The sequence below is a fragment of the Epinephelus moara genome, chromosome 6 (genome assembly GCF_006386435.1).
Source record: "Epinephelus moara isolate mb chromosome 6, YSFRI_EMoa_1.0, whole genome shotgun sequence".
In the NCBI taxonomy this organism is placed as follows: Eukaryota; Metazoa; Chordata; class Actinopteri; order Perciformes; family Serranidae; genus Epinephelus; species Epinephelus moara.
Genome location: NC_065511.1, coordinates 10,391,332 through 10,532,707, shown reverse-complemented (window position 1 = coordinate 10,532,707; position 141,376 = coordinate 10,391,332). Strand labels below are relative to the sequence as shown.

The window sequence follows — 141,376 nt, the reverse complement described above, 5'->3', positions numbered from 1 at the left end:
CTGTCTGTCTCTCTCTCGCTCTCTCCTTCTCACAAACACATTGACAACGGACCTGTCCGCATCTATTGTTTTTCCAGCCTAAATCAGATGAAACTGGCTGTGTTTCCATGGAAACTGCTGTCATGCGGGTCCTGTGAAATATAACAGCTGCAGTAGCTTGGAAAATAGCGTGATGGGGCACTGAATTTGATGAATTTATTATTAACTTTTAGACCACAACTGAGACAAGACTTAGCTAGCTGGCGCACCCCGTGGTCTCTGGCTTCATGCGTTTGGCTATAACATTAATCACATATTCCAGTATACAGCACCTCTTAAATACTAATGCACAGTAATAATTTGCATATACACTGAGGTGGGTTGTTAAGTGGCTTTATGTTGTTATTTTATGCTGGGCTTTATGTAGTTTTCAATTCCTACTTTGATAAATTGCACTCAACATTAAAATACAATATTTCCTTCTTTAAGAGTTTTCTCTTGTCAGATCTGTGACACTAAAAACAATGCATCTCTTGTAGGATGGACGTGTGTGCAGAATCAGCTTTGCTGTCCAGCCTGATCGCCTGGAGCTCAGCAAACCGGATGGCAGCGATGGGTGAGAGACTTCTTTATGATGCGATCTGTCCCGGAAACAGTTTTAGCTTTGGCAGCGAGTTGGAAAACAGATTGCTTGTGGATATGTCTAGAACAAGACGCACTGAGCGTGCTCAAGCTTACTGACGGTGGTTGCTGTGATTTGAATTTGACTCGTGTGCCCCTATTGGCTGAGTATGAAGCAGTTGGACTTGATTACACTTGTAGAATGATACTTTGTCTATGTGCTACAAAGATTTCAATCTTTCAGGAGTAAAACGTGTCTGAATACTTTACAGGTCTATTCCCTGAAAGTCCTCCCAACAGACAGCTGTTGGAATGGGGGATGCTTTGGTTTTGTGCTTGTTAAGATTATGTTGTATATTAAGTCATTCTTAATACGGTGCTGCTTTTTGGAGAGTTATTCCCCAAAGCTAAATCTATTCCAGTGACATATTTGGTTTCTAATATAAAATACCTCTGTCTTTATTCTGATTTTTACACCAAACAACCAACTGCAAGACAGTCCCAAAATTGTTTGTGTAACTTTCTGAAAGCTAGTTTCCTTGGCTGTACAAGTGTGTGCTATTTAATAAAAATCCTTTTTTACTAGCTGCTCTGTTTTGTGTTGGCTAGGTGAATGTATTTTTGGTGAATGTCTCATTGATAGTTGTCGATACTCTGCCAGGAGAACAACATCCAACAGTGATTTCAGAGCTTTCAAGGCCCCTCTAGCTGCTAAATATGCATGTGAATCAGGCTGTAAAAGGCTGAGGAGCACCCTGCTCCAAACTTTTCTGCAGAACACATGTTTTTCCCAGCTGCAGACTTGCAAAAGAAGATGAGATGGTTTCACACTGTATAGCTTTTCAGTCAGCACCACTGTGGGCTGCTGGGAAGCCTATGAAAAGGAGTGTGGCAGGTTGTCTTTGGCAAGTTTGTCAGCTCACTGAACACAGCCTAATATCCTCTGTGATTTTGAATTGTATCAGAAGTTATACTGGTTGTGACAGCTTGTAGATACAGTTGCTGTTTCTCTGTATTGCATCTGAATCATTTGAATCCCTGTCTCTGTATCACATTGCCCTTTGTTACAATATGGTACTAAATGTGATTGTATTATTTTGTTGGACAGTATCTGAATTCAGTGTTAGTCCATGGTATATGAAATGTTGGCAAAGTTGTCATAATTTAGTTCCCTTGCCACAGCAAAACACAATTTAAACTCATTATAACAAAAATATTAAGAACAAAACAGTTAAGAATATTGAAGCAAACAACTTTTGGTTAAACTCAGAAGGCATTCATTATAAGAAATCTTGAAATAGGAGAAGCAGTTGCAGCCCCAAAACCCCAAGAACTTTTAAAAAAGGAAAGTCTTGAACGAGGAACGAGTTGCAGCCAATTCAGATTCCCAAGGGTGTTGCCATGCTAGTCTCCAAAATACCCCCTCCTGTTTCACAGTGTAATATTTAAAGAAAATGAATCCTGAACCAAGGGGTATAATTTAACAAGCCTTGGGTGAATTTAGCTTCTGTTAACCCAGGTAATAAAAGAAAGTCTTTTGGTCCTGTGTGGGACTTCTATAGGTTTGTAACTGATCTCCCATCTTTTGTTTCCAGTTCAAAGTTGAGCAGTGGTTCAGGGACAGGAAGGAGCTCCAGGCCAGGCAGGACTAGTGATCCGCCCTGGTTCCTGTCTGGCTCTGACACACTGGGCAGACTGGCAGGCAACACCCTTGGGTAAGTTCTGGCAGGGTTGACAGAGACAAACGGTCCTGTGTAAGCTCAGTGTTCAGAGCACAGCACTGATGCTGCAGTGGGTTAGGGGTGTATTCCCCACAGGGTTCTTCATACTGAAGAGAGAACCTTAGGGTGCTGTAAAATGTAATGGATAAATGTGTCCACCAAACGGCATAAATCAAAAAAGCATGGCCATATTCACTGACTCTGCTAAATTTGCAGAATGCAGTCTTCTCTGTGCTTTTGCTATTAGTGACCACTGGAAAGTTCCTCCTCAAAATATAGTTGTTGTGGGTCCTGATACTGAAGTTGTGCTGAACCGAAATAGCTGCAAAATAACCCTCTTAACTTGCACCCTTACAGTTTAATGTTGAACTGAAACAAAATGAAAGTAAAATATCCTACATATGTAAGCTTTTGCTCTTAGAGTACCTGATTTAAGTCAGAAAAAATTGCCATCATTTAGTTAATTTCTTCCTTCCTTTAAATGCCGCTGATGCAAAACCTTCTCAGTCTGTACTGCCCTGTCTTCACTGTCACAAAGGCTGAACCCCTTCGTTTGCAGATGTGTGCGTGTTTTGAGTCTGCTCTGTTAGTCAGATGGTGTTTTTTTGGCAGTTGTGTCTGACCATGGCCTTGCACTGTATGTAACAGGAGTCGCTGGAGCTCTGGTGTTAATGGAGGCAGTGGAGGAGGTGGAAGTGGAGGAGGAGCAGGGGGAGGTGGAGCTGGAGGTGGCAGCAGTGGAGGAGGAGGGGGCGGCAGTGGAGGCGGTGGCGGAGGCACATCGGGCAGGTCATCAACAGCAGCCCGCGATTCCCGTCGACAGACCAGGGTGATCCGCACAGGAAGGGATCGTGGCTCGGGCCTGCTGGGTAGCCAGCCTCAGCCAGTCATTCCAGCTTCTGTCATCCCAGAGGAACTTATTACTCAGGTAAAAATATTTTCTTTGAAATTTTCTGAATTGGAATAAAACAGTGCACACTTACCTTCTAATCTGCAGTAACAAGTGAATACCAATAAAATGTGTTTTCTGCTTTGTTGTCCTTTATCTTAGGCCCAGGTTGTCCTTCAGGGGAAGTCCAGGAGTGTGATCATTAGAGAGCTACAGAGGACCAACCTGGATGTCAACCTCGCCGTTAACAACCTGCTGAGTCGGGATGATGAAGATGGAGATGATGGAGACGACACAGCAAGCGAGTCTTACCTCCCTGGAGGTTTGTCAAAACAAAAACAGCAAATGGAGACAGAAAGGACAGTGGCTTATATCAAGCAATATTATTGTGTTTTTTGAATAAGCTCAATTCCATTAGCCACATAAATACTTAAGAAGGGAGTTCAGGCTCAGCAGGAGTTCACCATATTAAAATATAAATAGGCCTGTGTGGAAGAGTTATACACTGTTCAAATAATTTAATTATAATAATTGTAATTGGCAAGGCAGTATTTGGCAAATTCATTAAAGAAATATTTTTTTGTTAAACCTTGCATCCTTTTGTGCCTTTGCCCCCTGCAGAGGACCTGATGTCCCTGTTGGATGCTGACATTCATTCAGCTCATCCCAGTGTGATAATTGATGCCGATGCCATGTTCTCTGAAGACATCAGCTACTTTGGCTACCCCTCTTTTAGGCGCTCTTCACTGTCTCGCCTGGGATCCTCCAGAGGTAACTCAACAACTCACTTCTGACAAGTTAAGGCAAGACAGGGTGTTAGACAGGCTTTGGTGGCAACACTGGTGATGGCTTTTGTTGTGGGGATGGAGCTTTAATAGCTTATTAAAGATAAGATGACAGTAGCAAAAAAGTTGGGAAAGCAAACACAGTGTTTGTTCAGTATGTTTTTTTTAGATGAACTGTAAAAAAAAATTGCCAGTTGCTTTAGTTTTGAAAAAGATAGATTTATGTAACAGGCAAAGCCTTTTTAAGGCCAGTGACAGAAAATATTTTCCTCTTTGCCTTATGTATACTTAAGCTAGTCTAGGTTTTGTAGAAATTAATGTGAAATGAAATGGTTTTAGCTTGTTTGTTTGCTGGGGAAATTTTCTCTTCAGTCTGTTAAGCTTGACTTGTAATATGGGTGTTTGGTTTAACAGGTTATAAATGTTTGGTGTTGTATGCTGCATGGCTGTAGTACATACTGAGAGCTCTCTGAGAAAGGCCCGCTAGGCCCACCTGTCTTAACAGGGACCCTTAAAGGCAGTCTATTCTAAAAATCCTACCTAGCCCACTTTTAGCCCATATGCATGCTTTCTTTCTTTCTATCTATCCACTTCCTCTTCTACCTCGCATTTTAACATATGAGCGTGCAAACTGACTCACCCATCAGTATAATTTAGACTCCCACTCAATCTTTAGTACTGCAATTTTGATTTGCATTACAGTGATTCTAAAGAATCTATCTTTCTCTCTCTATTCTTAAAACTATGTTGACGGGTCTTTCCCAGAGAGTGGCTTACTTCTATCCCACTGGTGTGACCTTATTGCATACCAGTTCTCCTTCTTCCCTTAGAGCGCGACTCAGAGCTGTTGCGTGAGCGTGAGTCTGTATTGAGGTTACGCGAGCGCCGGTGGCTGGACGGGGCCTCGTTTGACACAGAGCGAGGCTCCACCAGCCGCGAGGGTGAGCCCAGCTTGGACAAGAAGAGCATCCCAGTCCAGAGCCCTGTCTCCTTGGGAGAGGAGCTCCAATGGTGGCCTGACAAGGTAGGAGGAGCACAAACAGAGCTGTTAATGCAATGTTTGATTTAAAACACAGAAATACAAACCTTTGCTGTGATGCTAGTGCAGCTTTGATCTTTTACCTTTGACTTTCTGGAAATGTCTCTACAGCTGGTTGGATTCAACTAGTAGCAAGTTCAGTTCATTGAACATTTAGAGTTAAGATTCGCTTGATCAGACACTTATTGAGATATCTAATTTTCTTTCCAGGATGGTGTGAAGTTTGTAAGTATCGGAGCCATGTTCTCAGAGCTGGTGGCTGTCAGCTCCAAAGGAGAGCTTTATCAGTGGAAGTGGAGCGAACCTGAACCCTACAGGAATGCACAGGTGGAGAATTCAAACTATGTGATTGGAATTAGTGTTTCTTTTTTCGTAGCAAAAAAGCATCTATCTGTTTCAAAAGCAGTGGTGGTTTATTACATGTTTTAGACCTAATATAACCAACTTTTCTGTCATTTGCTCCATCAGAATCCTTCAATTCATCACCCACGTGTATCCTTCCTGGGCCTGGCCAATGAGAAGATCACCTTATTGTCTGCCAATAGCATCAGAGCCACTGTGGCTACAGAGACCAACAAGGTAGGTGATGATTGCGACTCTTGATTTAAGAACATGTATTTGTTCATGGTAACAGTACTCAAACACAGGAGGAGTTGTATAATTATGAGAGAATGTTTCTTTAGTTACTTATTAGCCATAGTCACATTACAAATATGTATTCAGTGAATTGTTCATCAATTTATGTTTGTGTGTGTGGTACAGGTGGCAACCTGGGTGGACGACACACTGAGCACAGTGGCCTCTAAGCTGGAGCACAGTGCTCAGGCTTTCCCTGAGCTGCAGGGCGAACGTATGGTGTCACTGCACTGCTGTGCACTCTACACGTGTGCACAGCTGGAGAATAGCCTCTACTGGTGGTGAGAACAAAAAATGTTTTTCCATGAAACTATACTGAATGGACTTATAATTATTTGTGTATAACATTGCCTCCTGGATGCCGCTGTGGTTTGTTATCCTCTTCAGTGTAGCAGAGGTGTTCATCAAAGTCAAATGCAAAACAGTAGGTTATTATAGGGCCATATCTGACTCAGAATTAGGTCACTTTAGTTAGATTTGCTGGTTCAATACGAATATTCAGTTATCTTTTTTGTTGCATATAGAGTTTATAAGTTTAAACAAGGTTCAGCTGGACGTTCATCGTGACAGTAGCATGTAGGAAACAAGCTAACTATGCTAACGACAGATCAGAAAGGTGCAATAATATTTTTTGCCAACTCTGGGTATAAAACAAAAGCCAGAGACGGTATTGTATTAAGTTGCTGTGAGCTGTAAAGTCACCACTTATGAGCAGAGGAGAGAAGATTTTGTTATCTCAAAGCCTTACGGTGCAGAGTCTCTCCTCTTCTGTGCTGCTGTATTGTGTCCGAAGCTGTCTGTACCAGAGGGTATTGTGAAGTCAAGAGCAAAATCTAGGGACCAAAATGTCCCCAGAAGTACACTACACAGCTCTACTTGAAGTAATCTCAGTCGACTGAGGGGACTCCAAAGGATGATTTGAATCTCTGACTTTCAAGGGGCAGCCCTAATTCTAACATTTCCAGTTCACAGTGTTAGTAATAGGAAGAGATTCTGTTACTGCATTAATTAGTTGCTAGTTGCTTCAATAGAAGGTAGGTGGTATTCATCCTAGGAAACTTAGGAAAATTATGGCATTGCAATTCTCTTTGTTCTTAAAAGTACAGTTATTCTTAGTAAGTTTTGCCTTGCCAGAAAACGGACACTATGCTTAACATGATTTAAGACCTTTATTTGAAGTGTAGAAGTCCCTTGGATTTTTTTAAATACACCATACACCCTTGTTTTTTTCTGCATTCTTGTGCCAGAATACACAATGGGGACATGTAGCAAGTAATGCAAATTTTCCTGCAGACCTGACATTTAGAAAGGTTTGCAAATTGATGTGTGTCAATTCACAATGAGAGTGGTATATGTCAAGGAAAGGTATAAATGTCAGCAAAGTTTTGACTCTTTGATGCTTGTGTCTGTCTGCAGGGGTGTTGTGCCTTTTAGTCAACGGAAGAAAATGCTTGAAAAGGCCAGAGCCAAGAACAAAAAGCCAAAGTCCAGTGCTGGCATCTCCTCGATACCAAACATCACCGTGGGAACACAGGTAAGACAGAATTTCCTGTTTTAATGTTTATTAAAGGTCTGTCTTAAGACATTTTCTACAAGAGTCCTGGTATGAGCTCAGCATAAGCCTTGCAGTTAGTGTAAAATAAATTTGCCGATTCCTTCCTAAGGTGTGCTTGAGGAATAACCCCCTCTACCATGCCGGTGCAGTGGCCTTTTCTGTCAGTGCTGGGATTCCCAAAGTGGGCGTCCTGTTGGAGTCTGTCTGGAACATGAACGACAGTTGCAGGTTCCAGCTGCGCTCACCAGAGAGCCTCAAAAACATGGAAAAGACCACTAAGACCCAGGAAATCAAGTCAGTTTCATTTTATGTAGAAAAAAAGCTGTCCATTTTTGTTTATGAATAGTTTTCTATCATTTCATTTCAATACTCTTTTAGCCACTAATAGAGGACACAGACTCAGTCCCTCTGGTTACATAATGTAGATATTGCAGTGGGGACAATATGCCTATCCCCAGATTTAATATGTATTGGGTTTTGATATTAACAATTTATTGTGTTTTATTTATTTATTTATTTATTTTACAATAGACTATTGCAAAAGCTGAATCCTACACTTATTTATTTAATGAGACATATTTCCAAAAACAATGCACATCTCAAGGCAGGCAGTCTGTCTGACTTTTAATTCAGCAGCATAATATACTGCATAGAAAAGTGGTAAATGAAGTTATGACTGTTTTTATGGTTTTCTCTTTAATAGTTGTATTCCATGAAGCACTCTTAGATATTGCATATTTAATATTAAATATTGAATTGAAGTAACCTTCAGTCCCTCTAGGATTTCATGGAGGTTTTTGGGATTGTTGTTTGAAAAATTGCGATATTTGTAGGCATTTTTTCCTCTCTCCTTTTTTGAAATGACATTGTGGGGGCAAGTGAAAATTGATAAAAATGTCATGCATTCGGAGCCTGTTATTTTGAGCATTCAGTGTTTCCCACAAAATTAGAATCCATTTGTGATGGTAAGCCTGGTTGGGGTGTGACATCTGATCACCCTCGAACAGCTGTTGCTGTCCTTTGATGCAGCGTTAAAGGACTATCTTTGTGAGCTGCTCTCCTCCTAATCTCTTTGCTCTGTTAGTAGGACCTAACACAGCACAACGAACAGGATCCCCTACTCGTCATAATTAAGCGTTGGACAGAAGCGGCTAACATCTGACTGACTTTAATTGCTTTAAATTGTCAAATTTCAAGTTGTGATGATTGGACAAGATTGCAAGGTTACACAGAATTTATGGGAATTAGGCTGAGTTTGTGTTGATTGTTGTGATCGTAGCACTCTGCGGACACAGAAACTAAAACAGTTACATCTAGCTTTCCCTGGTCATCAGGCTTGCACTGTTCCCTATATATTGATTTGTATTCTGCCACAATATCAGCATTAACTGTCACGCAGTGATTATTATTATTTTTTTTTTTTAAGTGGATACATTTGTATTTTATTGTAGAGCTGTGCTCAGCGCATTAATTTGCTTAGCCTGCTCTGCTGTCCATTTGCCTCATTACCTGTCACTCGGAAGTTATTCGCCACAAGGAGAGCGGGCAAAAGCTCCACAGACGAACCTTCAGTAGTGGCTGTAGCAACACCCCAGTGCAGGGGGTCACAGCAGACTGGGTCTGGCCTTTGTAATGTTAACAACAGAAAGTTTGCTGATCTGGCCAGGAGTTTGCTCTGAGTTGCTACAGTGGCTGTTGGAGGTTTATGTTCTTAGACCATCTGCCATGTTCTGCTTTCTCGCTTCAGCTTTGTTTTTTCTTTAAATGGACATCATGCCACGTTACTTGTAGAATACCACAATAAAAGTGTAAAGTTCTCTCCACCTCTGCTATTGAATTATATGGATTTAGGCATTAAAAATTTGATCAAAAACACTTAAATGATTTTGCTTTTCCCCTACCTTTGTAGATATGTGAGAATAAGTAAAATCCATCTCACTAACCTGGTCTTAACCCACAGGACGGAAAGCAAGCCAGAGCTTGTGAAGACTGAGATGGGTCCCCCTCCCTCCCCAGCGTCTACCTGCAGTGATACCTCCTCCATTGCTAGCAGTGCCTCACTGCCCTATAGTATGTCAGCTTTTCTCTTGATATCTCTTCCCTCTTAACCTCCAGCTCTCTCAACAACACTGAAGTCTTGACTTTCCTCTCTATCTCCCAGGCACAGAACCAATTTCTTTCTCACTCTGTGCTCTCATTAGTCCTTTGACTTTGAAACAGATGGTGCACAGGCATTTATCAGCAAGTTTTTTCCTCTCCCTGTTCTCCCGTGAATGAAGTATGGCCAGTTTACAATATAGACTCTGGTTTGTTTGGTTGCCTTTTTTGCCTGCTTTTAACATATGAACCATACAGCTAGCTGTCAGTGGTGGTAGTTAATTTTCCCTACTTCACACTAGTTGTTATCACCTGGTCAGCAGTATATTTTTTCACAAATAATTTTGAGTATGATCCCAAAACATTTCCAATCCATTGATGTAAATGTTAATTTAGTGTCTTAATTGAAAATTCTGTGACCATAGGAGTCAAAGTAAGCATGTCCTACTATTTTCAGAGCGAAGGCGTTCTACCCCAGCTCCCAAAGAGGAAGAGAAGGTGAATGAGGAGCAGTGGCCTCTCAGAGAGGTGGTGTTTGTGGAAGATGTTAAAAATGTTCCTGTAGGAAAGGTGGGTACATGTGAAATGTGGCAATATATCGAAGATCAACTGTTAATGCAAATGTAGTAATATAATGCAGATGTTAAAGTCTCTGGCTTCTCTCATACCCTGCTATAAATTATAAAAATGCCTTCCTGGTTTGTCATGACATCTCAGTTTCACAACGTATCATCTTCATACTATGTTCTAGGTGCTGAAAGTGGATGGTGCATACGTTGCTGTGAAGTTTCCAGGGACATCAAGCAGCATGAGCAACCAGAGCACTGCAGCTCCCACTGACTCAGACCCATCATCACTGTTGCAGGACTGTAGGCTCCTCAGAATAGATGAGCTGCAGGTATGAACATAACTTGATCCTATGTTGCTTGTCTCCATCTCAGTATGTGGAGTTCAGTGTGAATGTATTTGTGCCAGCGTGAGAATCTCTCCACCTGACATTCATATTAATTTACTTTTCTTCAATCTTTTCCTTGCAGGTGGTCAAAACTGGTGGGACTCCTAAAGTTCCTGACTGTTTTCAGCGCACACCTAAAAAGCTCTGTATACCAGAAAAGGCAGAGATTCTGGCTGTGAATGTTGACTCCAAAGGTAAGTCTTTGTCTGTGTTTCTATATGTCAGTGTATCTTTGATATACGTTATCAGTCTGTTGGTTTGGTTATTGGTAGTTTTCTCTAGATTTGTCTTTCTGATTCTTAACTGACTCTCCATCTTCCAGGAGTCCATGCAGTGCTGAAAACTGGTAACTGGGTACGGTACTGTATCTTTGACCTGGCCACAGGCAAAGCTGAACAGGAGAACAACTTCCCCACTAGTAATCTGGCCTTCCTGGGGCAGAGTGAGCGCAATGTGGCCATCTTTACTGCAGGACAGGTGAGATGCTCTCCCAAATCAGTGATTTGTTTTTGCAGTTTTGCACCTGCCTTACTGTATACTAATCTTTAATGCTGAAATTAATTTTCTTAAAGGAATCTCCCATCATCCTTCGAGATGGAAATGGCACAATCTACCCTATGGCCAAAGACTGCATGGGCGGCATTCGAGATCCTGATTGGTTGGACCTGCCACCTATAAACAGCCTTGGAATGGGGGTGCATTCTCTGGCCAACCTCCCCTCTAACTCCACAATTAAAAAGAAAGCTGCTATTATTATAATGGCTGTTGAGGTAAGCATGACCTTATAAATACAATGTGAAAAAAAATATGGCTAAAAAAATACATTACTTAGTAGATGACCATGTAGATGTGGTCAATGTTGTTTTGTGCCTGTGAAACTTATCTCAGTGACCTTGCAAAAAAAACAAAACACAACACCTCAGCAGTTTTAATATGGTGGTTCCTATTACGTTCCTACCCATAAATCTGTCTGAAAGACCAAAAAGCAATGCTGTCTTAGTCGCAGTGAGACTTCAAAGACATAATCAGTACCCGCTTGTCGTCCTCTTGTGTTTCAGAAACAGACGCTGATGCAGCATGTGCTACGTTGTGACTATGAGGCATGTCGGCAGTACCTGGTGAACCTTGAGCAGGCCTTCTTATTGGATCAGGGCAGCCAAGCCCTCGGAGCACTTCTAGATCATCGCTGTGATGGAAACCGCAACATCCTCCATGCTGCTGTCTCTGTCTGCTTCCCTGTTAGTAACAAGGAGACCAAAGAGGAGGAAGGTAAGCTGGTGCTTTAGACAATCCATGTCAAGCTCTCCCTGGCAGCTGGGACAAAATAAATCGTTACAGATTTTAAATATGATCCGAAAAGTAGTTTATCTTGATTTGCTGGTTATAGTCACATTTTTCTTCCCAATGTATTTTAGTTTTGGACTTTGCCATCCTAATTAGAAAATGTTAAATGATGAAAAAAAATGTGCAAGAAAATGATTTTTTCTCTCAACGCATAATTCTAATGTGCTCCTGTGTCAGTTTAATTGCCTGTTTCCCCAAGACTCTCTTCTCCATGCTAAGTGACCCTGCTGTTTCATTTCAGAAGCTGAAAGGTCGGAGAGAAACACATTTGCAGAGCGTCTGTCTGCTGTGGAGGCAATTGCCAATGCCATCTCTGTGGTCTCAAGCAACAGTTCTGGGAATAGGACTGGCTCCTCCAGCAGCAGAGGGTAATTGACCACTCAAACTGTTTTTGCACTCAACAGAATATTAAGTTTGTACAGAAAACTGTACAGCATGTACAGTGTTGTTCAGAGTACACAAGGCTCCCTATAAGAAGGGAATATTTTTGCTTATACTGTCAGTGAACAGATCTTCAGTTAAAATAATGTAAACACAAGCAACACTATTGGTCTTAATGTCAGTGCCATGTTTTATTTCGTGTCATGTCATAAGGCTTCGTCTGAGGGAGATGATGCGGAGGTCTCTAAGAGCAGCAGGTCTTGGCCGTCACGAGTCTGGCCCGTCATCCAGTGACCACCAGGACCCTGTGTCACCACCTATTGCCCCACCAAGTTGGGTTCCTGACCCCCCACCCATGGACCCTGGTCAGTGCATCTCTACGAGACTGTATACCTAAGTTTATCTGTGTCTGCTCTTTAGAGCCCTTTCAGATGGACACTATCATTGCAATGTAAAACAAGATATATATTTTTTTTTCAACAGATGGTGACATTGACTTCATTCTAGCACCAGCTGTAGGCTCACTCACCACTGCCTCAACTGGGACCAGCCAAGGACCCAGCACCTCCACCATACCAGGTACTTGACATCGTCATCATAGAAAAGGAATGAGAAGGAGACAGTAGCTATGCCGAAAAATCCATAGTATATACTAATTCTATACATTATGTGCTACATGTTATGGCTGGGCAGTTGGGCAAACTCACAGACGCCTGCACAAATATATCAGCAATTGCAGGTTGTTGGGCTGACGGTGGCATGATACACATTGTCACAGTTCATTGTTTTAGTTACTCTAAAAATGTCAACATACTAAAGATTTTATACTAACAATACAACATGGTTGTCAGTCGAACTGCAACTTTTGAATGTTACTCACAATTAAAGTTCAGATTTCTTTGGAGCTGTTTCAAAACAAACCAACATTATTTCATTTTTTCCAACTCTAAGCAGCTCCTCTGTTTCTTATGTGTATTGCACTGTGGAAGAACAGTGTGCATCAACGGCAGACCCAAAAATTGACCGAATTCAGATTGTATTCTGTCTGGTTTATGTTGTCACTTTGCTAGTATGAACTCACCACATACTTAAAACCTGCTCAGAATCATAATCAGTATATAGCAAGAATTGAGAACACAACACTTGTTTTTTACTGCTAACTAACCACTGTTAGTTTAATTGCATTAGTCTGGAATCGCACATAGGAAAAAAACACTGACCCTTTTCAGGTGGTATTATTAAAGGCATACTGTGCAGGAATTGTCGCTACTGTTCGTATTGAGAAGGATTACTTTTGTATGAATCTATGCGGTGTTATTTTAGGAAAATCCTGCACAGAATTCTTAGGTACATGCTGAGATTATATTGTAGAGATGCAGACAAAAAATTGTAAAGAGTTATTTTCCTTCAGAGGAATAATCTGAATAAGTGCACATGACTAAATGTAATATGACATTCTGGTATGTTTCAGAATACATCATCTCTGTGGTACCATTGTAAATTAGTCCATCAGCTGTATACTGTTTGTATTGTGTATTCAAACTGTGTTCAGACATACTGTGTTTGTCTTCTAATGGATTGTCCTCTCCGTATGAGCAGGGCCGTCCACTGAGCCATCTGTGGTTGAATCTAAAGACAGGAAGGCCAACGCCCACCTTATCCTAAAGCTGATGTGTGACAGTGTTGTTCTGAGGCCACACCTTCGGGAGCTGCTCTCTGCCAAGTACGATTCTTTATTTCTTTATTTGATCATACTTAAAAACGCTTACTGTACACATAACTAATGCAGTTTCTTTGTCCTGGTTTATTCTTTGTGTATTTGCTTGTCTGCCCCTCATGTATATGTTGTTGTTGCTGTTGTTTGACAGGGATGCCCGTGGAATGACCCCATTCATGCTGGCAGTCAGTGGGAGAGCCTACCCAGCAGCCATCACAGTGCTGGAGGCTGCTCAGAAAATGGCCAAGGGTAAGTTAATAACTCGTCTTTCTGCTTTCTGCTGTAATCTGGTTTGTCATTTGAAGGGAGGATGTTATGATTGCAAACATTACATTTACATCTTAACCTAGAAGTTTGCGTGACCAACTAACCACCACCTCTGTGAATAAATTCTGAGAGAAAATCTTTGTGTGAGTCTGATGTAATTTTAAGTGGGTAGGTAACAGCTGGAACATTGGATGTTGTCCATGAGTTACGTGAATCGTGACCTAGTTAGCTGCCCTGCTTTCAACAGTGAACTACTCACTGTAACTGGCATCCCTCAGTTTCATTATTTTCCTCTTGTTCCTCAAATGTCTCTAACACAGTGGGTGACCCGGGCATTGCAGAGAAGGAGGATGCAGACTCTGTATTCATGGAAATGATTTGCCCCTCGGGGACCAACCCAGATGACTCGCCCCTCTATGTTCTCTGCTGCAACGACACCTGCAGTTTCACTTGGACTGGAGCTGAGCACATTAACCAGGTCAGCCCTGGAGGATATCACGCTAATATTTAGAGGAAAGGCACTCAGAAAAAGGGATGTGTTGTAAGAGCATTCATCAGCGTCTATATAGGATGGGAATTTTTTTGATAAATGAAAGGTTTAAAGGCAGTTATGTAACTGATAACTCAATAAGCCTAAAAATGAGAGCGATTAAAACGATCATTTGATTACTGCTACTTACTTGATGGGCCAACTTCTGTAGCTTCAGGGAGTGTTCCTTTTTTCACTGCACAAAGGAAGCCTCACTGATTTTAGAGACAGTGTTTGTTCAGCTCTTTAATTTATAATGTTCTGTTGAAAGTTGGAACACTGGTATTTTTCATCACAATGACTTTGCATTTAGGATATCTTTGAGTGTCGGACCTGTGGTTTGCTCGAGTCCCTCTGCTGCTGCACTGAGTGTGCAAGGGTGTGTCACAAAGGACATGACTGCAAGTAAGTCCTAATTTTGTGTCTTTTTTTACCATTGCTCTTCATCACCTATATTCCACACTAGGCCTCGTGCACAATCTTAATTTGCATCTGTTCTTTCCCAGGCTGAAGAGGACCTCTCCCACAGCATACTGTGACTGTTGGGAGAAGTGTAAGTGTAAAACGTTGATCGCCGGCCAGAAGGCTGCTCGCCTGGATCTGCTGTACAGGTTACTCACAACCACTAACCTGGTCACAACACCAAACAGCAGGTAAGACCCCTGTGTTTTCTGTATGAGCCAAGAGTGGTGTTCTATTTAGTACTTCATAATTGCCATATAACTGTGGGCATTACCAGCTAAATCAGCTTAATTGTATTATTTTGACACAGAACAGATCTCATATTGTGCAAGTGAGGATTAAGTGTTATTTCTGACTGTTTGTTTTTTCCATCTGCAGGGGAGAGCATATATTACTGTTCCTGGTGCAGACTGTTGCCAGGCAGAGTGTTGAGCACTGTCAGTACAGACCACCACGCATCAGAGAAGACAGGAACCGCAAGGCTGCAAATGCAGAAGGTAGGTTCAGAATCCTTCTCACCAGGGGTGTTTATCACGAGCTTCATTACGATCTGAGATCTAAGATATCAATTCTTGGACAACAATGCGATATTTGCTGATATCACAAAGTCTGCCACGATATGATTTTAATATGACTCAATTAAGTGGCCTGCGGTCAATATGAGATGATATCAGTGAATATCCTCATTTCTTTTTCCTAGCTGCTTACCATTGTCTGCCTGGCACTAGACCACTAGTACTGAATGTTTAGGAAGGAGGTGTGCTTGGGTGGAAATGGTGACACAGACATGCTCTGGGGATTTCAAAAGAAAGGCGTGTCTTACAGATGATGATACGAATCAATGTTTTCTTTTTGCATTGATGAGATTGGATTTTTGATTACTGAATCAATATGTCAGTCCAGATTGATGTATCCCTTCACTCTTATTACTTGCGTATTACCTACCTTTAACCACCTATAATCAGTGCAGACTAGTGATAAACAAATTTTACAGACATTCATATGCAGATATTTTTCAACTAAATTTCAGTGCTCACTGTGTTCTAGGCTGGAGCTTTTTTTGAAAAATGATTCTTTCAAGCCATCTGGTGTATGAAAACATTATTCTTCTTTCCTCTCTTTCAGATTCTGATATGCCAGACCATGACCTTGAACCTCCCCGTTTTGCTCAGATGGCTCTGGAGAGGGTCCTGCAGGACTGGAACGCCCTCAAGTCTATGATCATGTTTGGCTCTCAGGAGAATAAAGATCCGTGAGTATCACAACAAAAACAGCACTCCCTGCATTAAAATTTGGTTGGTAATAAGAGCTTGAAAGACTGCTTAGTTTGTGTTGCTCAAAGAACTGAAAAATGCCACGTAAATATTTAAAATTCTGCATTTTGTGTATGTCCTAGACTTAGTGCCAGCAGCAGAATTGCCCACCTCCTGCCTGAAGAGCAGGTCTACTTGAATCAGCAGAGTGGCACCATTCGCCTTGACTGTTTCACCCACTGCCTCATTGTCAAGTGTGCTCCAGATATCACCGTAAGTCCAGTTTGTTCATCTGCATCAGGGACAACATGACTGTTTTCCTCCATGGCTTCTCAATTCATTACACTCCTAATCTGTGTGTCTTGTATTGTGCAGTTATTTGCAATGAAATGCATTTAGCTGGGCTCTTAAAAACTATATATATATATATATAAGAAATAAATGAAGACACCAACACTAATGAAGAAATCCAACAATGAGTATTTCTTGCTTAGGAAAACACCAAATGATACCTAATATCACCAGTGGTGATGTATTTTCTTTGGTTTTTATTGATGTTAACAGACCTTTGCACTTGTAAGTATTTTGGTCGTCAGATATTTTTTGTTCTCCTTTATTAGTTCATAGACACTTTACTGGGCACACTAGTAAAGGAGCTGCAGAACAAGTACACTCCTGGCCGGAGAGAAGAGGCGGTCAATGTTACCAGGAGGTTTCTACGCTCTGTTGCCCGGGTATTTGTCATCCTCAGCGTGGAGATGGCCTCATCCAAGAAGAAAAAGTAAGAACACAGAGCATCAGAGTCTTCTTACATCAGCTCGATTCTACCAAGTGGGACTACACAGCGACATCATTTTGATATGGTCGTTTTTTGAATTCACGCGAAAGCTGATTTTGTCTTTTCTCAATTTCCTTCACATAGCAACTTCATCCCTCAGCCCATTGGGAAATGTCGACGGGTTTTCCAAGCTCTGCTGCCCTACGCTGTGGAGGAGCTGTGCAATGTAGCAGAGTCGCTGATTGTTCCAGTGCGAATGGGTATTGCAAGACCAACTGCTCCTTTCACTTTGGCCAGCACCAGTATTGATGCTGTTCAGGGCAGCGAGGAGCTCTTCTCTGTGGAACCACTACCTCCGAGACCCTCACCTGACCAGTCCAGCAGGTCAGTTGGCTTTAGGGCTTTAATTTTCCTGAATTTTCCATATAGATTGCTCTGGCAGCTTTTGACTATTTATTATCACTGTGTTATGGAAGATTGAAATGTGCTTATATTGTATCAGGTAGTTGGGTGGGTTAGAGCCTCTTGTTAATGTGCCGAAGTGCAGATATGATTTCAAATTTCTCTGAATTATTGAGTCATTCACTAGACTTTTACTTTGAGAGAAGAAACCAAAAGGAACAGGAGATGGTTGATTTTTCTTATTCAGTAGATATAATGACTTCTGGTCTTGTGCTTCATTTTTTTTCCAGCTCCAGTCAGACAGCTGCCTCTTATATCATCAGGAACCCCCAGCCTCGGCGCAGCAGCCAGTCTCAGCCTGTCAGAGGAAGAGACGAGGAGCAGGATGACATTGTGTCAGCAGATGTGGAGGAGGTGGGGAGCCTCATTATAAAATCATTAAGGCCATAATGAGCTTTGCATGCAAGTGAATCCATGTGTATTTGTGATTAGTTTCAAAGAATGTAGGATGCCATCTAGAGCCCACACTGTTGAGATTTGGATGAATATTTTTATTTCTATTTTTCCTTAGGTTTACTCTCATGACAGTATAATGAGAGTGTGGGAATAGCTCTGTCTTGCCTCAAAGTATTCGCTCTTAGGATCTGTTTTGTTTGTCTTTTAGGTTGAAGTTGTAGAGGGAGTAGCCGGTGAGGAAGACCACCATGATGACCAAGAGGAACAAGGAGAGGAAAATGCTGAGGCGGAGGGGCAGCATGATGAGCATGACGAGGATGGTGAGGCTTGCCCTACTTTTTACAGGACTGCAAAGGAATGAATGACGCTGTTATGAGTTATTCATAATGTTTAGTGAATAATTACTTGTATCTACAACCCCACCCAACAGTGAGTGAAGCATCTGTCTCTGCTTTCAGGAAGTGACATGGAGCTGGATCTGCTCGCAGCAGCTGAAACAGAGAGCGACAGTGAAAGTAACCACAGCAATCAGGATAATGCAAGCGGCCGCAGGAGTGTCGTCACAGCAGCCACCGCTGGCTCTGAAGCAGGTTGGCCAACAGCTGTTTTTAATCTTTCAGTTTAGATTAGATTTTCTTTTAAATCCCCGTCATAAAACATTCTCCTCAGTCTCTAAGTACTGTTCCTCTTTGGAGTTTTTGGTGGAAATGCGGTCCCCTATCTTATTGACCTCCTTTAACTGAAATCTTTCCAAATCTTTGTAAGGCTCCAACTGCTCACTAAATAGAAATTGCATTTCTGTCTTGCTGCACTGTGGTGTATTTTTTTCCTTGAATTGCAGACTAATTCAGTCCTCACAAAACCCTTAGTTCTTAACAGTCAGCATTTTGGATTGTGGGGATTTATGTTTGGAGAGCTAATGATACAGCAGACAAAATGGTCCCTGGCTGAATACCCGATGTATTTCATTTGCAGGCAGTAGGGTGTCCTTGGCATTTCCTATTTTTGGTATGAGCTCCTTTTTACTTCAATGCATATACAGATGTCAGGGCAAGAGTGACTTTACAAAGTGCATACACAGTTTCCGGCCGAGAGTTCCTTCAGTTCGTCCCTTTCTCACATTTCACTGTTATTGTGTCTGTCATGTTTAACTAATAATGTCACTCATCACAAGTGTAGTCTTGTTGTTCCTTCACCCAAATAACAAACTAATCAACTTGTAGCTTTTCCAAATGGTGTGGTGTTTTATTTTCTCCTCGGCCATCTAAAATGTATATTTCTTATTAATGATGGTGTTGTTAATTTTCCACATAGAATATTCAGTACAGTTGAGACATTGCTGTTCTTTCTGTCTAACGACATTTTTGATAATGTTAAAAAATGCAGAAAATGAAGTCATATTAATTATTAACTGTTTTTTAGCACAAGTTGATCAACAGAGTGCAGCTGTTGTTTTGACTCGAAGCCTCAGTGTTTTCACCATCATATTAGTGTTGTTTGGCCTTGTAGTGGTGTGATTCACTAACCCGCACTCCTGCCTGTATAAATCTGATGTAAAAAAAAAAGAAAGAAATGGAAGTGAGATGAACACAAGCCATTAAATTTGTCTCCTTTATCTTTTTTCTTCATCCCCTCTCCTCCTCCTCCTCCTATCTGAAGGTGCCAGCAGTGTCCCTGCCTTCTTTTCAGAGGACGACTCCCAGTCCAATGACTCCAGCGACTCCGACAGCAGCAGCAGTCAAAGTGACGATGTCGACCAGGAGACGTTCCTGTTGGATGAGCCACTGGAAAGGACGACCAGCGCTTCCCATGCCAACAGTGCAGCCCAGGCTCCTCGCTCCATGCAATGGGCTGTGAGAAACACCCCCAGCCAGAGGGCCACTGGAAGTGCACCCTCCAGCTCCTCAACACCTGCTGGTCAGTGGAACTTTGTCTGTGAGATTTTGTTGTAAAATGCTTATTTGTGATTCCAGATGACTCTCACAAAAATTGTGTGTATTGATTTTGCCTGTTATGATCTTTTTCACAGCAAGCTCCACAGGCCTGATATATATTGACCCTACCAACCTGCGTCGCTCCAGTGCGATCAGCTCCAGTGCTGCTGCAGCGGCGGCAGCCCTGGAGGCCAGCAACTCCAGCAGCTACCTGACATCTGCCAGCAGCCTGGCCCGGGCCTACAGCATCGTCATCAGGCAGATCTCAGACCTCATGAGTCTGATTCCCAAGTACAACCATCTAGTCTACTCCCAGTACCCTGCTGCTGTAAAGCTCACCTACCAGGATGCAGTCAACCTGCAGGTAAGATACTCTGCCATCTGTGGCGATCCAAATACTCCACTACCTTGCCAAGGCACCAAGAGAGTGATTTGTGAAAGACAATTAAAATAACAGTATTTGTATTATTTTCTGAAATAATCACTAAACAAACAATGCATATGTTGGAAAAAAGGATAATCATTATGCAGTGGAGCCAGGAAGTTGTTTGCCATGACCATCGTTTAAATAAGTAAAAGACTGCTTTGTAAAACCTCAACTTCTGCATCTTGACTGTTTAATGATATGCAATATGTGATATTGCATAATGCAACCCTCAACCCTTATCGTTTGTTGGACCAGAACTATGTTGAAGAGAAGCTGATTCCCACCTGGAACTGGATGGTGTCGATCATGGATTCCACGGAAGCTCAGTTGCGATATGGCTCAGCTCTGTCATCTGCTGGAGACCCGGGTCACCCCAGTCACCCACTCCATGCCTCTCAGCACTCAGCTCGCAGAGAGCGTATGACAGCCCGGGAGGAGGCCAGCCTCCGCACCCTTGAAGGACGCAGGTAAGAAACAGCAATTCTTCTTTGTCACATTTATTAGCCTGACCAGCAGTGATAATTAGTCTTGAGAGAACACCTTTAGTGTTGACCCACCCAAAATCTAAGAAGACCTGAGACAACCACAGACAAAATCAGCAAGGCCCCTTTAATAGTCTAGATATTCTTTACATACCCTGTCTAATTCTGTCAAACTTGCACAAAATAGTTTGGTCTATACTTTGTATTGAATTGTTAACCCCATGTTTATAGATTCCTGCTTTAGTGAGGTTTGCAGTGTTTTCACTTGTTTTGCATGTGTTGTGTGTTCTTTCAGGAGAGCCGCTACCCTGCTAACAGCTCGCCAGGGCATGATGTCAGCGCGCGGCGACTTCCTGAACTATGCCTTATCACTGATGCGCTCCCACAATGATGAGCACTCTGATGTGCTTCCTGTGCTGGATGTGTGCTCTCTGAAACATGTGGCCTACGTTTTCCAGGCCCTTATCTACTGGATAAAGGCCATGAACCAGCAGACCACCCTGGACACCCCACAGATGGACAGAAAGAGGTAAATGAATAGAACAAATGAAAATGCTGTCTTTGTATTCAAAAATGGAAAGTTTATTAGTGGCAGCATAGCTATGCTTGGTTACTACCAAAAAGAAATCCCACAAGTTGTGTTTTTGTAATGACCATTTTTTGAATTTGTGATCATGGGTTGAAATTTGCATCACTATATGGCCAATGCATAGAACTATGTATGATAGCCACAGAAACAAAACCCTGCTTTCACATTATGTGTTCTACTGTCTCACTTGACAAAGTAAACAGCAAGAACAGTGGTCGATAGGGTTTGGATACATGCCACTATTTTTAAGAGTATTTGTAATCCACTTTAATTTTCTTTGAAGGAATCGAGAGATTTTGGAACTGGGTTTGGACAATGAGGATTCTGAACATGAGAACGATGAAGACACCAATCAAAGTAAGCCAGACAGCATTAATAGTCAGTGTGTCAGAAATATCAAAGAACTGCTTGGTCATTTTAATGCATGTGCAGACAGTTGATTTGTTTCTGCTTTACCTCAGGTTCAACTCTGCAGGACAAGGATGAGGACCCAGTCCCTTCTGAAACGGGTCAGAACCATCCCTTCTTCCGTCGCTCTGACTCCATGACCTTTCTCGGCTGCATCCCACCCAACCCCTTCGATGTTCCCCTGGCTGAGGCCATCCCATTGGCAGACCAGCCCCACCTCCTGCAGGTCAGAATTGCTGCTCAGTATATTATGGAAGGTTTAAAGATGCGCGGTCCATAACCTACATAACATTTAACAGCATGCTACATATGCAGCACCATGCCATCTAGTGACAGTGATGACAACTATGCTGGTGATGTGCATGTCTCATGGCTTAACAGTGGCAAGGGAAATAAAGAAAACTATGGAGCCCCAGATAGAAGATGCAGAAAACATGGTCTGTCTGTTCTACAGCCAAGTTCCTTTTTATATTGAAAGACAATCTCAGCCAGATCACTGTTTTAGCCACAACATCGAGGGGTGCTTTCACACATGTAGTTTGGTTCACTTGATTTGGACCAATGACGGTATATAAAAGTGGACAACGCCTTTCTACTTCCTTCCACTGTACAAAATTGAAGCCAAAGTATTCTGTATACGAACGCTGCCATCTTGTGCTGGTGACTTCATTTGGAGCCAGAGTCTGTGCAGTAGCGATCTGGAAGTGGAGCCATGGTATCGAGTTCCCACCCATACAACTGTCCGACCCGATTGCGAGCACATCATTGAACACACACAGCTGTCAATCATGATGTCACGCCCCCCTTTTTTTATTGCATCAGATAAATAATTAAAACCAAACTTATCAAAAAAATGAACACTTGAACTAGCTCAGCTATTAAGAACTACCTAAATGACAGAAACGAAGTTTGAAAAAATATTTATTTGGCCTGTGTCCCATCTGCTAATTTCAGGGGGTGGGGTTTCACCAGGGAGTGATCATGAGCTTTTGGCTTCACTTTTGGGTCATGTCGTCAATTTTTATATACATTCTGTGATCTGGACCAAGGGCGGAATGGTACATTGTTTGATTGCAGTTCTAGTTTAATTCCTTTTCACTCTGACTTTTTACAAATTTACCAAGAGGAGTAAACATAAAGATATATAGATTAACTAGTATTTTGTTGATTGAACAATTTTGGCAATTGTCATCCTGCATCATCAGAAAGATTATGCATCGCAAAATCAAATATCTGCTAGCATAAAAGCCTATACTTGGTTCATTTGCTTTCACACCACAAACCGCACAAGAGTCTCCTCGGAAGCAGACCATGACCCACTGTTTCAAGAAGCCTCACTTTAGTTATTGGTCTGGACCAGGGTTTGATTGACAGCTTTCACAAATTTTTTCATTTTCACAAATGAATTGTACTTACTCGGCAAATGGGCCGGAGTTCATTTTAACCAAACCAGGAGGTTAGGTGTGAAAAAAATGCTAAGTACTACAATTACACAAAAAAAGTTCAGTATAGTTTATAACCAATGCTCTTACAGCAACCGACCAAATTGGCACGATTCTTGAAATTATCTGATCAGAACTGGGCTCAGTTCGTGCAGTGTCTGCTTTTAGTCCAAAAGGGCGCAGAGTGTGCTCTGCGGTTACAGCTTGACATTATTAGTAGAAAGATATCTATTAGTCAGTCTGTTCATGTTCCTTGTCATATTATCTTCCTTTTTGCCACAAGGTTTTGTTAGACAGGGACAGTGAATTATTGATAAATCACAGAGCTAGCAGAACACTACACCAACACATCAGAGAAAGCATACAGTCCTTAGTTAGATAAATGTAACGCTACGATATTCCATATTGGCCAAATACCATCTGTGGCTTCAACTTAATGTTGCCTTTTCTTTTACAGCCTAATGCCAGGAAGGAGGATCTGTTTGGTCGTCCCTCTCAGGGTTTGTACTCTTCCTCCTACATGGCAACCAAAGGCCTGGCTGAGGCAAGCATGGACAGGAACTGCCTGGAGGTAAACATGGGCTCCTCTCTACCCTCCCCCTCTCAGGTATACCACCCCTCTGCACTGGACAAACACGCTGGCAGCTGTGTTCTAATATCCACGCATATCAAACAAACTGGAAATGTTGAAGTAACTTCATTTTTATACAGGAATCTGTAAAAACTATCCAGGATTCATTATTTCCTCCTCATTATTTCCAATATATTTGAGTGCATTGGATATAATGGACAGCAAGAAGTAATGGATAAACTGGGTAGTGTTTGGTTACACTGAAATTCAAGTGTGGGTATTGGAACACAGCCTGTGGTCTGTGTCCCATTTCCATATTTCCATTCTGTCATCATCACACTGTCAACATCAAAGACATCCGTTCACGTTGGTAAAGAACGACTCTGAACCCTACTAAAACAGATCCTGCCCACTAAGATGTCTTACTCAGCCAACCTTAAGAATGTGATGAGTATGGAAACTGGCCAGAGGAGCACTGAGAACCAGTCTCTGGCAGAGCAGGAGCTGGAGGCTTCAAAACCAGGCCCTTCACCCCATGACCTCGCCGCCCAGCTGAAGAGCAGCCTGCTTGCTGAGATTGGCCTCACTGAGAGCGATGGACCTCCTCTCCCATCATTCAGGTACCAGACACTAATCTGTGCTTTGTTATGTTTGCTTAGCTACGGTGGCAGCTGTAAATTCCCCTCACATAGAAGAAAAATTCTCTGCAATATATTTGTGTAACTTTTTCATACAGTACATTCAAATAAAATCTGTAACTAGCATCAAAATCATATCTTATACAAATTCTAATAATGGACAAAACAGACAACAGCTGACCTACTCAAAATTAGAGACTATATGATGTAGGTCATAGCCTGACCCTCAAAATAACCCAAAATGTTTTAATATACGTTGGAAACTGCTTATAGTTATCATGGTTATAGTGATCAACAGTACAGAGATCATACCGGTTTCAAGGTATACTGTGACATTATAGTTGACGGTTAGTACACCGTGTACATATGCTTATTTACAATATTGGGGGGAAAAAAGCAACTGGATGGAGAATCTCCCCTTTATTTTAGTTTTTTTTTCAAATGGGAGACTTTTTTACAAATACTTTAATTAACAAGTTTCAAGTTGCAGTTATAGTAATAAAACCTTTGTTCAACCAAAACTAGCCTTTCCATTTTCATTCCTTTAAGGGTCATTCTGATTGATGATAATGTAAATTCTGTAATGCCGTGATACCGCCATTTTTTCTGAGACGGTTTTCAAACCATAAAAATCCCATACTATTGCAGCCCTACTTATGATAAACTGCTAAAAACGAGCCAATGAGATGTAGCAGCGAAAACAATGAGAAGAAATGGGCATGGGGAAAGCACCAGTGACTAAAGCTGCCCAATTGTAAAGTGGATTGATAATATCGAGTCACTTAATGCCCGCCGCAACAGCTGTATTTTGAATCAGTCAACAGAGTTCAGTAAATAGCAAAACTATCCGTTTAATTACTTTTTATCCATGTAATGGATATACATGTGTCAATTAGATGGTAATTTGCCTTAGAAATGAAGAAATAAAAAAGGTTACAATGATCATCTGCTTATCGTGATCAGTGTATCATATGCAGTTTCCACTGACTAGAACTGTTTTTATATGCTAATAAAATGCAATTAAAACAATACATTTTGTGCCTCTTTCTCTTTTGTCTGTCCAGACCTCACTGTAGTTTCATGGGGATGATGATCTCACACGACATGCTGCTAGGCCGCTGGCGTCTGTCACTGGAGCTCTTTGGTCGCGTCTTCATGGAGGATGTCGGAGCCGAGCCTGGATCGGTACATTCTGTTTCTGAATATTCATTTAAACTAAGTGACGGTTGTAACCATCCTCACATTAGCCCTCTTTTTATACTTTTTGAAATGCTTTTAATTCCCAAACTGAGTTTTTTTTTTTTATTTTAACATGAAACATTTATTTTGCAATGAACTTGGTCTGCTAATTCGGCTTTCAATCAGCTGAAATATGAATAGACTAACAAGTCTTATTATTTGATTCAATACTAATATAAAAAATATTTCATAATGGAACTGATAGTGATGGTGTACTAGATGAGAAGGGAGCAGGATCATAAAGATTTTTTTTTTATTGTTTGTCGCAGATCCTTACAGAGCTAGGCGGCTTTGAGGTAAAGGAATCTAAGTTCCGTCGGGAGATGGAGAAGCTGAGGAACCTGCAGTCCCGTGACCTGGCCCTGGAGGTGGACCGGGATCGAGACCAGTTAATACAGCAGACCATGCGTCAGCTAAATACACACTTTGGCAGGCGCTGCACAACCACACCAATGGCTGTGCACCGGGTCAAGGTCACTTTCAAGGATGAGCCGGGCGAGGGCAGTGGCGTGGCCCGCAGCTTCTACACAGCCATCGCCCTGGCCCTCCTCTCCAATGATAAGCTGCCCAATCTGGACTGTGTTCAGAGTGTCAGCAAGGGCATGCAGGCCAGCAGTACGTGTCATCACGATTACAATTCAAGTATGACAATACATAGAAACTATACAGTATCATAGAGCTCATTCATTGTTACATATAATGGTACTTTGTGATGCTTAAAGATGTTATCACATAAGTAAAAAATAATTTTGTTTACATGAATTTACAGTTAATGGGGAATTTGTTATATTAAATGTGTATTTGTGTTTGTGTGTTTGTGTCTGTAGATCTAATGCAGCGCTTGAGAAACAGAGACCGGGAAAGAGAGAGGAGAAGTGGAGGGCTTCGAGCAGGTTCTCGGAGAGACCGGGACAGGTAAACTATAACTTAATATTTGTATTCCCCCTCAACAATAAACAAAATAAGTTTGTCCTTTGTGAGACTGAGACAAGCCTGTGTGTTTATGTTCCACAGAGACTCAAGGAGGCAGCTGTCCATAGATACCAGGCCTTTTAGGCCATCATCAGAGGGAAACCCTAGTGATGAGCCCGACCCCCTGCCTGCACACAGACAAGCTCTGGGTGAAAGGCTCTACCCACGTGTTCACGCAATGCAACCGGTAATAAATCATTGGCATTCGTCAAAGCTCTGTGTTACCAAAACTGATACTTATCAGTTTAAAGGGGAACAGCAGCCATTATTAAAACACTGATATTATTCTGGAGACTATATAACATTGTTGAAAAATTACTGCAACCTGCTCATTACTGTGTGCATACTGTGAAGGCGCACCGGGAAACCACTTGGTGGCAGTGTCATCACAGTAAACAGTGACTGCCTGCCAGTAGCGATATGAATGGAGTATAGCATTTCAACCACATTTGCAATATACCCAACAGTATACATCTGTGATAAACACACTGTCACTTTCTTAAGCTATATTAACAGTTAACAGTTAAAAACAGCGAAACTGTGTCATACCTTTCTGACTTCTTTTGATTTCCAGTACTTTAAGTGTCTGCAAGTGTTGTCCGTTGAAACAAAGAACATGGCTCAGCATATTATGTTTTGCTAGCTAGCTAGTTAGTAAAATAATGAGCTATAGATAATTCCATAAATGCAGTAATTGCGGTCAAGTGAGCCGTCATTGTGTAAACCTGGTGCAAGCCACTGCTTGGTTTTGATGCTTGTCTATCCACAGTGTTATGGTATGGGTTTAATTTTACTTGGTATACTAAATGTGATAAATTATTGCTGAAATACAGGTTTTTCTTCATGCTTTCTGGCTGCTCGCAGTACCCATACTGTAACACCATAAATACACAAGGATCAATATCCAAGCGGTGGCTGGCACTGAGGTTTCACAAATAACAGCTCACTTGACTGCATTTACTTTATGGAATTGCAACAGCTGTTATTTTACTATCCAACTAGCTAGCTACCAAAACAGAATACACCATGCCTGTTGCTAGCCACAATTGTCATAACGGCGGGATGACTGTTGATGACCTTGGAGTTTCCTGGCGTGCCCTTCCAATATGCACATTTTCATTTCATTTCATTTATTCCTTTTGACCCCTCCCCGAGGTATAAGGGGCAGACAAAAAAAATAACATTAACAATACATGAGCAGGTTGTAGTATTTTCCATCATGATATATAGCCTCCAAAATAAGTTGTTTTTTTTTTTGTTTTTTTTTCCATTTCAAGAACACTTCGACGTATCTTGACTACTACCATATTTGCAAGAAACTGGCCTTGCACATCTAAACAACAAGATAAAGAAATGTATAGATTCTGGAGAGCACATTACTTTTACTTTGCTGTCAGGTCACGTCAGTTTTTAAGAGTGGAGACATATTTGACGACTCCACTATATAACTATATGCATGACTCCCAGTCTGTCTAACTGGAACAATTGATAGTTTCCTTCACCATACTTAGACCAGCTGTGTGTTTCTCCCATCAGGCGTTTGCCAGTAAAATCACAGGCATGTTGCTGGAGCTATCCCCTGCCCAGCTGCTGCTGCTGCTGGCTAGTGAGGATTCTCTCCGAGCCAGGGTAGAGGAGGCCATGGAGCTTCTCATTGCACATGGAAGGTAACCATCTACTCATCTTAGTGACACGTACTATCCTGCTCTTATTGTCTGTGACACTTGCTGTACAAGTAGACAGTTATATCAAAATCGTCTCAGAATTTCCTTGCATTGTGAAGTGTGTTGAACTAACTATAAACCGTTGGTGTCTGTCTCCTCCAGGGAAAATGGTGCCGACAGTATATTAGACTTGGGTCTTCTGGAGGCTCCAGAGAAAGCACAAGTAAACCCGTTATTAGTTTCTACTTTGTACTGTCCCAACATGTATAGTTTTTCATTTAATCGCTGTCGGTAATAATCAGCGGTGGTTTGGCATTTCTCTTCTATTAATATAAAATGAGATGAATGCACAATGCATACCCTCTAAACAGCCTCCTCTGTTTTGTGTGGTTACAGCAGCAAGAAAACCGTAAGCGTCACGGTTCAACCCGCAGTGTGGTCGACATGGAGCTGGACGACCCAGATGATGGGGACGACAATGCTCCTCTCTTTTACCAGCCTGGCAAGAGGGGCTTCTACTCCCCTCGGCCCGGCAAGAATACAGAAGCCAGGCTGAACTGCTTCCGTAACATTGGCAGGTAATGAGTTGTCTTCTTGTTTGGTCAAATATGAAGAGAAATAATTCAGTTGGTTTTGTCAAAATCTCCAGAGGAGAACTAAATGAGTCACATCTTGACAAAGTAGGAAACATTAAATTAAGTGTTGTGTTTTCTCTACAGAATACTGGGGTTGTGTCTACTGCAGAACGAACTGTGTCCAATCACGTTGAACAGACATGTAATCAAAGTGCTGCTTGGGAGGAAGGTAAGAGGAAAATATGTTCTCACAATATATTTATTGCACATGAAGTAAGACCCTGCTACATGATGTTGGTGCTTTCCAGAACGATGCCGCTAAATTGACTAATCTTTGTTACTGCAGGTGAACTGGCATGACTTTGCATTCTTCGACCCGGTCATGTATGAGAGCCTGCGGCAGCTGATCCGCCATTCTCAGGCTGGTGAAGCAGATGCAGTTTTTGCTGCCATGGACCTTGCCTTTGCCATTGACCTCTGCAAAGAGGAAGGGGCTGGACAGGTAAAGGACTACACTGTCATTGTGCCACCAAATATAGATGGTAACAGTAACAGATTCATAATGAGACCCGGTTGTTTCAACTAAAATAAGCACTGCATTAAAACAAGGAAGGGGTGCAATGACTTGAGTGTGTTGTTAGAGGTACGTGTAAGAAGCTCAGTTTTTCAGAAGTAGAATATAAAACTGAAATAGCACAAACCTGGTGCATGCAACAAGGTGTTTTATTGAAAATGTGCACCCTTAAGTACGATAATTAAAGTTTAGATGCAGTGCTAATGTCAAAACAGAAGAAAAAAAATCTGAAAAATTAGCTTTATTTCAGTGACTTTTATTGACCACACTAGATCCGGGGTCCAAAAACATGTCAAAATCTGAATATTGAAATATGTTTGTGCCATGAAGTGTTTGTTGAGGCCTTATTCTTCCTGGTTCAGGTGGAGCTTCTGTCTGGTGGGGTCAACATGCCAGTAACTCCCCTCAATGTGTACGAGTACGTGAGGAAGTATGCTGAGCACAGAATGCTGGTGGTAGCTGAGCAGCCTCTCCATGTAAGTAAACATTTTCAAAAATGTTACTTCCTCTTAATTGGCTGTGAATACTGAAGAGATGTTCCCGACAACTTATTTTCCTGACTTTTAAATGGAAGTTTAAACTTAGATGAGTTGTGTATTTTGTCAGAGCCATTTTAAATTGTTAATCACATTTTTCAACAACAGATTGTGTTTTTAATGCCACTGAAATGTGTGGCACTTCGCACCGTGCATTATCAACATTGCACATTCACAAACAGGACACCAACTCACTTAATAAAAGTTAGCAATTAACATTTATTTACTGTGTATTTAACATCTCAACTCATTCCATTCAAAAACACAAACTCAACATGGTAACTCTCTCATGCAAGAGTGTGCACACAAATTCATACGCACACATGTCAAGGCAGATCACCAGTGCACCACAAAGCACCTCTCTCATTCGACCAAGTGAGAAGACGTCATACTTTCCACGTTGAACATCTGTGAACAGCTGCAATCTTGAACTGGTCACGCACTTGGTTTCATCCTTTGAATCTGAGAGTGCACCTGTGCATGTGAAAGACAGAGAGCGAGAGAGACGTTAATAATCAGAGCTTCTGGTTAGTTTCGCATGCTGATCTAAACTTCTCCCCGTTCCTCAGGGTATCTATAAGTATTTCTGGTGCCAACTAGAGGGGGTTACAATGTTACTCATATGAATATGAAACTAGAATGAATATGAATACTCAGATGTTCAGTGTTGACTTAACCGTATTTTGCAAATTTTACTGCTGTATAAAGGATTGTCTAATCCAATCTTATCTCAAAGTGTGTCAGTTTGTTCGAACACAGGTAAATGTTGTCAGTCACTAAAATGCATTTGACACAATTATGATGTGAATCTGTCTTTGGTAGGCAATGAGGAAGGGTTTGCTGGATGTGCTTCCTAAGAATGCCCTGGAGGACCTGACGGCCGAAGACTTCAGGCTGCTGGTCAATGGCTGTGGAGAAGTCAACGTCCAGATGCTCATTAGCTTCACCTCCTTCAATGATGAGTCTGGTATGCTGCTGTTTGGATCATCTCTGCTCTGTATCTGCTTCTGTCCATTTTCCTGTCTTATCTCTGTTTTATGCATTATTTCAGAAATGAAAGATTTACAATTGTATATTTTTCGCTGTAAAACAGTGAGTTAAGACTTGTACTTTATCCAACAGGGGAAAATGCAGACAAACTTCTGCAGTTTAAACGCTGGTTTTGGTCCATAGTGGAGAAGATGAGCATGACTGAGAGGCAAGATCTGGTAAGTCTGTTCTCACCATAATTATCCTTTAAAAACAAAGAGACTTGCTGCAGTTCAGTGCTTAGCATTGTTAGTAATTGTTGTACTTTACATTCAGCTCAGATTAACAATCCACATTTACATAACTTTATCCATTTGGCCCCTAATGCTGAGGAACATATTACACTGGCAACATTATTGCACAATTGCCTAACACGAGCCACACTACAGTATGTAACGGTTGAACCTGTTGCAGCTGTGCATTTTAAATGATAAAATAAAGAACAATACAGGGATGGTTAGATGTTGGTCAGTGAAATGGCAGCACTGTTTAATTTATCTCCTTTTCACCTTTTCATCTGCTAAATAAATTAGCTGAAACTCTTTCTCTGGGCTGCAACCTTATTTTAATGCATGTGCAAGTTAAATATCCAAAAATCTCCTGAAGATGTAGTGACATGCATGTGACAGGGCAGAAACATGGGCTTATACGGAGCCACAGGTTTATTTAAATGATGCATTTCTGTTTCAGTTGAAGGACAACACAAGTGGCAGACTGACATCTCGTAGAGACAAGCCTTTAGACTGTAATTTAATTGTCAGACATTAAGTGATGTGCATGACAGGCCCAAGTGAACACCTAACAGCAAGAAAGTGTTCAATAATGTGATTTGTTCAAAGTCTCTCTTTGTCTGACTCATCCCGGGACACAAACACCTGAACATTACAAAGGTTTTCGTAAGATTAAATGGATGGTAATGGCAAATGTGATTTATTATTTTCCCTGTCCTCAGGTGTACTTCTGGACCTCCAGCCCTTCTCTGCCAGCCAGCGAGGAAGGCTTCCAGCCGATGCCCTCCATCACCATCCGGCCTCCAGATGACCAGCACCTCCCCACAGCCAACACCTGCATCTCACGTCTCTACGTGCCACTCTATTCTTCAAAACAGATACTCAAACAGAAACTCCTGCTAGCCATTAAGACCAAGAATTTTGGTTTTGTGTAGAGGTTCGACAGAAAAGAGTTTAAAAAAAAAAGGAAAAAAATAAAAACATGTTTACTGTTGTGTAATATTTACCTAGCTCCATTTTTGTAGATTTATTTTTTGTCTATACAATTTTATGAAATTCGACATACTGTCGCTATCTCCCCAGGCGGTAATATTTGTTTGTGTTGTGAACACAAACAGCTTGTTATTTTTATTTCAATTTTTATTGTTTTTTTTTTTTCTTTTGTGTTAATGAAGAAGAGGTATACAGTCCAGAACATTCCTGCATTGGCACTGTAAACATAAAGCCCACAGCCCTGCTCTATTGGCTTAAACTTTTGCTTCGCAGGAATGTGGTTTGACAGAAAGCTGTCTGCCGAAAACCCAGCCAAAGATGACAGCAGTAGAAGTATTTAAAAGAAGAAAAGAAGACACACTGTGATTATAAGTTTTTTCCTTCCCTAGAAAAGTACTATCACTGACAGTTCACTGCTGCCTTTGTGGAAAGTCCTTTTTTTCTTGTACAGGGGGAGTAGGGAATTTCAAAATAAACTTGGATGCAAATAAGTTGTTCGGTCTGGATTTATTCTCCTCAATGCTCTACATTAAGGGTAGAAGGAAATAGGTGTTACATTAGTGTTAGAAGAGGCTGCTTCGCTGTGACAGTTTTTAGATTCACCTCATATAGAGATATTTAAAGGAATACTTCACCACACAAATCATCATTTGTGTATCCCACCCTGTTACATGGAATTTGTACAGAAAACTTTTTTCGTATTCCTTTGAACAAATAATGCAAAAATGGAAAAAAAAAAGTCCTGATTAAGTGAAGTCGTAGGGTTTGTGTTAACAAAAGCATAACTATATCAAAACATCCTTTTCAAACTCACACACGCTTTGGTGTTTTAAAAGGTAAGCTCAGGTTCACTAGCTTCTGTGTTCAGCCAGGTAAAACGACTGTTTTTGTCAATGGTGTCTGGTTTAGGAGAGAGTTTAGATAAGTTTCACTCTCTGTTTAGTTCCCTGTTGGAATAATCTGTCTGATGGGGAAAGTACTGACATATCTGTGTGGATAAATGAGACCTTTGTTACACTGCACAAGTTATGTGAGAGTTTGTAAACGGATGATTTTTCTTGACAGATTCAACATAACACAGGATGATTTACTGATAAAGAAATGGTAATTGGGGGGGGTGAAGTATTCTTTTAATCTCTACTGTTGTCTAGCACTTCTTAGGCCATTGGATAATAGCTAATAGGTGGTAGTATTTTAATTATGTTTGTGTGCTGTTTGCACTAGATTTGTTAAGCAAATAACTTTGTATTGCTAATATTAAAGAATAACAAAGAAACATTATTTTTGTGTGGCAGAAAATATGTAACTACATGACAAAGCATTTGACAAAAAACTAAAATACAATGGCTGGTTTATGTGGTAGGGTAGGACCAGGGTGGGACTGAGAATGAGTTTGAACTGAGGGTTTAGGCCAATCAGCATGGGAGAAATTCTGGCCCCGCCCAATTCATTAGAACTGTCACGGCCCGTTTGTGTTGCTTTCAAAGACTTTTTGAATAATGGAATTTCGTGTATCTAGTTAATTAGGTCGGAAAAGTCCGAATGTATGACACCCGGCCAGGCTGTTATTTACAGGGCCAGGGCATTTTGTCAGCCACTTATAGCAAATATAATACAACAAATGTTGGCAAATGACAGTACAGCAATTATATATCTTAAACATAATCTCTTCCAGATTGCTACTTGAAATACATTCTAAATATGTTTTCTTCCACATAGCGTTAGCTACAAAAACATTTTTTTTCTATCTGAACTAGCTTTTTGGACAATATTCTGTTAGGATACACGGTCGCGATCTTCAACCTGGAAACGCAACTTTACAAGCGACAGCGAAGGCAACGCTTCTCCTCCAGTCAAAACGGAGCCATATGAGGTGAACCTGCTTCGCTCGCGGTCACATTGTGGTGGTCAGCTAACGGAGGCATATTATCTTACGATGATATCAGCTAGCTTGCTGGCTAGTTAGCTAACTCAGTTTCTAACCGCAGCCACAACCAGATTTAGCTAGCTAGCTGGCGGTCTGGCTGGGCCCATGTTGCTGGCGGAGGAGGGGATGAATTTATTGTCTTCCATCATGTCGAAGTCGTTCCGTTATTTTTAGCTAGCACTGCAGGCTAGCGCAGCTAATAGCGGCAAGCAAAGCGTGACTAATCGGTCTGTTGTTTGAAAAACAATACAAATGGAGCAGTGGCAGGACGCGGCCTCTCAGCAGGTCAGACTGCTTACAAATCGTCTGAATGAACTGTTGTCCAAAGGTCTTGGGCTACTGCGTACCGAACTCGGCGTGGATTTGGGACTGAAGCCTGAGCTTATTCCGCCATGGGTGATCCTCTTAGCGGCATGTACCGGGCTGGTGCTGATGGTCGCTCTGTGGGCCTCAGCCTGCCGGGCTCTCTTCAAGAAACGACCCGCTGTCAGCCCTGTGGACGACGGCATTGAAGTAAAGCGGGGTGTCAATAAACCTGTCAAATCCGAGGAACCGAAGAAAAAGAAGAAGAAAGCAGAAAAGGCACGTAACAAAAAGATGAAAACCAGTCTACACCCTTTCATAACTTGATAGCGGTGTCGTTAGCAAGGCTAGCTGTCAAGCTAACACCACAGTGACAGTTGAATCTCATATCATGGCCAAAACCCTAGCTAGCATCATGCTAGTCCCCGCCTGGCTATGCTAGCCTTGGATAGTGTTACATTTAATTGCTTGAAAGGAATATAGCTGAAAATTGTCATGCCCCTCTACATTTTTTCTTCACATGTGTATTCCAGAAAGCCCAGCCAAATGGGAGAGCTGTTGCTGAACCACAGGAAGAAGCCATAGTGTCGGAAGAGATAGTGCCACATCACCAGCCGCCCCCACCAGAAGTCAAGGCTGAGAAGGCTGCAGAGGTAATTTGCTTCACAAAATACATATGCCACACACATAACGACATGGTGATGTCACCTGAACATCGTGATTTGTCCAGTGTGATGGATGTGCCCCGATTATGTTTATATAAATGTTTCCACTTTGCTGCCATAGCTTGTAAGTTACACCATCATTTTGGGGGGGTTCTCTTCAATCTGAAGCTGTTGAGAAAACGCCACCTTTTCTCACTGTCACCCTGCAATGATGTAACCAGACCAGCTGCCAGTGTTAGGTTACAGTTTTTAACCTGCAGATGCAGCAAAATCCTGGAGGATGGCTCCTGGCTTAGGGCAGCACAAGGTGCAGCCTTTCATCTAATGCCACCCTCTGGTTAACACAAAGTAACACAAACTGTGGCCCTAAGGGTGATGGAGTCAGAAGATGTACTTGTGCCTACACGAAGAGATGGAAATAGTGTTTACAAAAAGGACATGTAACATATTTAGGGAGTCTCGGACAGTGGATGTAGTTTCACTTATAAATAGATGTGGCTTGAGTGTGCTGATTTGATTGACTGCCCGTGGTTAGCCTGGGGCCGCCTGCCCAGTTGCTGTTCCTGGAGGTTAAATCGTTTGTGTTAATAGAAACTCCACTGTAGCCCCCTGTCTCATAACCCCATATGTCATTTTGTCTTTCTTTGCTACTTTATGCCCACTATTTTGTTTCTCCTAGTTGAAGAAGTCCAAGAAGAAGGCCAAACAGTCTGTAAAGGAGACCAAGACAGTGACTGCAGATGGCAAAGAACCAGAAGAAGGTGAAATATTATGAATTACAAAGTGATGTCTGGGTATCAAATCACTTATTTGAGTAGACCTGTTTCTGTTCATTTTTGTTTATAGTAAGCTACAGTTTTCAGTAACCAGATCATCACATAGGGAATGACTAACTTCTGTACATTTTTAAATGAATTTGAATGTGGCCTTGGTTAAGAAAAACTTGATTCATACCAGGCATATTGTTGTAGAATAGGACCTGCCTTAGAATTTTTTCCCCAGCAAAATACATTTAGTGTGCATTTGAGTAGTCTTTGCATCTAATCTTTTATCCTGCCCTGCCTAATCCATACCATATTTCCTCACTAATCCCATAATGAAACCTCTCAGTATTTTGCAACTAATTCCATGCTGCAAATAATGGTCTTTGTCAGGCACATGGGAGACCAAGGTCAGCAACAAGGAGAAGCGTGAACAACGCAAGAAGGACAAGAGTTCCAGTGATGGCTCAGCCAGTCCTGGAGGAGGGGACACACCTGTGAGCGCTCCCCCAGAGCAGCCCAAGGCCCCTGCAGCCCCCACATCTACTGGCCAGAAGAAGAAAAAAGGTGGCTCTTAACAGACAGAACTCTAAAAGCCATATATATGTTTAAATTAGGCTGTGATTTACTTCTTTTGAGAGGTTTAAAATTAGGAAGGGGGAAGGAGCTTGCAAGATTGTTTAGTTTTTTTACTTGTATACTTTCAGGCAAAGCACAAACTGTCCAGGCCATCTTGGATAAACAGTATTATATTGCACCTAGCGAGAAATTTTTCTGTTGTTTAGTTTGGTTGGTCTCTTGTTGACAGTATCCACTATAAATACAGGCATGAGGGGAATTTAGCCGACTCCCAGAGTGAGTTTTCCCTAAAGTGTTTCAGCTGAAGTGTTTGTGTGTGCGCTCCACTCACTAATAGGCTCCCATGGATACTTAACTTAACATTTAATGACCTTTTTAATACTTTTCAGGAGAATCCACAAAAGTGAAGGCAGAGAAGGTTGAGGCTGTTGTATCTCAAGGTAATTATCAGTTCAGACAAAAGCTTCACCCACTTCAGTTCAGAAGACACCGCCAGCACTGATATCACATTTATGTAAAATCTTTGATCAACAAAAGTTCACATGCTTCAGTGGGAATTCCCATATTAGATGTGTCGTCAACCTGATCTGTGTTTATTTCGGCTGATGATCAAGTTTCTCTCTTGGCATTAGTTAACAGCAGTGAAGCGGTAGCGGTGGCGGCTGCTGCTGTGACTGACATAGCTGTAAAGGTTCCTGCTCCCACCGCTGCTCCGAAGACGGGCCCCTGGACAACCAGTAGAGAACCAGCATCACTGTGGAGAGGGGAAATTGATGGTAAAAATGTTTTACCACTTGAACTACTTAGTTGCTGAACCCTTTGTGTGTTAGTGTAAAAGCTTTATGACATTCCATGAAGCAGTGGACTGCTTGAACCTCTATATCAGCTGCTGTGTCAGCAGATATAAATGTAGTTAATATCAGCCTCAATAAATGGATCAAGTATCAGCAGATGTGACCGATCCACATAAAAGTCTGTTTCTTAGTTACTGTTGTAATAAAACTTGTAAAACAATATATTTAAAACGTATCTGAGGTTCAAAGACCATAGAAACAACAGTTGAGACAACAATCTGATTACTAGGGATGCACCGATCCGACTTTTTCAGGCCTGATATTAATACCTAAGCTTTGGGAATCAGCTGATATTGAATACCAATCCAATACCAGTGTTTAATTAATAAGCTTAATACCTCACTGTATGTCTAGGTGACTGGGATCAATTGTTTATGTGTAAGACAACGCCAAGCTTGACTCAAAACTCTTGGTTCTTATTTGGTGCCACAGAAATGCTTGACAGGTCTGCATAGTGTCAGGGAACAGTTATTTCAATCAAAACAAAACTTAAGCAGTTCTCATCAACACACTCATCCACTGATTGATAAGTTAATTGTGTTGGACAGTGACATCATAACGTCTGTGTAATGTGTATGTTTTAGAGTCGTGGACTGTGATTGAAAGGGGGATGCCACCAACAGAGAGAAATCTGGTGTCTTTAGGCGGACTGGGTGTTGGTACTGCTGGTAAGTATACAGTACATTGGTGATGCAACATGTGGTGGTTTAACCTGGCTCACACCCCTAGATGGCACTGTTTCCCAAAGCATCCTTTGTGAATGGCAGATTGAGTTATTGTTCTTGTGTTCTTTGTAGATCCCCAGCCTGTGAGCGATCTGACCTGGCTCAATAAGCCCAGAGTGGACGACGAGTGGTCTGGACTCAGTAAGGATAATATATTTAGCTTCTGTATGTTGTGATACTCCTTTTACACTTCTGTTTTCTGACAATCTTTGTGTTTCTCAGATGGTAGTTCTGCTGACCCCGCCTCTGACTGGGACGCCCCTGCTGTAGCCTGGGGCAACTATGAAGAGCCCACACCTGAGCCCCCTCCTGCTCTGGAGCAGCCCCTCCCTGAGCCCGCCAAGGTTAATCTGCTGATTGGAGCAGCTGTAAGTGTGCCCAGACATGGGACAAAACTAAGGCTACGTACACACTAATATGTTTTCATTTTAAAAAGCACAACTATCGTTACTTATGTGCCTAGCATCCACACTACTGGACTGCATTTCAAACCCCTAAAACAGAGACCTTTGAAAATGCTGCTGACCTTGTTTTAGTTTGGAAACTCCTTATCAGTCTCCTAAACTGTCTTATCAGTCACAAGGCCCACATACCTTTTGTGATTTCATCCTTTTTGTTTGGGTATTCCTTTCCAGTTGTTATGGCTTCCTCTGTTGATAGACAGTGCTCCAGATACCAGTCTAATATATCTCCATGTTTGCATTGCAGCGACTCTCAATATATTTTCCACTGCCTTGGCCTCCTTACACTCCTGTGTTACTTTTAGTAACAATTTCGTCTTGTTGTCAGTCCAAACAAATAAATCTGTGGTCTGACTTTTTACCATCTCCGTAGTATTTTCTGTAGCTAAGCAACCAATTGCAGAGTAAACTATCTGCTTCCCATTTACACCGACATGGCCAGTGAACATGGATGGTCATGTGATATGCGTTTTCAGGCGTTAGAATGGAAGGAGAATATTTTTGAAATGGTGCAAGAACACGTGTACAAGAATCATTTTCATTTTGAAATGCTGTTTTAATGAAAACTTATTAGTGTGAATGTGGCCTCAGCATTATGGGACTAACCTGGAAGTTTTAAAAATAACAACCCAGTAATTAATGACTCCTCTGGGTGCAGGCCCCAGGGCAGCTGTCCTGGTTCTTCCCTCTGACTGTGTCTCTGCTGATCATAGTAGTGACTCAACACAATAGACTGGGTACACACGCAGCCTTTGTCGTGTTTTTGTTCTTTAGTTAAAGAACATTGCAACCCCTGCACACCCACAGGACTCCCACACCGGTGTGTCCTTTAGTTGTGATGGATTATACCACCTCTCAGGACTGAGAGGATGCATTTCTTTTTGTCAGTGCTGTTCTTTGTACTACCACCAGATGGCACCAGAGTAAAATGTTTTCAAATCCTGCACTACATGCTCTAGATATGAAGACACACATTATAAATTATTTAAATAGAGTAATATAAAATAGACTTTACCACGGAGGTGGTGCTTATGTGTATGTTGTTGTTTTTTTTATCTTAGTTATGTTTTGTCCATGTGTGTTTGTCAGGATGATGATGAAGATGAGAAGGATAAGGGAGAGAGTGCTGCTGATGGAGCAGCTAAAACTAAGAAGAAGAAAAAGAAGAAGAAGAAGGCTGCTGATGAGGGAGGAGCGGCTGGCCAGGTAACTGCTAGTGAGAATACATGCACACACACACACACACACACACACAGAGTGCAAACATAGATGTGACTTAAGCAATTGTAAAAATAACAAGAAAGCCTGAATGTAGTATGACTAATCATCTTTAAATTTTTCTGTAAGATGTTTTTTCTGTTTGACATTCAGGAGGCTTGTTTATTCTCTTGCCCCTCACGATCAGTCTTTGACATTTCTAAAGTTTACTTTGAATTCACTGCACAGTTTGATGTCAACTTGGCTTGTGTCCTTGTGTCCTCCAAAGGGCGAGGAGCCAGAGAAGGAGGCGGCACCTGCAGCCGTAAAGAAGCAGCCACCTGTTCAGGAGAACACTGCTGCCGTCCAGCCTGTCAAAGCAGCTGCTGTCGAGGTCAGTGGTGATAATATCTGACACCAGAGCAGATCATCTAAACTACATTTTTCTGCAGAAATGTTCCTGTTCTGTCATAGTTAACGTTAAAAAGTTCAAGGGGTGTGAATACTGGAAATTGTGTATCTAAAACTGGTCATCAGTCAAATTACTTTCAAGATTATTCATGTACATGTAAATTTATCATGTGCAGTATTTTGTAAGTGCACTGGGATTATGGATTTTAACGGCTTCATTCCTTCTCTTGCCGATCAAGACCAACCATGTTTCCCTTTTCTTACAGGCGAGAGTGGAGCAACCAGTGAAGGACAACATATCCCAGAAACCCCCTGTCACACAAGTGCCACAGAAGCCAACTGATGGAGAGCCCGCTGCCAAGCAGAACAACCTGTCTGCTCCAACACAACAAAGTAAGCACATTTAAACCTTAGTAAGAGATTATAATGGGGACCCCCTCCTTGTTGCTAGAGATCTCAGGCAGACAGGTTGTGTTGGTTTGTGATTTATTGAAGTAGAGGAAGTGACTGAGGCTTGAGAAATATTACTATCAGATGTCAGGTCAGTCATATTTAAATGCCCTTCCCAGCTCCCACCAGCTTTCATTTTCAGTTCAGACCCTAATTAAGTTTCTGTTTTTTATTTTTAAAAACATGGATCTCTCTTTATCAGTCATGGCTCATATTGCCATGATGTTCCTAAATGGCCATGTTCAATAATTCTTTCTTTGTATCACTGATTTCTGAGCATCACTCAGTGAGTCATCATATTAGATTGACCCTTTTGAGATATGATGGTAAGAACAGAAGGCAAATATTTTCTCAGTAGTGAACCAAATGGATACGTGACTCAAAACTGCCTCTTCAACATTTGTGAAATCTTGGGAATGTCTAAAACCGTGTGAATCACAAGTTGAGATTTGTGTGACTCATCTCCCTTTCCCTTTTTGTTTCTGCAGAAAAACCTGAGGAGAGCCAAGCGCCCAAGCCTGCGAAGAAGAAGAAGGCGAGGAGAGAGACATGAGACCGAGTCCCCTCTGCAGACCTCTGTATGCAAAAGACTTCATATCCTGTTTATGCAACACCTTTTGTGACAAGAACTTTGAACTAAGGTCTCCACGATGGACTTAAACCTTCAAACCAGTCTGGAAAATGAAACAACTTTTATACACGTCGAGTGTCAGTCGATGGATTGTTGAAAACTGAACCTAGATGCAGTGCAATCTAATGTAATGCGGTGTTAATGATTTTTAAGTATGCATTTGATACTCTTGACTCTGTCTTCTAATTCCACTGAATCAAATAACTGATTGAAAGAGCTGTATTGTAGTAATTAGACGTAGAAAATACTGATCATGTTTAGAAACTTGATGTTGTGGTGGCTAACGACTGGAGTTTACTGTGTAGAGAATGAAAACGGTCAACATGCTTCAGGTCTCTCAACACTGGGCCATATTGTTGCACTGGCCTTTGCTTCTGCAGTCTTTTATTTTGCTCTTACATTTGTAAGTCACGATGGTACAGTTAGCGCTGCTGGTCGAAAAAGAGCGGAGAGATCAAATGTTCAATTCACGACAATGGCTCAATAGGGTGTAAACATTTGTGACATAAACGAGACATGAGCATCTTGAGGTGCAGAAAAGGGAATCATGTCTGCTCTGTATTTTTGCATTCTTATCTGTGACTACAACATTTCAGTTGACTCAATCCATCCGGTTTGTCCCTTGTCTGATGTTGTACTGCGGTGTTTCGAGACAACTGTTTCCTTGCTGTTTTTACTATCTGTGACTGCTTTGTGGCCAGAGCCGTCTGGGAGCCTCTGATCATAGATGTACCATTGCAGTGTCAGGAGCCTCTTCATGATTTTCCACCTGTGGTTGATTCGAAAGTCTTCAGAACCTTTTGTAAAACCTGTTTCTAATAAAAGAAAAGCTAAAGCCATATGTAAAAAGACTAAATAAAGGCCAGTTTTTCTATATTTGGGCTTCTCTATATTGCAGTTTTTAGGCCTCTGCACTGGCATTAGCTGTGGCCAGGAGCATCGTGTTTTTGGGCTGTCCGTACGTCCTTTTGCATACGTACCTTCGCCCCATACTTGTGAATGCAGTATCTCAGGAACACCTTACAGGGATTTCCTCAGATTTGGTACAAACGTTCACTCGGACTCAGTGGTGACTTCATTAGATTTTGGTGATCAAAGGTCAAGGTCAATGAGACCTTAAAAAACATGTTTTTTTTGGCCCTAGCTCAATAATATATGCTTATTTTGGCAAAATTGAACACAAATACCAATAATAATTATAGTTTAGGTCAGTAACCCACCATGTAATGATGAATGAAACAGCATCCTTGTGAGCTGTCATGATGAAGCCTCAGGCCTGCAGGCTAACCTTTACAAAGTAAATAGTCGGCCTACAACACAAGAGAGTTGTATAGGAAACCTGACAGGAAAAGTGCTTAATATTTGGACTCAAAGATTGGGAATGCTGGGGGAGATGCAAAATGCCCTCAGCAGTGGGCATTTTGGGCAGTGGAGTGTTTCCTAAGGGAGGAAACAATGCCACATTGTGGTATAAAACACAACATGTCATTTCTAGATTAAAGTATTTTAAGTTAAGCTTCTCCTCTATAACTTTCTGGAAATGACGGGTTACATCATCGGATTTGATCCTATCCAGTCTGTCACAGCTCCGGTGTTTATCATCAGCAGGTCCACTAACTGCGCCTTTACTCAGCTGTGTCAAGATCACCAGAATAAGACCAGAAGTAGGGGGATTCATCTTCAAAGTAATAGCGTAGTGTCAAACTTCTAGACTTTTCACTGTATACAGCTCTGTAGGTCAGTGTAAATATAGTGCCTTCGGACTATCACTAACAGTTAAATCATTTGTGCTGACTGAGATGCACTTGGTTTGAAAAGGATTTTGTTGCTTTGTTTTCATGACAACAATATTCTTCAATGCTTAGAATTGTCAAAAAGAAATTAAGAAACTCAGTTTATTGGGACACTGATACTGCCCTGTCACAAAATATTAGTTATATAGTTTCAGGGGTCTTACTGAACAGATTTAACATAATACAAAAAATAAAAGTCTTATATTTGATAAAAGAAATATCAGTATTAATTCTCGCCATTTCTGGAGTGTTTTCAGAATGCTTTGATGGTAAACATGTAGAATAAATACGTGGTAATAATAACTACTGGTAATGTTACCAGTATCATGGTAACAAATAGATTTATGTACAGTACATAGTTTGTAATGTTTTCTTTCCTTTCTGTCTTAAAATGACCATGACGTGACCTCTTAACCAGTTGGTAGAGGCCTATATTTGAAAAACTATGGGGTCTAGGAAAAACAAACAATAAAAAAAATACTAAAATAAACATTATTTATTAATGATAAACGTTTTTATTGACTCAATTAAAAAAATGCAAATTAATTTAGTGTGGACGTTAAAGGGATAAATAATACTGACAAGAATGAAAGGTAATTTCGCCTAAAACTTTGCCCTTGAAATGTTGTCATACACCATACTAAAGCTGTCAACACAAATTAATTGTCTGTGATTTATTTTGAAACCGGAAGTCGTATTTCCCCTGACGCGAGCTTGACACTCTCCGCTCCGCTCCGTTAATCTGCTCACGGTAATAATAAGTAACGGACAGGTCAGAGGCAGAAGGATCCAGCACGTCAGTCTCTACCGAGGACCGACTGTTCGCAGACGCTGACAGGACCGCGGGGCTGTTTTTATCTTGAACTAACACCGATATCGTTTTTAAATGCTCGCGCAGCTGTGATCAGACAAGCAGAGAAGATGATGATCTCCCCGTGGGACCGCTGGTACTCCACAAGCTGCTGTCTATGCTGCCATGTCCGCACAGGAACCATCATCCTGGGGGTCTGGTACATGGTGAGCACCGCCTATCGCCTGTCACTCACTGCCTCCATGTAGACATCCAGAAACAGACCATCAGGGAAAACATGACCTCGTCACAAACCATTCATACTGTGTGCTGATTTTCATGATACTGCTGGGTTTTAGAGTGTATTCCATTATTAATGAAACCCATATTCTCACTTAATTTAAGAAAAAGATTGAATTATTCTCCTCTTTATAAAACATATCCTAGCAAACCTTAGAGTGTGTTATTTTGTTATACTCTAAATTAATAATGCATTTTTGTAGAGGGAGTGTTCTGTGTAAAAATGGGCAATAGTCACTCAGTTTTTGGTGCGTTTATCCTCCTCTACGTCACTGATTCTATACATGACTGTAAATGATATTGGAAACCTTTCTGATGTGAACAAACTGAATCAAAAGATGAAAATACATGAACCCTCTGTTTTGTGTTATTAAATGTGCCATTCAATTATTAATGGTTATTCTCCTCTACATCATTGATACTAGACATGATTATATTAAAGACCGTGAATGTTTTAGATAAGAAATAACTCAGAATTATTTTACTGAATTAAAGTATGGAAATATAAGTACCCTCTTTTCTGTGCTATTTAGCTGTCAGTGTAAGATTTCTTCTCTTGAACGCATGCCTCTGTTGTGCAGGGGAGGGTTGACTGAACCAAACACCACATGTGGAAAAATCCTCTCTCTGCTCCCTATGAATAAATTAGCACTTGGCCTCTTCAGGTAGCAGGTTTTGTGTCAGGCTGCCTATTGACTGCAGAGAATTTTCCATGACATTCACCTGATCAATGGGGATGTATGAGTCATATGCATAATGAGTTGTGCCTGACAGACCAATACAAAGCTCATGTATGTGCCTGAACTTAGAGCTTTTACTGTAGTTATGTAATTTAACATAGCTAAACTATCTTGAGGATGAGCTGTAATTATTTGGGGTTTGTTGCTCTGCAGCTCATGAGCATTTTGAAATCTATATTCAGCATCTGCCCTTTTGCAATGTTCTACTATCACCTGCCCATATTGCCCCCCACCTGTCTGCCCATATTGTTGCCTTTATCTACCCATATGTTCTCTGTCCCTAAGCTCATCAATGCCGTGGTGTTACTCATCCTGCTCACAGCGCTCAGTGATCCTGAGCAGTACCACCTGACCAGCGCTGAGTTGGCTAATGACCTGGATGTCATGGATGACGCCAGTAAGTAGCCCAGCAGGCCACTGTTTCTAATGTTCTACCTGAAAGTAGATCTCAAAACAACTGACTGTGACAGATGACTTAATCTGGGCTTGCGCGGAGTGACACCCTCAGTAGGGTTGTCAGCTGACTAATAGGATGATTTATTGTGTTATTAGAGGGACCTCACACATTTGTCTAGACAAAGGTCAGCACTTCTCTCTAAATCAAACACCCAAAGCCACAGACATGCAAGCCTAATGTCCATCTGTGCCAAGCACTTTGAAAAGCCTTCTTAACAGACCAGGTGCACACTGGAACAGTCTGACTGGAGGTGGGCCACAGCACATGCTGCTGGTAGCCTCTGTTTGGGAATGACTGTATTGTCCCACTTCCAAGGGATTAGGGTGTCCTATGATCCATTACTGCAGGTTGGGCGTTAGGACACTCTCAGCCAGAAAAATGACTTCTGTTCATAATAAGAACGCTGTTATGTTGCTCAGTTATTTTAGCACTGTCAAATGATCAGATGTGACTATGGTGACAGTTTTGTGTTTTTTGAATTTTTACCCTTCTGCCACTCCATATGGGTCGTAAATATGCCGCTAATTCCACTGAATAATGAATCAGAAAATCAGCTGAAAGAGACCCTCGACCTTGTAGTTGCTTTTTCAGCCAAATAACTCAGCGTGTGTTTGAGACTGTGCTTTTTGTTGACAGAGGCACTAGTCATTATTTTTGAGGCACTGGCTCAAAATATAATTCAATACAGCATCAAAGCCTGCACAGCAGCTATTTAGGGCATCAAATCTTCAAAACAGGACATCAAGCTGTGAGATAGACGAAACAGCAAATCCATCAGGCAATGAACAGTGCTCTGCTATTTCTATTTTAACATATTCCTCAAAAATTGTTCTAGATAATGAACACTAAAGGGACAAAATGATGGATTTCTCACACCATGTCACAGTAACTGAACTTTTCTAATTAAATAGTATGACATTTTGGCAAATATGTTCATGCTGAGGTAGATGAAAAGATTGATACTGGAGTCAAGAGGTGATTAGCTGAGCTTAGCTTAGCTTAGTTTAGCTTAGCTAGCATAAAGACTGGACAGTTAGCATCATGTTTCTTTCCAGAAATACACTTATCAACATTTCTAAAGCTAACTAATGAACACCCGTGTTTGCCAGGAAGTAGGTACAGCACACAACTCTCCTTAAATTTCAAATAATGTTTTAACATTGTCTTTGTGTCATCTTGAAATGACATTTAATGTGTTAAGCTAGCTGTTTCCCTACACTTCCAGTCTTTATACTAAGCTAGGCTAATCCCTTACCACTCTCATAGGGTTGTTTTCGGCAGGGACAGACAGGTAATTTTTTAGTGGAATAGCTCTAAAAAACACTGAATAATACCTGTCCAGCACCAAATGACAAACAGACAAAGTTAGCAACTAGCTGATGAACACAGAGCAGCACTTCGCAGCCAGATAAAGGTGTGTTTATGTTCTCAGGTGCGATGTTTCCCAGCTCAGTATCCTCTAAATATGTCTCCTTAAGGAGACTTATCAACAATGTTTTCCCTCGGGTCATATGTTCAATGTACATTTCCCTGGGTCAATATGTTGAAATTATCCACCCAAGCTTATAGTCTACTGATGTTACACTCCTTGAAACATATGCCCATACTTCTGGGCAAAATTTCTTCACTTTAGATATTGATATAGCTACAGTGGCTGAACGGATTTTTACCATTCAAACTACATTTAAAATGTCAATATCCCTTTGTTCATTTGCAGTTTGAACTGTGAAGCTTGCCCTTACCAATCTTTTATAATAATAAATATAATATTAAGAGACATAGGACCCTAAGAACATAGGGATGACTCCCTTCCCTCAGGACTTGGTGGAAACCAAAAACAGAGCTAAAAGAAAAGGGCATATTGGACTTGCATTCACCAAATGGCCACATTAAATCCAAACAATGTCTAAATAGACAACTTTTAACTAGTTGACGATACACTGATGAGCCAAAACATTAAAACCACTGACAGGTGAAGTGAATGCAATGTTCTGTTGGGAAATGTTGGTGTTCTGACATTCGTGTGGATGCCACCTGACATGCTCCACCCACTTAAACACCAGTGCAGACCAGGCACCCCCCCGGGCACCCCCCAGACCAGGCACAACAGCACTCCCCAGTAGCTGTGGCCCCCCCAGCAGGACAATACGCCACACCACACCACAAAAACTGCTCAGGAATGGTGCGAGGAACGTGACAAAGAGCTCAAGGTATCAACCTGGCCTCCACATTCCCCAGATCCCATCTGATCAAACATCTGTGGGACAGTGAGGGGGTTTATTTTGTCTGCAACGGTGTTCGGGTGGGTGGAGCATGAATGCCAGGACCCAAGGTTTCCCAGCAGAACATTGCACTGTAACAAGACCATCAATGTTATTCACTTCACCCACCAATGGTTTTAATGTTTTGGCTGATCGGTTATTTATTAAGCTAACATATCAACTTAAAAGTTGATATATTTATATCACAGAGTTGTGTTTACAGCTTGTTTCTATAAAAAAAAAAACTTGGCTTGTCACAGTTTCCTCTATTAATGGCATTTTTAATCACTGGTTTTTGATTTTCCAGACACCTGATTCTGTCTGCCTTTTGACGCTCACCTAAATTAGACTCTGAAAAAGAAGTGTTATATTGCCTCTCGCAACACTTTAAAGCCCTTTTATGAGCAAATGTGATTCATCCTGTGACTCAGAGCTACAAAATATGTATTGTCATTTTATAATAGATATCTGGTATTGTATTTAAGCGAGTCACAGGACGGAGAAATGTTAAATTAAATTCACTGTTTTCCCCAGTAGTGCCACTTGTACTATATTTTGGTTTTGCCTGCTGCTGTCCTTATGTAACAGAATGATTAGTTGTGTTATGTAGACTTGATGAGGTCAAGCTGACATGGAGCAAATGACAGAGTAGATGTTAATTCCTTGTGTGGCTGACAGATGCAGCTCGTCTGTACAGAATTTGTTTTCGGTAGATCAGCTGAACATGATGTTGTGAACATTTTCATAAATCTGATTTGGAATTGAATGTGCCTCAACCAAAATGACCTCACACAGACTCTCACTGGCTTTTAACTACACCTCTCTCTGCTACAGACATGTGCATTGCCTCGGCGATCTCTCTGCTGATGATACTTATATGTGGGATGGCAACATATGGTGCATACAAGGTAAACAAATGATTCATTAGATTTTATTGTAAACACACTGTAATCTCCCTGCGACCCAGTTCAAGCTCTGATTTACAGTGTGTCCACAGTGTTGGTTAAAGAGCTCAGCATGTTTCTCTGCTCTCAGATTCACCTCATCAGCCTAACCTATAAACCTAAAAGACATATCTCTGTTTCAGCTGCGTGCCGCCTGGATCATCCCATTTTTCTGCTACCAGATATTTGACTTTGCTCTCAACACCCTGGTCGCTGTCAGCATTGTGGTTTACCCAAACACGATACAGGATTACTTGCAGCAACTGGTGAGAAATCTTGAGTGTTTTCATCTTAAAAGTGAAGTCAGTGATATCTAACAGCACAATATTGACTTCTTTGTGGTTTACAAATTTCACGATTTGTGTAAGCTTTTAACTTGGCATTACTCATTTAACATGTCAGTAGTTATTAATGTACAACTACAGATGCTTTTACTATCTTAAGACCGGTGCTCATTTAACCTCAAATGATCCCTCTGCTGGTTTTGTTTTTTTGACTCCCGTACAGCCTGATAACTTCCCTTACAAAGAGGAGATCGCTGCTCTCAGTAATGTCTGCTTGGTCTTCATCGTGCTGCTCTTCATCGGCTCTATTCTCGGCTTCAAGGTAATGTTGTCTTACCTCAAAGGGGCCTTTGAACCAAAAATCAAATCAATCATATTTTTCATCTTACCTGTAGTGCTGTCTATCAGTGTGGATTGTTTTGGTATGAGTTGCCGAGGGTTGGAGATATCGACTGTAGAGATGCTTCCCTTGTCTCCAGTATAGTGAAACTAGATGGCACTCAGGTTGTGGTGCTCAAAGTGCCAAAAAATACATTTGAAAAACTGAACAGCAATGTCTCTCTCCAGAAATCATGACCCTGTTACTCAAGATGATCCACAGATTATGTTGTGAACAGTTTCATAGGAACTAATTTCTTTCTACCAAACTAAATAGCCCCCTCCTGCTAGCTCACCTAGCACCACTGAGCTAGCAAATGTTACAGCTCAACTAAGGAGGACAACATTTATGTGTACATCTCGTGCTGTCACGAGCACGAGCCTCTTGTCCAGAAATAGATACACTTCCTTCTGCCCAGTGATATGGTCGGCAGGTGTAGTTCTACACAAAGAAAACGAAACTGCTCACAACAAGGTCTGTGAATGATCTTAAGTAACTGGGTCATGATTTCTGGAAAGAGAACGTTTTTCAAATGTATGTTTTTTGCCCTTTGAGCACCACAAGCTGAGTGTCATCTAGTCCCTTTAATTAAGGAGAAGGCAGACATCTCTGTAGCTGATATCTCCAGCAATTGGCAACTTACACCTAAACAATCTAGACTGACAAACAGCACTGCAGGTAAGAGTAAAAATATGTATTTTTGATTTTCAGGTGAACTGTCCCTTTAATTTACATAATCTTCTCCATACATGTAGCAGCACTTAAAGTTCTTTGCAGGGCTGCCAGGCTTATATTTGCAGCATAACACATTATCTTACAGCAGAAAAGATGTGTTATGCATGCTTGTGACACAGGCAGCTGCTTTTTATGTAACTTTCTGCCCAGATGTGATTTTATGATGACTGGTGGATTTGCTTTCACCAGTTCTGAGGAATGTATAAAATGTTATGATTTTTCTTTTAAAGATAAGTTTTTTATGTTTTGGGAGCCCCATCGGATTTCATTTCAAATCATCCTGGAAGGTTTTTGGCAAGAGTCATGCATCTCACAGCAGATGCTGTCCAATAAGCCTTTTTTTTTTTACAGCAGACAGCTTTGACTTATTATAGTGAAAAAAGGCATTATGCCCAGTTACAAGTGACAGTAATGGTGGCTCTGTTTTATTTAAGTGTCCCAGTAAGCCATGATTGTGTGACAGTAAGCCATCTTGCACAACACCGGGACTAAAGCAGCTAAATGGAATTCAGACATCATACTTTTTTTCATTTCATTCATTTGTAGACTCTTAGGCTTGTTAATTTGTTTTGGGTTTGTATTGTGTAATGACAGATCTATTAAGCTGTCAGATATGTTGTTGTGGTTACGCTGCAACTCTGCTAACAACCAAAAACATATTCTGTAATAACTAATGTTAAGTCTGAGATTATAAGACAAACTGCTACTAAACAGTTAATAATATGGTTTGGACTGTCATAAGTAAGGGGATTTTTATCGGAAACCCTTATGTAGTTTCCTCAGAATCTGTATTTGGATCAGTAGTTGTGTGAAGTCATTTCTGAGTGATGGAATAATTTGCTTTGCACAGTCAGTGTCATTATCACACTGCCATTTGCAGTGGAATAGAAGCTAAATTGAGTGATCTCTTGCTGAAAAAGGATCTCTGCAGGTTTCCATGGAGGCTGTTAAAATAACCTAGCTGCCAGAGCATTAAAGTGACTTCTTAATTGGGTTATTATAGAAGTTAGAAAGCTCAGTCTGGCTTTGGGTTTGTGCTAGTGGATGGATTTAGCAGATGGTGTTGTGTTTGGCTGAAGAGTTGCAGTAGCAAGCTGCCTGCTGAGAGGTAGATGATTCCTGAATGACGGAGAACAACAGGAACTTGTTTTTAATACTCTAAAGCGATGAATAGCCCTCAAATAGAATCTGAAAACAGTCTGAATTCAACAAGCAGGTGATTGGATTACTATCATCTGTATGTTATGTGAGTTATTCTCAGTGTTAGTGAGAGTTTCTTTGAATAACATACTTTTATTACATCCACTTTTTCACTATGAGACATGATGTGTATGTTGTCATGGCGCCAGCTGTGTCTGTCTGTGTGCAAAAATAAAATATGGGACAAAAATGTAACACTTACACCACAACTTTCCTCAAGGGATGAAATGAAATGTTACATAATAATGAGGAAAAGCTGAAACCACAACACTGTTTTAAAACTTGCGGGCTTCACTACAACAAAACGAAATTATAAAAAGATTAAGAGTCTACAACAATGAGCACGGCTACATGTGCACAATAATCAGATAACTGGGAATAATCAGGTAATGGTAATAATCCGATTTGATGCGTTTACGTGCACTTCAATAATCTGATAATCAGAAAAACCTGGTTTACATGATTCAGTCCTTCAGTTGGATTTCTCCCCAAGTACATGATATAAAACTCAAACTTCCTGTTACAGTAGGTACTCATATCCTTGAAAAACCTCGAAAAGTACGCAAGTCATATATTTGCAAAATAAAGCACTCATCATGCTGACAGCTTATATTCTTACAGTACTGTTTGTTTTTATCATTAACAAATACATGTGAGAGCATTCTAATGTGTAGTTTATCAATGTGGAGCCAATTTTACATACTTTGGGTAGATTCGGAGTAAAAGTACTGCAAAGTGCAATATACAAGTGTATTGTATATAAACTTGTCACACAAAGTGCATAACATATAAGTAAGATAAAATAAAAGTGACAATTTAAACACTGAGAATATAAAAATATATTATTTTATGTAAAATCTTTATCTGAAAGGAAACAAAAGCTGTCAGATTAACGTAGTGGAGTAGAAAGTACAATATTTCCCTCTAAAATGTAGTGGAGTGGGAGTATAAAATAGCAAAACCCGAAAGAAACCAGATTAAAGGGTATACATGCACCGAATAATCTGACTATTGGGGAAAAAGCTAGGTGTGTTTATCTGATTTCTCATAATCAGATAATGGCTTTTATCTGATAAAGCCTATCGGATTATGCTGTTTACATGACCACTTGAATAATCAGGTAACTCCAGAAATCAGATAATGATCGGTTTATTAGTGTGCATGTAAACGCGCTCAATGTTAGCAGCTCTGTGAGGCTATATTTGTGTGTGTCTGTACAATATTTCATGGCTACACATTAAATATATCGTGGGTAACTTTTATAAAACTAACATTTTGTCATATTGGCTGACACTGTCACTCCATCCACATGAGACAGATGTTTTCAGAAACACATTTTAGTGTACTGTTTAGCTTTGAAATGTGAAAGTTTGCTCCAGCCCGTCGGCGGTGCTCAGTTTTGAACATGGCTGCCGGGTCACAAACTTTCTCATTTTACACCTAAACAGTACACTAAAATATGTTTCTGAAAACATTTGAGGTGTGAAATAGGCAATGCTATAACAGAATCTCGATTAATATTTGATCAGCGCTGCCTAGTTTGACAGTTTGATAGCAGTTCACAAGCAGTGATTGACATGATTTGCAGCTGCGTTAGAGACTCCTTGGCTCTGATTGGTTGTTTTTGTTCAGGTGTGGTGTTTTTTTGCCAATGCCTTTAGATGGAGCATGACTCATTATGGACTTTCTGTCTTATATGCTACTGTCAGGATATAGTGACAGTTTCAGAAAATATGAGAAAAAGGTTTTTTTATCAACTACAGCTTTAAAATGTTTTTTGAGATATTTGAGTTTTGACCAAAGTTGTGAACAGACCAACATTGCCATTCATACAGCCATGCTTCTAGTTTGGCTAACAACCATACATATCACCTACCATAACCCTACTTTCTGATTTTTGCTAAATAGCAGATGATGTTGATGTCATGCAGTTAAAGCTTCTAATCTGTGATTGTGTTCTTTCTGATATCAGGCCTACCTGATAGCATGTGTGTGGAACTGCTACAGATATGTGAGCGGCCGGGGTTCTTCTGAAGTTCTGCTCTATGTCACGACCAATGACACCACGGTAAGACACCTCCAATGAACTGTATTATACATTAAGACACATATCACATAAGTATGGGGATATCATGTGCTGTATTTTTCTGTGTCAACAAATCCTGTGAAAAGACAGAAACCAGTCTGTCTCTCAATACTTTCCCTCTGGCCCTAAGCCTGTTGTGTTTTAGTGAAACAATGTGAATCTTTAAAAAAAAAAAAAAAAAAAAAAAAAGAAAGTATACAGATTCATTCAAGGCTCAATGGTTTCTAATACCAGCTCAGCACTGTAGTTTTTCGCAAAATTGATTTAAACCAGAGTAAAGTCTTGGAATGTTTCAATGGTGGATTAATTAAATAGTAATGAGGGAACATGTCACAATGTGCAATAGTGTGGCTCACTGAAGATTTGAAATCAATTTTGGACAGTAATGGAGCTCTACAGCATGGAACAGTATATTGACATACTGTATCTTTGGTTGAACTGGCACCACTTTGTAGTAGCATCACATCTTGTTGGAATTGGTTTTTGTTGATAAAAAGAAACAAAGAGAATATGACTAGACTTACCTTTTAAACAGAAGATGGAAGAGCATGGGCTAAGCTCTGATTAGCTGTTCAGTTTTCTGGTAGGTCAGGCCACAGTTGAGGGAATCTGTAGAAAAACATCTTCTGCTATTTTTTTTCTGTTAGACCATGGATGGTGAATGTAAATCACATTTTCCAATGAGCTGTCACAAACGTCTTTGTGCACTCTCGCTTTAACACCAGCACTGCAGACCTACCTCACATGCAGTGTACAGCTGAACAAATACTTTTGTCAGCGTTAACTGTAAGAGAAATATTTCCACAGCAGATTAAAATGTCTGATTAGCAAACCAAGTGATTTACAAGTCTGCAGATATTAATAAAATGTAGACATGACAAGGAGTGAGAAAAATATCATCACTGTGCACGTGTGCTATATGTTACCAAATTCATAGTCCATTAAACTATCCTTTATGCCTACATTCATTGTCATCTAGAGATCCAACATAAAAGAATATCTCGATTTGCTGTTTTATTCCACTTCTGCAGAAAAATGATTACCTTATTCAGTCCAGACCACAAGTCACTTTTAATCGTCTGCGTAGGTAGGCCAGTCTGGCAACTGTAAAGCCATCATGTTGGGGGAGGAAGGAAGTATAAAGATGGGCTGTCGCAGCAGGTAGTTTTACACAGGCTTACATGGATGAAAGAACAGACTTGGATGGAGAGATGTGGCTCCATTGCTGGCAAAGCCATTATAATGGTGGAGGAGGCACAGTAGTAACAGTAAGTGGTACAGTTAAGTGAGCTCTGTCTGGGTCTCATGTCGGTGTTCTGTTGCTCAGGCCTGGCCCCCTGACCGCTGTTACCCTACTGCCCACACACTTATTATAACTGATTATATCTTGACTGAAGGGAGAGGAAAAAGTAGGCTGTAGAAACACTAATGAACTGTTTTGACTATTGTGGACATTTTTCATCATGAACACACAAGGAGCTGTTGACCTTGCAGTATGTTGGGCTTTACAAGTATAAAAAACCCCTTCCTCAGTCTGAAGACTCCTCTGAGTGTAACATTCCACACAATTTGAAACAATCCACCACACTTGACAGCTTTATACACCGTGTGGCTTTATGTGATGTTAAGGGCTTCTACGAAACAGAAACTCCTGATGGATAAAACACCAGAGCTGTAAAGAGAGGAACAGGAGGCCACTCTCTAACTCTCTGACATCATTAGTGAAAAGTGCCAGAAAAACAGCGGTCTGCCCCTTTATTAGTCTCACCTCTGCAGGTATGCTTTTTCAATTAGAACTTGACATATTCAATTAGAGCTCCCCACAGACCACAGGCAGGTTTGTGGCTTTTGGTTAGCAGCTTGCATGACTATGCATCAGTTACACAGCAGTTAGGTCAAAGGTCCACTAATGCGTCCCGTATGAGCAAAATTCCTGCACATACACTCACACCCACAGTCAGGTGCTTCATTTGGCAATAAAGGAGCTGCAATAAGTAACCCTTTAAATGCCTCACAGAACAAAATGAACATCAATTTCTCGTTATAAAACAGGTGATGATTGAACTGTATGCTAAGCTCCGCAATCAGTAATCACTGTTGCTACACCTGTCAATTACACCTGTCAGTCTTTTTAGTCATGCAGAGCACATACACAGTTTACAGTGATAGCAGTGGCACATTTACAATTCAAAATTCCTAGTCATTTGTGAAACATCAGGCATTTTCTAACCGATGGCTGCGGCTACTAGATTTCATTGGTTGTAGCTAGCTAGCACAAGCTAATGTAATTGGAACTACATCACTTTAGAAATGTTGATATGATTTGTATGAAACATACAAAGGTAACACATGGTTTGCAGAAATGTACAATGCCAACAATTTATCTGGCAACTGTTCTGATCTTTGCCCTCAAAAGCCAGCTTCTTGTCTGTCATGTTTTGAGAGGGTGTCCATCAATTGCTGTACAGGCCACTACAGATCAAAGGGGCATTGATCCATGTAGGAGTCGCTAGTAGAGGCTGTTGAAGGATATTGATTACTTAATGTCCATGTCATTCTCAAAAGATCAGGGTGGTTCACCTTCACTGAGGAAAGACTGAGTCTGCACATGTGTGCTGAAACCCTCAATGGCTCATTGTTTAAAACATGGGAGACACAGGTCAGACACATGCTGTTGTTGTATATGAAATCAAATGAACCATTGAGAGAGCCTCCATTTCTGTTAGCCATGGTGTCAACAGCAAAACCAGAGTGTTGAGTCACACCGAAGATGTTCTGACTCCACACAGTCTCAGCTTTGCTTCCTGGTTGATTACCTGAGAAAGAGACGAGCAGAGAGGAAGCTTAGATTTGTGCATTTGATTGAATAAAAGACTTTCTTCTGAATGTTGTAAAGACGTGAACAGGTTTATCATGGCACATCAGAGAAAAGTGGTAACGACAAACAAATGATTGCTTTTGGGAGTGTAAACCTACAGAGAAACATCCTTACTTTGAGTGTGAATGATGAATAGCAGAGGATGAATAAGCAAGTCTGCCCTCTCTAGTTAGAGAGTCTGTGAACTGCTTTAAAACTAAATCTGGATGCCAACACCTGCATTTGTTTTGGTCACATGGCATAGTGTCCTATATCCGATTCATCCCCCACATTATTCAGGACACTCTGTGTACTACATTTCCCTTTTTGCTCTGAAACAGTTGTTCACTGCTCTGCTTCAGCCTTGCAGATAGTCATGGTTTCAAATCAAAATACATTTCTGCTCATTTGCTTCAGTATCAACCCATGAAACATATGTGAATGGTCATAAGGCTGCAACTAGCTGTTGTTTTGCATTAGTGATTATTTCTTCAGTTAATTTATAAATCTTTTGGTCTATGAAATGCCTCACAAAAAGAGGGAAAATCCCATCACAATTCCCAACTGCCCAAGTCCATATTTAAACCTTCTCTTTTTGATTGACAAAAGTCCAGAAAAATACTAACTACTAACTACTAACTAAGAAAACCAGCATATATTCACATTTGAGAACTGTGACCAGTACATTTTGGTCATTTGTAATTTTTGGTAATTTTTTTCTTAAAGCACGACTTAAACTATTGACCCATTATGAAAAATGTTGCAGAATAATTTTCCTTCAATCAAAAATCAATTAATTGACTCACCTCTAGTTGTTCAAACACTAGTCTCCTCATCCAAGAATTAAACCCAAGTAAAGTGAAGCTGCTTTTAGTTTTTATGGAACAAAAGTAAGGTGGGGAGGAGGGCTTAATATGTTTTCACTGGTGATGGACTTGTTCAACCGTGCAAACACAGCCCCTGTCTTTTATTCCTCCGTGAAAAGGTTGGCGTTGCAATATCTGTGCATATCCAAAAACCTGTTGATATCCAAGTCTTTTTATGTTTAAACATAAGTGTGCTTCTCCTTCCAAACAGAAATGTGAAATTCTTTGGGATATGCATTTCTACACCTGCCTTGCAAACTGTTTGTAAGTTGGTTTGTGTACAATGTATCCCTGACAACACACAGAGCCGGCCGTAAACAGGCAGGAGGCTGTGTGTTGCAAACTGCAGTAAAAACCCCAGTTGATAAGCATATTGTCAATATGCTGTATACATTCCAAAGACCCTATGTAAACAAGTAATTCTTGAATATCCCACATTTCACTCGTTCTAATTTGGAATATCCAAACAGAATATGCTGTTTACATGACCCGTATTAAATCCAGAATATTGTCATACTCAGAATAATAGTGGAATATTAGTTTGCATGTAAATGTACGCACTCAGACAACCCTCCGTTGGTTGAAAAAGAAAAAACACATCATCTTTCTTCTTCTCTGACCCCACCATCCCACTCTATTAATTTCCATACAGTCCATAGAGCATTTATGTTGTTATTGTACCTAATAAAACTTAACTTGGGCTGTTTTAAATGCAATATCATGTATTTTACTCTGTTTTTTTTTTTTATCTTAAAGTGCTTCCTGTCCACCATTTGATTCTCTCTGTGTATGAAATGTGTCGTATAAAAACCGCTGCCATGGTGCATAAATATATTTGATTAAAAGTTTGTGTTTAGACTATTTTTAGGAAGCCATAATTGTCTCTGTGCCATTTAAACTCTTCCTGGCCTATAGATATTTCACTTAATCAAGAGGTTTTACTGTTAAATTCTCCTTCTGTTTGGAATTGCACTGAAGCCAGTGTGATGTCATGCAACTTAAACCAAAACAGACATTGACAGATTTATCATTATTATGACACTGATTATTTTGAATTGTACCTGCCTGTCAAGTGACAGGACAACTCATACTAACCAAATTCTTTTATTTCTGCTCTTTCCTCTTTACCTCCAGGTGCTGCTGCCTCCGTATGATGACAGTCTCAGCCTCCCTCCCAAGCAGGCTCCTCCACCGTACACCACCGCTACGGCATGAAAACATTTCCAGCATCCTGCTGACTGGACCCTGCTGTTAATAAAACCCCCAGCAAGATTAATGCACCACACTGCCTCTCCAGTGTACAGTATATTCATGGATATATTGAAGCTACACAAACATTACAGCACACCCATGCATGCAGCGATACATACGTACATGCACACACCTCTACCACCACCGTGACCTCTCATCCCCTCCTGTTATTTATTGATGACCTTATGTTCTTACTGTAGCTCTTCCATATGTCCGTTCTGTTTATATAAATCCAGACATGATGTGCATTTTAATGCATTTAGACCTGGTTGTAATAAGGCCCTAGAAAGTTTGATAGATTCTATATATTTTTATCGATGCTATTTAAGCTCTGTGTGTACCTGTAATAGTATTTTATGTGTGCTACCTTTGATGTTCATATCTAACTTATGCACAAATGCAAAAATGACGATCTTATTGCCCACGGTAATGAGTGAAGAGTCGTCCAGTGTTTCCTGTTTGTCTTGTCTCTGCTCCTGATCAGGGTTGGATTGCCTTTATTCACAACTTTCTATCTGATGGGGTGCCCTTTATAGATCCATGTGTGAAGTGTCACCTGGACTGGAAGTTTTCCCAAAGAAATGCATCTGCCTGTATTCTGACATGATCAAAGAGCAACCTAGTGTATATCGAACATATCACCTTCTTTTACTGTTTTATTCATTTACAAATCAGAATTGTCTTGTGTTAAAAAAATCAGGAGTGTCGAGCTGTGCTGGTTGACCTTCATATCTTTAAATGTAACTGTGTGTTTCTACTGATAGACGAGAAATGTCTTGGGCTGCTATTTATCTATTTTGACAGCACTGATCTGGAATCAGTTTGCTCTTTGAAGTCACGATGAATTAGTTTCTCGAGGGAATCTTGTGCAATGACTCTCGATCGGGCCTCTATACGCTCAGGAGCTCAGTAAATATGGACCCGGTTGTGTTTTTTCAATTAAACCAATGGGACCTTCTGGTCTTTGTAAACACACAAGTCTGCTCCACCAAGTCTGCAGTTATTGGCAAGCTGTTTCTTAGACACAAAATGTCCTGCAAGGACACAAAAATCAAACTTGAGGGCTGCTGCTGTATGAAAAATAAAGATGTGACATTTATTTGTCTATTAAAGTCTAATTTCAGTGACAGATGTTTGTGTTTTATTTTGAATGTAAAGCAGAAGCATGTGCATAAACTCAAAAGTTACAACAAATTGTTTAAAGGAATACTTCACAGACACGGCGATCATTTGTATATCAGTAACTCACCGCATGTTATGTTGAATTATGAAGAAAACGGAGAATCCAAAAAGGGGAATGTTCTTCATGAATTGAAGTAATCAGGGTCTGCATTTAACAACAGCAAAACTATATCAAAACATCTTTACAAAGTCTTAAAACTCATGCAGTTTAATCCAAGTCTCATTTATCCAGTCCTATGCTTTGTACTTCCCAAATGCTCGCTCTTTCGCTAAAACAAAGTATATGATGAATGTTTGGATTCTCCATTCGCCATAGAGGCATGTGAGAAAAAATTTTACTTCACAAATGCAAGGCAGTGCCCTGAGTAATTGGTATACAAATGGTCATTTTGTGGGTTAAGTATTCCTTTAAGAGAAAAATATTTCTAATTGTTTCTGCTGTTGACACTGACACTGTATGAACAGCCTGAATGGCAGATGTGCCCCTGGAAACTATTGGTAAGAGGTGACTGTGTATAAAGGTGGCCATTGTGAGGCAGGCAGGTACCCCCAGACTGGCTGGAATTATGATGACTCCACTTACCAGGTCTTTCCATAAACTGCTGCCCAAGTGGGGATGTGGAGAGTTCATCCAAGCATCACTTATAAAATGGACAAAGCACCTCTTTTACAGTGGCTAAGCCTGTTAGACAAAAATGAACATTTTGAATAAATGAACAGTATTTCAGTTGCTAAAAGACTAAAACTAAAACTTACAAACAAAAGCTTATACTGATTACTTTGATGACCACAGCAGTGGCTCTTGACCTTTTTGGTGTCAAGTAAATTGCTACATAATAGGTCACAGACCCCCATTTGATAAGATTTCACTTCAGGGACCTCCATCTGAAAGATTCTGCTTGTTACATAATATTAAGACGAAAATTCTACAGTTGTCAACACAAGATGAGAAGAAGTGAAACCTATGATCAGAATATTCATTTTTACTTTTACTCACATTGGGCTCACTTCTGAATTGAACAGCAAAAATAAACTGTTCCCTATTTGGAACTCCCTCAAGGACCCATGGAGGTTCTCTGACCTCTAAGAACCACTGGCTTACAACATGTAAGAATTAGTAGACAAAATCTAACACAAGAGTAGATTGTGTTCTTTTAAAACCCTTTTAAGCCTTACACCAAATTGATATACGAACCTCCAAAAATGATTTCAAGTCATTCCATGATTTACACACACACATCCAGTACAATATGTAAAGAATCCCTTAAATCTCTGAGCAAACAGGATAGGCTGCTTAAATAAATGAAGTATTCATGAGAAAGGTTTTGGGATCATGTCCACTCCAGCTAAATCGTATTATGAAATGTTTAAGGACTTTGAAGGTGTGACATTAAGGGGCTATCAGTTAACAGAAATGTCTGCAAAGTTACTGTTTTACCAACAGACTGAGCTGAACAGGAGGCGTCTCTGTGGTTGGAATCAGAGGGGGAGTAAACAGAAACAGAGAGTGGAAGGAGTAAAAGGCAGAGCAATGCAAGTGCCTGGACAGATACAAAAAGACAGAGAGCTGTGATATATGCATATTTACTGTCTGGAACTACTATTGACTGATTCTTCTTGCTAGAACTCCTCTCTTGACTTGTGCTGGGATTTATTGAGAAACTTTGATTGCAGGAGTTGAGGAGATAAACTTTGTTTTGATAACAGGGTAAGTGATTTTTGATTTATTGTCCTGATAGCACGAGCCTGTTAAGCTGCTGGAGCACAGCAGGCTCTACATGCATACTAGGAATATTCTTTTTTGTAGAATAAATGGTCATTTTTATAAAACTTTTTTAAAAACACAGTTTAAAAAAAGTGGAATCACCAGCTGCAACCTGTATTCTGTGTTTACCTAAGGTTAGACAGCGTCGTAGTTTCCATCACCTGCATCATGAAAAGCCATCAAAGGCAGGGAATGTGCAAAACAGAGGTCCCATAAAACACAGCTAGGTACACCCTGTTTTTGTGTTTAATAGTAAACACACAGCCGCGGCTTTAATTCATGAGGAAATCTGAGAGGGATTGCTCTGTGACGGCACCATTTCAGTCACACACACAGTTTAGGAGACCATCTATCAGTTAAGAAGAAAAACATAATAAATACTTTTTAGAAATGGTGTACATATTAAATTAATCATCTGTTGTCACATGGCAGTGAAGGACAGACTGGAGAGTAAAGACTTTCAGCCATTGAAATAGATAATACGTTTGTTATACTGATGGATAATTGGCAGACAGACTTGAAACAGATGTGAGGTCAGAGGTCGACAGTTCTGTGGGATGCAACATGGGTATGTGACCTCTGCAGTTCCCAGGTCAGCTGTTATATACATGTCTGTGAGGGACTTGGTCAGTATCATCACCCTGGACAGTGCTGACAGAGACGTTCAGAACTCCATTAAGAAATCCTTAAAGTCTAACTTATTTTTATCCGAACTATGATTGGTGCTATATGACCAATGCAACATCACCCTGTTTTTGAATGTGGATATTTCCACACTGATCACAGAGAGGTTTCAGACAGCAGTGGAGCCGACAGTCTGAATATGGCAGGTAATGCATGGCTCTCCTGGGGACTGGATAGAGAAACAGTCTGTGGTACTTTTCAGCCTCTCTTAAATCACTTTAAACCACCTATGTGGCAAAACATCAAAAAGCTCATTCATTCAGAGTCATGTCAACTTCATATGATGGCAGATGGGAACACTTGACTCTCGTGAGCTGGTTTAGTAACACGACCCAAAATTATTGCACCCTTAAATTCACAAGTTAATATGTTACATTTACAATCAGACTGCCATTTGACATGTGAAATGTGCTCTTTCCTGTGGCTCTACAAATCATGCAGTGCTGTTACATCTATACACACTTAAATGTGAAATCTGAAGCTGGGGAGGTCAAATATGCAGGAGGTGAAAGTTCTCACTATTTATATCGCTCCTCATCATTAACTTAACTAGCCACAAGTCACCTTATTGACACTGAGTCACCATATTTGATTCCTACAGCAAAGAGGTTATGTTTTTAGTCGTACAGGTATGCTCACCTGGTATGTTAGAGGCATATTTCAACAAATAATGAACAGATTTCGGTGACATTTGGGAAGGGAATAGGAAGAAGAATTTGGTTTTTAGTGTGAATCGCACCACCATGTGGCTGCTTGTAAAGCCCAAAACGTGTCTATTGATGAACCTTGAACCTTATTTTCCTGGATTTCTGATCCTTAAAATCTTATGAAATCATATGTCAATCGGCTCCTTACTAAGAGTGTTTTTTTCATGAGCACAAAGTTAGAACAGTTTTGGAGAGATTTCTTTATTTTGTGTTTGTTGTCTGTCCTCATCTCTCCAGTTGAAAGTAAATGATTTGAAAAACATGATGTCACATGTTGATGCCAATCAGGACTTAGCAACTTTTGAATCAAATTGTAATCATGTTGCCAAAACTGACAAAACAAATCACAGTCCTAATGGTGCAGATTAGCTGAGTTTATGAGTGTTGCAGGCTATCATAGTTGACCAATAAATGATTATTAAGGATATTTTTTTGAAAAATGAATTTTAAAGAACTTTGATTGTTGCTTAATTAGTAATGAATCTTAAAGATTATCAAAAAAACCCAACCTTTTTGAAACCATGTTTTCCTTGGAATTAAAAGATTTTTAATCTTTTCAAAACAGTTTTTTTAGGTGACAGGTGCACTCATCTAGGCAATCCTACAAAATTTGATGGCATTTCACAATAAGATGGTGATCCAGAAACATAATACATGTTAATGCAATAATTCAGTGGTTATTAGTCTGACCCACATAAACTTTAGCAAAAATCATCCTTGCACAAAAGCTAATATTCTCAGATGGCGCTGTGGTGTCGAAATATAGTGACCACCATCAGCCAATAACAGGACTGACTGTCACTGTGTAAATTTTGATTCAAATGCGGACTCATATGTAGATCGAAAATTCCTCCCCACAATTACATGGCACAAATAACAACTTTTCTTGTTTCTGGCTATTTCTCTCTTGCCTTATTGCCTCTCTCTTTCTATATCTCTCTGTTTACTTTTCAATGCAGGCTTCTTCTCTGCTTACACTGCACTGTGGGAGAGCTTCTTTAAGTTCTTGTTCTTGTGCTTTCCTCTCTCTCTCTAAAAGCTGCAGTTGTCACATCTTGTCAGGATGAGGTCCCTGGCCCTCTACCTTTTCTGCCTGTTGTGCTGTAATGCAGTTCGACTGGACAGACGGCGTCTCAGACCCATTGCAGCCAGAGGTCGAGTAGAGTCTAATGTCCAAACCAAACCAGTGGGTAGGTGATCAGTTGTGTGTTTTACCAACTACATGTTTGTCTGTTTCTCTCAAAGATACAAAGTCGAACAGTTTAGTTTAGATTTTGCTCCAAACAGAGCTGTGAGTTTGCAGTATTTGGTTCCCTGATCACAAACCACCATGTGTTTGATCACAGGGATCCCTTGCAAAGCAGTCCCGCTGGATTTCGTCTTTGTCATCGACAGCTCCCGAAGCATCCGCCCCAATGACTATGAGAAGGTCAAGACCTTCATCATCAACCTGCTTCAGTTCCTTGAGATTGGCTCTGATGCCACTCGGGTTGGTCTGCTACAGTACGGCAGCGTGGTCCAGCCTGAGTTCTCCCTCAACACCTACACCACCAAGGCTGAGGTGGAGCAGGCAGTGAAAAACATGGAGCACCTTGCCACAGGAACAATGACCGGTCTGGCCATTCAGTATACCATGGAGACAGCTTTCACTGAGGAAGAGGGAGCACGACCAGCTAACCTGCACATCCCACGAATCGCCATGGTTGTGACTGATGGGCGACCTCAGGACACAGTGGAGGAGATCGCGGCGCAGGCAAGGCAGGCTGGCATCCAGATCTTTGCTATCGGAGTGGGCAGGGTGGATATGAACACTCTGAAGGCCATAGGGAGTGAGCCACATTCTGAGCATGTGCACCTAGTGGCCAACTTCAGCCAGATAGAAACTCTCATCTCTGTGTTCCAGTCCAAACTGTGTGGAGGTGATGAATCCCTGCTATTTTTAATCCAATGTCCCTCCTTTTTTATGCATGCATGTGTGTTTGCATCCTTTTGTTTGAGTATTTTTGTTGGTGTATGTTCGTGTGTGTGTGTTAGGTTCAGAGATGTGTGAGGTGGTGGACCATCAGTGCCAGCACATCTGTGTGAGCAGCCCTGCCTCATACAGGTGCAAGTGCAGGAAGGGCTTCACTCTCAACCCCGATGGCAAGACATGTAAAGGTGAAGGAATTCCTTTTCTCTCATCTCATTTCAGCTACAGTCTTTTTTACATTTGCACAGCTTTTATCTCTCAAGGCTTCCTGGTGTAACCATAGTCTTCTTTGCTCACAAAGACGCTTTACTTTCTCATAAATAAGATGACAGGCGATCACAAAAGGATAGGACGGGGTTTCTGTACTTAATACCTTTAAGGTATCAACCTTGACTTCTCCAGTCAAACAATACCTGAATTTGATCCTTTTTGTATCCACATCTTCAAAAAAAAAAAGAGACTATTTTAGGATTTTTCTAGCAGCCAATTACCACAAGCGTTTTTTGATTTAATTCAATGTGTGACTGGCCCGCTACAGCAGCAGCACCCATACAGTCTGTGGCGTGTTGAAGCTGAAGGCAGTGTATTTAAAGTAAATGGCAGTTTAGCATGCCAAGATACCACTAAAACATTTGAAAGTATGGCTACACTACACACCTCTGGTGTCTGGTGACATTTTACACAGCAGAATGCTTCAATTCACATGATGGTTATTGAATAAAGTAGAAAAGAGGTATCAAATGAAGTACTCTATTGGTATTGTTAGCACTTTTAGGGTACTGGTATCAGTATCGTAATTTTTTTGAATGATAGTCCTACCAGAGGGGATGGCAAATTTACTAGTAGGTTGTTTCCCCAGTCTGAATTGATCCCTAAATGTAACAAGATACACAGCAGGTCATCTGCTGGTACTTTAAAGCAGCTATAATCCATTTTTCCTACCAACAATGAATCACATGACAACTATAATAGGTATAAAAACAACATGATCCTTTATAGTGTTTTTCAACAATATTCACTCTTCATGGGTGCAGGACCACCTTAATTCTGATGGCCCACCAACCCAAATGAGAGCCAGCATGACGTCAGTCCACCCACTGTTGGAAAATGTCCCTTTTGCTCTTCTGGTGGATGTTAACAGAAAGTAAAGTGGGGGAGATTTCCTGAAGGAAGTGTGCTTTTGCAATCATCAGAGCAGCTGCTGAAATGTGGAGGTGTATCCAGGGTGTCATAGTATCACCGAATCAAAACAAGAACTATCATTTGATCTCCTCTGTGTTGGGTTCACAGATCTACACCTGCACCTGCACAGTCTATTTGAGAGTGGATTTAGATATTTGATGAAAGAATTATGGTTTTCTGTTTTCTGTGTTCCTGTAGGTTGTAGAATCTATCTACAACAATTAACTGTCATTCGTGGATAGTGTTAACAATGCCTCAATTTCTGTTCTGTGCTGTTTACGCCCCTCAGAGATCGATCACTGTGCTGATGGCACCCATGGGTGTGAGCAGGAGTTTATGAGCACAAAAGACTCCTGTGTGTGTAAATGCAGAGAGGGCTACAAACTCAAGCCTGATGGGAAAACATGCAAGAGTAAGTGTCCACTGGGTTTTTCTATTTCTATGTCAAAAAAATAACTTCTTAGATTTTCTCTTTTAGAGCAGGAAAACACTGTAATAAGTAATGTGTTATTGATGTACATATATAATGCTGTATACATTCATATCTATTGTAGATGCCTGTTTCGTATATAGATATATATACAAATATATATATATTTTTACGCATTGTTGACATGTATAGGAAGAAACCTAATTTGTTAATGCTTGGACAGACTTCAGATGTTCTCACAGTGGACGCTGAACATACAAAGTTGTTATGTTTAAGACCTAGTAATTTATTCAGCTGTCTGGAGTTTGTGCTCACTGATATAATGGAACAATATCAAGAATGCAGAGGAGCTCAGTGAGTTCATCATTTAGAACAGACCGTAAATGTGTTAAGTAAATTTTATATAATTTTTCCACGAGATTTTTATATTTCCAGTGCACAAATGAAAATCTTGGCCAGAGTACAGCAGAACTCAGTGGATACCTATGTTTTCTAAGAAATGACCCCTTAATCCTGCCTGATCTTATGAACTCACTATTTCTTACAGAGATTGATCACTGTGCTGATGGCAGCCACGGGTGTGAACAGGTGTTTATGAATACAGAAGATTCATGTGTGTGTAAGTGCAGGAAAGGCTACACACTCAGACCTGATGGGAAAACGTGCAAAAGTAAGTGTCCATTGCTTCTTTCTTCTCTTTGCTGTCGTTTCAACAAAGATGGAAAGATTTTCCTCAAAATTTACTTCAAAATGTATTTCTTCTGTAGTAAGACATTTCTTTCACGTTTTATCAGTTTACAACATATGTAATGATATATACATTAACAGTTATTGTAGATGTCCTTTAACCTGTTTGTTTAACAGTCCAACATAACCCCAAACATGTTAAGTGCAGCACAAAAGTAAACTTGATAATTAACCCTGATGTGATACATTTACTGTACCCACCACTGGTGATAAATACTCTCCATGGGTCAGACTGAACAGCAGTTAAGAGTAGCTATTATTTTATTTTCTCAGTAATTACTTTGCAGTCCTTCCTGTACTGATAAAAGGACTTTTCTCTACAGAGATTGATCACTGTGCTGATGGGAAACACGGCTGTGAACAGGAGTTTATAAATACAGAAGATTCATGTGTGTGTAAATGCAGGAAAGGCTACACACTTAGACCTGATGGGAAAACGTGCAAAAGTAAGTGTCCATTGCTTCTTTCTTCTTATTGCTGTCGTTTCAACAAAGATGGAAAGATTTTCCTCAATATTTACTTCAAAATGTAATTCTTCTACACTAAGACATTACTTTCACAATTGACCTATGGCTAAGCCACACCCCCCCTCCACTCACTCGGACAAACTATCAACATTCAGTGACCAGGCGCTATGGCAGGTGTCACAGAACATTCAGTGACCAGGCGCTATGGCAGGTGTCACAGTACACGGCATTTCGCAGGTGGCAATTGATTTTTAGGGACATAACGATCAAATGTCATTGAGAAGTTACCAAAAGGGCCTAAACTATGCACTGGAGGGATGTATTAATCATTTTATTGTTGAGCAGGTCCATGAAAAGCTTAAATTATAAGCCAAAATTTCCAGGTCACAGTGTACACTTGAGAACCACATCTCGTTGCCGTCACCATCAAAGACAACAAGTTAAAGTGCCACTGAAGTTAAAGTTTTTGGCTCAGAATATGATAAAAGGATAACGGCCTTTTTACCATCTTTACCAAAAGTGTCTCTCCGTTTGTTTGGTGCTACAGTATTTACACTGAATCATTCAGCATAACGTTTGCCAACCTTTGTTATCTCTGCCATTACAGATAAGTTAATGAAGCTAAGCTCCAGAAGTTAACGTTAGCTTAACTAGAGCCCTTTGGACAACAGCTAACAATGATGTACGATCACCAAAGTACAAAACTAGAACAAAATAGGCTAATGAACTCCCAGCAAACAAGGTGACATGATGAACAACGCAGCTAGGAGCTAACGTTAGGCTAACTTTAGCTAACGTTAGCTAGAGATGTTAAAGATAACTTTATATTTCTTTCCAGCAAAGTGACAATATGTTGCCTCAAACACAATGTTGACTTACCTTAGAACAGATGTAGACATCATTGTTAATCTTATTCACGTTGAGTTGATGTTGTGGTCTAACGTTACCACACAACTTTATCCAAAGGAGACACTTTTCTCGGTTGAGATGTGGTTTAAAGTGTAAAAAATACACCTCATCGCCCAGCCTCTCAGGATACCATGTGTCGGAGTTGCATGCACCCCATGCACACCGTTTGACCATTTTTAAACTTCAAATCTCAGAAAAAGCTCATAAAACCGAACAAAACTGACTTTCTGTAATGCATTTCAATGAATGTCCAGGCAGAGAATGTCAGAGTGTATGAGAATGGCTATACACACTGTGATTGGCTCATCACGTTTGAGGACGGGACTAAGCCATAGGTCAATTGTGTCTTAAGGGTTTACTACATATGTAATGACACATTAACAATTACTGTAGACATCCTCTAACCTGTTTTGTTTAACAGTCAAACACGACTGCAAGCATGTTAAGTGCAGCACAAGAGGAAACTTGATAATTAACTGTGATGTGATACATTTACTGTACCCACCACTGGTGATAAATACTCTCCATGGGTGAGACTGAACAGCAGTTAAGAGTAGCTATTATTTTATTTTCTCAGTAATTACTTTGCTTCCTGTACTCATAAAATAAATATTTTCCACAGAGATTGATCACTGTGCTGATGGGAAACACGGCTGTGAACAGGAGTTTATGAATACACAAGATTCATGTGTGTGTAAGTGCCGGAAAGGCTACACACTCAGACCTGATGGGAAAACATGCAAAAGTAAGTGTGAATTGCTTCTTTCCTCTTATTGCTGTTGTATCAACAATTTCTTCAAAATATTCCTAAAAATATATTTCCTCAATAGAAAGACATTTCTTTGCTATAAACATTAATGACTATTGATGTCCTCCAACCTGTTCTCTGTTAACATGGTTGTAGTCACAGTCCAACATGACTGCAACCATGTTAACTGTAGCACAAAAGGAATTAGATAATCAACCCAGATGTGATACATTTACTGTAATCACCGTGATACTTTGCTTGGGTGTCATTGGACAGCACTATAGAGTATTATTTTATTGTCTCAGTAATTACTCCCCAGACCTGCCTGTACTGATTAAAGGACTGTTTCCTGCAGAGATAGACTATTGTGCTGATGGGAAACACGGCTGTGAACAGGAATTTATGAATACAGAAGATTCATGTGTGTGTAAGTGCAGAAATGGATTCACACTCCGCCCAGATGGAAACACATGTCAAAGTAAGTCCACTCTCATTCATTGTCATACATGGATTGTGAACTGCAGCCAAAGGATGTGATGTGGATATTTAAACACAGTGATTTGAGCTTCTTCTTCTGTTGTGAGTGATTCACAATGGGGGTTTCTTCGTAATTTTCTTATGTAAATTCTATTCATGTTAATGGAGAAAAGAAAAACCTGACTTTAATGTCATCTTAATCACACATATAACATATGAATTAAAAGACAGAATTGATGTTAGTGTGAGGTAAAGTGAACAACATTCAGAAATCTTTCATCAGCATGTTTTCAGATGTTGCCATGACTTTGGTCCCTGTTCCGGTATTTATATGTTACATCATTTTGGATGAATTTTGAACCAGTTATGAGGTCAGTGTTAATCCTAGTGCTCACAAAAAAACATTTCTCCCCTCCGGATTAAGGGGATATTCTGTGTTTATGTTTACCATCACGAAGCATTCATGTCCTCAGATAGTTATTAGTCTATTTATCATATTTGTAGCCTCCTCCTCTCTAAACTTCCCTTTCATAATGTTGATGATGAAGACAGGAGACATATACTTACAATAACATGCAATTAGAGTACAGTTTTGCATGATTACAATTTGCAGTTTAAATAACTCCAACAACTCAGTGCTTTTCATGATATGTCATATAAATAACACATATTTAAGACACTTAAATGCGACACATAACATTACACTAAGCCTTGTTTCTGTATATTTCAACTAACAGGTCTGGATCTGTGTCAGACAGTGGACCATGGCTGTGAACACCAGTGTGTTAATACCAACGACTCCTACATTTGCAGATGTTTTCAAGGGTTCATGTTAGCTCAAGATGGGAAGCGCTGCAAAAGTATGATCTCACCTTTCTTTGATGTGGACCCTCCCCTAAAAGGAATACCTCCCAAATGACCATTTGTATATCAATTACTTAAGAAGATGTTTTTCTTGCATGGCTCTGCTGAACAAAGAATCCAACCGTGGAAAAAAATCTTCATGAATTTAGGTCATAGGAGTCCGCACTTTACAACAGCAAAACTATATCAAAACATCTTTTTACAAACTCTCACACAACTCGTGCAGTGTAATCCCATAGTCCCATTTAGTTCCAGTACCTCCCAAACAGACAGGGCAACTGAACTAAAAATATAACTTATCTTTGCTCTTTTCTAAGCAAAACTACACTGACAAAAACAATAGTTTTACCTCACTGAACACTGGAGCTGCTGGTCTACTTTTACCTCTGTCAGCTAGTTTGTTTATGTTATTGTGTGACTTCAGTATTGTGCTTCAGTTAATTGGGATTCAGCAAAGTCACACAATAACACAAACAACCTATCGAATGAGGTGGCAGTAGACCAGTAGCTCCTGTGTTCAACGAGGTAAAATTACTGTTTTTGTCGATGGGGTCTGGCTTTGAAGAGCACATACAGAGGTTTAATTAATATTTCAGTTCCCCATTGGAAAGAGCAGTCTGTTTGGAAAGTACTGAGCATACGGCTAGATGAATGAAACTTAGATTACACTGCATGAGTCGAGAGTCTATAAACATATGTTTTGATACAGTGTACTTTGCTGTTGTTACACACTGACTCCTATGACCACAATTTATCAAGATTTTTTTCCCGCTTTTCGATTCTTCGTTTCCCGTGGAGGCATGCAAGAAAAACAAATTTTTCCTTAACATAGGGAGAATAATTGATAAAGAAATGGTCATTTGGGGACTGAAGTATTCCTTTAAGTAAAAATACATAAAACATGATGTCCTTGTTTCTGACAGAGCCAGACTGTGCCGATGGAGTTATGGATCTGGTTTTCATAATTGATGGCTCTAAGAGTCTGGGCCCTGCCAACTTTGAACTGGTCAAGCAGTTTGTAAACAGCATTGTGGACTCCCTGGACATTTCTAGGACAGGCACACATGTCGGCCTTCTTCAGTACTCCACCAAGGTGCGCCCAGAGTTCACCCTGGGCCAGTACACCACAGCAAGGAGCATCAAACAGGCTGTGTCCCGGATACAGTACATGGGGAGAGGCTCCTTGACTGGCTCAGCCTTACGACACATGTTTGAGTCCAGCTTTTCAGCTAAAGAAGGAGCCAGGCCGAACATCCCACGCGTCAGCATCGTGTTTACTGATGGAAGATCACAGGATGATGTGTCTGAATGGGCTAATAAAGCAAAGAACTCTGGTACACTTATTATCTTGCCCTGTCATTCAGATGCCCTAAGTTATTTCTTACAGGAGCTTCCAATCATTATCCTGTTTTCTGTCATTTTCAGGAATCACAATATATGCCTTGGGTGTTGGCAAAGCCATTGAGCAGGAGCTGAGAGAAATAGCGTCAGAGCCTGATGAGAAACACCTTTATTACGCTGAAGATTTTGAGAAAATGGGAGAAATTACAAAGAAGCTCAAGTCCAGGATATGTACAGGTACTTTGCACTATTCCAGAACTAGCTATTTATCAAATGAAGCTTCATCACACCAAACAGGGGCTCCAAAATTGTGTTTAAGTGCTCAAGAATTCTTCCATTCTTCCAATCTTCCATTAAAATGGTGCATCACTGCCACCTGCTGCTGCCATGATGATCACTTATAATACCAGCAACTCTGTACACTCTCTTTAGGCAGCAGCCCTGTACAATTATCCATATCACATAACTCATCAGTCATTTTTCTCTGCACTCCCCATGTCTACTGCATTCTCTACAGGCAGGGACAGGAAGGGAAACCTGTAGGGAAAGATTAGAAGAGATAGAGTGAAGAGAAGAATGAGAGAGCGAAGGTAAGGGGGGGAAAAAATCCATGGATGGTAAGGTCTTGTCTCGTGTCTTCTTTCCCCACAGACAAACCATCTGATGAAAACATGTGCCAGTGTGAGAACGTGATGATGTTTCAAAACCAGGTCACCGAGAAGCTGAAGAAGCTGACACAAAACAATATCCTTTTCTAAAAAACTGTCAACTCCACAGTTACACCAAGATACAATGAGTGTTTTTTAAGTAATATTGGGTAGGTATGTCTCTGCCAAAGAATCCTTCAATGCAAATGAATAGACACCAAAATACATAATTTAACTGATCTTGAACACAGCAGATACCGTGGTGTGTCTTTTGTCTAATGATGTTAGAAACAAAGTCTTAATTTTGACTCATGATGGACCAAACAAGTCATACACATAGGACATATTGACCTGAATTTAAAGTCTCTCTCAACTTGTAAATGGAGTTACAGGCATTAGCAATGAACATACTGAGATGACTGATTGACAAAGAGACAAACAAGGAAAAATACGTACTATACATTATACTAAAGTGAGGACATACTAACATTTACTGTAGTCTCTATATTGCATTGCTCTGTATGATTTAAAACAGTCATAGTGAATAACATATATGATGTTATACCTTAAATTTTTAGCTCCAGTTTTGAGCTGTGTCATGGTTTAATCGACAAATGACTACAATAAGCATCATCTTTTGACGAAATAAAGGTTAAATGAAATGATTTGGGGAGGCACACCTTAACCTATGCAGCAAGTGACATGTGACTGTGCCTTTCACACATGTGTAGAATTACTTTAAAAAAAGATATTCAAATATAATTTCTCTGTAGTGGAATATCCCTCCTTCTCTCAACAGTAGCAAAACTATATCAAAACATCTGTTTACAAACTCTCACACAACTCGTGCAGTATAATCCAAGTTTCATTTCTTTTCTGATATTTTCTTGATATTTCCTTTAACGTTAATTTCAATTCCCCATAGTAATCACCTCAAACTAATTCAGGTCCTTATGTAAATTTTTCCAGGAAGAAGGAGCAACATATTTAAATGTTTTGTTTTTTTTGTTGCCTAGTTCTGTTCAAACCTTGGGGACCAACATCAGTAAAATATTGTGAGAGAGCAGGCCATATTGGTTTTAGTTTTTATACATGTATGTACACAGATAAGAAGAAACCAGCCCAAGCAAACATTTATATATAGAAACTAACCAATGCGAAAGTCTGCGGACATGGTTTCCACAGCCGGTCATAAATTGTAAAGCACAATGGTATACAGTATCCAGCTTCTTTAGGCACTGGTCAAATGCATTCATAAAGAGCGATCACCGTAGTCCAATAAAGGTAAAAAAATTGCCAAAATCAAGTGTTTTCTTGCCTGGAGGTAGAAACAGGTTTTTTTCCGGTAAAAGAAACTTAATTTAAGTTTCAGCTTGGAAAGGTTTTCAATGTGTGGTTTGATGACAAATTTAGATCAGTAATAATAATACCTAAATACTAAACTAATTTTAGTTTAAATGAAGAGGCGTCTTTCATTGTTCTATCTCTGTAGATGATTTTGCTAATACCGCAATATCTGAAACACACAAATTAATAGCCTCATGCACAGATGAGCAGTATTTATGTGGAAGTGTTTTGAATTATGGTTTTATCCAAAATGCATGTGTTTGTGAAGTACTGAGCATACAACTGGATAAATGTAACTTGCGCAAGTTGTGTGAGAGTTTGGAAACAGATGCTTTGATATAGTTTTGCTGTTGTTAAACAAGGCCCCCTATGACTTTAATTTATGAAGAATATTCACTTTTTTGGATTCTTTGTTAACCGTGGAGGCATGCGAGAAAAACAGAGTTTTCTTCCCAAACTCAATGTAACATGGGGTGAGTAATTAAGTAATTGAATAATCATTTGGACGTGACGTATTCCTTGAAGATAAGGCTAATGTATGAAAAATACATTTCTGAACTTGGTAGGTTGTGTCTTCATTTGTATGTGCATTTTTCCTTTACATGCCTACTTGAAGCTATGTCAAAGAAGCTGGAGACACTCGAGAATCAACTGGTGCACAAATGAAAGGCTGAGATATGTTACACCTCCGTGTGGCATGCACAGGATCCCTTTCATCCTGCTCTACAAGCTACACTGATACATATGCTAACACAATGCTTTCTACTGAAGATATTTATACACTTTTTGTATACAACACAATGTATTTTTTGTCTGTAATATTCTTTGTTATGTTTTGCCACATCAAATGAATAACTGTACAGAAAACTGACAAATAAACATTTTACACTTCACATTTCTTGGTGTGTTTTTTCAGGCTTTATAATCACTGCAGGGGAAAAGTCATCTTGGGATCCATGTTCAGTCAGCAATAAGACTACATACCTGTATGACTGCATACCTTCACAGACTCTACAAAAATAGAACCACTGTAAAGAAATGCATATATTGCACATGTGCTACCCTCAGCCACCAGGTGGTGGATCTCTTCCAGAGAGGACACTCCTATAAAGGGGGAGGACACACACTTCATTCACACATGTTTGCCTCCCCTTCCTGTATGAATAGTGTGGCTGTGAGCAGGAGGCAGTCAGGGAACATTCAGCAGTAGCGCCTGCACTGCTTGGCTGCATTCTCGCAACAGATCCGGAGCAGGAGGGCACCAGGCCATGCATAAACACTCAAAGAGACAAGGGGAGATAATGGTGCCCAGCTTCTCTTAGGAACTGAAGAGCTGTAGTGGTCCATGTTTTCACTGCCAGACAGTCTCTGTCTTTGCTAACAGAGAGCAGTGGAACTTGTGTTTGCATTATATAGTAGATTTAAAGCTTTTTTTCATTCATCTCAACTCTTTTCTTCAAACATGGGGTGCTCCTCATCTAGTGCTCAGACTGTTGACCAAGAGAAAAGACCAGGTACAAAGCCAGAGGAGAGCAATGGAGATACAGTGGGTAAGTACTAAGTATGTAGAGTTCAAGTGTTCAAATACCTTTGTGTGTTTTTATACTGGTGAGCATGAAAAATGGTTTCTACATTTTCTCTAAATATGTACAGTAGTTGCTCTAAGTCACTTTCTATTCAGCCATGTCTTGCTAAGGGTTGTGTGACTGCTGCCGGTTGGTCTGGAACACCGTGTGCTTTCTCACTCAACTCTGCTGCACAGCATACTACACTGCCTCATGGAGAGAATTATTCATGTTCACCCATTTCCTCACCAGAAGTGGTTGGCATTCATTTTTAATCAGCCATTTCTAGCTTGATGTCCATTGAAAGTGTGTTGACACAAACTGCATTGCATGATTTACTGATGAAATGAGGGCTGATGTGTATGTGCATGTTTAATTCTCAACCTCATACCACAAAGCTAATTGGGCATATACACATAGGCGAATCAGATTGGTAGAACTTAGTGAGGACTGTGTTTGACTCTTCCAGTAGCTATGTGTGAAAGCCAGCTGGGACTGTTTTGTCAGCCATTCTCTAGCCTGAGGCAAGAGGTGTAACCCAACCCGTTTGCTGCCACTCTGCAGAAGTCTGATTTGTGACTTTAAATGTTTTTCTGCACGCAACAAAGAGCATCTACCAGATCAAACTGATGTGATCCACAGTGGCGCCCCTGGAAAATTTTCATAGGGGTGGCCAGATGGGACCACTGAAAATCTTGGGGTGGCACACCAAAACCAAAAGCCATAACTGAATTTCAGGAATTTGCTCGAGGTGTTGTAGTATATAGGCTACTTATTTTACAGTTAAAGTAACTAAATATTTGATGTACATTTACTAACACAGGTGCAGTTAATATTTTGAGTTCCACAGCAATCCTGTTCTGATGTGTTATGTATCTAAACATGTTCGGCTAGTTTCATTTAAAAGACAAATATACAGCTTTAATTTGAAGGAGTTTGCTGATTGCAAAGAACAAAACATTTATTGTGAAAAGCCTTCTCATGTTTAGGAGAGACTCGTGGATAACCATAGAACCCATTTTCATTCAGATATCTCAAGGTGAGAGGTCAAGGGACCCCTTTTAAAATGATCATGTTGTTTCCTTGCTGAAATTTCACCTTACTTTGGAGCATTGTGTAGCCCCCTTCCTGACAAGCTATGCTGACATGGTTGGTGCCCATGTATGCCTTAGCTTGTTTAGTTTAGATACTAACTTAAAAGCACTTGGACTGTGGGTCCACACCCACAGCACGCCAGCGTACGGCTGCAGTGTGACAAGTAGGCGGCATCTGCACACCATTTGATAGTTTTTGGAGCCATCAGATATGCTGGATCCGCCGCTAAATTTCAGCAACAAGAGCAGCGTATACGTCACCATGACCTCATACAAAACACAAACAAGTCAAGGGAGAGTGACAAGACAGAAAACTGATGGATGTCATTCACGCTCAAATAAAATCATATTGTGAGCATTACTTTCCATGCAGACAATTTATTTGTCAACTAGGAAAGCTACCATGGCTTTTGCCCTGTAGGCCCACGTTGATGTTTGTTTTGTCAGCTGACACTTGTGTGGTTGGCTGACAGATTACACTTCATTTCAATAGTTTTTCTGGCCCTCGCCATTACGTGTTAAGCGGTGCACCTGCACACTGAAATGGAGTGGACCCACTAGTTTAAAAAATTAGTGCACTACAGCCCCTGAAAAACAGGATTGTTGACCACCATTAATTTTCTCCAGGGTGGGCCATGTGTATCAGGTGGGCATGGTGATTCAGAATTTGATGTGCATCTTGTTGATGCTTCCAAAGTTTGTATGCAAAGGTTTTCTCGAAAAGTGATTTGCTCCAGGAATTTACAGCTCATACAAACAATAGATGCAGTATTGCAAAGGAGCCAGAGGAGGGTCTAGGACATTGATGCCCTTTTGAAAAGAATACAAATGATTTGTGACTGCTCTGATATTCCTCTGCATGGGAGTTTTGCATGTAAACATACAGTGATACTCTGTGGGATATTGCCTTGGTTTGTTTTGCCTTGCATGTGGACACTATGTTCAAGCGTGTGCAGACGCCCACCAAGAGGCCTGACACAGACCGTGATTGTCCATTCACTGGTTCAACCCACTGGTACATGGCTATGTCATGGCACAGCTGCATGTACAGTATGTTCTCCCTCTATCTCACCACAAACACACGACAGCTACTGTCTGTGTTCATTTTTTTTGCATATGATTGCTCTAGCTCATGTCAAGTACAAGGAAAGGCTGTAGTCTTAAGGAGAGTAAGCGACTAACCAAAGCCCAATCAAGTGATATGTACTTATTACACCTGGCATAGTTCCTCTGTATTCATGTACAGCATTTCCATCTTCCACTATGTCACTGTGTGATGTTTATGTCAGGGCATTGTCTCTTCAGCCAGCTAGCTTTGGTCACCTGGAGAAGCTTGGGTCCCTTTCCAGGCTCTTACATCACCCCAGCAAGAAAACCACTTATTGTACTCTTTGCCCAAGCAGGCTTCTCTAAATGTGGCTGAATGGGTGGCGGTTTAAATCATACAGTGTACAGTCTGTCTAACAAACCAGCTGTATGCCATCCAAGCCACCACTGGTCCCATCCCCTGTCCGGGCCCCGCGTCTGCCCCCCCTCCCCCTCTGTGCTCTTGGCCAGCCGTGGCACTGTCTGTTTTGACTGGGATCTCTGTCATCTTTGGCTGCTAAATCATGTTGACACGCGGGTCATCCATGCCTGGAGAGGCTGTCTCTGTCTCGACCCAAACAGACTTTTCAACACCAGTTCTGGCCTGCTGGGTTTTGTATTCTTTGTGATAGCTGGTGTGTGAGGTGGATCTCTGCTTAAAGAACTCTGTTGGAGAACATGTTTGAAATCTATAAAAGGAAAGTGTTTTAGGTCAAAGCCATTATAAGGATTTAAAGGTTGTAGGAACATCTGTCTGAATACTTTTACTTTTGCAATTCTCTACTTAAATGGGATATTATTGGAAATATTTAACTTCGCGTAAACACTTTTTGTGTTGCATGATCTTTCACTGCCTCATTTTCATCTGACTTGCCAGGCCGTCACATTCCCTTCCACTCATCACTCTCAGCTCTTTTTACCACTTCTGACAGACAAATAAAATCAGGAAGCTGCAGCGTCCAAACCAACCACCCGCTGCCCATTCAGCTTTCTGAACCCTTCTGGTTTGTCTCATTTGTGAACAAAGTCCAGCCGGTGTTTTTGTAAAGAAGTTAGCTGCGAAATACTGTTGAGGGAAACTGTGATGACACACTCTGTTAGGCTGTTGTGATTCCTGTAACTGAGCTGTGCTTTGCAGTTCATGACATTTGAGTTTAAGCATCCAAGCCCACTATTGTTCTTCATCTCCTGTATTCTCTCACCTAAGGGCTGATGACTTGTTCACACAGTTATAAGAGGAGGGGTCAGGGAATGAGAAGAAAGGTAGGGTGTCTCTCCAAAGGCTGCAAAATTGTCGTCACGTGTATTTCATTTCCTTTGAGAGTGACTTGCGTGTCCTCTGGGCTTTAGACAAGCACAGGCTTCAATAAATCACATTTCCACCTACGGAAATGAAAGGATGTTTTCCCTAGCATGCAGTCTGTGTGCTTTATTGCTATATTTCCCCATCTCCAGCCTTCCGTGGTGAGTTAAGCTAAACCAGTTTATAAATACACACATTTTATTTATTCAAGAAAAGAACATAGAGGAACATACATAACACCCTGCAATATGTCCGATGATTCTTCATTGAGTGTCGCAGTTAGGATGCACTTGTGAAATGCTGATGAGAGTGTTGCCATGACAAAATCATTTAATGATTAATTTGGCTCAAGGACCTCCCAAGAAGTTTCAAGCTCAATCAATTTGCGAATCTTCTTTTTTTGTTGCTCAGCGTCATGTAATTATTGTTACAGATTAACAGGGCATCACTAGCTGAAGACTGATAAGTGCCACATGCTTGCCAGTCGTAAATCCTAATCAAGCTTTTCTTGTCATCCCTGTGTTGACAGCAGTCAGAAATGGTATTATCCCAGAAGATGCACAAACCATCGAGGACCAGATGCAGCTGCCTGTGCAAACTGCCTTGCCTGACGATCTTCAACCAAAAGCCGATGAAGAGGCGGAGGCCGTGTTAGTAGCCCTGGAGGCCCAGGAGGATCTTGGCTCAGGGGAGGACCTCCTGGCTGCTCCTGAGCCTCAGCCAGAACCTGTCGCCCCTGCAGAGCCAGCTTCAGAGGCTGCTGCTCCAGCTGAAGCCCCTGCTGAGCCTGAGGCTGCTGTAGAGGTGGTGGAGGCACTACCCCCTGTGGAGGAAGCTGCCCCTGTAGAAACTGTAGTGTCTGAGGCCGCTCCTGCTGTTGAATCTGTTGTAGCTGTGCAGGCAGAGGCCCCTGCTGTTGTTGAGGAGGTGACCGCTGAGCCAGCTGAGGCCTCTCCTGAAGTTTCCACTCCTGCTGTTGAACCTGTTGTATCAGAGCCAGCAGAGGCCCCAGTGATTGTGGAGGAGGCGGCAGCAGCTGTAGCGGCTGAGGCCCCAGCTGAAGTTGCTGCTCCTGTGGAGGCAGAGGCCCCAACTGACAATGCTGCACCAGCTACTGCCTCAACAGCACCATGTGAATCCTCAGGACCAGGTGAAGCTGCAGCACCAAGTGAGGTTTCAGCACCAGTTGAAGCTGCAGCACCAAGTGAGGTTTCAGCACCAGTTGAAGCTGCAGCCCCAAATGAGGTTTCAGCACCAGCTGAAGCTGCAGCCCCAACTGAAGGTGTAGTACCAGAGGAGGCTTCAGCACCAAGTGACGTCTCTGCACCAGCTGAATCCTCAGCACCTGTAGAGGCAGCACAGTCTCTTATAGATGCAGAGATTGCTGCCGCAACTATTCCAGTGATGCCTCCAATATCACCAGTCATTGTTGAGGCCCCAAGTGAGCCTCAGCCTGCTGTTGAGGAGGCAACCGCACCCCCTGCTGCCGCTTCTGAGGCACCCTGCCCCTCAGAAGCCGCTCCAGCTCCAGCTCCAGCTCCAGCTCCAGCTCCAGCTCCAGCTCCAGCTCCAGAATCTGCTGCGGCTGAGCCAGTACAACAGGCAGAAGTTCCACCATCTGTACCAGCTGTTTCAGAAACCCCCTCTGAAGCAGCCCCAGAAACTCCAGCAGCAACTGTGACCTCAGAGTCTGCAGCAGACAGCGCAGCCCCAGCAGAGGCTCCTGTGGTTGAGTCCACCCCAGCCGAAGCACCCTCGGCAGCGGCCCCTGAGCCCACACCTGAAGGTATGCTCTCTATCATTTTACAACAGTAATAGAGAACTAAACAGATTCCCACATGGGTCTATGTAGCTAGCTATTTAAAGCAGATTTTCATTTATACACGTGACAGTTGACAGTTGTGGCAAGGGCACATTTCCCTTACGACTGTTAACAGCTGTAGGATGACAACAATAGGATTCCAGTAAAAGATGGCTGCCATAGTTAAAGAGAGTTCTGTATGTCTTGAGGGAGTTCACAGCTCGGTGATTTACATGATTACCGATAAGTCGAAGTGTTTCCTGGCAAACCTGTCGTGCTAACTTTGACTTGAAGGCGTCATACCGTGTTTTAACCTGCTTGATAAGGTGTGATCCACCAATACTGACAGATAGGGAGGGCTGACAGTTTTGGGTGGAGGTCAAACAATGCTGCATTGCCACTGGCTGAAATAGCTGGGAAATCTATGCAAACATGTATTAGGCACCAAGCGTGTGCAAACAAGCAGAATGAGATGAGTAAAGACAGAAAAACTCAGTAATGTGTGCGTGGATAAGATTTTGTTTACATCCAGGTAAACAATTAATGGCCCCCCACTCAGCCAGTCTATCTTCTGGTTACACATACAGCCAAAGTAAGACCACTTTATAACATCACCCCCTGCCAGTGGTAACTAAGCAGGTATCCAACACACACATGGTTGGCAACACCAAACTTTCAGTTCTTGTAATAATCAATCCTACACATTGGTTCCTGTCTGTACTCCCGTGATTGGTTGGAGCTGACAGGATGAACAGGATATTGTTGGGCCGTGAGGCTGAACAGATAACGCAGTGTGAGGAATAGAAAGCAGTCACACACTCCCGGAGCGAGAAATGAAGGCTTGTCTTGAGTGTGTTGATTATAACAGCAGCATGTTGTCAGCACAACAGATCCAGTCACGCAACTCTCACTCATTGTACTCTATTGTGAACTGACTACAGAATAATCATGCCCTGCTGCTTCGAATTACATAAGACAATGTAAATGCTCTGCAAGCCTGACTGCATTCCAGTCCTCGTTTAAAAATGATGACATAAAACCACTTTCAGGGCTCATTTAAAGAGAATTTCAGTGAGTCATCACATGTTTATGATCACTCTGTATGATTCCACTCAAGCCCTCTTTCACTGTTTAATTTTATTTAGAGTATGTTGTAGTTTGCACTGAAGCACATGTCATTACAGACACAGCAGCAGACCTGGCCACAATATGTGGAATTTTACACCCTCTTAATTGATGCAGTTTTCCTCTGGTTAAAATCTGAGTTATCCAAAGTATAAACTGTCTACAGTTATTGCCTTTACTGGGAAAGTAATGACTACCGAAACAATTCAAAGTCAGTGTGCCAGTATTCAAGTGTGTATTCTGCATATTAACCCATTAAATGCACAGTGCCTGCAGTGGTCAGTTGCCTTGTGTGAGAGGCAGAGCTTGTGGTTTGCAGTAAAGCCTGCACTCCTCTCTACTACTTTCAAAGAACACGTTGTACTTTTAGGGCAGAGACGCCCCTCCAGGCAGCACGTGTAGAATACTGGCCTGGTGTGAAAGACATATTGCATAACATTTATGAGACTTTTCTCTGGAGGCTATGTTGTGTGCATGCCAGACCAATTACCATACAGTATACTGTGTGTGTGCTCAGAGGCCAGGTAAATCACTAGTTAACCAGTTCAACAGAACCAGATGGGGCTAAGAAGGAATGTTACCTCTTCATTTCTCTTCTGTGATGCACTGTTACTATGTCTTTTGTTTTAGTCTTTAAGTTATATGTTAAACAAGCACAAAGTTAACTCAGCATGATGTGGATGTATTTTATCATGTACTGATCTCCTCTCAATGTGTGTGTTTGCAGTGGTGGCTGTAACTGAGGCCTCTCAGGAGAGTGAGAAAGCCAAAAAGGAGGATTGAGTCGGTAAGAGCTCGACCACAAACTACACTTTAACCCATTGCAAGCACTGTAGGATCAGCTCATTATCCAGTATACCTTTGCACACTGAATATACTCTTATAAATGCACAGAGCCCAGACACAACTTTGTAAAAATGACATGCATGGAGTAGAGAAAAGCTGTATAATGTTTAGATGATGTTTGCTAACTCTGACAAACCTACTGCAATTAAAACACTGAATATGAACAGTTCAAGTCTATGCCACATCTTAGGGTTGTCTCACAATATTCTTTATCTTCTTTCAGAGAGAAGACATGCACCAAAATAACGAAACCCCCAAAGCTACCATTGTATGACGACTGGAAGAAAAACAAGACGAAGCAATAAAAGCTACATTTTCAGTATTGTCACAAGCGCTGACCAAACTGTTCCCCAGATACATTAATATGCATGGTGCCTTAATAACATCTCATTTAGGAAATATCAGTCCTTCATCTGTAAATATGAATCTTTATAAGTTTTTCTACTGAGACCTTAAGTGCCTCTACATGCAGGCCTATGCAAAGAAAACACTATAAAAAAAAGACACACCAGGACAGGTTAGGTGAGACAAGAGGGTGCACCAGTCTGTGAAATCTGTGAACTCTTGTGACAGTGTGATGAACTAGGGAAGGATACTTTCCAAAGTAAATCCTTATTACTTTTTAAAATAGCTGCTTCTGAGGAATACAAGCCAAATATAACTGTGAATAATATTATGCAAAGAGTTTGAGGTGACAGAAACTCCAGACTGGGTGGATGAACAACACACTGGCTAGGTTTACACTGCCAGCTTAGTTTTTATCACCTGTAGGGAAACTGATTTTAAAGGATCACATTTTCACAGATTGGATTTTTAGGTGTCATGAAGTCTAAACTTTGCCATAAATCCACATTTTTGTTTGGTGTTTACACATTATTTAATTGCAGCCTTTCTAATAAGGTTAATTTAATTAATAGCAATGACAGTACTAAATGCAGAGTAACAGAGTGTACAGTGTAATACTGATGAGCACTACTGTAAATCCATGTTTCCTTAAGTTTTTTTCTCAACATCACTTTATTGGTTTCAATAGTAAAATCCTTTTTCTTTTTTTGCATAAGGAAGAAAAAATGCATGCAGATGATCACAGGAAGCATATGCACAAGATTAGTTATGACACAGTGAATCATTGCCAGGTTGAGGATGCAGATGATCCAGGTACCGATATTTCATCTTGCTGTTCCATGAAGCCATTTTGTGCAGCTGCAGTGTTGCTGGTGGATGTTTATAAAATTCTCTTCATGAAAATAAATGCCTTTCCAATGATAAATTGAAAGGCCTCATAATGCCTGGCAACGCTGATGTCATATGCACATTGGTTTTGGTGTGACTGCATTACATAAGGTACATGTGTAGCACAGTAAGAGATCACCTAGGACATGATTTTAAACTATCATTAGTTCTACATGATGTGTTTAAAAAAAAACATGTAAAGTTCTTAGAAAATTATTTCAATTGTGTAAGATGTGATGGATGTTGTGGGAACAAAATTTGTTTTGATGTCTGATACCTTTTTTCACCTGTTCGTTCGTCTCTGTAATATATTCTTTTTCTGAGCTTTGTCTGCGATTCTGCTAACCTAGTGTACAGAATAAAGTTTCACTCACTAATACATGTGGTTTTTTTAATGGGACTGTATTTTCGTATATGGAAATCAATAGCCCAATGCATGTTTCTGATTCAAAAAAGAACATGCATACTTTACAGAGTGCCGAGTGACAGTAGGATACTTACATTATTCAAATGTACAGGACTGACTCTTAAAAAGAATTATTCTTCATCATATGGCCTATAGTCTCAAGACTTTTAAAAGTGATATATTAGCATAACTAGGACTGAAACTTACAATTATTTTCATTGTCAATTAATCTGTGCACTATTGCCTTGATTCATCGATTGGTTGTTTGGTCTATAGACTGTCAGAAAATGGTGAAAAATGCAGTGATTCCCAAAGCCCAAGATGATGTCCTCACATGTGTTTATTTTGTCCACAACCCAAAGATGTTCAGTTTCCTGTCATGCAGGAGTAAAGAAGCCAGAAAAACATTCACATTTAGGAGCTGGAATCAGAGAATTTGACTTTTCTTTTTGTTAAAAAAATATGCAAACTGATTTATCAAATATTAAATTAGTTGGCAACTATTCAAGGAATTGTTGCAGCTCTAAACATAACGGTTTTTATGCAGCTTAATTGCTGGTAAGCAGTTATTTTTCTATCCACTGCACTAGGCTATGATTTTCTGCTGTGCACACTTTCATAGAAACTTGGACAGTAGTCCCTGGCCATTCAAATGAGTTATGATATTTTGTGCACTAAACATGCCCAGGCTCCACCACACATCATTTAAAATGAGTTTGCATAAGAGCTGCGTCAGCTTCTCACATTTCCAGTGTTTGAGATGATACAACTCGCCTATCAGCATACTGTACACATATTCATTGTAGAAAATATGCCTGTTCATATTTCTTGTTATTTTACAGACAAACTAAACAATGAAGACTTGATCATTTGCTGTTTGGCTGGAATATAACTGTGTGGACGCCCAGCCTTGACATGTGTTAACCTATCCCAGTTACACACACTTGGCTCCACAGCGGATGAAGCATTGAGAAAGATTATATGTTTTTTTGAGATTTACAGTGGCATAGAAGGTCCGTGCCAGTCTTTTCCTGGGGACTATTTTGCTTTGGAGTTTAATTTTGAGTCAAATGAATGAAACAATATTTCTGATGAACTCCATGCTCATCACATAAGCCAAAAATAATTCAAACATTTATAAGAGCCGGACTGCTGTAATCTATAATCTATTTTGGACTATGGTCTGGGACATAACATCCCATACTGTCCCCTGTGTATAAACCCCTGGGGGCATCAACAATTGTCCAATACGAAATAACTAATCACTGAGGAGGGACAAGAATAAATGTATCACAAAGAGATAATCTGCATATAGTTTTATTGGTATCACAAAACAAATCACCATTTACGTAAATTAAAACCATTTATTATTGAGTTATATTTGATCATCCTTACTCTGGCACAGTGAGAGAGGATACACTGCCGGCTGCTGGCAGTGTAACTCAATAAGAGCAAACAAGCTTAGATACTTTTCAGCTATTGTCAGTGAAATGTGAGCAGAGGGAATTTAAAATGCAGCGTTGCCTCCAAACACGTCTCATCAATGTTAATGAGAGAGGAGAAAGTGGTCCGAGCCCGGCTGCTGTTAGTCTGCAAGATGCTCCACTACATGTTTATGACAATTATGTAAAATCACTTAATCCTCTATAAAATGTGATAAATATACTGTATTATAGAAATAATAAGTGCTCAGTGGGATTTTTGTTCAATTAACCCCTAATTGCTCTACAAAACAAGGCACATTCTATATAATTTTCAGTGATTATGGGTTTTCCAGTTTTCATGGTTTGATAGATGCATTTGTTAGGAAGCATCGGTCAGAGGACCCAATACAGCAACAGCTTCAATCTCAACCAGTCCACCCTAAAAAGAGATATGGAGAGAGAACACACAGTTTTCAGTTTGGTTGAATCGATTACAGGATCAATGGAAACACATAATCAAATACTTACTCTGGGGAGAGCAGCGACCTGGTAGGCAGCTCTGGCTGGGTAGTTAGTGCTGAAGACTAGAGAGCAGCACATTTAAAGGCACTGGGTTACTAACACACACATATTTAAACATGTTGCAACAGATGTATGGTGGAGCTTTGACAACTGCTAAGTGCAAAAAAGTGCAACCAAGAAGTAATCTGATACACAGACAATAATGTGACTTGTGATTTCTAAGATGGATGTGTTTTATGATGAAACATTAACAATGTGACACACCTCCGATTTGAAGTTGCAAAAACTGACATGTTTAGATGAAATGCTATTTTCTGTCACTAAATAATATAAAATAAAAAGCCTTTTTTTCACTGCAGATACTTTGACTGTCACAGCAAGACAAGCACAGGCTGTAACTAATAACACTAATTAGGGGCTCTGCTCTATTGTCCCAGTCAGTCTGCACATGCAATCGTTAGCGTCACTATTTACACCTGAGCTGCGCCCGCTAAGCCACGTCAGTGAAAAGGTCTTTTGTTACTTATCCAGTTTATGAGAGCCTTTGTCTGTCAGGTAGGTGTTGATCAAGAAAATCATGCAAAGGGACATATGACTCTTAGGGAACACATTTTGCTTTCTTTTTGTGAATTTAAACTGGCAAAGATTTTCAAAGTTTCAGTTCTACTGATACAAAGTATTTAATCATTTACCGCTCAACAACAAAACTGAAAAGTACGTGTATTTCTCTGCAGCACAGTACGCTGTAACCCTTAATATATAATATACTGTATACTTCTTATATGATATCGAAGGTCGATGGAAGTGGGACATGTCTAAAGGACCCACTAAACTTAACTAAACCTATATTGGGGGGAAAAAACCTTCAAACAGCACATGAATAAATATGGTGCATGTAGATGAAAGTCCTACTCTCCATACTGAATATTTCTGGGTTCATATGTGGGCTTTGTAATTAGAGTAAAAGTGGAAATAGAGGGATTTTTTTGGCTTTAACATATCTTTATGACGTAAATATTATTTGTACAATGCAATAACTGTAGAAGGACATTATCTGCATTTAGCTTGGTTCCCTCTAAGCCATTCTTTTACTATGTAATTCTGCCACTGGGTACGACCCTACACACTGGACCTTTTAAAGGATTTTTGGCTGTGTGCAGAGCATCAGATAGGGCATGATGTCTGACATTTACGTTACGGCTTAAACCACTGGAAGCAGCAACTCAGGTTTCGCTCTGCTTTGTGACTCTGCAAACATCAGCAGTCCCTGTAGCAGTGGTGACAAAGTCAGCTTGTGTCTGAACATTTGTCTGACACCTCTGTGTTTACTTTCTTGGCATATTTACCACATGAAAAGAAGATTCAAGCATAACAAGTATCTCAAGGATACGGGCAGACAAATATGATGTTAGGATTGTTTGATTTTATGTAAAGGCATTTACAGTAATGAATAAAGAGTATATAACCACAGATCGGCACTCAAAACAGAACTAACTAATTATGTAAGAATGAGACCACTTGCATAAAATGACTGGGAAGCCCCAAGCCATGGACACCTGGTTAATGCAGGTTCTCTGGCTTGTGCTGACACCTGGTGGCAAAGTCTGTACTGCAAGTTTCAAGTGATGAACTTCAGCCTTATTTTTTTACCATGGCTCAGCAGCATAGAAAAACTGCAAATAAAAATTCCCATTGATAAGTGAATCATTGATACTTACACTGCTTGTAGACATCATTGACATTGGTAAAGTCATTCATGTCAGCTAAGAGCACTGTGGTTTTGACAACTGCGGGAAGCAATGACAAGATGTAGTTAAGACTTGGGACAAAATAATTCTCCATGTGAACTTCAAAGTGATCAATGCTGAATGCAATACTTTTCAGACGGTAAAGTTTTTCTCACCATTCTCATAACCACAGCCAGCTGCTTTTAGGATTTCACCCATATTCACAAGAGCCTGTGGGGGGCAAAAAAAATAGGTCCTCTGATCTTTTATTTTGATTTGCTCCTTTGGGGCACAAAGCTAGCAGAAAATGAAACATGACACTCCTGAAGAAACAATTCACTCTTAATAATAAAGTGTGGTGACACTGCATTTATTCATACTGTATCAGCCTCCTGATGTTCAGAGTATAAAACAGATTAACTTGGTGAATGATTAAAGTAAACAACTTAACATCTTTTACGTAGTTATTTAGCAGTGCTTCTGGTGCATGAGTAAATGACTGATAGGAGGTTGTATTGGGTGGGTCACCTGTTTGGTTTGAGCCTGAACACCCCCTTCCACTAGCTGTCCACTTGCAGGATCCATCCCCAGCTGTCCTGAGACGTACATGGTCCGATCTACCACCACTGCTTGGCTGGAAAACACACAGAGAGACAGAGAATCATCTGAATTAAATTAAAGGCTGAGTTATGTCTTTCAGAGGGGGCTGAAATCTTGTTATCATTTCTAGTTCTCATCACTGCTGCAGGACAGCAGACATCGATCAGACATTTTGATGATTTCCAAAGTTACTGATAACGCAGAAATTTGGGTTAAAAAGTTTGTCTTTGTACTTTGTATTATCACTGATTAAATATTATAATGAACCATCTAGCCAACATACACACCTCTGCTCTGTTGCATAGACAAAATGTGCGTTTAGACAACGTATATTTTTCCCCTTTAAGCTTCATTCACATGCTGTATGTAACATCGCAGTTTGCTGTTGATCTTAATAGCTTAGCCTTTCACTGGTTTACAAAGTTTAAAGGGCAGTCCCAAAACTTGTACTTTGCTCCCAAGCACATCCCAGTGAGTGATCACTGCCCCTAGCTTCAACCACTACAGACCTACTGTACGACACAGTGCACTTAAACACAACTGTATGATTATACCGATTAACACATCAATGGCAACAACACACTAAACATCTTATCAACACTGTTGACATGTGGTGTATATGAACGGTACTTTGACTGCTACTACGTCAGCTGTGTGCCTGCTGTAACTTGGTGCGACTTTGAACCTCTTCTCACCTGTACGGGCCGATAGCAGCAGGAGCCTTAGTTGTGCTGATAATCCTCCTGATCAATGCCGCCATTTTATTAGGAATATGTACAACTAAACCAGGGGAATGATACAACTGCTGCAACGTAGGTGCAAGCAAGGGGAAGCAGGGGAAAGCTGCAAGCGCACTGGATGACGTGACCAGCGCTGCCGTACTGTAAATGGCATTTTAGACGCGCAAGAACTTTTTCATTTTCCCTTTTTTTTGGCACAAGTGTGGGTCTACTGTTGACACATTGAATGCTTAAATCAAGACTATTCGTGACAAAGTAGAACATCGTTGCAAGAGAGTTTAGGTTGGTTGGCAGTGGCAGTATAACTTTTAGTTGCGCAGATACACTACAAATCCCATAAACACCACATGTCCGGAAGCATGGTGATGAAACTCACATGGTGGCTAACTGGAAAAGACAGCAGACCCATATTTTGAACTACGTTTCTGGCGTACACTCATACGGGGGAATCTAGAGGTGAACACATGCTATGTAATAATAATGTATTGAATGTTTAGATAGGTTGTATTTGTGTTTTTGTTTTTTAAACCAACACCCCAACTTAATGTGGAGTAACGTGGCTAAGTAGCTAAAGTTAGCATCAGCAGATATTGACAAGTCATGTTGGCGTTTTCAGTGTCAGTTTTTCGTTTAGCAATTAGCGAAACTAATAGCTGGCGTCTAAAATATGTCTTCTTTTTTATACAGAAAATGTCTGCTGCTAAAGTGAAGATGAGGGGCAAGAAGCTGAGAAACCAGCCTGCAAGTGTTCAGTACCCATCTTCTCACAGCAGCACACAGAATGGAGGGGACACATCGGTCCCCGGTACAATGTCTCCTGTTTTTTATCTGATATGGTCCAATATGTGTCCAACTTTGTCCTTGTGATGCTGTCTGTGACCTCTACACTCCTCTTTCTCTCGTCTCCTCTTGCTGCTGCATCGTCAGCGTTTCAGAGGGCCAGCAAAGCTCAGTCTGTGTCCTGTCTGACATCATCATTTGTTCCCATCTCTGCATGTCTGTGAATAAATTAACTTTAATATTAATCACAACAGTTTAAACAGGACACAGTTTTATCCCCTTAACTTATTCAAACTTCCTTGTGGGTGCAGAGTTTATGTAAAGGGAATAATGATGTTATAGGCAACATCCATGGCCAGATTAATTAATTATGGGGAAAATCAGATGTCGGCTCCTTTGTTGTAATAATACTCTACCTCAGGTTTACTGTTGTTAGTAAGTAGTGTAAGATAGTTTTAAATATTTTAATTAAACTTTTGATTTTTTTAGGGTAAGCATTACAACAAAACAAAGGTTAAAAAGCTATGACACCATGCTCCTCCTAAAGGCCACAGGAATAGGTAAATCCACAGTACAGGAGCTACCTTAACACCCTTAATATTGCTGGTTTTATAATGCTTTACTAACAAAAACATTTTTAAATAATTTATAAGAATATGACAAAGTAATTGCCATAGAGACAACCGCTCCTAAGGGTGTGTGGCCACGGGGCAGTTGTGTGTCTTACCTGGTATGGAATCATGTCTTGAACACATCTCATTCTTACCTGTGATGGCTCTGAAATGACAAAATAATGATCTTCCAAAGGTGGAGGTGGCGATAATGATCCAACTACAGAAAAGTCAAGGAACCCTCAGAAACGGGGTGGATGGGTCCGTGGACATCAGAAAGATGGTGGAGGTTACGCCAAGGAGATGCCCAAGTACATCAGTGGTAAAGACGCTGACCTACTCTTACAAATTTACTTTGTACTGCATACTGTAAATAAGGTGTTATTTGTTTTGAAACGTTGTATAATGACCTCACCATTCTGTGTTATTGTCTGATGGGAAATCCTATAGCTATAAGAGACCCATTTTTAATCATTTAATATACTGCAAGCCATAGAAAATGATCATATTTTCCTTTCATTTAGTGCAGATGTGCTGTTTTTTTCCTGCTGTCCTTCAAGTAATAATTAGTTTAGTCTAATTTAGGATACTTATATTAATGACATTTAGATTCAGTGCCTTCCCCCTTCAACCCCCACTCCCATCACTCCTCAGCTGGAGGTTTTGTCAGGGCCAGGGCGGCAGAGGTGTGTGCCATGTTGAAAGCTGTCTCCAAGACAACAGGCAGCTGCCATGTGTTCGGAGCCCTGTCCAAACACATGAGAAGACGGGCCATGAGCCACAACACCAAGCGGCTCCCTCACAGACTGAGGGATGTGGCCAACAGAATGGTAAGGCTCAGAATGTTTCCTTTTAGCATCTTAATGTCCTACTTAATATTTTCTGTCTCTTGTTCCATAGACAGTCTCTCCTTCTTTAAGTGCAATAATAACTGTCATGTATCCCAGTTCTGATTTCTGTTTCCTGCCTCCTGCAGCGAGAGAAGAGCCTCCAGGCTGGCTCGAAGAAGAAGGAACAGGCAAAGAGCAAGAGCCGCAAGGCCCGCCGCCGGCACGGAAATCTGCTGCTTGAGTTCAACCGCCGCCAGAGGAAGAACGTGTGGCTGGAAACACACATTTGGCACGCCAAGCGCTTCCACATGGTTAAAAAGTGGGGCTACTGCCTCGGGGACAGACCTACATACAAATGCTATCGGCCTAGCTACAGGGCAATGAGCAGCCACTGCCTACTTCAGGTACATCATCACAGAATTGGAGTGTGTGTTGTGTTTAATTCTTTTACAAAAGTAAGATTGTTATTAATGGGATTTCACTGCAAGTAAAATAACCTTTTTGGTTTTGTCCACTCAGGACCTTTCTTATTACTGCTGCATAGAGCTACAGGGAGAGGAAGACAAGCTGCTGGCTGCTCTGTCACAGCTGACAAGCAAGGAGGCCGGTGAGAATACGCCCTACCCCGACTACAAATACATATAATCTGTCTATATTTTTAATGCTGAGAAATATTCTGTCACTGTGGACCTATTTTCCCCGTGCATCCTTCCTCTGTGAAGACACATACAATCATAGTTTAGATTTGTTTAGATGAATTTTTAAAGTAATATGCGTATGGTGTATGTTTCCAGGCCCTACATTTGCTGCAGCACTGTGTCTGTCAGGGCGAAAACAGGGCAGTGTGGTGGTGTACAGAGCAGGACAGTACCCCTCAAAGCCCCTGGGCCCTGTCACCTTCCTCTGGAGACCCCGTTCACAGGGCTCAACCCACAGGCAGCTGTGGATTTGGGCTCATCCCACTATTAAACAGGTATGCTTCTGCATTATGAATACTGCAAATATTTGGATGTAGTATTCTGACAAAAAAAAGTAAATTCATCTTGTGGTGAAAGGTTGGAGTTTAGTAGATATGATAGTGTAACTCCAGCAACTGTGCTCCCTGCAGGACCTTCTTCCTGAGTTACAGACTGTGTGCCAGTGTGATGAGGCGGTTGTTCCTCCAGTTATTCCTGTAGCGACACCGGCTGAGGTTGTTCCCACCCTAGAAACAGAGCCAAAGCCCGAGAAGAGCCCTGAGGCCAAGCAGATAACTGGAACCAAGAGAAAACGAACCTGTGAGGATGCCGGTGCACCTCCTGCTAAGAAGATACTGGGAGATGGAACCAGATCTCCCACAACTCCAGTTACCTGGAAGTCCAGCTCAAATGGAATAGTTATAAAGTTAGTGTAGTAGTGGTGAATTTAAAAAAGATGCAAATTGAGTAAAAATTTGCCTTGGATGAATTATTTTCCCTCCAAATTATTTTATTTGACCTTTTTGTTTTTCACCTGTGAATCTGTTGCAGTGACCTCACAATGGAGATTGTACGCTATCGCCTGATTGGACCACAGTCCCATTCTGTTCTGGCAGAAACTCTGGAAGCTGCTACAGATTGTGATGTAAGAATGATATTATTAGCAACATGACAAACGGAGAGCCTCTGAAATACACTTGCATTTCACTCAGAAGAACTGTGATTTATACCAGGTTTTTTTTTTTTCTTTAAGGAAATGAGTAAGTCCCAGCCCTCCTCCCTCTGGTGGCCTGAGCACTGCAAAGACCAGAGCAAGATGAATCTGCACCAACAACAAGCTGATGTCTTTCACATACTGAAAGGTCTATTGTTGTTTTTATTATCAGTACTTACATTTTGCCATCTGGTAAGGTAAGCATGCTTAATCTAATATCTGTCACTGTGTAATTCATCCAGGCATGTATTCGACTGGAGAGCTCCCTGCAGGCACAGTGCTGGGTCTGACTGTAGATGACCCCAGGCTGACTTTACCAACAAAGAAGGTTAAAGCTTTGCCCTGTGTAAAGCAGGAACAAGGTAAAATCTGACCTACCAGACAGACAATGGAAGGGTGTGGGCAGTTAGTTTATAGATACACATGGTAAAATGGCAGGCAGTCAGGATATTTCCTTCCTTATGTTCCTGTTAATATATGCCAGTAGAAACCTGACCATTAATGGGACATATCTATAGCTGAGCATAGAATCAGTCTGTTTCTTGTCATGAGGTTGTTTCAGTGAGTACACATCTGGTTCTGTGCTCCGGGGGGCCTCTGCCTGGCCATGCAGATGTTCCAGGTTCAAATCCTGGCAGGACCCTGTACTCCAAACATGGCCTCAGTGACAGAAAACAGCTGATTCGCTGACTATGAAGAAGACTATGAAGTCAGTCCCTTCACTGTAGAGATGCTTTCAGTATGCTCATTTCTAGTTTACAATATATTAGGCCAAAGGAAATCAGACTATATCATAATTGTCTGATATTATGTGTTATGTCAGTGCTTACACATGTTTACTTAGCTAGTCTTTCCTCACATGATGCTAGGGGCGTGTGGTAGAGGAACAGAATGTGATTGCCTTGCCTCGGAAACCATCTTGTATTTTACACATTGCTTCACCCACATCTTGTAATCTTGCATTTATTAATTTAAAACCAACCATAAACAAACATAAGACATTTCTTGCTTTGCATTAGTATTTAACAGCCTTCTTAGTAGTCTCAACAGCCAGGATAATGAGGCCCGGCTTTAAAATAACTTACATTTTTCTTCTAGTCTGTGACCTGTAATCACAAGATGATGAAACTTCTTTTAAGCCTAGTTTCTTCCTCACCATTTTTCCATAGCATTAAGAGAACAGCAGGAGGTGTCACTAGACTCTCGAGAGAGATTCACATTTGAATCTTTTTTAACAGAGCTGCTCACTGGCTGACATACATTGGGACTTAATGACTATGCAGCTGCATGATTTTACCCATAGTGAGAATTGTAGGCACATTGGCCAGTAGTATTTGCACTACATGCCTTATGTTTATTTCAGTTCTCCACATGAGAGAATTTACAGACTTTGGAAGTCTGCTTTAAAAAATAAGTTTCTTGAGTTACCGAGTTCATGTTGCTGAGTAAAAGCTAGAATAGGTTGTTTTACAGTAAACCTGTAGCAGGCTCTGGGATTACTTAAGGGTAAACATAAGTCTGTCTTTCTTTTCGCAAAATAATGTTTATCCACTTCTTAGGCTGATGTCTTGATCCTTTTACACAGAAAGATCCGGTTTTCATATCAGAGAATAGTCTTATTTACAGTCAAGTGAAATCAGGGTATGTAATTCGTACTTAAAAAAATCCCTTGAGTATAGATTGTATTGTATTGTATTTAGGGTATGAACATTTTACCACGCCAAACTATCCATTCAGACTCAGAGTCATAAATGAAGGTGCATCATGTATGAATGATATGTGAATGAGCGAGTGTTACAGCATGTTCCTGTTACCATAGCTTAATATGGTTTATTAATAACCTATCAATTTACTGCTATTTGAGATGTTGGGTTATGAATCTCTCTAAAGCCTAATGCAGTTACTAATGAAACAAAATATTTGCCTTGTTTTTTTCTGAATTAACGAGATTAGTATCTCAGAATTATAAAAGGTTTTCATTAAAAGATTTTTTTTTTTTCATTTTTTGAATAAAACAAAATCATCACACACATTTTCTCAATAATCTTGTTAATTTCGAGAAACGAGCAGAAGGTTTTTTTATAGAAACTTTTTTTTCAAAATTCTGAGATAATGAACTCATTAATTCAGAAAAACAAAACGTTTCTCAGAGTTCTGAGATAATAATGTTCATTCAGAAAAGCATTGCGCTTCAGTATAAAACAGACGTAGAACACTTCACACAAGAGATGCTGGTCATACAGGAGCGTGCCATGTGTGCTGTGTGTTTGTTTCAGACGTGGACGAGGAGAAGAGAAGGGAGCTGATGTTGCGAGGAGTCCCAGAACCCTGCTGTCAGAGTTACCTGTGGGAGCAGTCTGTCCGGGACAACGTCACTGATAACAAGATATCCGAGCAGGTAGTTTATCATTTTTATACTTCCAAAGATGTTACACAGTACTCATAAATAATTGTTATTGTACTTTTCCTTACAGTGCATGTGCATTACTTACTTCTAAACACTTTCCTCTGCATCCTAGCCAGACACCTCTATTTCTAGAAGCACAGATAAGCTTAGCTGTTGCTCTAACCTCTGGCATTTTATCTGTGTTGCCTACAGGAGTTGAACCGTATGAAGAGCGAGGTGCTGGTGCCGGGGTCCAGGCTGAGCCCCACACCCCTGCAGGGCCGGGTCCCCATCCTGCTGGTTCATCAACCTGGTAAGCAGGTGGGACATGAGATGAGCTCCTGGGGTGCTGGATGGGACCTGCTGCTTCCTAAAGGGTGGGGCATGGCCTTCTGGGTCCCACTGGTAGGTAGCATGGACGGTGCCTTCATGATTAAATTTCACTTTATTATCTTCACTTTCTGATAAGTGGCAGTCATCTTACTGTTTTGTGTAATGTTAAAACTAGCATAATTTCACATATTCTAAAACTGTCTGTTTTAGACATTAGTACATATCAGCTATAGTGTATCAAGAAGAGTGGTGATGACTACTTGGTAAGCTCTGGGTAGGTTGTAGGTTTCCTGGTATTTGACTGAAGGTGCTGTGAGGCTGCATGTGTATAATACAATGAATGTCAGTACTGAGACCTCTGTGAAAGATGTTTTTATTATTTGGTTGCCTCGTCCATGTTTGGGGGCAGTTCCATTTTGTTTGGACAAGCACTGTGAAATGCTAAATGTACCTTGAAATTTAAAGGCAGACTGGAAGCCCTCAGGTTTGCTTTGTTCCCCAAAAATCCAGTGTTTGGTCTTGTCTGCTTTGTTTCTTCCTCTGCCAGGTGTACAGAGGAGTTCGCATCGGAGGGCTGAACATGAGTCTGAAACACTCTCAGAATAAAGGAGCCCCCCACTTCCCCCACGATTACCCAGACTGCCCTGCGGGCATTCGTTTTCAGGAGGAGCAGGAGGCAGAGCTCCTGGACAAGTTCAAAAGGTCAGCTGAAAACCGAGCGGGAAATGAACCAGACATAGTAATGTTGTGTGTGATTATTATTATTATTATCAGTGTTTTCAGTTGGGACATCTTGTGCTGCCAAAGCTTTTGTATATCTTGTAAAATTATTTTGGCACAAAACCAGCCCGCTGATAGAAAACAGAATCTTAAGAACTTGCCCAGAATATAGATGGACGTGTTTTAAATTACCATTTTAAACTGTGAGGGAAACTGTTTTCAGTTAAATAGGAATAAAGTAAGGTGATAATGAGACGATGCTGGAACTAAAGATTCTTTGTAGTGTTCTGTTACTGCATGACTGTACAATCATCTGCAAGGAAAAGATAATATTCACTAGCCTACAGCCTAAGTAAGTGGTGCGAATGTCAGTGGATTAGAGGTTTTGATAGAGGAAAATGCTCTAAAGCTCTGACCCCAGTTAATTTCCATTATGCAGATATTTCCCACCATGCAGACGAGATGGTAATAAGGCTGTGTGCTTTTCATCTACTACAATCCACCGTGCAGTAGTCATGATTTGTTACATAAATTGGCAAGGTTGCCCCCAACAGTTTGACAAGGGTTTGACCTTCTGACCTCTTCTGTAGGCGTCCGCCCGCCAAAAGAACCAGTTACATTAAACATGGCTGTCTGGCTCCGTTCCGTTGCCCGTGGCAACAGCTGGCCGAGGAGTGGGAGCTTATCTTGAGGGAAGGAGGAGAGGAGAGGAAAGGAGACTGCCAGACCCAAACTACAACACAGGCTGACACAGTGATGGAGGAGGAGATGACATCACATGGAGATATCACTGTCACGAAGCCTCCGAGCCACATCACTGTACTGAGGTACATGTTTATCTTCTTTTATATTCATGTTTGTGATAAATGCTGAAGGTTTTTTTAATATCCCCTCTCCTTGTCTTGTTGTGAAAAGAATCTCATGTCAGTAAAAACACACACCCACTGCAGTTTTGCGCCAAGCTCCCTTCAGACGTTTAACATCCTGCACATCTAAATCACACTTCTAACAATATTAATGCAGTTGACTTTTAAAGGTCCCCTGAGCTGAAATGTGCACTGTTTTAGGGGGATTTGGGCTCCAATCATCACTTTGTTCCTATTTTTTTATTAAGAGACCCCAGCGCAGCTTGTGACAGGCTTGATTCATTGGGCTTCTCCAGTCTACCTCCCTTTCATCATAACGTCCCTGATGAGAATACCCAAAGTACATCCAGCCTTAAATTGATGCAATACATCACAGAGATTAGTCGAGGGGAAGAGTTGCATCTATCCTCATAAAACCATCACACGAGCTTTGAGTAATGACTGACTTTATGAGAAAAAAATTGGATTGATTTTTACCGTCCATTGGCTGCCTTTTTGTTTTCAGCATTAGGAATTAAAAATGTGCTTTAACCAAATTTTATGTCTCTCAGGGTGCTTAATAGGGCCAATGCAACTTTTCTTTTGAATAGAAATCATTTGTTATGAGTTGATATTGGTTGTTTTTTATGCTTCACAGGAACAGAAAGTCACTGAGGCTGCTCTCTGGTTGGTGCAGACCCACGACATCTAAAGGTCAAAGGCCATGCCGTGTTGGAGAGGTGCCACCTCTGGACCGCTCGGCTATGAAACTGTTTTTCAAAGCGCACGAAATGAGTCTGGTGTGGGTGCGTCTGTCACTACTGTCCAAAGGCAATCCACAGCTCCACGCCATTGTGTGTGTGCCAACCGCAGAGGACCTGAAGCTGCTGTACAACAAGCCTGTGGACAGTGGCCCCCAGGAGCCCCCACACAAAGACCACTTTAAAACCAGAATTAGACGTCGGAAGAAGGGACCCAAGAAAGTTGCAACGTTGTCCTCTGATAAGACTGAGGGCAAAGAGTCAGACCTTCCCTCTGCCTCTGAACCAAACCCCACCACACCTGAAGGCCCCAAATCATCCCCCCAGCCTTCCTCTGACCTCATCCTGGGGCTGTGGCCGGATCCTCTGCCAAGTGTCACCTCTCACTGCACCCGAGTGACTCTAGGCTGGGTCACTCAGGGCGACTTCTCCCTGTCTGCAGGCTGTGGGGAGGCCCTGGGGTTTGTCAGTGTTGCCGGTCTCCTTAACACCCTCTTTAACCAGCCGATGGAACACAGAGGAATGTTGCTGCTGCGCAACCCCACATCTCTGCACTACCGCTTTGCTAAAATCAACATAGAGGTCTGACTGAAACATCTGAGCCTATGCAGAGCTTAACTTCCAAAAAGCACCAAATTCTTGGTTAATAGAGAAAGATCAACATGACTTCTATCCTGCAAAGGCCTGAAATTATACGTAATTAAGTTGCATGATGCCTCATTTGCCAAGTGATCCCTGTGTGCCTTGATAGTCTATTGTATGGTGTTGGCTGAAGACATAATGGCATGTATGGGGCATGATGACTACAAGCTACCTGGTGGAAGCTGAAGGAACAATTTTTAGTTGTGTATAGGCTATTTGACTCTGGGAAGAGACATCCTTATTGTTTTACTTGAGAAAGGTTGGTTGAGTTTTCATAGGAATGCCGTAGTCAGAGGGATGCATCTCAAAGGGATCAGATAAATGTGGTTTTCTTTTATCAACTGGGTTTCCAAAATTAATTAAAAGAGCTATATGTAAGAAATCTAAAGCAAATAGTCGTAAAATCATGTTTATGTTTTGAATTTGTGTTTTGGCCACTGCCGTCTACCAGTCACACAGTCAGTAGAGTCTCAGCATCAGTTACAGTTAGGACTGAGCTACAGCAGTACGGCAAGCAGCATTAGCAGTGTCCCGGCACATAACATTAGCAGCCGGTTCCTCCTCAGCTGTATCCCGGCAGCAGCGTTAGCAGCAGAGAAGCCGGACTTGCTCGAACGGTCCGCTGGAAAACCGAAGATCAAGGACGCAGCCCTGCCACGGCAGCCGCCCGTAGGCAACAAATCAGTCAACAAATCAGTCTCCAGCGTGCTGCTGTCCAGCAACCTCGAATCTGTAGGGGAGGGGGGGCGGACACGACTCGCGGCAGTATTTTGAATTTGAGTGCAGTAACCGTTTTGGCCACATTCTTATATACAGCGCCTTTAATTTAAGGCTTATTTTACATCCCTCTATAACAATGCTAACGATGCCGTATTAATGTCAGTGTCAATCTATTATTTTTAAAAAGGCAAATTAATGGGATGAATTTGAGAGAAGTGTCAGATTCTGTTTAAAAATGCCACGGCATTGACAAGGTTCTGTTTGAATAAGCCAATAAAACATACCACACTTGACAGGATTTGTCTTCTGTGGTTAATTACTGCCACCTTCTTCTGTGTAAAACCTCACAAATGTTACAGCACACTCAATAATCTAACCCCCAACAATGAAATATTCATTATAGTCTGGCTCTTTTAAGTAAATGCAATGAACAACTGATACTTTAACATGCATTCTTTTTATAGTTACACTGGCATGTACACTGGTTTCCCACACATCCCATAATGTGTAGGTGGCAGATGAGAGTTTTGTTGCTTGGCAACACTTAAGTTTGGTAGCAGTTGAGTATATAGTCTGAGGTTTATTTGAGGTAAAGATGGGCGGGCAGACTGCATTAGTGCTTTTTAGACGGGTTATATCATAACAGGTTTCAGATTGAAGCATGCTCAAATTTTTCACACACAAATTCAAACCTGCCAGATAAGTGTGAGCAACTTTACCTGAACAGCTGTGAGAGAAGGTTTACATAACTACTGAACTACTATTCTGTTTGTCACTTCATATTAAGGGAATTCACTTTACCTCAGATCCGCATGCACCAAGTTGTCTGGTCCTCTTTGAGCTCTCTCACCACTAGAGGGCACTAGTGCACTTATTTTGCCATAGAACATGAAATCTCCAGACTGTTGAAACATTAGATTTTCTCCTTGTTTATTGACAACCGGTCACACATACACCAACATATTCAACTGAAAAACACAACACATATGTTACACTGGAAGGCATTTGGCACAGTGGCCTCCTGGACCCCTTTTTAATTGAAATTTGTTGCTAGTAGGGCATTTGATATTGCGCTGTGATCCTGAGGTGTTTCAGTGCATTGAGAGTCATTTTTTCCTCATCAGTTACTCCTGACAACCCTGCTGGAAATACTGTTAACTCAAGAGATATTTAGGATATTGACAGAGATTTGCCTTTTTTAAAATAAATAAAATCTAAGACCAATATGGCCACCAATACTGCCGCTCAGCTGGCACTGGTTTGAGTTGATGCCTACCATTTATTTCTATAAATAGAGATATTGTTGAAGTACCCAGGAGGAAGAATGCACACACACACACAAATCCACCAATATTACAGTCCAAACAGATGGAGCTGGTCCTATGAATCGTCTGTTTGGCCAGCTCTGTTGCACATGAGTTTGGCTGCCAGCGATCCGTATGTCAGAGTCTTTGCCTCAGGCTGAACTTTGTCTGTGTGCCTTCTCCCTGTGAACACGGACAGCAGAGCTCATTAGATGGACCCTGCTGCCAGGGCTGCAGACATCAGCAGTCAGATAAATTCAGGGTCACTGCCAGCAGATTCATGTGGTCACTGCTGGCTAATCAATACACCATACTCAATACAAATAGGTCAGCATGCAACGTGCTGTATCGTGATGAGAGCTGATTAAAGGTTGATGAAAAACTTACCAGGGATCTTATCCATTGCGATAAAATTGCGATCCTGTTGCTTTATTTTTGGCCTGTTTCGGGCTATCAGGAAAACTCCAAGGAAAGACAGAAGACAACTGGAAAAGAGTAACATCGTGATACCATCTCACAGTAAATACCATATTTTAATAAGCTGTAAATACTGGTGTGTTGTTGAATACTTACCCAAAAAGGAACATAAAAATGTTAAGTAAAGCCAAGCCTTCGAATTCCTGGTAAAATACGATCCCTGCAAAATGAAAAAGCACATTAAAATGCATTTCACATCTCATAGAGTACTAGAATAGATCATCTAAAGTGCTTTGTTTGTGAAACATAGCCCTGCAAATCCTGAGTACACATTACGCTGGGATGATGAGAGGAAAGCGTTTAGTTATTAACTGAAGAGTGTCGTTCTTGCTGATGAGTAGTAACACAGAAAATGTTCAGGTTCACTAATAAACCCTCAGAATAACCCAAAAGACACAATTTACTCTCCTGAACAGTGTACCTTCACTTTTAATGTGCTTACTTTACTGTCCAAAAGTCTGCTGCTGTGAACACCTCCGGGTTGGGACCAAAACAATAATATTCTTCAATTTGGAACTAAACTAATCTTACAGGAGGAGTCCACCCCCAGATGTTCTTATGCTGCCAGATATAATACATCAGTAATTTGTTGTTCAGTGCACTCAATTGTGGGTTATATGTGTAGGTGGAGAGAGCAGTAGTAATACCAAGAGCAATATTAGAGCTGGATATTCTCAGAAAAGGTGAGAGTAACTCAAATCACCACATGCCCTGTGGCTCTCCCTCATTGATCTATGACGGATGTCGCCCTGTATGATTATAGGACATCAGTGCAAAATGGTGGAAAGAAGCTGTTGGTCTTTTGTCTAAGAGAGAGACACCAATAGCTGATGTTTACTGTTGATGTTTTGGACCGCTGGAACATTTTCTGCTATTACACTTCACTGAACCGCACTGGAAATAGCCAGAAATGACGTCATGTTGGGCAGTTTATCCACTAGAAGAATAACAAACAACATAATGGATTTAGTAATGTCAGGTCCATTGTCAAAAATGTTTTAAATCATATTAAAGTGTTTTGAGGGTAGATTTTTCCATCAAGACAAAAATGCTTTTGAAAAACATTTTCTTGATTCTTCTCAGATTGAACAAAGAACACTATTACTGACAGGCTAATAAAGACCCGACCTGACTGAATACACATGCTATAAATACTGTGGGGCTTTTGCTGAACAAGGACTCCTAAGTGGTTCACATATACAGGAGTGAATCATCATCTTGACTGTGTATTATATTCCACTGTGTTGTGTCATGAATCAATTTCAGCTACTGCAGTTTTGGAGCACATCTTCATCACAAAGTGCTGAGTTTGAGTTGGCATGAAATATTATCCTCCATACTTATCTTTAAGGATATGGCTGCTGTTTCTTAAAGCCAACAAATACTATCAAAAGACCAAAACTAAAAATGCGCAAGTCTGGCAATACTTTCAGACCTCCCTACCCTGCGTGTGGCACACAGCCCACTACTGAAGAAGTCAGTCTTTATCCTATGGGTCCATAATTTAAGAGTAAGTTCCTTAAAATTTAAATTTCATATTCCTGGAAAGAACAATGCAATTTGGTAGAAATTATAGGGAATATAAGAATGCCCTTGAAAGAAAAGTTTGTTTTAACCCTACTGAATTTTAATTCATTATTCTTTTATTTGGCCTACTGGAAACTGTATTCTACATATATGTTGAATTGTATACTTGCCTGTAGCTCAATTTAGCATGTTTAGGTGATGCTAGCAATTAATTGGAATTATAATTATCCCAGAAAAACAACAACTTGTAGAAAATTAATCTGAAATTACCAACTCAAAACTGATTTTATTTTTAATACTTGCTAGCTGAGTGGCTCTAGGAATGGCAATGTCAGCCTGTTTGACCAAATACCTGCAAAACTAATGACATTCCTCCAGCTGAACTTTGTGTTTTGCATTTTACCTGCAAACATCAACATGTTAGCATAGTTACTGTGAAGGTGTTAGTATGCTAACGTTAGCATTTAGCTCAAAGCACCACTGTGCCTGATGCAGTAAAGGCTGCAAACACGTTCATAGATCAGTAATACTCAGCTTAGGGCCCACAATAGGGTGCTGGGTGGTCTGTCAATCATTTTCTAATTTACAATGAAAATAAACTGATTTACTCTAGGAATATTTTTTTTGTACTTTAAATAAGGTGCCAAAGTGAAAAAAAAAAAAAAAACCCTGACAGAGGTCCATGCAAAGCAGGCCCTCAGAAAGTGAGCCAGACTTTGAAGTGGAAATACAACTCCCAGGTCCGTCACATGATGCCACTGGGCCCAAAAAGTCTTTTCTTCCCATAGACTTACATTGGGAAAGAGACCTCTGTAAATCCGTAGATTCATTTATTTGAGCATCACAGTCCCTGCGAAATGACTCGTTCCCCTATCAGGATTTTATCAAGTTGGCTATGGTGAAGTCTATAAGAGCTGCAAAAATAAATCATTTTAACGACATTCAAGTTAGCTGAGCACTACACTGGAAGTAGCCGGCTTGGCCGACTGAAGTCTCCAGTGTGCTTGCTGTATGGGTCCAATAATGCGGAAGCAGCGCCAATTATCCAGATAATTTCATACTGCGGAAATGAAACTTTTTTGCCGTCATGCACCATTGAGCAACTTTCATAGGAAAGAACTAGGCGCCGCCACCAATGCTGTATCCAGGTCTCTTAATAGACCCATGAGGCAAAGCCCTGAATGTCTTCAAATCCTAGAAAGGCCAACCCCTGTGGCCTTCTGTCATTTTAAAAAAGTGGGCCCCGGGCAAAGCAAGTAGTGTCCCTCATGTAGACCCTTAGTCTTGTTAAATCAGGCTCAGCAATTTCCTAAAACAACTGGGCACTGTAATTTTTAGCAAACTCCAGCTACTCAACATGAATCAATGCAATTGTTGGAGACAATTTTCAGCCGCAGATGACACCAGGACAATGTATGTGGGATTGACTCACAGTAACTACAGTGGCTACAAAAAAATGTCACCAGTTTGGAAACGATAATACCAGTGTTGGATCAGTTCATTGTTGGTTCTGGTCTTTTCACAGGATTTGTGGACAGTAAGAAACTTGTCTTATCACAAACAAAATGACAGAAGGCAGTGAGTGAAACTTAACCCACAGAGAGTGACAGCTTTATGGATTACATACCTGCAACGATTGCACTTGCAGTGAAAAACACAAAGTTGATGGGAACCACTTCTGTAGCATCAAACATTTTCATTGCCTGATTTAGAAATCTGTAGAGAGAACAGAGAAGATTTGAGAGGTGCAGTGAATGTAATGTCCTTGCTGACAGAGACACTATGTGGCAGCCTATTCATCCATCATAATACTGGAGGTGTGCTGCAGATACAATGTCACCATGTCTAATATATTATTTTCCTCAGTTTGTTCGGGAACTGAAAAATCAAAATTGCACCCAGCCTGTGACAAACATGAGGGATTCGAGCAATAAAAAAAGCTGAAAGAGGAGAAAATATAAGGTACACAGGAGAAGAGAGAGAAAACCATGACTAACTTAATCTGGAAGGCACAAGAGGCGACCATGACGACAAGCATGACGTAGAAGATGGGGTAGATGAGCTGCAGCTGGCCTTTTATTGACTCTGTGATCATGCCCGACACAGCTTTGACTGAGATGACTGTCAGAGAGGCTGCAGCAACAAAAACCAACAGATCACTTCAGCATTTAGTTGATACAGACAAAAGTCTTCCTCACTGTAGGGGTGGCAGTGGTTTGTAGTGAGATTTAGTGAATTATTTTCTTCCATCATGCCCCACTCAACTGAAATGATAACAGAGCACGGATCCATTTTTTGGTAGCCAGGCAACAAAGCAACCTCTGACTACCTAAATGCTTTAATCCATAACCTCTACCCTCAATCAGACGGCTTTCATTTGTTCATACCGAGCAGGGCCACCAGAAGCATCACAATGACGATGTGCTTCACCTTCTTCCTCTTGTACACATAGAGCAGGATGCAAAAGACGATGACCTCTATGAACTGTTGAGAGAGCGTGAGAGACAGGGGGGAGCACACAAATCATTAATACAGATTCAATTTCCTCAAACTTTGCACAGAAAATGAAAATCTGAATTGGACTCAAATTGTACTTTTGGCCATCTTATCTATGTAACAAAGTGCTGTGTGCAGGCAGTGAGCGGTGCGCTTTAATTGAAACAAATGACCGTGCCAGAAAAATGAAATGAATTGCTGGTCCTTAATGAGGAGAGCCCAGGGCAATAGCATTCAGCTGTTCAAGGACCTCTGATATAACACCACACAGCTTTAATGGATGGAGAATAAGAAGGGAGTGCAAAAGTAAAATTGAGGGAAAGAAGCTGACCTTTAAATGTCTCTTAAAACATTGTGTCTCTATGAATATGTTAAATAGAGGTCTTATTTCAAGATTTCATTAGTCTTTTTGGAAATGGATTAGAAAGACCTGGGTCATTTGCATACACATACCATTTAACACTACACACACTGTGAATGACACCAACGTGGTTTAATAGTCGGAATCCTTCCAGATTAAATAAATTGACAATAGTATGACCTCTGGAAATAATGAGAAGACAGCGATAGATATTTCATTTGCCTCTGATTAACCACCACCTACAGTTCACCACATACTGTTGGAGGTTGTTCCTCCACAGGCTGATGAGTATTCACAATGCTTTGCCAGAAATGGAAAACAGCGTAGCTTTTCCACACCATCAATCACTGCAGCCAGAGGCAGCAAGACTATCTCAATTTAAAAACATCTGTTTGTCCGTCTGTGTTTTTTCTAATATCTGCCTGAACATTTCTCTTTTGTTTTTCATCCAATAGTTGCTTTTTTGTTTCTGAGTGTGTAAACATCCATTCAGCAAGGAGGATTACATTCAACAGTGGGATGTGGAATATAGTTGAGAGAAATGCTGTGCCCTGAATAATGATGGCACTGCTACCCAGGGCACACATTCACTGTTTATACTATTGGCTAGCACCCCTGATGAGCTGCTAGCTGTTATCCTTTTGGATTCATCTCTGCCCGGCTTGATGGATTATGTGCAGATAATCAGTTGTTCCATAAACAGTGAGGGGGATCTAAAGGATTTGGAGGGAGTTTAGGTGTTATAATGTATATATATATATATATATATATATGTGTGTGTGTATAATACAAAAAAAACAAAGATTAATCAACACCTATCCGGAAGTCTTACCAAAAAAATTGCACTCCTGACTTTAAATTATAAAATGATTTTTCTATTCAGGGACAATTTTGTATATATGACAGTTTATAAAACTAAATACTGTAGTGATGGGTGAAAATTAATGAATACAGTTTTTTAACAACTCCTTTTAGTGTCTGTCTGGTATGTACGGGGTCAGCCTGTCAAACTTCTGAGTGCTCACGAATCTTTTCCCACTTGCCCACTCGCTTTTATCATATTATGATAAGAGGATTCAAGTTCAGACAGCCTGGCAGCTACACTCATTGAACAAGACTGATGAACCGTTCTCTCTTAGTGGGACGTCAGCAAAATGCAGAAATGCAAAAACGCAAAATTGCAATGGCCCTATCTAAACCCAGTGTTTGGTCTGTCCATTCTGGGCTGCTGTAGAAACAACATGACTCTGTTGGAGAGGACCTGCTCATTATGTAGATATGAAAAGCTCATTCTAAGGTAACAAAAACATCCATCCATCCATCCATCCATCCATTTTCTAACCGCTTATCCTCTTGAGGGTCGCGGGGGGGCTGGAGCCTATCCCAGCTGACATTGGGCGAGAGGCAAGGTACACCCTGGACAGGTCGCCAGACTATCACAGGGCTGACATGTAGAGACGGACAACCATTCACACTCACATTCACACCTATGGGCAATTTAGTGTCACCAGTTAACCTAGGTAACAAAAACACTTATCTTATTTTCAGGTGATTATAAACCGATGAAAACAAACTTATTAACCTGCTTCCAAACGTGCATGCCCATTCCTGCTGCTCATTTTGTTGTTATGCAGTAACACAGTGCAGCAACAGCACTGAATCAACAAACCAGGACCAATTAAATTGGACTTGAATCAAGACCTCTGCCAGCCAGGGCAAAAAGTGCTTCTAGGTGTTCCTCAGATGGTCATCCTCCTGACTTCGGTGAGTTCATGAGCTTTGTTATGTGGAAACATCATGAACGCTTCAGAGAAGATGTGTTGTGCTTCATTGCTCAAAGTGTTAAACAACAGGTTGTTTACTCTCATTTTTCAGATTATTCTGACACCACATAAAAGCAGCACATGGCTGTGGAGGTAACTGGGACATCTGCTACTTCCCCCTCAAAGAACATCAGATTGTTGGTCACTGACATTTCTGTAACATTACACTGAGCATACAAAGCCTACCTACATTCAAGTGGGAGGCTGAATCAATGCATCATTTCATAGTTATTAATGTAAACTTATATATAATGACTGGTGATGCATTAAAGAGTTTTGTGGGATCACAATTTAAAGAGCTCAATGCATTTACATATTGCAACTCAAAGGAACTGAAACTGTGAAAACAATCGGTCCATCCATCACTAAAATACTGCAATAACAAACCAGTATATAAATATCAGAAATGCAGCAGGCTACAGATCCTCAGTGGTGTTTAAGACTTCCACTAGCAGTTTCCTGAAGAACAGATCAAAGGTGTCACACTTTCTAGCACAAAAGAGTGCTTCTCTTTCCTCCTCACTCCTGAATAACACAAAGAACTGTAACTCTTTAACCTGAAAAGTGGAAAACACAGAGCTCCCTCTCTGCTGCTATCGCAGGAGTCCTGGCATCAGTGGAAAAGCAGCAGGATATGACCCTCTGCTGTCGAAATCTTCCTTTAAAAGACATCTAAGGTGTTTACAGAGACTAGTGTTAACATTTGGAGCTAACATTTACATTTTGTGATGAGTAGGTTTTGAGAAAAACACCTTGTTTCAGCTCTGTACCAGAACCGTCACTATGGTAACAGCTATGTTTATGCCATCCCTGCCTGAGGGGAAATTGGAGTAGGAGAGCACATGGGTGAATGTTAATGCACTGGCAGACCATGAGGTGTGGCCAGTATTTTTTAATACTGAGTGCAAAAACACAATCTTAGTTATAACAGACTCGCTCCCCACTTCACAAAATTCGATTCCATTCATTCACTGAGGTCAGGTTGGTCATCAACTTTACTTCACCTCTTGACAGAGCATTAATAAAAATGCATTACTTTAATGAACCCTTAAGAGTAGTCATCCTCTTGCTCCTCTCCACAGGGAGGTTAAAGGTTGGGATGAGCTAATTGAAAGTGAGACAGGAATTGGTATGCATACAGTAACATGTTTGAGGACATTTCAGTGGTGTGCTCCTTTAAGCATTAAACAGCAACCCACTGACACATACAAACGTTATCTCCAAGGAAACAAGAAAAAGCTCACACATGTAACTGGACTCAGGCAGTGAGAGAGTTTTACAGCATTACATACAAGGTAAAGCAGGAAGTGCCAGCTGACAGCGTAGTACTGGACCAGATGGGCTGTGATGTGAGTGGAAGTGTGGGGGGCGAAGGTCACCAGGACATACGTTCCTGTTATTGCCAGGGTGCCACCTATAAGAAAGAGAGCAGAGAGTGGTGAGACTGTAGTGAAAAGGTTTTGTTTCTAACTCAGATGTGAAAGCAGAACTAGATGCACATATTTTTTAACTCACCTGTTACAACAGGCACTATTCTCAGATTCTGCAAGTATGGCTTTTCAAAATGAAGGTGATTTATCGGTCCAGTGTGTAGAAGTTAGGGAGCATTGGCAGAAATTGAATATAATACAATAAGTATGTTTTTTTAGTGCATAATCACCTGAAAATAATAATCGTTGTGTTTTCGTTACCTTAGAATGAGCCATTTATATCAACATAGGGAGTGGGTCCTTGTATATGGAGATCACCATGTTAAACTGCCATGTTTCTACAGTAGCCCAGAGCGGACAAACCAAACACTGCCTTTAAATAGAGCCATTCCTGTTTTTGCACTTTCGTGTTGGCCACTGTAGTTAGAAGCATGTTAGAAGTGCTATTACGGCTTTAAATCACCGGGTCTGTTTGTGTTGGTGAGGAAGAGACCTCTGCGGACAATTTGGCTCCTGATAAAAACCTCCTGAACAATGAACACTGAGGAAATTCCAACTGGAAGAAGTTTCAGTGGGTTACAATCTGAATTTCTCACCACTAGATTTCACTAAATCAACTTATATCTTACACACTGTTCCTTTTAACAGTCACTGCAAAATTTAAAGAGTTATTTCATGTTCAAAAGTTTTCCTGCTGTGCAAAGTTTTTGAACCTGTACGTCATGCACACCTCTGGGTTTTTTCATCAACAACAAAGAAAGAGGGGTTGTTTTGGTCAAAAACTATGAGAGTGACATTTATTTTGTTATTGGTGATATTGGTATATGCTACATCATGTCAATAGGCATGAGCTTTTTTCTTATAAACCGTAAAAAGAAATTTACCTACCTATCTTGCCAGCCCCCTTCAGTTCAAAATGCATTGTGCCTCACATGTGCAATCTTTGTTTAGAAATTCTGAGTTAAGAATTAAGACTTACCTTGAAAAGTCAGCTTTGAAGTTGCTTACTCTATCAAAGGACTAACCTTCAGAATACACTCACAGTTTACCTTATTGGAATATTACCATGAGCTGAACATTTCATTTTTAATTTCAATTTTTTGTCATTCATCTTTTACATCATACATCTGTTGTTGGATTGCACAACCCTTTGCAAACTGGGCACTGCTAAAAAACAGTTTGCTCTCAGTGATTTCCCCCTTTATAAATAAAATATTCATACAATTAAATGTTTCCAGTATGTGGCTGATGAAGTCACTCAGCAATTACAAGATGATAGCAAAACTGGCAAAATTGCTGATGATTTATCCAGGAAAGCAACAATATGCAGGGCTGTGTGGTGCTGATATAAATGTCCAATCTAGCAGTTGTAATGACTGTCATTGTGACAACCATCACGACCATGCCACTTAACAGCAGACTCTACAAATTGTTATGACAAACAATAGCTTTTCATAAAACAACATAATGGGACAGGTCTGTTGAACAGATTGTGCCTTTCATTTCCACTGGCAGAAACACACAGCAACTAGACTTTTTAACTAGCGGAAAAAATGTTTGATTTCCATCTCAGGCAAACTCCAATGTTTTGTCGGTCTCAGGATTTTTTTTTTTCAAACTGAGATAATCTGTGAAGTCACTTTGATATATCTGAACTCTAAAATGTTACCTCTCAAGCTCAGCAGCAATCTGAGAGGATCCCAACTGAGTGTTTGCTTACCAACAATGTCAGAGGCGCGCACCGTCTCCTTGAGGAAAACCACAGATATGATAGCGCTGGCTGGGAAGTGAAAATATATTCTTGTTAGTTTAACTGGCTATAAAACATGCCACAGTTACTTTTCACGGCTAAAAGAATATAATCTGAACGGGGACACAGTTTTATCTCATACTGTATACTTTTTAAACAGCAATCAGATACATTAAACACAGTGTTGACACCAAATAATTTGAATTGTAGATCGAACCTGCTCTCTGTTGTTTATATTAATAACATCACGATCAATGCTTGGCAATAAAAACATAAATAAAGCCAATTTTTGTGGCCTCATATTCTGGATTGATTTATTTTTTGACGCAACAAGTCATTTTAATTGCAAGCAGGGTCTGACACAACTAAATATTGACTTGATAAAATATCAGTTACATCAACAGTATTGCAAACAGACTGGCTGTATACATGTATACTAATATGAAATGAGGGGTAATTAGATTTTACTGTGCAGTGTGTGCTGTGAGAATATGACTATAATTTCTCATATATATTGTATGTCCACACATTATAGACATGCACTCAGTCATGCATGTGTACACACAGTAAGACTATACTGTGTAAATGCATGTTAACAGAAACAGATACACACATAATGCTTCACATGTTTATACTGATAAGCCTGATATGATCTGTCAGCTTGCTCAGATAAATGGAACTCATTAGGACTTCATAACGCCAGCATCAAATTACGGCAAGATGCTATTCCATGCCACATTTTTCATGAACTCATTAATCAATATCATTGTCAAAATCTGTGACGGTGAAAAGCAATCAGTTTCACATGAGCTACGCCTCAGATTAGTCTTCTTAATGTTTCCATGGGATATGCAACGAACCGGGGAGATGAATAAACATACAGCATTTGGCTGTCACAGAGACGGATGGCGAGACGGGAAGATATGCACGCAGACACACAGACATGCCGATAAACAGGCAGATACACAGATGGATGGCCACACAGGCGGACTAACTGCCTGAGACAGAAAAGCAAACTACAAGACAAACAGGCAGCGGACAGACTGACAGGGAGGCAAATAGATATGCAAGTGACAGCAGCCTGTCAGTGAGGAGGTCAGTTTACATAACATGCTGTGGCTGCCATGCTGGAGGTCCTCAACACTTGACAACACTTTTGAGTACCTAATTTGACATCCTTTTCTGTCATGATGTTGTTTTACATTCCACCAATACCTCAGCAGAGCCAGCTGTGGCAGCTGTGTTTGCTGGGAGATTTTGGACACGACTTTAGTGTGTGACTGCCAGCCAGCCAGACGGGCATGCAGGTGATGGCACTCAGACAGAGACAATCTAACTGAACAGAAAAATTGCTGGAAAATACTGGAAAACAGACAGACAGGCAGTTTGAGTTTGTGCACAGGCTCTGCCACCATCATAAGGAGATTAGCTACAGAGCATAAACAGCTCAATATGTCAGAGACACACATCATGTCACACATGGGATTACTGAAGTGGCGTGGCAAGACAGACAGGTTCTCAACATGGATGTTAAACACTGACTGTAGAGCACAATTGGAGCTTTATTAGCAAATGCTTCCACCTGAGAGTTGATTTTAGGCAGGCTAATAAACTCAAGCCATGAAAAACTTCACTATAAACAAAAAATGGAATTCACATTGAATCAAAGGTCCCATACTATGCTAAGTTTCAAGTTCATACTTGTATTTGAGGTTTCTATTAGAACATGTTTACATGCTTTAATGTTTAAAAAGCATGTGATTTTTCTTATACTGACAGTCTGAATATACCTGTAATCATCCGCTGTCTGAAATGCTTTGTTTTAGCACCTATCTCTTTAAGCCCCCTTCCCAAAAAAGCCCAGTCTGCTCTGATTGGTCAGCATTTCCAGGTCTTCCACATCTGCACTCTCTGCATTTTTGCACCATCATTACACCTGGGAAATGACTGTAACGGCACTGTAGTAACAGTTTCTACCTTTATATAGAATAGTTGTGACATCACAACTTCACTTCTGAATATGGCTATGTGCATTTCTGTGTAGATTGAGCGTTTTGATTAGGGATGCACCGATTTATCTGCTGCACATCAGTATTGCCCAATATTTGCCTTGTTGACTGCTATCAGCCATAAGATGACATTCAGTGATGGCAGTGGCCGAAGTTTTTCCATTGTGTCACATCAGTTTTGCCCGGGCTAAAAAGCAGGGCTTCAAACTATCCGCCAAATTGTTTTTATAAACACAGTATCAGTCCATAATTTCACAATTGGTGCTTCCCTAGTTGTGATACTTTCACAGTATTTATATGACACCTACATCTGCTTTCTAATAAAAAAAGGAAATTGGACTTTTTACATTATGGGACCTTTAAAGCACAATTTCACTTTGTATGCTGTGTGGCTGTAACTGTTAACATAGTGATAGAGTGTCTTTCAGAGAAAACGTGTGAAACAAGGTATGGATGTGCAAGATGCCGCCGGGACATTACTGCCAAATTGGAAGTTTATAAAGACTCTCGTTGGTATTCTGATGAAACAGTCAGTTGTTAAATATTTCATACTGTGAGCGTGTTCACATTCACATTTAGGACTCCTTCTTTGCCTCTGGGACCAGCTGGATCTAACAAGTAACCATAGCAACTCTGAACAAAGTGAGATTCACACGGCTTGATAAAATGAGAAATGTGGTAACCTCTGGGGTACACAGTTCTGTCACTGCTCTTGTGTGTTTACAGAGGTGTGTGTGTGTGGATCAGATCAGTACTGCCCCTCTACGCGCTCTCTCAGATGTGCAGTAATGGGAACCTCCCTGTGGGAAAACACACCATGTCAAACATTCTTTCACCACACAGATCTGACATTAACGTATGAAAGCAGGGAAAGTTGAGCTGTCATCTCCCAGAGAAGCTCAAATAAAGGAACTGTTGCCACATATTGTACGTTCGCAATGTCACAAATGACAAAAATTGTGACATTATTAAGCTTTCTTGTCCTGTGAAAAAACATTAGGGTTAAGACTGGCTTTAAAAAATTCTTAAACAGACAAATGTTGTATTATAGATGCTGTATAGGAGTTTTGAAGTGAAATATTAGACTATAAAATCTGAGGTTCTATTTCTGAACATGAAAGACAAACCAAACTTCCTTGAACTTCTGTGAAATTCCTTAATGACCAGTGCCAAAAACTGTAGTACCTCTAATAGCCACTTAAGGCTGGATCCATAAGCCAAGGCTATTCAAGAGAAGGCTGAGACACAGGGTCAAACATGGGGGGATTGCACATGCGCAGTGTAACTTGAGCTGCAATGCTGGAGGGTGACAATGAATAAGTGCAGACCAGATGTTACTGCGCATGTGCAATCCCCCCATGTCTGACCCCGTGTCTCAGCCTTCTCTTGAATAGCCTTGCTATAAGCCAGTCAGTCCCCATTGACCCCCATCATAAAATGCTCCACTTTACAGCAGAAAAAAAATGTTTACAGCCTGGCACAAAAAATGTGCCGACCTCTATAGTTAATTTCCCCTTTCATGACAACTGTAGAGGGGAGTGAATTTTTACAGAACTCACCCGTTTACATTTTATTAAGGCTTGAAGTTTATGTATGAATGGGAGTTCACAAACCAATATGTGACGTTATGGTAGCTACATCAATTATCGAATACAGTCTATGATTAAAGCCGTAGAGCTATTCAAATAATTAAAAACTGACTGCTTCACACAGTGATAACAACACATCTTAGTCAATGTTACAGAGCTGCAGGTCTGACATCTGTGAGCAATGCTGATGCAGTGTGTGAATCAGGTTTCTGTTTATTTACACCATGCCGGCCTCCCTCCTCTTTTGCATGTGACGACATGGCATCTGACGGTGTGCGCTGATGCTCTTCTCCATACAACAGCATCTGGGATGATGCTGTCATTCCAAATAGAGACTGTTTGGCTCTGTGGATGGAGACAGTAGTAATTGCTCTCCATGGAGCGTTAGTGTGCCAGTGTGACAAGCAGGGACAGGCGGGTGACAGCAACATCATCAACTTTCCCGATCCCATCCCTTCCCTCCTCTGCCTTTGCCTGTTGTCTTATTTCCTTATTCTCTCCATTCCCTTTCCTTTCTATCACCTCACCATCTCCTCCTCTCAGCACCCAACCTCCTCTCTCCTCTCCTCTACCCACCCAACCACTTTCCTCCCTCTTGTTTACTCACCCAAGGCCTCCCGCTGTCTGTCCCCCCACCCTCTGAGCCTTCACACAGCTCTTGGAAAACATGTACAACAGCACCGCAGGAGGGGTGTGTGTGTGTGTGTGTGTGTGTGTGTTAGCCGAAGAAGCATCTCTGGTCGAAAAAAAAAAAAATCCACTACACCTTGGTGTTTTTACACACCACTACGGTTATGCACGCATTTGTGTGTGCGTTTGCTCATTTGCATACAGTGTGAGTCAGCGCAAGGTGAGAATGGAGTCACGATGGCAGACAGCAACCTGCGCATTTTCCCCTCAGCTCTACTTGTTAGTTCTGAGGAGGACAGGCCGTGTCACAGCTGCAGACATCTCCCTCTCCTTTCCTCTCCTTTAACCTCTTCATCTCTGGCTTCATTAATTCTTCAAGGCACTCCTTCAAGACACACTTCAGCTGCATATTATTCATGCACACTTCAATGCAACACTAGTGTCTAGCAATTTGTGTTTTTTATAGGGATAATATTCATAGTAAAATGGAAATGAGCAGAGTAATTGTTAATACCTGTAGGTTTAAAGACAGTCCTCATGTCAGCTTTACACACACTGACAGCACTGAGAGGCTACTGCTCCTTGAAGCAAATACATCACTGTGCAGAACTACAATGAACAAGAGGTGCAGCCTTCTTAATGCGATTTGTGGTTTCGTTCAGTGCTTTATTCAAACCATTCATCCACTTGTGAGGCGTGACTGTAGGAAAATCGTTTGAAGCGTCGGGGTAATAGCTGTCATTTATATCCATGACTCACCACCACCTCCAGCGCGGTGAGTGATTGGTGGCGGGAGGTAAGAAGTGAACCTGTTCAATATTTAACCTGTGTTTAGAGTGTTTGCACTGAGCAGCTGCTCGCTGTAGCAACCGGGCAGGCTTTGTTTTGATTGGCTAATGAATCCGGCTTAGTTCATGACAGCTTTAGTTCACACTGTGGGCTGTAAAAATGATCATTTCTGGAGTGGGCCGTTGGATTTATAATGTCAGAAGTAATTGGACTTCCTGAATCACCCATAAAATTTGAAGGGTTTTGGGTCCAGTGCTTGATATAAACTAGGAAATGGGAAAAACAAACACGCACCTACACACTGGGCTGCTGTGTGAGGCTGTACAGCAACAGTTGGAAGTTTCTTTTTAAAAGCAAGCGTCTGTGTCTGAGAGACTGTGCTGAATGAGGTGAAGACCTATCAGCCTCACCAGCACAGGTAGATGTGGAGTCGTGATAAGCAGGATGGAAATAGCACTACTCCTGTGGATACAGAGCTTCCATTAATGTAGTTCATTTTTATGTCCTGTTATTTGAACAAGGTGCCGTTAAGATTTGTTTTGGCCGAATCTATAAACCAGGACATGCACTGATTTTTAAAACATCTAAGAGCAGAGGGTCAGCATAAAGGACAGAGGCATTAATGCTGCACTTTCAATTTTTGGTTGTCAACACCGAATGTTTTCAGCATCATGCAAACACCTTCAGCTCTGTAGAAGCTTTTAGCCCACTGTTCAGGGAAAGCTTATATATCTACTGATAAGCACATCTAAAAATGTAAGATGTCCCAGTGTTTATTTCAGTCAATTATATCTGTGTTTTTGTATAGTGTCCATCAACTGGTTACCACCCTGGGGGTAGGGACTCTTCCAGGAGGTTGTGTGTTAAATATGTGGGACCAGGAGATGATTAACAAGACAGAAAAGAAGAAAATATTTATTTCTTAACATGTTCCTGTAATCTTTGCTTTCCTACATTTGTAAATTGCTGAAAAGTTTAACATTTTAAAGTTGACATGAAATGAAAAATGCCCGTTTAACCCTTTGAGATCACATTCCTGAACATTCAGTGTACCTATTATGCAATATATGCAGTAAAAGAAAATCAATTTCTTTATTGTCCTACATCAATATCCGAACTGTTCTTGTTCCTGTAAAACAAAATCTAAAGTTTGCTCATGTAAGCTAGTGCCAACCATAGACTGTATAAATAATTGATGTAGCTACCATGACTTCACCCATTGGTTTGTGGACTCCCATTTTGAAGACTCAAGTTCAGCATTTAAGCCATTGCCATCTTTTTTTTTTTGGAGCCAGAGGTGACCATATTTAAGCAAGAGGCTGGAGCTGTGGAGGAGCAATGTATGGATCTGACTGAGAAGCCAAGGACACTATTAGCAGACTGTCTGTCACTCAAAGTGGCCTGCCCTAAAACATGCATAACTTTAAGCGTCAATAAAATGTAAACAGGTGAGTTATATAAAAATGTAACCCCCCTACAGTTGTCATGAAGAGGGAAATTCACCATAGAGACTAAAACTGTTTTTTGTACCAGGCTGTAAACATGTTTATTCCTGCTATAAAGTCAGACATTTTAACATGGGGGTCTTTTGACTGGCTTCTGGATCCAGCCTTAAGTGGCCACTCAAAGAACTGCAGGTTTGGGACTTAGTGTTGGCTTCAGTTTTCAGCCCTGGAAGTTGCGGCTTGGTACCAACCAATTTCAACCAATAACATCACAACATTTACCCATCAATCAATCTGCAATTTCTAGGCGCACCAAGCTGTTATTAAGTTAGCTAACTTTCAAACCTTTGTTTTCATTTCCAAAACATAGGTGAGGTCTAATTCATTCATTCATTTCTCCCTCCGGAGTGCGTAGCCGGCAGTCTGCTGTAGCTCTGTAATGCACTTACGTTTAAGCCCGCCTACTTTAAGCAGTTCAATCAAATGCAAAAGTTTGATTTAAATCCCCCTTGTAACTGAACACCGATCAAACATTCTGTTTCACTGGGAAATACGTCACAGTACAGAGGCTAAAGAAGAAAAACCTTTCATTACCACTGAGATGGATTGTTGATGGATTGTTGACATGTCCATCTGTCACTGACAAAGGGTTTAAAGTAAAACTAAAAGTTTGAAACTGCAACAATGCCTCTGATCTTTTTTGGAGTGACCATATCTATAAAAAATTATGTCATTCTGACTTCATATGGGCATTTTGGAAATGTGTATCAGTAATTGCAATATACCTCTCAATGTGTATTCACAGTGCAACTCAGAGATTTTTTTTCAGATGTCAAACCCAAAAGTAAAACCTCTCAGACTTTCAGCACATTATATAAGCACTTGGTATAAAGAGGACTGTTTATGTCAAGATCGGAAAAAAAAGAGCAGACTTCACATGGCAACGCTTGCTGTTGTTCCCAGAGGAAGCAACCTTTCCTCCTGCCTTCATGCATGGATAATGTATGAGAGGGAAAAAAGGTCACCCTTACCTATGACAGACACACAACCTAGCGGGGCTATGAGCGATGCTGGGGCAAAGCCGTAGGCAGCAAAGTTCCCGAGCTCGCCGATGCCCATGAGAACCACACCACACCACCACATCGCAGAGGTGTAGTAAGGCTTGGAGCCCCGCTGAGACTGACGGACGTGGGCATATTTCTGTCAGGAAGAGAGGGAACAGGAGCCAGAGGCGTCAGTAAGATTAAGCAGATCCAATAACTGAAGAGCTGCACAAGACAAACTCACACATATACCTTACACAGCCAAATATATAACACTTGAAAAACAAGGTGTAATTTATGGAATAAAACAGCATTACAGAGGCTGTCACATACCTCTGAACACACCATAACACCCTCTGCTGATTAGCATTTCATCCCAGAAGAGGCATGACACTAATTAAGCTAACCAATGAGGTGGGAAGCTGTACAAGGCAAACGCATATCTATACCTCATAATCATTAACAATGCTTTCTTTGCAAGCTTACATTGCTTAATAAACAATGGTTATCAGCCCTTTACAGCACTTTATCACATTTAGTTTAAGTGGACACGCCCTCTCAATCTGTTTTACACATCTGTTGCTACAAACACCCGGTTTCTACACATGCATCAATAGAGTTTTGCATCTGCTAATCAGAGTATAATTAGCAACAGACATTACATTGTTATTATATTAATGGCACAGTGGGAAAAAAACAATTGTTTAAAACAGATAAAAAAAATGTAACTTCAGCTTCTAAAGCCTCAGTAAAAATGCACAACAGAAGGTTAAGCATATGACTGAATAGAGCTACACATTTAAAAGTCGCTCGCAACTGCTATATAAAAGCAGCGCTGTGGAATCTTATTTGTTTTGACTGACAGTTGAAGTTCACTGATTGTAACCAACTTCACCACCTCGTGTTTAAATTTCGTCTGAAGGGATAGCTCAAGGCGTAGCGAGTGTGTGGTCGAGTGGGAAAGAGAGACAGTGGATGATAGCAGACAGCCGTTGGCGATTTGAGTAAAGGAGAAATTTGCAGTGAAGTTGTCAAGTGGTAGTAAATGTACAGAGAATCATTTCTCAGTTTCTTGGGCTGAATATTCTCTGTATGAATTGAAATGTATTGATAGTATAATTCTGCACGTAGGTGGGTGCATTCAAGTATATGCATGCATGCGTACATTTCTCCCCCACCCCCCCAAAAATAGGGCTCCTGAAATCCACGGCAGAATGTGAATACTGGAATTAACCATGCATGTATTACTTTTTTTGTACATATAAAAAAAACAATTAAAGGCACCATTCTTTCCATTAAATGACATCTTAGTGTTATCCCTTCATTCAGCGCTTTACATTTCATAAGTGGCAGATAAAATGTCAGTCTGGCAGGCAAAAAAACCCAAAAAAAACAACTTGCCTGCCACAGTGGCAGGCCGTGAATAAAGTTGATTTTTAGACCCTGTAAAAAAACTACTGCTTAAGTTTCACTTGAATTAGTGCTGACAAGGCATCAGGGAGTATAATTAGTAATATAATTAAGTCCAGACACAATGTGTTGAAAACTTGCTGTTTGATTACTTGACTGGACGATTGTATTGCTAGTCACAGTATTTAAATTGAATTGATTTCTGATGTTTAAACATTCCCTTCTTTTAATTCTAACTCAAATAAGCTTTGTTGGCATAAAATACAAAGTCGTTTCTGCTATCTGCTGCACAACGCCCCACTGTGAACATGGCAGCAGATCACACTGTCAGTGTCTGTCAAGAGAAAGGCAGTGTGCTGCGTGCAGAGTGTCTGCTGTACAGCTGGGCTCCAGCACTTCCTACCTGTATGTTGAGTGAAATGCTGATGAGGACATTCCCACATATGGAGATTATGATTCCCAGGAGATACGTCTGTGGGAACAAACAGTAAACAGGCACAAGATTAGGTGACGCTCCACTTGTCACACAACAACTCCAAACACCCCATAATACTCCCTGCAAGTCTTTCCTCCAGCTGTCACATCTGTCATTTCCATGACAACTACAGAGACCGTTGTTCCATTGGTGCTCTGTTCAAAGGCACTAGTGTGTGTGTGTGCGTGTGTGAGCGTACTCCTGTGGAACAGAACAGAGGCTTCTAGGATTTCATCATATTAAAGTTTAAACTCTCACACACTCACATGCAGGCAAAAGCAACAGACACAAATACAGACATTTAACCCACATGTGCAAAAACACAAACACTCCCTCACCCTCAACTTTCCCACGATATACGACACCTCACAAAGGTCTGGATGCAGGTTGGTATACACCTTTAGATGCATAAACACCCTGGTCACCACACAAATGCAAGGTTTTGGGAATAGAACTCAATGTTACATGCATTGTTGGTAGAAGCTGGTGATGTGGACAAGGCTGAAGTGTTATCGCAGCATATCAACAAGACGACAGCCATGCTAGTGGCTCTGTGTGGCTGTACCAGACTGTATAAAAGAAGTGGACAGATTCACCATGATGCCGCCCATTTGTTTGTGGACTACTATTCTGAAGCCTTGAATTAGGCATTTTGGCCAGAGGTGACCATACTGGAAAGAGAGGGTGGACCTGGGGAGGATAGCCATTGCTACACCTCTTACATGATTAACAGACCTGAATGAAAACAACCAGAGGCAGAAGGGGTCTCGTGCATAACAGTGACCTAGTAACTTTAAGGCACTTCTGCACTGGCTTCATTTTTCAGACCCAGTAGCTACATCCACTTCTTTTTATACAGTCTATGGGCATTACTTAGGCACAGCTAAATGATAACGCCAGCATGCCAACATACTCGCACAGTCTTAGTATAACATGTTGTCATGCTAACATTTCCTAATTAGCACTAAACACAAGTAGACCTGAGGCCGATGGAAATGTCTTTAGTTTTGCAGGAATATGATCGGTGTGTGATGGCTGTGCCCACAGCCACACAAAAAATTGAATGATTCTCATACTCACCGACACCATTACCACATGTTCAGTTACCTTTAATTTGCAGTCACTTAAAATACACACAAAACCAATTTGTTGAGTTAAAATTGATTTATTAGCACTTTGACAACACACTGTTTTCTAGATGAAGCGTGCACATTTACTTTGCATTGTTTGGTCAATTTGCTATTTGCTTTCGTCAGTTATTAATTCTGTTCTCTTTGTCTTAGAGTTACCTGAAGTCATGCTCACTTACTGGTTGGAGCTAGGTAAAAGATGGGGCTGAGGGCAGAGCCTGGTTTTATGTAGAAGGTCAGCCTATGGAACAAACCAAGAGCTGTGACATCATGGGGGGGATTATGGGTTACTTTGTGTTCGTTTTTGGTTATTGTCTGTGTAAATTCTCCCCTTTGTGTTTAATTTTGTCTGCTCAGCCAGTATATATGTTACCCCAGTGTCTCATTCTGTTAGGTCTGTTTGTTGAGTTAACGTCTAGTTTTGTTAACCTTATTTTTATGTTATGTTTTGATGACCTCTTTTACGGGCCCTATAACTGCAATTCTGTTATCTTTAGTCATTTGCTTTGTAAAATTGATTTTTGGGAATATAAACCCACCTTTTTTTAACTTAAAACCTGTGGTCTTTGTTCTTGGACTGCTTGGTCCCAGACACAGTGCTATATGGAAAGGTCATGAATTTCAAAATTCAATAGGGTTTCATCTTCTGGAGAATGTGAATGTCTGTATGAAGTTTTATGGCAATCCATTCAATAGCTCTAAAGATATTTCAGTCTGAACCAAAGTGGAGGACCAACTGAGCGACACTACTATCCCTAGAGCTACTCCACTAGCGTGGTTAAAAAGCATGTAAAGCCCTTGAGAAATGATGCCCCCCTAACCGGCCTTGTATCATGAGATTCTTGGGCAATATGGCCATATCTTTCTGAAGCCAACTCTCAGCAAGAGTGCATTACTGGCTTTCAAGTGATGGAAGGAGAAACAGGATCAATTCCCTTTAAGTGTTTCAAGAATACGCCCGGCTACTTTCCCCCATATGCTTGGGAAATTATTGCCAAGAGGAAATTTAATTTTAGGTCATAAACATACTGGTGTCTGTGGGCGGACAAAGTTTACAAAGAAATGAAAGCGCGCAGTGGGGGTGGAATGGGAATGATGAAAACCTAAAGAAAGAAACTCAATCACTGCAGAAGAAGTAACAGCGGCCAAGCACATCCAAGTATTTATCCCTTGAAAGAGCATTATGAGAGAGATGGAGGGTAGAGAGAAAAGAGAGAGGAGGGATATACAGTGATGGGAATTAAAACAAAGGATAGGAGGCGGAGGAGCTGCAAAATGAGAGGGAGGGAGAACGGCATAGTAAGAAAAAGATGAGAAAGAGGACAGCAACACTAGATTAAAAAACAGGAAGAGAAGAGAGAGTAAATGCTCAGGTTCAGTGGTCCATTCTGGGAGATAAGATGGGCAGTGGGTTATTGTCAATAATGTCCATCTGATATTGTTGACAATGAGATAACAGCACTGTGGTCAAAGGCTACCAGAATGAATAGAGTGTAAATGAATTCCTCTGGTCTCCAAACACAACAGCTGATCACTATCACACAATCCAGAGGTCGTCTAGCACTTTGTCAGAGCACATTATTAGACAAACTTTGTGAAAATATGAAACATCCTTTTGCACCACTGAGGGGAAAGGAGCTGTCATTATAGCTTACTCTTAAAGTAATTAAGCAAAGACCAAAGCCCATTCTCTGAACAAGGAAAACAGCCGTAACCCTCTGCTCTTTCTGTCAGCCTCAGAAACTACAGTGAAGCATACAAAGGAAGGCCAAACAAAATGATGAAACCTTCACGGAACACAGTTTCGTAACCTTTCTTTTAGAGACAAGCAGTGTAACAAGGTCTCATCCTCAGATGTGCTTTATTACCGGGGCAAAATAAGAGACTTGTGTCTACAGGTCTGAGACTGAACTTCAAGATCTCACATCCCAGCTACAGAACTGTTATGTACTTCCTTACTTTAGGCTTGCAAATTGTAAAAAAAAAATCTTGTGAAGCACACTTGTAACAAACTTTGAGTGTATAAACAATCTTTCATTTACACTGGAGACACATCAGGATAACCACATTTCTACTAGTGGGCAGCACGGGATCGACTAAAATCAATTCAACTTTTTTCACTCTGTTGTCACACACACACACACACACACACACACACACACACACACACACACACAACACACACACACTCACAAACAGGACCGATACATACATTAAATAGAGAGATGTCAGAGTGAGGAGGCTGCCCATTGACACACGCCCTGAGCAGTTGGGGGTTCAGTGCCTTGCTCAAGAGCACCTCGGCAGTGACCAAGAGGTGAACTGGCACCTCTCCAGCTACCAGTCCCTGCTCCATACGGGGACTTAAACTGACCCTCCAGTTCCCAAGCCAAATCCCTATGAACTGAGCTACTGCCGCCCAGTAACGTTTATATGTTCAGCATCTTAGTTTAACCTGTTATCATGATAACGTTTTCTAATTAGCACTACACACACAGTACAGCTGAGGCTGATGGGAATATCATCAGATGTGAGAATAGGACAAATTGAAATTTCGACCTAAAAATGGCACAAGAGGATCACAAAAATCATTACAGTTCATCCTGAGGGGGACATGAAAGTGTGTGTACTGAAATATTTCAATCAAAAGCATAAATGTCACTCTCATGGTGGTGCTAAAGCAAGTCCGGGGTCAAATCAGTAGATTCATCCTCTGTGGATCACGAATGTCTGTCAAAAACAAAGTCCAACTGATACTGCTATTTCCAGTCATGCATGGCTAATATGGCTTAAAATGTTTGCCACTACAAAAAAAAATCATTGCCATGGGAACCAGTGTCCAAATGTGGATTTGAATGTTTTTTTGGTTACCCCCAAAATCTTAAATACCCCAGAAATTAAGAAATAGTAATCCAAGGATATTTAAACTTAGTGATAGGCCTTGTTCTCTGACTCACGTCTTCAAAATATATGACCATAACCCCAAAAAGTCGAGTGCCAGATATGCCAAAGTAAACTGGCATATCACAAATCTACAACCAGCCTGGTAAAACAGCTGAAAACTGTAAGTTTAGCTGTCTTTTTATGGCTATTATGGCTGATGTTACTGTGACTTACAAGGTAACAAAGTGTCCAATTGTCACTTTCTAATAGATGCAACTACTAAAGAATTATGTCTCAAAAAATGTCCCCTTGTCTCTTGTTCTCCCCACTCTTGAAGTTTTGATTAATCACAAATATTTCTCAAGCAAGCTTCGATGCCCAAAAACTGGTATTCAGGACAGCCCTTTGAAACAAAAACACATAGTGACGTGTTTTGTTCAACATGAAATAAAACCCCAAGGTGGAGGGCCAGGGTTGTCCAGTAGCCTATTGTCCAGAAAAAAATGCTATGACAATGACTGAGTCCACATCTCGGTCTGGAGTTTAATTAGGGTCTCATTTGTAGTCTTCCGTCTACATTTTTAAACATGACAGGAAAGCGCTATCACAGTAGCCTGAATGTTAAGCTGATGTAACACAGCCACGTGTACTACCAGGGGATCTGTAGTCTGTGCACCAAAAGGAAAGAAAGAGTCCCCTCCTCACTTCTAAGCACACAGTGGAAGTGAAGAAATGAGGAAAGACATACCTACAGCCCAATTTCAATTAGTTTTGACCTCTCTGATCATCACACAACATAATTCCACTCAACAGCCCACTTTAAAGTAAAACCACTTGTGTTGTACCCTCTTTATTGCATAATACAACTCATCATCTCCTCATCAACCTGATAAAGATTTTAAACCCAGAGGATTTCTGGGTAATTTCAAATTTAAAACCACCACATACATTCCTCTATTTCACAGTCTGCCTCTATCTCCTCCTCACCCTCTGCTCCACATTCACCTTGACACCAAGTCTGATGAGTCCACTGACCTGAAACAGCAAGGATGATACCACACCAGAGGTAAACAGGATTCTAACTCCAGTGTGTGTGTGTGTGTGTGTGTGTGTGTGTGTGTTCATCTATATGTGTGTGTGATGCTTGCAGTGTATCAGAGGCAAACAGGATTTAGGAGGAGGAGATGGGGAGCAGATGGGCGGCTCGCTGATGAGATTCCTAGGGGACTGATATCACATCAAGGTAAAGAATCTGTGTTTGTGTGTGTGGGTGTGCAATGATAGACTCCATCCTCAAATGTTAAAGGAGACGAGCAGAGAGAGAATGAGGTGGGCTGACTGTACTGTGTAAGAGATGACTACTAACGGCTCTGTGGTAATTCATGATCAGACAGTCGGCGTCATCCATCAGGCCAGCTGTGCTCTGTTCACTAAACTAAGATCAATAACCTTGTCAAGCTTTACAGGACAGAGTGTAAGAGGCCCGCTGCTTTGCAGTTACTGAGCCCACAAGGAGGCTGCTGGTTAATGCTGAGAGGGGCCAGGGGGCAGAATGATTTGGTGTGTGTGTATGTGACAGAGAGAGAAACAGTGTGTTAAGAGTACAAGGTGGCGGATCTACAGCCCGAGGACAGTTTATTCCACAGACTTCACACAGGAGACGCAGCAATTTGAAGTGAGAGGAGGGATTCATCTCACCTTTCACTGGATTTATTCATGTTAGATTAAGCTTGCCAGCAAGTGAATTCAGTCTAATTACAGTAAATGATTCTTTATTTGTTTGTTGTCTTAGTGTTAGTGGGAGAGAGAGCTCATGTATTTGCAGTAAGGGTGGTCACAGCAGGAACCAAGCACGTCAGCAGGAGCCTAAAATGCTCTACCCACTGAGGGAGACAAATTCACATGAGAGAGTGTAAGGGAAAGGAAGATAAACAGAGAGAGTTTTCCTGTTACAGGAAGAGCAAACAAAGCAGTCGAGGCAGGCGAGGCCGGTGCACTGGGAGTGTCTTTGGCTTATGGCTTACTTAGCAAACATCACACACTTTACCTAAAGAAAGCACAAGACTTCATACCACAAACAGCCCTCTGTGTTGTACTGTACTTGTGTGTTTGCTGCTTCAGTTTTCACCACTGATGTTTTGCAGAGCTGAACATTTTTTTTCTGCTTTTAAATGTCACTGTACAGAAGGGCCAATCCATTTGTGCAACTGTTCAGAGTAACTGAGTACATTTACTGTACTTAAAAACTATTTTGAGGTATTTGTACCTCATGGGAGTATTAACATTTTTACTCCAGCACATTTATTTGAGTGTTACTGCTTATAATAGAACTATTATAATTGAAACTACCCATATAGAGTAGTTAAATGAGCCCCAGAGCATCAACTACACAATGGATCAACAATTATAAACCAATATTAATAGGGAGGTAATAATATAACACCCAACGTTCAGTGCTGGTTGTCCTGATGGAATGAAAAAATGAAATCCCATCCATTATTTTTTTAATGAGTGGGATTTCATTTTTTCATTCACAGGAGAGGTGAAACCATTAAGTTGGCAGGCTTAATCCACACTTCATACCAGCAGTGCATGATACAAGCATCCGACCCCAACATTGCAGTACCTACTTTTGTAGAATTATAACAAATTGGGAATGAACTGGAAACCAGTACTCTTGCTGGACAATTGTGCTTTTTTTCTGTTCATTTGGCTTAAGCACTGGGGAAAAAATGCTTAGAAATGCTTAATGTTTAAAAATGCTTGCTGTTTATTTTGGCATCATGTTGACTAAAATGTTGGTGACATCCTTATGTAAACAAGCATGCATGTAAACACAACAGGCAATATTGTAATATATATGGACACAACCTTAATCATAGGCTATTTGCTAACCTCAATAAGTCGATGATGTAATTATCTTGACAGGCCTGATTGTAAGTATATTTAACTGGAAGATTTAATGTCAAGGATTCTGGGTTATGTAAGAAAGTGATATCCTGAAGATCTTCATGAGTGCCGGGATAAAAAACAACAACAATGCTGCCTTCAAAGAAACCTTCCTACTATTGACCTTCTCATCGTAGTAGACACTGTCAACTATCTACACTTTTCAACCCTTCAGCTACAGACAGTCAGAGGTAATTAACACTGGATGAAATGGGATTGTTATTGTCAGAAAATAGACATTGATTAGTCCTTTAAAAAAAAACACTCGCTTTTTGTTTGCAATACAACAAGGCTTACGTAAAGCCCTGTATAATGAACTGTACCTGGGTATTACTCTGTGTTAACTGACGACCTAATTCTGGTCCTCAGGTTTTTGTTCTGCATCTCAGGAGCTGCGTTTGCCAATAAACTGCAGTTCCTTGAACGGCCACTTGAGGCTGGCTCCGTTTTCAGTCAGGTACGAAAAAAGGGTTTTGGTCTCTATAGCCAATTTCAACATTCATGACAACTGTGCAGAATTTTTATAGACCACACCCATTTACATTGTATCAAGGCTTAAAGTTATGCATATTTAAGGGAATGGCTACTTGAGTGACAGGCTGTCTGTGAGGCATCGCAGTCTGTGAGTCAGATCCACCCCTGGCTCCACAGCTCCAACCTTTCATCCAAATATGTTCACTTCTGGCTTCGAAAACAAAGATGGCGATGGCCAAAATGCCAAACTTGTCACTTAAAAGAAGAGTCCACAAACCAGAGGGTGACATCACGGCAGCTACATCCATTATTTTATACAGTCTATGGTCAGGAGACAGGCATGGGACATAAGAAATTTGAAAATGTACCAATAACATCATATTTCGTAGTATTTATTAGCAAGGTAGCTAACACTCGCTAGCAAATTAGCTCTCTGTGTGCATCAAATCCAGCACTACCCAAATTCAGCACAAATAACCCCTCAGCAAGCAATGGTCAGTCGCTCATGTGTGACCATACCCTTACAAAGTATTTTCAAATTGTGGTAATGCTATTTTTACTTAAGTAAAGCACTTCTTCCACCACTGGATCTATATTCAAGCAGTTATCCTGTTGTTTTAAGGTGGAGTTTTCCTTTACCACTCCGGTTTGTGTGTTTGATAAAGTCTCCTGTAATTGCAGGGTTGCTCCAGGACAGCCACATGAGGAAGCTAATTATACTCCAGCTTTCTTTTAGCTTTGTCAAAATGTAATTAATTTGTTACAAAGTGGGATTTGATTGCACAAAATGTCACCAGCGAACAATTGACACCCAAGAACTGACAGCTTAACTGGCAAACAACACCGCACAATGACAAAGACTCTGAGCAGCATGCCGCCAGAGTCTTAACAAGAAACAGCAAAATTACTGTGAGATTCAGAGAAGGTAATTGGATTCTTTAACCTGACACTGATACCGATTGTGAGGAAACCAGGCAACGGATCAAGTAAAAGATCCCCGAGTGCTTTTACTCAGCACTTAAAATTCATGATAACACAAACTCAAACAGGAGTCCAACTGCAGCGGGCGAGTGAGTTTGAATATCAGTATCAAGATACGCTTAAGTCAGCAGAAAAACTGGGAACTGCATGAGCACATTTATCATCGAGGCACGATCAAGGACACGTGTCAAATTTCGTCCACTACAGTTTTTCTGTTTATATAGTGGGATCACTGATACACTGTATCTTTTAAATGTAAATTCTATTAAATAAATGTCACAGATGAAGTCTGTTTGAGTTTCTAGTAATTTCCTTCTGAAGGTTTATCACGCTCAAGGTACAAACTTTACCAACACATTTTCACCCCCTAAAAGTAGTGTTAGGTGTATTATAGGACTTTGGACTCTGAATACAAACAGACATGCACACATTACATCTTTAAACTTGTAGGTGTCATGTTTTATCTTAAAGCTAATTCATATTCTTACTGTTATCTTAATCTTGCACCCCACATCCAACCTTGTAAGGATATTTATCATCCATACTGCATGCAACTGTAGTGACAAGCAATTTTTCACAAGCGTGTTCTTGCATAGAGCAAACTGTAATCACTGGATCACAACACCGAACTTTGAACAATCTGCAAAGTATACAGCTGCTAAGTTTGAATCTCCTGCCTGAATCTAAAATAGAGCTGGAGCAACAGAAGCTGAATGGGCCTTAAAGCTGATGGAGGGACTGACAGCACTGATCCTCCTCCTCCTCCTCACCAGGACGCTGATCCAGAGACAGACAGATAGACAGCATGGCCCTTTGTGTCCAGTGACAATGGGGATCTGTCCCTCCCTGGGATGGGCTGATTTCTGGATGAAGCCTGTCAGTTTCTGCTCAGAGGTGGTGTGTACAGAAGAAGCAGAGGCTCAGCCCAGAGACAAAGATGGGTGAGGAAGAGAACGGCACAGAGAGAAGGATGGAAATATATTTGTTGGCATCCTTACTTTATTAGGGCAGTCTTAATGTCAGATTATATGAAAATATGCAAATTATTAGCCTTACAGCAAATTTAAGCAATACGAACAAGCTCACAAAAATCTCCAGTGGGCATCCCTCGCTAAAGTTTTACCTAAAGCTGTGAGTAGACAGCGATCAAGATCAGATGATACTTTCCAGGAAGTAATGTACTGTACATCCAATACAAAATACAATGGACAGGATGAACAACATGCTCAATTTTGCTTTTCTAATAACCTTACTAATAATAGGGATATGAAGAGAAATGGGGTCATTAAAATAAAAATGATTTATTGCCCTGGGAGCAAGAAAGTACCCAGAACATTATATGGCAAATTGCCTTTTACATTTTTATATATCTTGTGTACAAGACATTTAGTTTGGATGGAAAATGGCACAATTAGTACTATCAGGGGGGTGGAACCTGACATGGAACCAATAGCTGTGAAAAACGGCTGTCTCTGGAACAAAGTGATGGACAGACAGACTGACTGTCATATCTACTACTTGCACAAAGATGAAATATCAACTCAGTACAGTGATGTAGCTAAGTTTGTTGCAGAGTTATTTCTGTGAAAATGTTATCTTCAGTGGTGAAGTTTCATCACCCATCTTCTTCACCTTCACCCATGGAAACTGACAATGTAGTGTGAAGCAGCACAGTCGCTTCTGAAGCAAATTATGCACAAGCTTAACTCATCAGACTTAACCACATTCCTAAGGGCGTGAATATAGACAGCACCATTGGTGTGGTTGCATTGGGGCCCGTGGGGTGGGGGGGCCTGTAGAGAGAGCAGGCCCTTCAAAAATGTGTTGGGCAGAGAATGGGCTCTTGCAATTGATTCAAATTGCTACCTCGCCTGTGTTCAAAGTCTGTACATACACAAAGTAAAGTTCACTAAAACTAAACTAAAAAGCTAACCTAGGGGTGAAAAATATTTTAGCAACTGAAATAAAAATAAAAACTAGACTTAAGATAAAGACAAACAAAAACTATCTTAAACAATACAGTGTAAAAACAAAACTAACTAAAATACAAAAAAAATACACAGCATATCTCTGAAACTACAGTAAAACTCTGAAAACTAAGTAAAACTAAACTGAATTGAAAACAAAAATTCAAAACAAAAGAAAAATAAACACTTACGAGAAAATACAAAACTGTAATACGCTGGTTTAAACTACTCACATTAAATTAAAAACAGTGCAAACTCATCTCTGTCATGATTTAGTCTGTGGCAATCCAAAACAAAATGATATGCTTATTCTACATAAACTATAAAAACAATTCAGTTAAATTAATAATTTCTTTCTTTTTTGGTATGTTGTCATATACAGATACGCAATGATGATTGCTGGGAAATATGTATGTTTGAGTTGTTCACTGTCAAGTCTCTATTTGATCACATGACGATACGATATACAGTATTAAGATTAGGCGAGAAAAATCTGTCAAGACTGAGAAGCTGAGCACATCCGCAGGCTGAGCGAGCAATCATGCCTCTCAAACATAAAAGAGGCAGTACGAAAAGACACCTCATGGTGTGTATGTGCTTCAAAACTAATAGCGTACACTAGGGCCCCTCCTAATAGCATCCACTGGGGCCCATTGTATCTACCTTTCACCACTGCACATACCATGGATGAAATTATGAACCACTGAGTGTCAGAGATGTTCCAACTATTAGCGAACATCACCAGAGTCAGTCATCTCTGGGGGACATATGGATGACTCCTCATCATCTCGTAACAGGCGAGCCAACCAATGGGACAACCTTGATGTACTTGAACATCAACATTTTCAGTCCATCAGTACAAACATTTTCAGCTCTGCGAGGCAGTCAAAGTGTGAGACAGGCAGATATTGTCCCCTGGATGTCGGGATGTTCTCTGGGATGGTGGGTAGCTGGGACCATTAGCCAGCTGCTCAGGACTCTTACAGTAGATCTATTCTCTCACAACCCACCCATGGGCCATTACTCATTACTCACGCCTCTCATTCCTCCTCTGTCTGTCTCTCTCTCTCTCTTTCTCTCTGCCCCCTGTTGGTAATGTCAAACAGGAAACATGGCAGAAAGAGAGAAACACACTGACAGGGGAAGATGAGCATGAGGAGAATGTGTGTCTGCAGAAGAGTAGGAGGGCAGAGGGCTGACACATACATAACAGGGCATTGCCAGACCCACAGTGGAGGAGAGAGACTTTATATCACCATACACAAACACGTGCGCATACTCAACTTAATGCACAGAGTCAGGAGAGTCCACTCACAAAGTTAAAAGTTCAAGAGAAAGAAAAGGCCTTTCAACACAATGACGTAATCACGATTACTTTAGAGAATAGTTGTGACAGGTGCCAACACCGATAGATCTCTGCACTGTCTGGCTTCCTCATCCACACTGAGTGCTCATTAACCAAAGAGCTTTACAGGCTGAGGTTAGATTTTGACTTACAATTTTTTTTTTGACTAACTTAATCTCCTCTCTGACATTAGTGTCTAACCTCCTGCTCCAAATTGAGTTCAGGGAGGGAAGCTCCTGAAAGTCAGAGAAAGGATAAACGGCCAAACTTTCCTCTTATCACTTCCTCTCAGCTCTGAGTGTTGCAGTGCAGCTGAACAGCTGAAACAGGTTCAGCATGATTCATATCACACATACAGTAAGCAAAGGAAGCAGCTGATCTAATACTGGCCTTGTTCAGAGACATTTTGGAAAATAAAATGCTTGCACTTTTTTGCACTATGCACTTTTTATTTCAATATTTTTACGAAGCATTTAGTTCTTACATTTAAGAGTTCTTAAATCTTTAAATGGCAAAATGTACTTACAGACCAATACATTAATACCTCTTCTTGTAAAAGTTCTCATCTAAAGGTGGAAAAATCTCTTAAAATTAGTTGTGTGATTAAAAAAAGAAAGAAAAAGCTGGTGTAATGCACAATATTCGTGGTTTTATCAATATTATGCATTCCTCTATTCTCCAATCTCCGAAATAATCAGCATTTATTCTAATATACCCAAGACAACCATCTCACATCACATTTATTTTATGTTGCACTCTGTATAAACTTCACAAACCAAACAGTCTGAAACTTAAACCAACCTACCCGGAGTGGATTTTCCAGGATCTCAGCGCGGTGAGGCTGAGGAGAGGTCAAATTAAGAGCCTCCTGTGGAGAACTTGAATTCGCCATGTTTTCCTTATTGGTTAATAAGGAAATAATAATCTTCTAAATCACAACTCCCACTCTCTTCACATTTTTGTTCGCTGTTTTTCACCTCATCCCATCCCGAGCGTCCCACGTCTCCTCAGTGCAAAGAGTGAAAAGTTGCTCATTGTTGGGAGGCGGATCAGGAGTTTGTGCTGACTTCAAGTGCAGTCGGGAAAATTGCATTTCTAATTAAGTTGTAAATACATCACTGGAACCGTTTTTTATGTTTTAAATGTCGTGTCGATTGTTTAATTTTGGGATGGATTACAGTTAAGATACTAAGTATCAGTCGTCTGCCTGATGAAAAAACCCTCTTCAACTTCATCAACACATAACTTAGACCCACTTTGTTTCTCTTCATTGGCGAGTCATCTGATTTACTACATGGACGTGGTACACCTAAAAGCAGCATATGCGAACAGGTGCAGTTCGCGCTCCAGCATAGATAAACACATACTGACAGCTGTAGTGCTACTGTAAACCAGGGGCGGAACCAGATGTTGTGAACATTCGGGGCTCAGCCTAGGGAGGGTCGGGGACATATACTTCCTCATTACAGCAGCCAATTGAGATAATAGAATGCCTAAAAATCTGTAGCCTACATCTGAGAAAAATATAATACTTGCCAAGGAAAAAAATCATCCTGTAAAGCCTACATACTATTTTTTTTGTGCTCTCTAACTTGTCTTCATCAAACCATAGCAAACAAATGGTGAGGATGAATATCTTTAACTCCTGCCATCTAGAAGGAGGCAAAACTTGTCTGACGGTAAAGATACATAACAAAGCTGGGGTAGGAATTTAGCATAAACAGCATTACTAATCTTGAAACCTATTTCTGTTACACTATGCTGGAATACAGTTCACAGAATGGATATTTAGCTGACAAATCATTTGATCCATCCCATAATAATCTGGGCTGCTCTGACTGTAGTGTATAGTAAGCCAAAAACATGTATATATTATTATCTGAATGGCACAAAGTTGAAGGTATTTTAAAAACCTATAAGATTCAGTCCTTGAAAACATTGGGGGGATAGAGCCCCAGAAGCCACCCCTCTCCCACTCCACATTTGATTGCCTAATGCAGTAATTGAAATTGCAGTTAAAAATGCAATAATTGCAAGAAAAAAGCCCTCCCAAGACTTTGCAGACTTCATTTTGGATACCGGTGCTCTAGTTGGTGTTAAACACGTTGCCACCTGCTGGGCACATTCAGGATGACAAAGAAATCTGGCTGACTCTGGTTGGATAACATATCTGATCTAAAAAAGCCACGTGATATCCCACTTGTTTTTAGACTGCTGATGTTCTCACCCACAGACAACAGGTGTTTCATTGTGTATGAATCTGCAAATTCATTACCATCCACTCATAAATGTCGCTTTTGGAGAGCTCATCAGCATCTCAAAGGGAGATAGAAAGTAGACCATCATCACAAGCGATGATGCAAACAAGGGCGGCTACTTCAGTAGGACAGTATCTGATCTCCATTCAGTGTGGGTCCAGCTGTGGGTACATCCAGGTCAAAGGGATGAACTGTGATACATTGTTGTGTGTTGTCTTTTATGGGATCTCACTGATCCGGCTTCCTTTCTGTGAATAGATGAATGATGAATCCTTGTTTGTTCTGGTGTGCTCAACGTAAACAAAATTATCATGCACAGATGGGGCTACTGCTTTCTTTCAAATATGAACAGCCTTTGATGAAATACACACACACACACACACACACACACACACACACACACACACACAATTTGTATTTCTATCGTATAACTATATATCATTCCCCAAAGACATTATTTCATTATTTTCTGCAATATAATGGAACTAGATGGCACTCGACTTGTGTTAGTCAAATCCCCGTCCGTTGGTATAGATCCCGTTGGCGGGTGTGGTTCGGTAGAAAGAAAATAGTTCCTACATTAAACCGCTCACAACAAGATCTGTGGATTATGATGAGATACCAGGTCATGATTTCTGGAGAGAGACATTGCTGTTGAGTTATCCGAAGGTATTTTTTAGTGCCTTAAGCACCACAAACCGAGTGCCATCTAGTTCCATTATATTCAAGAGAAGGCAAACATTTGCACAGCTGATATCCCCAACACTCTGCAACTCACACCAAAACAATCTAGATTGAAAAATAGCACTACAGGTAGGAGGAAAAATACGCATTTTGGTTCTGGGGTGAACTGTCCCTCTAAACTGAAATGTAAAGCCCTGATCCTTTAATATAAGTAATATATATTAATAGCTGCTATTTGTTACTCTAAATAGCCTATAGCCATGGACAGATTATGACACGGACATGTAAGAGGGCCCCATCCCACCTACAAAGAAACAACACACCCAAACAGGTCGGGTTTTCTGGTTCTTCGATTGACTTCCCCACAAGAAAAATTAACAGATGCTTCATACTGAGATTCTGATGATAAGAAGCCAACTATCACCTTCTTGCTCTGGTATGAGAGGCAACAGGGTGGCCAGTCAGATTTCAGGGGGGGGCTGTGACAGCCTCTGCTGGCATGTATAATTGCAGTGTATTGAAGCTGTGCCGCAGTTGGATAACCCTGAGGAACAACATGGATTCAGATTAAAAAGAAGAAGGTGAAAAGAGTTGTGTGCAATGTCTCAATGCTAGTCCTTTCATCCTCAGAGGGTAAAGGACAGTCAATCAAAGCAAGTTATTTGTGTTCCCACTAAGCAGTGAATGTGAAGGACACAGTGGTCCAGCTCTGAGCTCCCAACTGACCGTCAAAACTAGGCTACTAGATGAAGCTGATGAACAGAAATAAATTGCAAGAAGCCATCCTTGTGTGTGCAGACCCCTACCTTTAGCACAGTTATTGTCATGGAGCTGCTTCTGTATTTAGGTCACCATGTTGGTACTGTTACACATTATTGCTTAACATCAGAGCCAATTAGTGCTCATCATGTCGAGCACATAGACTCCAGTCAGATGGACATGGGTGTAATAATTTGTTAATATCTGACATGTTTAATTACTGTACTGACACTCTCAGAGCTGGGCGCTGGAGAATCCACCTCTCCAGTTTCCATCTGTATTCATTCTGCTCCTTCTGCTCTCCGTCCTGAGTCAGCCAGCTTTCTCTGCCATAATAATCAAGGACCATTTGATGTGATTACTGTGGCGTGAAGGGGAAGAGGGGAGACGAATGAAAGCACATTTTATTTCACGTGTCGGACTAACATGACTAAACAGAGTCCCCTTTTTTTACCATTTCCATAAATCTCTCCGGAGAGTGCTGGTTCATCCATCAGTGCTGGCAGGGATTCAGAGTGAGCTTTGACTGACAGCTTTTGTCATGGATAGAGGGCCATCGCTTTTTCCCCAGTGGTTATGGATTCCCCTGGCAATGCCTCACATGACACTCTATTGTTTCCAGTGAAGGATGAGGTCAACATATTGTTGAACCTTGACCTCAAATGTTGGAGGATTGAAGCAAGGAATCCTCCAACATTTGGAGGAATAAAAACAGGAATAAAAACACATAGGATAGAGGAAAAAGAGGTGGATGGAAAATGTTAAGAGAGGAACATAAAGGCAGCGAGAGAGTGGGAAAGAAAGCAAAGGAAGGAGAGAGATAGATAAAGGCAGCTGAGCAAAAGATAGGGAGCAGCAGATTTAGTCGACACAAAAAACTCCTACACGTCCTCACTTGAGCCTGCACCTCGGGCTTTGAAGGAGAGAGAGATAACCACATCCTCTTCCTACTTTCTCTCTTCTTCTCTGTCTCTTTCTCATTTTGTATTCAGTCCTCTCCATCCACCCTTTATCTACCCCTTCTTCTCTCTCATACACACTCACTGAAAGTCTGAAGAAAGTGTCATCTTGACTCTCTGAAGGGGATTAATGGGCTGATTGATTGTCTCCTCTTGACCGTGTGGGTCTGATTATAGAATATGAGATTTGAAAATGAAAGCTTGAAACTGTTAGAATGATTTAAAACTCTGTAATTGATTGGTACCCGAAGAGCTCAGAGCAGTTCCTCATTGAGAAACCTTTACTCCATATCCCAGTCTCAACATACCCACCATAAATTGTCTTCAAAGTTCTCCTGGAAATCAACTTAACTGAAATATATTGGCACCAAAGCTGCAGCTTATACTGTTTTTGACCCAACTAATGCATCTCTCACTTCAAATCCTACATCGTTTTGTTCAAAATTAATTATACACAGAAGGCAAACACAATAGTTTGTGTTTTTTTGATTTAAGGTCAGAGCTTGAAATTTGTGCCATAGATCATTTTAATACTGGGACGTTTTACATCTTTTATCTACTGTTCAGCTGTCGGGGCTGAGACACAACAATAAAGAGGGCTGTTATTTCATGATTAAATTTATACTGGGGTTCTGAAAAGGTCTCCATCAAAAGATATGAGATGTGAATGGAAGCCTGCCAAGAGTGTGCAGAATCTCAATGACGGGGATTTTAAAATGCAGGAGGTGTTTTACTATGATCAAAAAGCTCATGAATACTGAATTTTTGTCACAGTTTTTGCAGCCAGGAGAGCAAAAGCCTGTCCCATCTTTTAAGTTGGGGGTTGATTGAATTGCGCCTGAGTAATAGAAGTTCAAATAACTGAGACTCATTACTGTTTTTGAGCATTATGTTGCTGTTTGCAGTGGTGGAAAAAATATATAGGCCTACTCATATACTGCACTTAAAGATGTACTATGCAGGATTTTCCTAAAAGTCATGAACTCATACAGTAGAGATCCCTTAAAATCATCTTTTATGACCCACTAGAAGTGTGTGGTGGTATGTTTTTCTGCAGAGACTCTGCCCTTTGTCTGTATGTTCTAATTTTCTTCTTATTTTCTGTGTTCAGGACAATTATGGGTGTGTACCCCCCGAACACACAGGTGAGGCTCAGGGCTTTATATAAAGATAACGACCAGGTACCAAACTATAAGCAGCCGCCATCCAAGAGACACAGTGCCAAAAAAGGCATATTAGTGAGGCGAAACACCAAACAAGAGTTTACTGTATATTACTCACTGCTTCTACTCTGCTTCTACTACGTTTCTATCTAACTATCTAGGTGTAGGTTTCAAGTACTTAAAACTAGCTCCTCCCATCAGCTACATCAATCCTGCTTACAACACAGTGATGCATCAGTACTGCCAATCTAATAATTCATAAGATACTATATCAGCAGAATTAATACTTTTACTTAAGCACAGACATAAATTCCAAATGAAACGCTGCTGACTGCAGCGTAACATTTGCTCTGGTAAGGGGGTGACTGGCTGCAATCTGGAATCCCTCCAGGATGTGTAAACCTCCAGGACCCTGAAGTGGGCAGGAAAGATTTTGCGGCCCCCTTCCACCATGGTCTCCAGCTTTTTGCGTCACTCTCCTCTTGCCGGAGGCTGAGGTCCATCAGGACCAAAACCTCACATCATATAAACAGTTTGTTCCCATTTACAAAAGGCCAGAGAACCGCACTGACAAGTCGCTTCTCTTCTCTATGTGTTACATTAATTCACATCTTGGACTATTAGCCTTGTACATTAAACAAATTCACATATTCTTTGTAATGTGTACTTTTGTACATATTTGTCATAGCATTTTTTATTCTATATATTCATGTTCTTGACTGTCATATATATATATATATATATATATATATATATATTAAATTTTACTTGTAATAGAGTATTTTTACATTATGCATTATTGGTTTTGCATTAATAAAGGATTTGAGTCCTGCTTCTGCCACTGATTGTTTGTACTTGTTGAATGCACCAAACTCACCAAAATAAAGTACGACAGACAGATTTCGTTGAAAAGCAAGGCCTTTCTTTCTAAGGAGGCTTGTTCAGGAATGGGCTATGAGGAATAGTTCCTCCTCCACAAAGCAGCACATTAAACTCAACCATGTGGGAGAAGAATGAATCAAAATCGGCTCAGTTCAATGAAAAGCAGTCAGTGAATAATCTGCAGATGATAGTCTGGTTAGCCCAAATAATTTTAGAACGAATAGCCTCAGTAATCCTGAACAAAGTCCTGATGACACACATTGTTACAAAGATCAAGCTTCTTCACCCACGCTAATGAAATCTGAGGAGGTGTGCGTGTGCCGTCAGAGATACCATTCAGGACTGATGGGGCTTACAGAGCGAGAAGACACCCATTATGTTCACCTAAATCAGATAACCTGCTAAGAAAATGAACACTTCCCAGCAGGTAAAGGATAAACACTGACTGTCACCTAATAATTCTAAGAGCTGTGACATTTGAACGCCAACCAAATGTGCCATAGTAAAGGCATGTTGTTTCCTGCATGGGATTATAAAGCATTCCTACATAGTGAGAGGAAATATGAGGAGAAATAATCAGAATAATACACAAACATCAAGGAATCTCAGTGAACAGAGGATGATGCCCAGGCGCTCAGTAATACCCTGCTGGACAAGGATAACGATAGACTAAACAGGATTATAATCATCAAACAACATTCCCACACAACCACAGATGGATCCCACAAGTTAATAATAAAAAGTCTGTAATTTCACAATATTCTTATCAGTAGAGATTGGTCATATGTGCTTTCAAGGCTCTTGTTAAGCTTCACAAATCCTACAAATCTGCTGTGTGAGGGTGGAGAGGATCTGTAGAGGCCTGTGGCATAATCTGTAATACCATATTGGGAGTACCTGAAGAGCATAGGTTTTAGTTTTCATTAAACCCCTAAAAGCATCGAGACTGAGGTGATGGCGTGTGTGAATACAACTGTAAAGAACCAATCTGCACAGGCAATCTCATGGGCTTACATGCTCATGTTAAGCTGCAATTGTTGGGAGGGAAAAAAATGTGATGAAATATTAATGTGCTGGCTGCCTCCAAGTAACAATCTGGGAGTGAAAGATCCTATTTAGAAGTAAACAGTTCCAGCGCTGCCTGCTGCCTTTGGTTATATTTCCAAATAAGTACTGCAATACAGTCCAGCAAGTAGGAAATTGCTTCCGATGATCCTAAATGTGTTTTCAAATGCAGCAAAGCACGGTGTCTTAAACAGGGTGGCCAGTAAATGACATCGGATAGAAGAGACGATCACAGTGGCACAGCCTGAGGGAGCAATAGCTGCTATTAAAGCTTTCACTTTAGGTCATCTCATTCAACACAATGATGTGATAGCAACAACCTTTGTCACGGCTACTTAGAAGTGTGTGTTGGGACCAAAAATGGGCCCATTTTTTAAATGTCCAAAGGACACAACCCAGCCACCAGAATAAATGTTGGCATTGTAAACTTTTGCTAACTAATGATATGTTAAGTTTGGATGTTACAAATGTTACATTTATGTGTCATAGTCATAGTCTGGCAAGTCACAAATAAGTCTTAAGTCTTTGCACTCAAGTCCCAAGCCTGGGTCAGGTCCCAAGTCCAAGTCATTGTGTGCTCTTCACCAAAATGTAATGCCATTTAAACGACAGAGTAATAACATGATAATATATGTATATATATATATATATATATATATCAAATAAAGACTAAAACAATTAAGATGTCTCTTTTGTTATTTAATCAAGTGATAAAACAAAAATAATACGACTTATAGCAGAGTCAGTCTTATTTCAGGTGAAAGGTTAGAGCTCTGACACCTGGAGTGTCCTCCATAGGTCTGACAAGAATCACAGATGCAGTGCCATCATATAATTAAAGCTTAGGAGAGCAACAGCAAAAGGGAGGCAAAAGAAAGGCCTCCACTCTACTGATGACTGTCGTGGAAACGGCTAGAAACTCACACACAAATCAAGGACACAGTTCACTTCAGGTACAATGAAGCCTTACACACAGAAAGAAGCAGAATATTACATGTCTTTATATGGCAATAACAAAGTATTAGCTCACTTTCTTTGTTGATATTAGCCTCAATCTTTTTGTGTAACTTCAAATGTTGAACAAAATTGGTAGTTATTGGATCTCCTTCTCTTATTTTCAACCTTCATATTTTCTGTGTGGGCAACAATTGTTTTTTTGTTGACCACTGCATAGTTTTTGGAAGCTAACTTAATTATCTTTGTTATCATTTTTTACAACTGGCTCTCAGTAACATAACATTGGTCCTTCATATTTCTCGATGCAACTTGACTTGATGCTGTTGGATTTGTTCAAACAAAATGGAGTCCAAATGAAGTCATGTCATTGATGTTCAAGTCCAAATTTGAGTTGCAAGTCTTTTGGTTTTATGAAGTAAGGTCTAAATTATTCAAATTTGTGACTCCAGTCTGACTCGAGTCCAAGTCATGTGACTCGAGTCTATACCTCTGGCAGACATGCTGAAACTTTATGTTTCTTTAACTTTTATGTTGTGACAACACTGTGGTTACCACGTAGGTTTAGGCACTTAGTTGGGGTAAGGAAGACATCCCCATAGGCCGGCAGGTTTGGTCGCTAATAACACAGCTGGATATGCCCAGATGTCTCGTTAAAAAATATTTGGTTTTGTTACCATCCTCATGCTATCAACAATCCCCTCGGATTCGGAACTACGTCACTTTAGAAACGTTGATATAATGCATATGAAATGTACAAGTGCAACAGATCCATGGTTTACAGAAACGTACAATGCCAGCACTTGATTCTGGCATTTGGGCTGTGACTCAACAACTTGGCTTAACTCATATTGGATGTAATTAATTTTCCAATGTCACCTTTCCTTCGTGCAAAATGCCTGCTGACAAAGATCTAACTGATCGTATACTAACAAGCAAGCACCCAAGGGAATTCAGAAGGCAGCTTTTGTCTGCAGCCGCTATCATCTTCATTAGACACATTGGGACATGTAAAGCAAAACCCTCAACGCTTAATCAATACAAGTAAGGCT

General features: G+C 40.8%; 8 protein-coding genes across 21 annotated transcripts in view; 6 read left to right on the top strand and 2 right to left on the bottom strand.

The window, feature by feature from the left end:
* The window catches only part of ubr5 (ubiquitin protein ligase E3 component n-recognin 5), a 37,215-nt gene extending 4,555 nt beyond the window's left edge, over positions 1–32,660 (top strand). Inside the window, exons 4-59 of one of the 7 annotated variants that reach the window (XM_050046625.1) lie at positions 519–595; positions 2,196–2,315; positions 2,970–3,249; positions 3,373–3,532; positions 3,832–3,981; positions 4,826–5,019; positions 5,245–5,361; positions 5,503–5,613; positions 5,797–5,951; positions 7,087–7,204; positions 7,335–7,519; positions 9,186–9,295; positions 9,780–9,892; positions 10,074–10,220; positions 10,360–10,471; positions 10,600–10,754; positions 10,850–11,047; positions 11,336–11,546; positions 11,863–11,989; positions 12,216–12,367; positions 12,486–12,581; positions 13,602–13,725; positions 13,871–13,968; positions 14,307–14,464; positions 14,829–14,920; positions 15,022–15,168; positions 15,356–15,474; positions 16,103–16,229; positions 16,374–16,503; positions 16,851–17,011; positions 17,153–17,392; positions 17,701–17,824; positions 18,075–18,186; positions 18,325–18,456; positions 18,842–18,874; positions 19,526–19,783; positions 19,896–20,164; positions 20,483–20,694; positions 21,005–21,238; positions 21,582–21,655; positions 21,760–21,932; positions 23,606–23,755; positions 24,122–24,339; positions 25,422–25,542; positions 25,866–26,238; positions 26,424–26,511; positions 26,611–26,755; positions 28,105–28,235; positions 28,395–28,455; positions 28,629–28,810; positions 28,952–29,036; positions 29,154–29,309; positions 29,744–29,857; positions 30,740–30,884; positions 31,040–31,125; positions 31,899–32,660. In XM_050046625.1, coding sequence (XP_049902582.1) covers positions 519–595; positions 2,196–2,315; positions 2,970–3,249; positions 3,373–3,532; positions 3,832–3,981; positions 4,826–5,019; positions 5,245–5,361; positions 5,503–5,613; positions 5,797–5,951; positions 7,087–7,204; positions 7,335–7,519; positions 9,186–9,295; positions 9,780–9,892; positions 10,074–10,220; positions 10,360–10,471; positions 10,600–10,754; positions 10,850–11,047; positions 11,336–11,546; positions 11,863–11,989; positions 12,216–12,367; positions 12,486–12,581; positions 13,602–13,725; positions 13,871–13,968; positions 14,307–14,464; positions 14,829–14,920; positions 15,022–15,168; positions 15,356–15,474; positions 16,103–16,229; positions 16,374–16,503; positions 16,851–17,011; positions 17,153–17,392; positions 17,701–17,824; positions 18,075–18,186; positions 18,325–18,456; positions 18,842–18,874; positions 19,526–19,783; positions 19,896–20,164; positions 20,483–20,694; positions 21,005–21,238; positions 21,582–21,655; positions 21,760–21,932; positions 23,606–23,755; positions 24,122–24,339; positions 25,422–25,542; positions 25,866–26,238; positions 26,424–26,511; positions 26,611–26,755; positions 28,105–28,235; positions 28,395–28,455; positions 28,629–28,810; positions 28,952–29,036; positions 29,154–29,309; positions 29,744–29,857; positions 30,740–30,884; positions 31,040–31,125; positions 31,899–32,111 — 8,373 coding nt within the window. In that variant the 3' untranslated portion in view covers positions 32,112–32,660. Of the gene's footprint in view, positions 1–518; positions 596–2,195; positions 2,316–2,969; positions 3,250–3,372; positions 3,533–3,831; positions 3,982–4,807; positions 5,020–5,244; positions 5,362–5,502; positions 5,614–5,796; positions 5,952–7,086; positions 7,205–7,334; positions 7,520–9,185; positions 9,296–9,779; positions 9,893–10,073; positions 10,221–10,359; positions 10,472–10,599; positions 10,755–10,849; positions 11,048–11,335; positions 11,547–11,862; positions 11,990–12,215; positions 12,368–12,485; positions 12,582–13,601; positions 13,726–13,870; positions 13,969–14,306; positions 14,465–14,828; positions 14,921–15,021; positions 15,169–15,355; positions 15,475–16,102; positions 16,230–16,373; positions 16,504–16,850; positions 17,012–17,152; positions 17,393–17,700; positions 17,825–18,074; positions 18,187–18,324; positions 18,457–18,841; positions 18,875–19,525; positions 19,784–19,895; positions 20,165–20,482; positions 20,695–21,004; positions 21,239–21,581; positions 21,656–21,759; positions 21,933–23,605; positions 23,756–24,121; positions 24,340–25,421; positions 25,543–25,865; positions 26,239–26,423; positions 26,512–26,610; positions 26,756–28,104; positions 28,236–28,394; positions 28,456–28,628; positions 28,811–28,951; positions 29,037–29,153; positions 29,310–29,743; positions 29,858–30,739; positions 30,885–31,039; positions 31,126–31,898 lie in introns of all 7 variants that reach the window. The other 6 variants (XM_050046629.1, XM_050046627.1, XM_050046624.1 and 3 more) reach the window with 6 other exon arrangements.
* A 1,371-nt stretch (positions 32,661–34,031) lies between these two features.
* LOC126391725 (protein LYRIC-like) lies at positions 34,032–42,009 on the top strand. The gene is made up of 13 exons (XM_050046639.1): positions 34,032–34,678; positions 34,933–35,052; positions 35,744–35,825; positions 36,219–36,392; positions 36,794–36,844; positions 37,037–37,180; positions 37,843–37,926; positions 38,056–38,124; positions 38,206–38,351; positions 39,534–39,650; positions 39,931–40,035; positions 40,319–40,445; positions 40,991–42,009. Exons 1-13 carry the CDS (start codon positions 34,349–34,351, stop codon positions 41,053–41,055), a joined length of 1,614 nt encoding a protein of 537 aa, XP_049902596.1. The 5' UTR covers positions 34,032–34,348; the 3' UTR covers positions 41,056–42,009.
* Positions 42,010–43,199: 1,190 nt separating this feature from the next.
* LOC126391731 (lysosomal-associated transmembrane protein 4B-like) lies at positions 43,200–59,194 on the top strand. The gene is made up of 7 exons (XM_050046649.1): positions 43,200–43,943; positions 45,042–45,153; positions 48,309–48,382; positions 48,562–48,684; positions 48,926–49,024; positions 52,989–53,084; positions 57,960–59,194. Exons 1-7 carry the CDS (start codon positions 43,848–43,850, stop codon positions 58,038–58,040), a joined length of 681 nt encoding a protein of 226 aa, XP_049902606.1. The 5' UTR covers positions 43,200–43,847; the 3' UTR covers positions 58,041–59,194.
* A 1,602-nt stretch (positions 59,195–60,796) lies between these two features.
* Positions 60,797–74,416, top strand: LOC126391723 (matrilin-2-like). 4 transcript variants are annotated; one of them, XM_050046635.1, is made up of 14 exons: positions 60,797–60,966; positions 63,454–63,604; positions 63,761–64,333; positions 64,449–64,571; positions 65,855–65,977; positions 66,543–66,665; positions 67,066–67,188; positions 68,741–68,863; positions 69,222–69,344; positions 70,081–70,203; positions 71,131–71,541; positions 71,633–71,785; positions 72,200–72,292; positions 74,153–74,416. In XM_050046635.1, exons 2-14 carry the CDS (start codon positions 63,478–63,480, stop codon positions 74,206–74,208), a joined length of 2,274 nt encoding a protein of 757 aa, XP_049902592.1. In that variant the 5' UTR covers positions 60,797–60,966; positions 63,454–63,477; the 3' UTR covers positions 74,209–74,416. The 4 variants fall into 4 exon arrangements, with proteins under 4 accessions (XP_049902592.1, XP_049902593.1, XP_049902594.1 ...); XM_050046636.1 differs by lacking the exon at positions 66,543–66,665; XM_050046637.1 differs by lacking the exon at positions 67,066–67,188.
* Positions 74,417–74,703: 287 nt separating this feature from the next.
* Positions 74,704–83,997, top strand: LOC126391727 (skin secretory protein xP2-like). Of its 2 annotated transcripts, none has more exons than XM_050046643.1 (4): positions 74,704–75,092; positions 79,123–80,376; positions 82,244–82,303; positions 82,586–83,997. In XM_050046643.1, exons 1-3 carry the CDS (start codon positions 75,005–75,007, stop codon positions 82,297–82,299), a joined length of 1,398 nt encoding a protein of 465 aa, XP_049902600.1. In that variant the 5' UTR covers positions 74,704–75,004; the 3' UTR covers positions 82,300–82,303; positions 82,586–83,997. The 2 variants fall into 2 exon arrangements, with proteins under 2 accessions (XP_049902600.1, XP_049902599.1); XM_050046642.1 differs by having other exon boundaries at positions 74,705–75,092; positions 79,120–80,376; positions 82,586–83,995.
* A 1,305-nt stretch (positions 83,998–85,302) lies between these two features.
* On the bottom strand, positions 85,303–89,130 carry LOC126391732 (2-iminobutanoate/2-iminopropanoate deaminase-like). Its single transcript, XM_050046650.1, has 6 exons — positions 88,970–89,130; positions 88,203–88,308; positions 87,851–87,905; positions 87,666–87,734; positions 85,954–86,009; positions 85,303–85,864 (listed from the first exon to the last, which is right to left on the bottom strand). The coding sequence occupies exons 1-6, from the start codon at positions 89,032–89,034 to the stop codon at positions 85,805–85,807; spliced, it is 411 nt and encodes a 136-aa protein (XP_049902607.1). The 5' UTR covers positions 89,035–89,130; the 3' UTR covers positions 85,303–85,804.
* Positions 89,131–89,344: 214 nt separating this feature from the next.
* On the top strand, positions 89,345–99,606 carry pop1 (POP1 homolog, ribonuclease P/MRP subunit). Of its 2 annotated transcripts, none has more exons than XM_050046634.1 (16): positions 89,345–89,470; positions 89,702–89,819; positions 90,602–90,727; positions 91,060–91,235; positions 91,382–91,639; positions 91,755–91,842; positions 92,030–92,208; positions 92,344–92,618; positions 92,744–92,837; positions 92,946–93,054; positions 93,149–93,268; positions 95,183–95,304; positions 95,506–95,697; positions 96,173–96,327; positions 96,936–97,172; positions 97,849–99,606. In XM_050046634.1, the coding sequence occupies exons 2-16, from the start codon at positions 89,705–89,707 to the stop codon at positions 98,537–98,539; spliced, it is 2,937 nt and encodes a 978-aa protein (XP_049902591.1). In that variant the 5' UTR covers positions 89,345–89,470; positions 89,702–89,704; the 3' UTR covers positions 98,540–99,606. The 2 variants fall into 2 exon arrangements, with proteins under 2 accessions (XP_049902591.1, XP_049902590.1); XM_050046633.1 differs by having other exon boundaries at positions 91,015–91,235.
* On the bottom strand, positions 98,897–132,631 carry LOC126391728 (NIPA-like protein 2). 3 transcript variants are annotated; one of them, XM_050046644.1, is made up of 11 exons: positions 132,406–132,631; positions 119,800–119,868; positions 117,975–118,143; positions 110,452–110,511; positions 108,594–108,715; positions 105,009–105,105; positions 104,619–104,754; positions 104,249–104,337; positions 101,191–101,254; positions 101,005–101,102; positions 98,897–100,800 (listed from the first exon to the last, which is right to left on the bottom strand). In XM_050046644.1, the coding sequence occupies exons 1-11, from the start codon at positions 132,490–132,492 to the stop codon at positions 100,694–100,696; spliced, it is 1,098 nt and encodes a 365-aa protein (XP_049902601.1). In that variant the 5' UTR covers positions 132,493–132,631; the 3' UTR covers positions 98,897–100,693. The 3 variants fall into 3 exon arrangements, with proteins under 3 accessions (XP_049902601.1, XP_049902602.1, XP_049902603.1); XM_050046645.1 differs by lacking the exon at positions 110,452–110,511; XM_050046646.1 differs by lacking the exons at positions 98,897–100,800; positions 101,005–101,102 and having other exon boundaries at positions 101,187–101,254.
* Between the last annotated feature and the right edge of the window lie 8,745 nt (positions 132,632–141,376).

What these genes read in the sequence shown, in the direction of transcription:
- LOC126391728 (XM_050046644.1), bottom strand. Translation starts at nt 132,492, where the DNA reads ATGGCGAATTCAAGTTCTCCACAGGAGGCTCTTAATTTGACCTCTCCT. An exon ending in GGCACTTCCTGCTTTACCTT is followed by an intron (nt 105,106 to 108,593) that starts GTATGTAATGCT and finishes CTCTCTCAACAG; the next exon opens with TTCATAGAGGTCATCGTCTT. An exon ending in GCTTCTGGTGGCCCTGCTCG is followed by an intron (nt 104,755 to 105,008) that starts GTATGAACAAAT and finishes TTGTTGCTGCAG; the next exon opens with CCTCTCTGACAGTCATCTCA.
- LOC126391727 (XM_050046642.1), top strand. Translation starts at nt 75,005, where the DNA reads ATGGGGTGCTCCTCATCTAGTGCTCAGACTGTTGACCAAGAGAAAAGA. An exon ending in GAGCAATGGAGATACAGTGG is followed by an intron (nt 75,093 to 79,119) that starts GTAAGTACTAAG and finishes CTGTGTTGACAG; the next exon opens with CAGTCAGAAATGGTATTATC. An exon ending in CCCTGAGCCCACACCTGAAG is followed by an intron (nt 80,377 to 82,243) that starts GTATGCTCTCTA and finishes GTGTGTTTGCAG; the next exon opens with TGGTGGCTGTAACTGAGGCC.
- LOC126391731 (XM_050046649.1), top strand. Translation starts at nt 43,848, where the DNA reads ATGATGATCTCCCCGTGGGACCGCTGGTACTCCACAAGCTGCTGTCTA. An exon ending in CAACATATGGTGCATACAAG is followed by an intron (nt 48,383 to 48,561) that starts GTAAACAAATGA and finishes TCTCTGTTTCAG; the next exon opens with CTGCGTGCCGCCTGGATCAT. An exon ending in GCTCTATTCTCGGCTTCAAG is followed by an intron (nt 49,025 to 52,988) that starts GTAATGTTGTCT and finishes TTCTGATATCAG; the next exon opens with GCCTACCTGATAGCATGTGT.
- pop1 (XM_050046633.1), top strand. Translation starts at nt 89,705, where the DNA reads ATGTCTGCTGCTAAAGTGAAGATGAGGGGCAAGAAGCTGAGAAACCAG. An exon ending in GATGCCCAAGTACATCAGTG is followed by an intron (nt 90,728 to 91,014) that starts GTAAAGACGCTG and finishes AATGACATTTAG; the next exon opens with ATTCAGTGCCTTCCCCCTTC. An exon ending in TGTCTTTCACATACTGAAAG is followed by an intron (nt 93,055 to 93,148) that starts GTCTATTGTTGT and finishes TAATTCATCCAG; the next exon opens with GCATGTATTCGACTGGAGAG.
- LOC126391725 (XM_050046639.1), top strand. Translation starts at nt 34,349, where the DNA reads ATGGAGCAGTGGCAGGACGCGGCCTCTCAGCAGGTCAGACTGCTTACA. An exon ending in AGGCTGAGAAGGCTGCAGAG is followed by an intron (nt 35,053 to 35,743) that starts GTAATTTGCTTC and finishes TGTTTCTCCTAG; the next exon opens with TTGAAGAAGTCCAAGAAGAA. An exon ending in ACTGGGTGTTGGTACTGCTG is followed by an intron (nt 37,927 to 38,055) that starts GTAAGTATACAG and finishes TGTTCTTTGTAG; the next exon opens with ATCCCCAGCCTGTGAGCGAT.
- LOC126391723 (XM_050046635.1), top strand. Translation starts at nt 63,478, where the DNA reads ATGAGGTCCCTGGCCCTCTACCTTTTCTGCCTGTTGTGCTGTAATGCA. An exon ending in TGTCCAAACCAAACCAGTGG is followed by an intron (nt 63,605 to 63,760) that starts GTAGGTGATCAG and finishes GTTTGATCACAG; the next exon opens with GGATCCCTTGCAAAGCAGTC. An exon ending in TGATGGGAAAACGTGCAAAA is followed by an intron (nt 66,666 to 67,065) that starts GTAAGTGTCCAT and finishes TTTTCTCTACAG; the next exon opens with AGATTGATCACTGTGCTGAT.
- LOC126391732 (XM_050046650.1), bottom strand. Translation starts at nt 89,034, where the DNA reads ATGGCGGCATTGATCAGGAGGATTATCAGCACAACTAAGGCTCCTGCT. An exon ending in TGGCTGTGGTTATGAGAATG is followed by an intron (nt 87,735 to 87,850) that starts GTGAGAAAAACT and finishes TGCTTCCCGCAG; the next exon opens with TTGTCAAAACCACAGTGCTC. An exon ending in CAATGATGTCTACAAGCAGT is followed by an intron (nt 86,010 to 87,665) that starts GTAAGTATCAAT and finishes GCTGCTCTCTAG; the next exon opens with TCTTCAGCACTAACTACCCA.